This window comes from Zalophus californianus, chromosome X (assembly GCF_009762305.2).
Source record: "Zalophus californianus isolate mZalCal1 chromosome X, mZalCal1.pri.v2, whole genome shotgun sequence".
Classification (NCBI taxonomy): Eukaryota; Metazoa; Chordata; class Mammalia; order Carnivora; family Otariidae; genus Zalophus; species Zalophus californianus.
The window spans coordinates 87791701-87921921 of NC_045612.1; the positions used below are offsets into that span (position 1 = coordinate 87791701).

Below are 130221 nucleotides of genomic sequence, written 5' to 3' on the forward strand. Positions count from 1 at the left end.
ATTTATTTGTCAGAGAGAGTGAGGGAGAGAGAGCAGGAACGGGGAGAAGGAGAAGCAAGCTCCCTGCTGAGCAGGGAGCCCGATGCGGGCTCAATCCCAGGACCCTGGGATCATGACCTGAGCCGAACGCAGACGCTTCACGGATTGAGCCACCCAGGCGTCCCTCCAGGGTTATGTTTTTATTTTATTTTTTATGAATAGGTAATTCATGAATTGGTAATAAATTTACATGGTTCAGAAATCAAAGGAATATAAAAATATACAAATTAAGAAGTTTCACTCCCACCCGTGTGTGTGTGTGCACATACACACACACTTACACACACATGTCTACGTTTTAGTAAAAATTTATTTAATTCGCTTGTTGGTTTACTTTGTTTTCTTTATGCAAATATAAGCAATACCAATACATATTTTTATTTAACCCCCTTTCTCACACACAATTTAGCCTACCATATATACTGTTCCATACCTAGTTTGGTTTTCTTAATATATTCTAAAGATCTGTCTATAAATATATACATGGTTTCATTATTTCAACGTATTCCAATGTGCATATTACCATATTTTTTCTCTTGATGGACAATTGAGTTATTAGCCTTCTAGTAGTACAAACAATACTACAATATAACTTTTTCCATATTTTATTATTTAATAGACTTAAAATTTTTTATTTTCAGTCCTCATGCACTTTTAATTTTTTAAATTCTTTCTGTTTCTACTGAAGCTGATTGATTACAGTGTAGCTAATATACAGTATTAGTTTCAGGTGTACAACAATTCCATATACTATTCAGTACTCATCAAGATAAGTGTACTTTTAATCCCCATCACCTATTTCACCCATCCCCCCACCTCCCTGTTTGTCCTCTATAGTTAAGAGTCTGTTTTTTGGTTTGTCTCTTTTTTCTCTTTGTTTGTTTTGTATCTTAAACTTCATGTATGTGTGAAATCATATGGTATTTGTCTCTGTCCGACTGGCTTATGTCCGTATTATATTCTCTAGCTCCATCCATGTTGTGGAAAATGGCAAGATTTCATTCTTTTTTATGGCTGAGTAATATCCCATTACATATATGTATATATGTATATACACACACACACACCACATCTTCTTTATCCATTCATAGTCAATGGACACCCGGGCTATTTCCATAATTTGGCTACTGTAAATAATACTGCAGTAAACATGGGGTGCATGTATCCTTTCAAATTAATGTTTTCATTTTCTTCTGGTAAATACCCAGTATGGAGCCCAATGCAGTGCTTGAACTCACGACCCTGAAATCAAGACCTGAGCTGAGATTAAGAATCAGACGCTTAACTAACTGAACCACCTAGGCACTGCCTCCCCTTTTTTTATACCTCATCTTCTTTATTCATCCATCAGTTGATGGACATTTGAGCTCTTTCTATAATTTGGCCATTGTTGATAATGCTGCTATGAACATCGAGGTGCATTTTTCCCTTCAAATTAGTATTTTTGTGTCCTTTGGGTAAATACCTAGTAGTGCAATTGCCGGGTCATAGGATAGGTCTATTTTTAACTTTTTGAGGAACCTCCATACTGTTTTCCAGAGTGGCTGCACCAGTTTGCATTCCCAACAGTGTAAGAGGGTTCCCCTTTCTCCGCATCCTCACCAACATCTGTCATTTCCGACTTGTTAATTTTAGCCATTCTGACTGGTGTGAGGTGATATCTCATTGTAGTTTTTATTTGTATTTCCCTGATGATGAGTGATGTTGAGCATCTTTTCCTGTGTCTGTTGGCCATCTGGATGTCTTCTTTGGAAAAATGTCTGAATGTCTTCGGCCCATTTTTTATTTTTATTTTTTGCCCATTTTTAAATTGGATTCTTTTTTGGTGTTGAATTTTATAAGTTCTTTATATATTTTGGATACTAACCCTTTACCAGATACGTCATTTGCAAATATCTTCTCCCATTCCAAAGGCTGCCTTTTAGTTTTGTTGATTGCTCCCTTCGCTGTGCAAAAGCTTTTTATTTTGATGAAGTCCCAATAGTTTATTTTTGCTTTTGTTTCCTTTTTCTCAGGAGACATATCTAGAAAGAAGTTGCTACAGCCAATGTCAAAGAAGTTACTGCCTGTGTTCTCTTCTAGGGTTTTTATGATGTCAGATCTCACATTTAGGCCTTTAATCCATTTTGAATTTATTTTTGTGTATGCTGTAAGAAAGTGATCCAGAGGGGCGCCTGGGTGGCTCAGAAGGTTAAGCGTCTGCCTTCGGCTCAGGTCATGGTCCCAGGGTTCTGGGATCAAGCCCCACATCGGGCTCCTGGCTCAGCGGGGAGCCTGCTTCTCCCTCTCCCTCTGCCTCTCTCGCTGCTCATGCTCTCTCTGTATCTCTGTGTCTTAAATGAATAAATAAAAAATAATTTTAAAAAAGTGATCCAGATTCGTTCTTTTACATTTGCTGCCCAGTTCTCCCAGCACCATTTGTTGAAGAGACTGTCTTTTCCCCACTGGATATTCTTTCTTGCTTTGTTGAAGATTAATTGACCATGTAATTGTGGGTTATTTCTGGATTTTCTATTCTATTCTATTCTATTCTATTCTATTCTATTCTATTCTATTCTTGTAGAGTACCATACTGTTTAGATTACTACAGTTTTGTAATATAATTTGAAGTCCAGAACTGTGATGCCACTATCTTTTTCAAGCAATTGCTTTTCAAGCAATTTTTCAAGATTGCTTTGGCTATTTGGGGTCTTTTGTGGTTTCATACAAATTTTGGGATTTTTTGTTCTAGTTCTCTGAAAAATGCTATTGTTATTTTCATAGGGGTTGCATGAAATGTGTAGATTGCTTTGGGTATTATAGACATTTTAACAATGTTCTTTTTTCCCATCCATGAGCACAGAAATTCTTTCCATTTCTTTGTGTTGTTTTTTATTTCTTTCATCAATGTTTTATAGTTTCAGAGTACAGGTCTTTCACCTCTTTGGTTAGGTTTATTTCTAGGTATCTTATTATTTTTGGTGCAATTGTAAATGGGATTGTTTTCTTAATTTCTCTTTCTGCTGCTTCATTACTGGTGTATAGAAATGCAACAGATTTCTGCACATTGATTTTGTATCCTGCGACTTTGCTGAATTCCTTTTCAGTTCTAGCAGTTTTTTTTTTTGGTGGAGTCTCTTGGGTTTTCTATATATAGTATCATGTCATCTGCAAATCGTGACAGTTTTAATTCTTCCTTACTGATCTGGATTCCTTTCATTTCTGTTTTCTGATTGCTAAGGCTAGGACTTCCAGGACTGTGTTAAATAAAAGTGGTGAGAATGGACATCCTGGTCTTAGAAAAGCTCTCAGTTTTTCTCCATTAAAGACGATGTTAGCTGTGAGTTTTTCATATATGGCCTTTATTGAGGTTACACATTTTTGACAAAAATACTACCCTTTGCTACGGAAGTGTAGCAAAAATACTATAGAAGCACCCTTCTCAGTGCTGCATATTCAGAGTCACGTAACATCTATGTCATTTTACTGGTAATGTTAACTTTGATCAGTTGGTTAACCCAGGGGAGTCTGCCAGGTTTCTAACCATAAAGTTACTGTTTTTCCCTTTGTAGTTAATAAATATCTTGGGAGATATGTTGAGACTATGCAAATACACTGTTTCTCATCAATCTTTCACCTACTAATTTTAGCACCCATGGATGGATCTTGTCTGCAGCAATTATTTGAGTGGTGTTCTTTTTTAAAAGATTTTATTTATTTATTTGAGATAGAGAGAGAGAGTGAGAGAGCAGGAGCAGGGGAGCAGAGGGAGAGGGGGAAGCAGGCTCCCCACTGAGCAGGGAGTCCGATGCAGGACTCGATCCCAGGACCCCGGGATCATGACCAGAGCCAGAGGCAGACGCTTAACCCACTGAGCCACCCAGGCACCCCTTCAGTGGTGTTCCAATAGTGCTTTTCTAACGTCCTCATTCCTTTCATATTTATTAATTAGAATTATTCTGTAAGTAAAAGTTGTCCCTCTCCCCTCATTTATGTATTCGATTAGTTATTTGTATCAATTTGGGCTCATTTATTTTATTCTATGGGTTATGTCTAATAGTATCATTATTTTCTGTTTCAAATTGTTGGCCATTGCAAGCTCTTTCAGGTTGGCTATGGTGCCCATTTAATATGATCACATCTTTTCTTTCTTTTTTTTTTTTTTTGAGTACTTCCTTAATTTCTGGGACTACAAGACACTCCAGCTCATTTTCTATCTTCCCTGCGCCTGTTCAACTACTTTTTCGAGGAACTCTAGTTCCTTTTATTAGAAAATATTTAGAAACGTGGATCTGGTTGCTATGTATGCTCATTGGTATTCATTGGGCTATTATTGCTTCTAGGCCCTCTTCGGTAACTTGGAGACTTGGAAATATATGAATGTATTATTAACTCATGCCACATACATTTTGCCTGCCTGCCTTCCTTCCTTCCTCTCTCTCTCTCTCCCCCTTCCTTTCTTTCCTTTCTTTCTCCCTCTGTCTTCCATCTACCTACTTACCTACCTACGTACTTACCTACCTCCCAGCCTCTGATTCCAACCCAACACCACAGAGCTCATTCCACCCTTACCCTTTTCCTTAATTATAACTTCTTTCACTCACAGTGAGAAATCTGGCTCTCATTAACCACAGAATATTTACTTATTTGTTCAACTATAGTATTCACATAAAGAGGTTTCAAAATTGCCAACCCATCCCTGGGAGAAACAAATTTATTAATTATAGTATGGTATTTATGTTCAGTTCCTTTCACTAATATACAGTGAAAATGCTGTTTTCCAAGTTATGTAGGTTATGTCTTTTCTTCCTCACCCCCTTCACTGTAGTGTTGTTAATTTGTAAAGTAATTAGGTTCATATTTAAAAGTTAGTGTTCCATTTTGGGTCCCCTCCCTGCATCCGTTTAAAAAATTATGTATTATAAAATCCACATTTTGTGGTATATATTGCTATGGGTTTTGACAAATGCAGAGTCCTGTATCCACTACCACAGTCATGATACACCAGTTGAAGAACATATGAGTTGTTTCTAGCTTTTGGCAATTATGAATGAAGCTGCTTAAACATTTACATATAGGTTTTAGTGAGAACATAAGTTTATTTATCTTGGGTGAATACCTAAGAGTGAGATTGCTGTTTAATTTTATATGAAAGTATATGTTTAATTTTATATGAAACTATATAATGTATGAAAGGTCTAGTTGGTCCATATTCTTTGAAGCAGTTGTTATTATCACCCTGTTTTGTTTTAGTCATTTTAATAGGTGTGTAGGGGTATTTCATTGTGGTTTTAGTTTGCATTTTCCTAATGACAAATAATGTTGAACATATTTTCGTGTGCTTATTTGCCCTTTTATTTGGTCAAGTGTCTGTTCAAGTCTTTTGCTCATTTTTTTTTTTAAGATTTTATTTGAGAGAGAGAGAATGAGAGAGAGAGAGCACATGAGGGGGGAGGGTCAGAGGGAGAAGCAGACTCCCTGCTGAGCAGGGAGCCCGATGTGGGACTCGATCCCAGGACTCCAGGATCATGACCTGAGCCGAAGGCAGTCGCTTAACCAACTGAGCCACCCAGGCGCCCTCTTTTGCTCATTTTTATGTGTTGTTATAAAGTCTTATTATAAACTTTTGAGAGTTTTTTTTAACATATTCTGGATACAAGTTAGATATGTGTTTTGAAATTATTTTCTCCTAGTCTTTGGCTTGTTATTCTTCTTGGAAGAATAGTTTGTTTGATGAAGCCTAATTTATCTTTTTTTTTTTTTTTACTGGACTGTGGGTTTCATGTCATATCTTAAGAAATCTTTGCTAACCCAAGATCACAAGCTTTTCTTCCATGTTTACTTCCAGAAGTTTTATATCTTTATGTTTCACATTTAGGTCTATGATCCACTTTTTTGTGGTAAAATATACATAACATAAAATTCATCCTGTTATCCATTTTTAAATGTACAATATGGTGGCATTTAGTATATTCACAATGTTGAACAACCATCACCACTATCTGGTTCCAGAATATTTTCATCACCACACAAGGAAACCCCCTATCTATTAAGCAGTCACCCCTTACCCCACTCTTCCCCCAGCCCCTGGCAACAACTACTACTTCCTGTCTCTATAGATTTGCCTATTCTGGTTATTTCCTTTAAATGGAATCATACAATATGTGGCCTTTTTATCTGGCTTCTTTCATGTAGCATAATGTTTTCAAAGTTTATCCTGTGGCATGCATCCATGCTTCATTCCTTTTTATGGCTGAATAATATTGCATTGTGTGAATATACCACATTTTGTTTATCCACCCATCACCTGATAGACACTTGGATTACTTCCACCTTTCAGCTATTGTGAATAGTGCCTCTATGAGTACCTGTGTACAAGTTTTTATTCGAACACATGTTTTCAACTATTTTGGGTATACATCTATAAGTACAATTGTTGGATCATATGGTAATTCTATGTGTAACTTATTGAGGAACTGCCAAACTATTTTCCACAGAGGTGGTTCAATTTTACATTCCCATAAGCAAGGCATTTAAGTTCCCAATTTCTCCAATATCCTTGCCAACGTTTCAGAATACATAATTTCTTTCAGAAATAAAAGCAGGGAACACTTCCCAGCTCATTTTATTAGGCCAGCATTACCAAATACTAAAATCAGAAAAGGATATGATAGAAAAAGAAATCTGAAGACCAGTATCTCTCACAAACATGACACAAAAGTCACTAAACTATTAGTTATATAGGGGCACCTGGGTGGTGCAGTCAGTTAAGCGTCCGACTCTCAGTTTTGGCTCAGGTCGTGATCTCAGGGTTGTGGGATCGAGCCCTACACTGGGCTCTGTGCTCAGCACGGAGTCTGCTTAAGACTCACTCTCCCAATGCCCCTCCCCCCTGCTCTCTCTCTTAAATAAATCTTCTTTTTTCCAAAGATTTTATTTATTTGACAGAGTCACAGTGAGAGAGGGAACACAAACAGGGGGAGCGGGAGAGGGAGAAGCAGGCTTCTCGTGGAGCAGGGAGCCCGATGCGGGGCTCGATCCCAGGACCCTGGGATCATGACCTAAACCGAAGGCAGACGCTTAACGACTGAGCCACCCAGGCACCCCTTAAATAAATAAATCTTTAAAAAATATTAGCTATATATATGTAAATATATTTTATATATTTAAATTTATTAAAAGATATAGAAAACATACAGGAGACTTATAAAAGAGATTACACACATATGTATATATCTCACACATCATAACAATGAGGGTTCATGCCAGGAGTGCAAGGCTGTTTCAACATATGAAAATCAATCATTTTAATTTACCATATTAACAGACTAAGTAAATCAAGCCATATAATCATCTCAGTAGATGCAGAGAAAGCATTTTATGAAATTAAATATCCATTTATTATAGAAGTTCAAAGCAAACTAGGAATATACTGGAAATTCCTTAACCTAACAAATGGCATCTACATAAAACCTACAAGTTACATCATACTGAATGGTGAGAAATTGCACGCTTTCTTCCTAAGATCAGAAAAAAAGGCAAGAATGTCCTCTCTGACTACTCCTATTCAACAGTCTGCTGGAAGTCCTAGATAGTGCTGTTGGGTAAGAAAAAGAAAGAAGAGGCATTCTGATTAGAAAGAAAGAAATAAAACTCTATTTCCAGACAACATTGTTGTCTCTGTAGGAATAATTTAAAAATCTACAACTGGAATTAGTGAGTTTAGTAAAGTTTCAGGATACACTGTCAATATATGAAAGTCAATTATATCCTATATACCAGTTATGAACAATAGGAATTTGGAATTTAAAAATATAACATATACAATATCACCACAAAAATGAACTACTTAGGTAGATAGCTAACAAAATATGTATGGGATCTGTATACTGAAAAGTAAAAAACATCAACGAAAGAAACCAATCATCATCTCAATAAATGGGGGGGGGGTGCCTGGGTGGCTCAGTTGGTTAAGCCTCTGACTCTTGATTTTGGCTCAGGTCACGGTCTCAGGGTTGTGAGATCGAGCCCTGTGTCAGACTCTGCACTGGGCGTGGAGCCTGCTTAAGATTCTTTCTCTCCCTCTGCCACTGTCCCCGCCCCCCTCTTTCCCTTTTTAAAGAATAAATAAATAAATGGGAAGATAGACCACACTCAAGGATTGTAAGACTCAAAAAATTAAGATGCCAATTCTCCCCAATTTGATCTATAGATACAATGTAATTCCAGTCTAATTCCCAGCAAACCCCCCTTTTTTTAGATACCAACAAAATAATTCTAAAATTAATATGGTAGGGGCACCTGGGTGGCTCAGTCATTAAGCGTCTGCCTTCGGCTCAGGTCATGATCCCAGGGTCCTGGGCTCGAGCCCCGCATCGGGCTCGGAAGCCTGCTTCCCCCTCTCCCACTCCCCCTGCCTGTGTTCCCTCTCTCACTGTGTCTCTCTCTGTCAAATAAATAAATAAAAATATTTTTAAAAAATAAAATTAATATGGTAAAATAAAGGAGCAAGAATAGCCAAAACAATTCTGAAAAATAAAACAATTAGCAATAATCGCGCCTCGGATAAACCTCATTGGCTACGGTACTGCCACTGCGCAAAGCTGAAAAATAAAACAAAGTTGGAGTATTTGCTTGACTTAATTTCAAGACTCACTGTGGAGCCTGTTATCAAGACAGTGTGGTATCGACAAAGTGCAAGAAACACAGACCTGATAGAACAGAATAGAGAATGGAGAACAATATAGAAAACCCTAAAATTGGCCCACACAAATGGAGTTAACTGTTTTTCTTTCTTGTCAGAGAAAGAAGTACAAATAAGCAAGGACAGGGAGAAGGCTAAAGGACCCTGTGGTACTGGGTTTGAGTCAGAAATATCAGTATAAACTCATGTTTATTTAAAAATAGATACAGCTAAAGACATAAAAATACATATGTATGTATCCATGGGTTAGGATATATATAGGTATTTCCTCGCTCTTTGATGCCACTACAGTGATAACACCAGTAGCAACGAACACACCTAATACCAAGAGTTTGGTTTCTAATGCCACTTTCCAGCAAAGGAACCAGATCTCATTGGAGAAATTAACAGCTGATTCTAGATCTGGAAAAGGGAAAATACAAGATGAGCCTGGACCATCCTATAGTTCTAGTAAATAAGGAAGTGCCCTCCTCTACAGTAAAAAGATGGGGGCATGTCAGAGGGATGCAGGAGCCAACCTCAAAGACCTAATGGCTAAATCTGTAACCATTTGTGCCACCTAAAAAATGCAGTATTGGAATATAACACAAAGAATAAAATAAATGTCCATTCATTCATATTGATATAAATAAATAATTGAATAAATAAATAAATGGAGGATGGAAAGGGCAAATCTTTCTTACAGAAGAATCCCAATTAATAAATGCAGAAGCGGGGTGCCTGGGTGGCTCAGTCGGTTAAGCATCTGCCTTCAGCTCAGGTCATGATCCCAGGGTCCTGGGATCGATCCCCGCATCGGGCTCTCTGCTCAGTGGGGAGCCTGTTTCTCCTTCTCCCTGCTGCTCCCCCTGCTTGTGTTCCCTCTCTTGCTGTCTCCCTCTGTCAAATAAATAAATAAAATCTTTTTTAAAAAAAGATAAATGTAGAAGCAATGAGGGAAACAGAAAATTGCTATTAGAACAAGATAGCAGTATTGCTGAAGGGAAGATCCACTGATGAATGCTAAAATTGCTGAGTAAAACTTTAAGGAGAAACAGGATGTTTGCATAACCTCAAAGTAATTCCCTTGTGGTGGTTTTAATATGACCATGAACTCTTTGATACCCCTCCATCCAGAATGTGGAGCTTAATCCCCCTTCTCCTTTAGTATTGAGGACTTTGACTCATTTCTAACGAAGAGTATGGAAAGAGGAAAATAGTAACTTTATAACAGAGAAACTTGGGAGATACCACTATAGCAAAGTAACCAAGGTTAATATCACCAGTAAAAAGTCATGTTGATACCATCTGTCCCTGAAATAATGCAATGAGAAGGGCACATGATCTCATAACCTCATCATATGTTTATGATAAAACATCAGACAAACACAAGATACATGACTACTCTTCAAAAGTGTCAAGCCCATGAAAGACAAAGAAAGACCAAGAAGCTGTCACAGACTGGAGGAGACTAAGGAAACATGATATCTAAAAGGAATGTGATATCCTGGATTGGATCCTGGAATAGAAAAAGCTTAGTAAAGGATTAACCTTGCCCAAAGAAAGGTTTGGCCCTTTGCCCTGGCTCCTAGGAGGTAACACTTCAGCCTTTAGAGTGTCTTGTTTGATAAGAGAATCTGTTTACCTGAAGGCTTGAGCCACGCTGGACAGTCTACACCAACAATATAATTTATGGTAGGGGCTTTGGGCCATGTGGTATCAGCTCAGCCTCTGGAGGGCTACAGACTATATATATATATATAGTCTCTCTCTCTCTCTCTCTCTCTCTCTCTCTCTCTCTCTATATATATATATATATATATATACACACATTTAATGGGAAAATATATACTTGCTAAAATTAATCAAAAGAAAAAATGGAGTAGCTATTATAATTTTTTTTACTAGTCATTTTATAATTAAATAAATAGAAAGATATACCCTGTTCATGGATCTGAAACCTCAATGTTGTTAAAATGTCAATTATTTCCAAATAGATCTATAGATTCAATTCAATCCCAATCAAAACCCAAGCAGGCTTTTTTTTATAGTAACAAACAAACTGATTCTAAAATTCATATGGATTTCAGAAGACCTACAATAGCAAAAATAACTGTGGACAAGAAGAGTAAAGTTGGAGGACTTACACTATCTGACTTCAGACTTATTATGAAGCTATAGTAAAGCAGTAATGCTATAGTAACACAGAAGCTACCACAATACCAAGTGTGGTACTGGCATTAAGACAGAAAAACAGAACCGAAGTACTTCAAGAAACTGATTTTTTACAGAGATGACAAGACAATCTTTTTCAACAAATGGTTCTAGAACAACTGAACAGCCATATGCAAAACAAAATGAGTTTAAATCTTTTCCTAAGACCATAGAGAAAGTTAAATCAAAATGGATCATAGAATCAAAAGAGTCAATATTATAAAATGTCTAGATGAAAGCACAAGATAAAATCTTAGTGACCTTGAGTTTTACAAAAATTTCTTAACGATACTCAAAAAGCTTGAGCTATAAAAGAAAGTATAAATGAACTGGAATTATTAAAATTAAAATCTTTTGCTCTTCTGTTATTCAAATGAAAAGGCAAACCTAGGAGAAAATGTTTGCAAAATATGTATCTAACAAAGGATTTATATCTAGGATATATAGAGGACTCTTACAACTCAATAACAAGGCAAACAGCCCCATTTAAAAATGGGCAAAGTATTTTAAGGGAAACATCAACCAAGATGATATATAGATGGCAAAAAAGCACAAGATTCTCAACAGCATTAGTTATTAGGAAAGTGTACATTAAAACCACAGTGAGATACTACTTCACTCCCATTAAAATGGTTGAAATTAAAAGGAATAATCATACTCAATGAGGGCAAAGATATGAAGCAAATGGAACACTTATATACTGCTGGTGGGAATATAAAATTGGTACACCACTTTGGAAAACAGTTTAGCAGTTTCTTAAAAAGTTAAATATACACTTACCACATGACCAAACCATTCATTCCTAGATATTTATACAAGATAAATGAAAGCTATGTCCACACAAAGCCTTATATATAAATGTTCACATCAGTTTTATTTGTAATAGAAACAATACATTTTAATCAACACATGAATGGATAAACAAATTTGGTATATATATATATATATACATATATACAATGAAATTCCACTTAGTAATAAAAAGGAATGAATATAGATGCCTATAGCAACACAAAGAAATCACAGAATAATCATGCCGAATGAAAGAAGCCAAACAAGAGTGCCTATTGTATGATTCCATTTATACAAAATTGTAGAAAATGCAACTAATCTATAATGACTGGAAACAGATCAGTGGTTGCCTGTGGATGGGGGGAACGGTGTAGGGAGGGACAGTTGGATGACAAGGTGTATGAGGAAATTTCCGGGGGTGACGAGTATGTAACGTATTTCTATTGTAATGATGGTTTTAAAGGTGCATATAGGGCACCTGGGTGGCTCAGTTGGTTAAGCGACTGCCTTCGGCTCGGGTCATGATCCCGGAGTCCTGGGATCGAGTCCCGCATCGGGCTCCCAGCTCGGTGGGGAGCCTGCTTCTCCCTCTAACCCTCCCCCCTCTCATGCTGTTTCTCTCTCTCTCTCTCTCAAATAAATAAATAAAGTCTTTTTAAAAAAAGGTGCATATATATGTCAAAACTCATCAAATTCTATTTGCCGTGTGCTAATTATACCTCAATAAAGCTGTAAAATATATTTTGAGGACAATGGGAGAAATTTGAAAATAGACTGGCTATGAGATATCATAAAATTAGGTTGATACTAATAATCCAGTTATGTGGGAGAATATCTTTATTTTTAGGAAACAGATGTTCAAGTATTTATGAGTGTAACGCTGTCCATAACTTACCATCAATTTTTCAGGGAAAAATTTACATATACATTGTTGAATCTAGTTGAAAGTTATACATGTGTGTTCACTGTGCTGTTCTTTCAATATTTCTACATGATTAGAAATTTGCATAATTAAAATGTGGGAAAAATAATATTGCTTTATCATTTTATTGCCCATCCTCCTCTTCAGAGAGAGAAACATTATCTTTGTCATACTGGAATGTAGGCAGATCTTTTCTGGGAATTTCTCCAGGGAGAAAAACATTCTCTATCTTTACTGCCCAGGAATATAAATAAATGTGAGCACATTGGCTGTTAATGTCCAGACAATGAGAAACATGAGAGATTCATGGAGAACTATCTTTGAATAGGAGGCTAGGGACAATCACTCACAGCTAAAAAGAATAATGATATGAAATGAATGTAGACGGTATGAAATGGATGGAGAAGATGACAAAGACATATTATATATGCAATAACTGATGTCCTTGAAGAAGAGAAGAAATGGATCAGAAAAAAATACATAAAAAAAGTTTATAAACTAAAACTTCACTGAAACGAAAGGCTTGAATCATGATTCAAACAGCTCATTGTAACTAAAATTAATTCAGAAAGTCAAGACCAAGGCATATGCTTCTAAAGATCCTTGACTTCGTGCACAAAAAAGAATTATATGGCAGAGATGTACAAGAAAAAAAAAGAGAGGGGAGTAGTCTAAGACTTCTCAATGGCATCACTCAATTTTAAAAGAGCAACATTTACCAGATTCTCAGGAAAAGGAAGTAACTTACCAATCAGGGTTCAATCAGGTAAGCGGGTTCTATAACTATTATGGAATAAGGAATTTTTTATATGAATTTGACCATGCACCACTGTGGGAGTAGCTGGGAAAGTAAAGGTATGGAAAGGGGAGTTGGAAGATTAGTCACTAAACCACCCTTTTGAAACAGTGGCATGGGTGGTGGATAAGTCCCAGCTTGCAGGAAAATCTGAGAAGCCAGGCACATCCAGCTGCTGAATTGAGACTGTCAAGGGAGAGCTTATAGAGAAGCCTATGAAAAGCTGTTGCTTTTGTGGGCCTCAGCCAAGCATCTTATGGTGGGCCTGGGACCACTGGTGGTCACCAGTGCTGGGAGATACAAAGAAGGGCTGAATATAGAATGGAAGAGAGTGAGGAAAAAGTAAAACTTTCTGGGTACCTCTGCATCTGTCCTTCACTGTGTCTAATCTTAAACTTGTAGAGTAATGGTTGTTCCTTCACTTTGACCTACCAAATCTCATGGAGTCTCTACTTCTGGCCAACTCTAACCTGGAGTCAAATAGGATTCTTGAAAACGCATTTCTTAGTATAACCCAGACAACAATAGAGTAATACAGCCCAATGATCTAATATTTTCCTATCGAAAGAAAAAGTTTTGTGGTGAAGCAACATTACTTGAGTTCAGAAATTCCTTCAGGTTTGCTCAGTTTTTTTTTCTTTAGTTAAATTCACTTCTAAAATAACACTCATCACATTTAACAGTGACCTCCTTGTCACAAATTCCAAGAACCAGTTTTCCATCTTCATATGAATTGACCTCTACTCCGGACAATTCCCCAGTAAAACACCGCTTCCACAGTGTTTCCAACACTGTCTTCTGTGAGCCTCTTGCTCACCTGGTATGTTTTTTTTTTTTTTTTAAGATTTTATTTACTTATTTGACAGAGAGAGACACAGCGAGAGAGGGAACACAAGCAGAGGCAGTGGGAGAGGGAGAAGCAGGCCTCCCGCTGAGCAGGGAGCCCGATGCTGGGCTCAGTCCCAGGACCACGGGATCATGACCTGAGCCGAAGGCAGACGCTTAACCGACTGAGCCACCCAGGCGCCCCACACCTAGTATGTTTTTACCTCTCTGGCTGCTCCTTCCTATTATCCTCTTGGCCTGGTCCTCAAATGTTGGTAGCACAAACCTTGGTCCTAGGTCTGCTTTTCCAGTTACCCAGTACATTTTCTTTAGGTAACTAGCTGAGACTAAGATACCACAAACAAGCTCTCATATCCTGGCCAAGCACAGAGAATTAAAGGGTACAGGAAGTGGGGTACACCTAATATTCATCGAGACCTGCTCTTCATGCATAGTTCTAAGTGCTTTATACAAACAAATGCATTAACTTCTTGTTATGGGTAATTGTGTCCCCCCCCCAAAAGATATGTCCAAGTTCTAACCCCCAGTATCTCAGAATGTAAACTTATTTGGAAACAGAGTCTTTATAGAAGTGTTCAAGTTAAAATGAGGCCATTAGGGTGGGCTTAATTCAATATGATTTGGGTCCTTACAAGAAGGGGAAAATTAGACACAGAGACAGACATGCAAAGGGTACACAATGTGAAGATACACAGGGAGAAAATGGCCATGTGATTAGAGTAATGCATCTAATACCAAGGAATGCCTGAGGCTGCCAGAAACTAGGAGAGAGGCATGGAACAGTTCCTTTCCTAGAGCTTTCAGAGGGAATATGGCCCTGCTGACTCCTTGATTTCAGACTTCTGGCCTCCGTAACTGTGAGACCAATCAATTTCTGCTGTCTGAGCCACTCAAGTTGTGGTGCTTTGTTAGAATTGCCCTGAGCAGCTAATACACTTTTCATATCAAATCTAGGAAATATGTACTAGTGTGAATGTCCTTTACTGCTGAAGAAATTAGGACAAGAAGGTTAAGTAAACTGCCTAAGGTAACATAGCCAGTAACTAGTAGAGCTAGGACTAAAACCTTAGCAGACTGGTTCCTGAGCCCATCTACCTAACCACTATGCAAACTACCTCTTAATATTTTTAACAGCATTGCTTCTAGTGACAAAAAAAGTTTAAAAAAAGGATGTGTGTGTATAAATCTTAATAGGAAAAAGGTTGAATAAATTATTGCATATCCATCCCTATGAACTATCATGCAACCATTCAAAATAGTTGTTGAGTAATAAAGCAAGATGCAGAGATAGTTGTATGACATGATCCCATATTTGAAATTTAAGGAAGAAAACAATCCTTATACAGCTTCTATCTGATTATAAGCATGGGGACATATGTATGTCTATATATAATTAAGAGCACAGATTAAAACATGAAAGTGTTCATAGTAGTTGATTAGTATTGGTTATCTGTTGGAGATGAATAGCAGAGGAGGAAATTCAATAAATAATAAATGTATTAGTTAGCTTTTTTCCTGGGTAACAAGCCACCCAAAACTTAGCACTTAAAACAATCAATACTTAATCAATGATACTATGAGTTGTCCAGGATGGGTGGGATGGATGGCAGAGCTTTTCTATTCTGCGCCAGTGTATTACTAATCTATTACTATGTAACAAGTTACCCTAAAATTTAGCAGCTTAAAACAACAAGTATTTATTATCTCACAGTTTCTGTGAGTCAGGAATTCAGGTGAGGCTCAGAAGGGTGTCTCTGGCTGAAGATCTTCATAAGGTTGCAGCCAAGTTGTCATTTAGGGCTATGGTCTCATCTGAAGGCTAGCCTGGGAGGATATGCTCCCAAACTCACTCACATGGGTCTCTCCATAGACCTGCCTCATGAGATGGCAGCTGGCTTCCCCTAGGGTGAGCCATCTGAGAGAGTACCCGAAACAGAAGCCACAGTTTCTCTGTAACCTAACCCTGGAAGTGACATCCCATTACCTCAGCTTCATTCTATTTACTAGAACCAAGTCACTAAATCCAGCCCAAGCTCGAGGAGGGGATTATACAAAGGTGTGGATACCAGGAAATGAGGATCGTGCAGGGTCATCTCAGATGCTACTGACCACAGTGGGCTTGACCAGGGTTGGATGGCTAGTATAGCTTCATTTGCATGTCTGGCAGATGAAAATCTGGTTGGTGTCGGGAACCTCAACTGGGATGGTTCATCTCTATTCCATCACTGCTCCATGAAGTCTCTCATCACCTAATAGCACAACCTGGGCCTTTTCACACTTGTCCTTAGGATTCCAAAGAGGAGCAAAAGTGGGCAAACCTCAATGTGTAAGCACTTCTCAAACATCTGCTTGTGTCGTATTTGCTAATGTCCCATTGGCCAAAGAAATGGCCACGCCCAGTTTTAAGGGTTGGAGAAATGGACTCCATCTCCTGATGGGTGAAGTGGAAGAGTCACATTGAAAGGGGGGCATATATTTTTATGTTAATGGCCAAAGGAGACCATCCAGACTTCTGTCTTCTGCCTGGGATGTAGACATCTGGAAAAAGCATAGCTCCCATTCTTATAATAAGAAAAAAATATGGGCAATCTACAAAATCATAACTTTTCTTGAACTCATCAAAGAACTAAGACCATAGAGCAACCAATTAGCTTGACGTATAAGACAAGTGCCTCAAAGGAGATAGGAAGTTGTCACTGGGTCACCTGTGGCAAAGCAAGAAGGAAGATGGGTCCGCCATAGCAGCAAGATTTCAGCAAGAGGTTTTAATGAAATTTTAAAGGCTGAGTGTGGGATAGTATGAGAATATAGAACCCCTGAGAACTGGAGACCTAAGGACAGTCGGCCTTCACTTGCAGGCTCTTTGCTACAGACCTCCACTGGATGCTCACCAGTAATAATGGGGGTAGGGAAGGAGACTGGAGAAAGCCTCTCTCAGTGGTGCAGGCCTGCAAGGGGACAGCTGCTGATAGAGAAATGGCACAAAGCCCCAATGGGACCCTACTTCCTTACAGAACAAAAGCCTTAAACCACTGGGGGAAGTGATGCAAACCCAGTCACCCCCAGGATACAGGTGCAGATCTGCTGTGGCTAGAGAAAAAGGAAAAGGGAAAAAAAAAACTTCCATTCATGGGGGAAGGGCGGGTAATCATCCTGAGCTGAGACCACTAAAGGCCGTTTACCAATGGGGAAAAAAAAAAAAAAAAACTCCACCCTCAAGACCTAGGGATACAAGTCCTGCCTAAAACTGGGGTTGGCCCAGGACTACTCCTGACCCCTATTCATTAGGTCACCAAGACCCAAGTAATAACAGCAGTCTATTACTAAGGGAGAGACACGGGCATGGAGAGAGATCCTCCCTGAGATGCAGGAACACAGGAAAGGCCTAAAGGCAAGGGTGGTACAAGAATATTGAGAAAAATTATCTGGAAAACCAGTGCCTACCCTAAGCCCACGGTAATATTTGAGAAATTTGAAGTCTATGGTACAATGAAGGTACCACAGCAACAAAACCTAAACCCAGCCCAAATTCTGACTAGGTGGACTCACCCCCTCCCCCCTTAATGATTTGTCAGAAGAGCAGTCGTAACTATTTCCAGGAATAAATATTATTTACCTCAGTTTCTATTCTCCTACATACAACATCTAACATTCAGCCAAAAATTATTAGATGCAAAACAGCAAGAATAAACAGTCCACTGTTAAGAGACAGAGCAATAAAAAAATCCAGACTCAGCTGACCCAGTTGTTAGTATTATCAAGTAGGGAATTGAAATTAACAATGATTAATGTGTTAAAGGGGATGGTGGGAAATGTGAACAACAGGTATGAACAGATGGGGAATTTCAGCAGAAGAATGAAAACTGTAAGAGTCAAATGGAAATACTAGAAATAAAGAAAACATAACTCAGATGAAGAATGCCTTTAATTGGGTTCATCAGTAGCCCTAACAGAAGTAGGGGTTAAACAGATCGAACAGGGTAGGGGTTAAAATTCGTGAACTTGAAGATAGGTTAATAGAAATTACCCCAACTGAAACACAAAGCAAAATAAAGATTGAAAAGGGACACACATATAGAAAGGGTAGAAATTTGTAACATTTTTCTATCTAACACAATCTACCTTCTGGTCATTATTTATATTACCACACCATGCAAAATATGTTCACCCTCATTCCAAGACCTCCAAATGTCTCATCCCAAATTAGGGCATCAGGCTCAAATCCAAGACCTCAAGTCTTCTGTATCAGGTTCAGATGTGGCTGAAGCTCCTTGGGTGCAATTTCTTAGGTTCTTGATCCAGCGACCTGTGAGCTAAATGACAAGTTATATGACCATCACCCCCCCATACACACACACACACACACACACACACACACACACACACTGGTGAGACAGGGACTGTGAACTGCAGTAGATACTCTCATTTAAAAGAAGGGAGGAACAAGAGGCACATCTTAGTCACTGTTCCATAACAATTCTGAAGTCGCACAGAACAAATGTCGTCAGGTCTCCCTGCTCCAGTGGCAGATGTTTCTCGACTGGGTCACAGTTCTACCTGGGAATAGCTTCCCAGTCCATTTTAATATATTGTTCTTGGGTCTTCTCTCTGAGACATCCTTCTTTTCCCATAAGAAATGGCAGCTGAGTAACTTTCTCTGCTTGCTTCATGTTCATAGAAGTTAGAGAAGGTAGTCCAAGGCTGCTTTTCATTTTGGACTGTTTCAATTCCTTTAAGTCCAACCCGGAGGTAGTAAAACTCTATTAGAAACTTAAAGGTGTTCCACAAATCTCGTCTGTATTTAGTCCATGCCCCAAATGCCACATTGACAATTCTTTTTACAACAGGCCCCTCTCTACTTTAGCAATGTTTCAGGCTACTGGACAATGTCATGAAGTTTTTAGAAGCCTTTGGGTTTAGCTGAGAGAGTCTCCCAAACACCAACTCAAATATTTCACACATTTTAACAAAGGGTCTTATAGCTGCATCCATGATTTGATCTCTACCCTGAGACCATTTTTCACCGTGAGAATATTTTGATGGCTGGAGAGACTTGGAGATGTGTGAGAAATAGTTATTTTCCAACCCAGCAAGTCCTGGCTTTTTTTGGTATTTCTTCTGAATTCTGCTTGTAAATGGAACAGTTATTTCCTTAGTTCATCTCTCTCCTGGTACCTCACCGTATGCAGCTAAAAAGAAGCAAATTGGTATTTCCAACATTCTCCACAAGTTCATTTGGTATATTCTCTATCTTCTCACAGAGCATGCTGTTTTGCTATTCTTTTCCCTAGTAAATAACATGAGCTGCCATCTTTTCCAGCCTTTCTTAACAGTTTTCCTCATTGTTTCCAGTCTCCACCTGCCACCCAGGCCCAGAGCTAATGCCACATCTTATGTTTTGTATAATCCACCCCCAGCCCCGATGTGTATACACTTTTAGGTATTACTTAGCATTTTCTGTGCAACAAAGTACCCAAAACTTAGTAGCTTAAAACAATAATCATTTTATGTATCTCATAATTCTTCAGGTTGGCTGGGGTAACTGGTATGGCTCTTTCGGTGTGGGCCAGTTTGGCAGGGGCTGGAGGTTGAGGAAGGTCTCACTCTCCTGCCTGGCAGTTGTTCTAAGAGGCCTCATCTGTGCTGGCTCATCTCTGTTCTGTGTGGTTTCTCATGCCCCAGCAGAATACTCTTGAGTTTCTTCACATGAAGTTCTCAGAATTCCAGAGAGCAGCAAGAGAAGACAAGGCTCAAGGCTGATTTTTCTCCAGCCTCTTGAATCTCTTTGCTAATGTACATTGGCCAGAGCAAATCACATGGCCAAGCTCAAGAGTCAAGGAGTAGAGAGAGCTCTACCTCTTAATCAAAGAAAAAAAAAAAAGAGTAACATGCATAAAAGGATGGGAGAGGTCTGTGGCTATTTTGCATTGTACCACAAGGAAAGAAGATAAACTGTCGTGGAAACCAGCATGAATTATAGGATTATATTTATGTGTTCAAGTGAGATTATATCTGCAGATGTGTGTATATATAAAACCATAATGACTTGAAAACTGTGGATTCACAGGAGGATTCAATAGGAAAGATATTGGACAGACACAATTATATTAAATTCCAAAAAGAATTTCAATTCAACGATTCCTCCTGTTGTGTAATGTGTTCTGCCACAAACACCCTGAAGAACTGAGAGTAGGTCTACACATCAAATACATTATTTTGTTGTTCTTCCTTTCATTTTGTTGCCACTTTACATTGCTTAATATGACACAGTAAACATGACTGTCATTTACATACTTTTGCTCACTCCATCTATAAAGAATTTGGTAACAATTTGCCTTATAATACTTTCTATAGGGAGGCTTTTCTGAATGCATCAAACTGACAGCATTCTTCCCAGTATGAATTCTATTATATTTTGTGAGACCATGCAAATATGAGAAGTCCCTTTTATTCAATGCATTCTTAGAGGGTCTCTTTTGAATAATTTTTCTTATCTCAGGGAGAGAGGCTGATGGATGCTTTTTATCATGCAGTGTATTCATACAGGATCTGTCTTGGATGAGTTTTATGACACACTTGGACCTGACTTCTGTGATAAGGCTTTCCTCATTTGTAAGAAAAAGGGTTACTTTCATGTATGAATATTGCGATGCATACTCAGGACCGATTTCTGAGTGAAGCCCTTTCCACAGTCACTGCATTTATAGGGTTTATCTCCAGTATGAATTGTCTGGTGTTTATTGAAATTTGACCTGTCAGTGAAGGCCTTCCCACATTCTGCACACATGTATGGTTTCTCTCCTGTGTGAATTCGCTGATGTACTTTGAGATGTGGTTTCTTGGAGAAGGATTTCTCACACTCAGGACATTTATAAGGCTTCTCTGTAGTATGAATTCTCTGATGTGTAATTAACTCTGACTTCTGGATGAAGGCCCTCCCACAATCAGCACAAACATAGGGTTTCTCTCCGGTATGAATTGTCTGGTGTTTATTGAAATTTGACCTGTCGGTGAAGGCCTTTCCACATTCAGCACATATATAAGACTTCTCTCCTGTATGAGATTTCTGGTGAGTATTGAGATTTGACCTGTTGGTAAAGGCCTTCCCACATTCAGTGCATATATAGGGTTTCTCTCCTGTGTGAATTCGCTTATGCATCTGGAGTTGTGACTTAGAAGGGAAAGATTTCCCACAGTCACTGCATTCATAAGGCTTCTCTCCAGTATGGATTCTTTGATGGGCAATCAAGTGTGCCTTCTGGATGAAGGCCTGCCCACATTCAGTACATATGTAAGATCTCTCTCCTGTATGAATTCTCTGATGCATCCTGAGTGTTGACTTTTGGGTAAAGGCTTTCCCACACTCACTGCATTTGTGGTGTCTCTCTCCAGTATGAATTTTCTGATGTACGTTGAGGGCTGAGTTCAGGGAGAAGCCTTTCCCACATTCACTGCATTCGTAGAGTTTTTCTCCAGTGTGAGTTGTCTGATGCCTAAGTAGAGAGGACACCTGGAAAAATGATTTTCCACATTCATTGCATTTATAGGGTTTTTCTCTAGTATGAGTCTTCTTATGCACAATTAGTTCTGAATTCTGGATGAATGCCTTCCCACATTCAGTACATATATACAGTTTTTCATCTCTATGAACTCTCAGATATATACTGAGTAGTGGCTTCTGTGTAAACACATCTACACATTTGCTAAGTTCATGAGGTTTTTCCACAGTGTGGATTCTCTGAGGTGCAAAGAGGTGTGACTTCTGGGTGAAGATCTTCCCAAATTCAGAACACATATCTGCTTTCTCCCCAACAGGAAGCTTCAGATTGTGACTGAATGCCTGTTTGAGACCGAGGACTTTTCCACACTGATTACTTTCACAGAATTGGACTCCTGTATGAGTATTTTCATGGTTAGTACAAGAAGAGCTCTGTGTGAAAACTTGACCATGTCCAGTATTTTTATCAAAGTTCTTTGTTGCATTGTTTTTACTAGGAATACGTATGTCCAAATTATGCCTAAAACTCTTTCCCAATGAGTCACATTTATGGGGTCTTTTCTGTGAAGGAATATGATTTGGGCTTGGATGAACAAATTTTCCACTGTCTTTATATTCAAAATCCCACTCTGTATTCAGTACTTTCTTATGGATGAAAGCAGCATGACTCAGAGGTTTGCTCTGTTTTTCCTGATATCTCTTTATCTGTTCAGAATCTTGCCACAGTTCTTCTAAAATGGAATACAATGAATCATCTCTTGTATCTTCACCCTCCATCTCACTATGAAATGAAGCTTTTCCAGAAATTCTTTTTTGTGAGGTCTTAATCCCAAACCTCCCATCTAAAAAGAGAAAGAAAAAGTAAAATTGACATAAAGAATAGATAACAGAGGATTAAAAGGTACATATAAGCTAATCCAAATTGAACACAGGGGGAAACCAGTAAATATGATGATGATGGCCACAATGATGACAAGAGATACACATACAGCATTTATCATGTGCCAAGTTCCTGCATAATATCTATGATGTTCCAGGCATTGCTCTAAGAAATATACATACATATATGTACACACACACACACACACACACACACACCCCTACTCAATCCTTTCAATACCTTTGAGGTATTTTCTATTATTATCTACCTATCATAGATAAGAAAAGTGAAGCTCAGAATGGTTATTTATATAATTTGCTCTAAAACATAGTTATTAAGTGTTGAAGATTGGAGTTCAAACATAAGCAATCTAGTTCTATTTTGGTAGGATATAAAGCAGGGTGGATATAAAGATATAAAGTAGGGGGGATTGAAGATTAAAAAGACAAAGGTTTTAAGGGAAAATATCTGTGGAGAGACTAGGTTTGGAGGGGGTGATTCAGAGTCTAAGTTCACATGAGCTTTTTGTTTTTTTGAAGATTTTATTTATTTATTTGACAGAGAGAGACATAGCGAGAGCAGGAACACAAGCAGGGGGAGTGGGAGAGGGAAAAGCAGGCTTCCCATGGAGCACAGAGCCCGATGCAGGGCTCGATCCCAGGACCCTGGGACCATGACCTGAGCTGAAGGCAGACACTTAACGACTGAGCCACCCAGGCACCCTTCACATTAGCTTTTCTTTATTTTTTAAAATTTTATTATGTTATGTTAGTCACCATACAATCCATCATTAGTTTTTGATGTAGTGATCCACGATTCATTGTTTTCGTATAACACCCAGTCCTCCATTGATCCTAAATCCTCACTACCCTTGCTCCTTTTTGCTTGTTCGCCACAATACCAAGTCAATGTGATCAAAAAACCAATTTAATTTGCTAACATAGTCGATTCTAAAAGTTCTCATTACAAGGAAAAAACACTTTTTGTTTTTTCGGTATCTTTATGAGATGGATTTTAACTAGGCTTATTGTGGTAATCATTTCACAATGTATTTAAGTTAAGTCATTATGCAGTACATCTTAAACTTACACAGAGGTGTATGTCAATTATATCTCAATAAAACCAAGAAAAAACTAATTTATTCCTGCCTATAGGAAAAATACTGTAGTCACAGACATCCTGTCCTATACAAACAATAAACAAGATATCTATACTCCAACTCTCCATCTAGGTATAATTGTTTTCTTGGCCCTAAAAATATATACATCTAACAAGAAGCATAAAATCAGAGAGAAGACAAGCTATCTGTGGTAGGTTGAAAGCTGTCCACTAGAATCTGTTTCATCATTCTTTCCCATTAACAGAGGAGCACTCAGGCCTATGCCTGCCCAGTCATATAACATTTCTCAGCCTCCTCTGAAAATTGGTATGGCCATGTGACAATGTTCTCATCAACAGAATGTGAGAGAAAATGATGGGTGCCACTTTCAAGCCAGAGCACTGAGACAGCAGGCATGTTTTCTCTATACCCTTGTCTACCTTCTTGCTTACTAAAATCTGGACTTGGCAGTAACACAGATACAAACATGCAGATGCCACACGCACACAAAAAAACAACCCAAGAGATGATGGGGTTATGTAATGGAAGGAACCTGGATTCTGGAATAAATGTGAGCAATGAGGTTTTCCAAAGGCCTGTGATATTAGAAACTTTATAGAAGAGAGAAGTAAAATTCTTTAGCATTTAAGTCACTATATCTTATAATCTATTACTTCAAATAAGCTTTAACATAATTAATACACTATTTTCACCCAGAGTGGGAATCACAGATGTTTCCATTACCAGTATAATGCATGAGACATATTAGATTCTCGATAATTTTAAAATGGAAAAAATATACATAATTTCAGCAGCAAGAGATTTTATTTTATTTTTAAAACAGATTTTATTTATTTATTTGAGAGAGAGAGAGTGCACACAAGCAGGGGGAGTGGGCAGGCAGAAGGAGAGGGAGAAGCATGCTCCCCACTGAGCAAGGAGCCCAATGCGGGACTCAATCCCAGGACCCTGGGATCATGACCTGAGCCGAAGGCAGACGCTTCACCGACTGAGCCACCCAGGCGCCCCAGCAAGAGATTTTAGATAGCGAGAATGCTGTGAGTCATCAGATCCAGTCTTCCCCTGTTGGTCGCTTTGATACTGTATTCTGGATATATATGCCATCCAAAATCTCGGCCTCTTACTCTTAAGTTGCATTTTTATTCTCCTGTACTCGGCTTTAATTTATTCTGTAGATATTAAGCACTGGATTCCTAGGCATGGTTTCAGAAGTGGTTCTGCTTTTCACTTTAACTTATAAATATACCTATAGAAAGTATAACTTATAAATAATTAAGTTAACTTCTAAACCCCTGCTGTATTGGACAATGTTTAGATCACCAATACCAATTTTCATTGTAAAAAATCTGCTTTTGCAATAATAAGCTTCTCTACACCTTTCCTGAGCCCAGAGATTCAAGGAACAGTACATAAATGGAGAGTCAACAGTCTAGATAACAGCTGTGTGTGCAAGCTTGCATTCTATTTGCCACTCACAAAAATGCCTCCAAAAGTCCCATTTATTCTCAAATCAAAAGACACGTTCATGGCCTCTTCCTCCATTTAGCCTTCTCAGTATTTTCTTTTGTGCCATTTAAAAACATATTTATGCTTCATTAAGCAGTTTGAGCCTTTTACTTTGAAAATTAATCTGATCATATTGCTTGTGAGACTTTTTCCCCTAAATTTCAAAAGCAGACACCTTCTGTGCTATTCATTTTGCTAATCATTTTAAAAGATTTCTATCATAATAGAAATAAAATACACAAGCAGTAAACTTTTATTATTTGATGCCATTGTCTTTACTTTCCAATTACAATCTATGTTCTGCTGAAATCTCTCAGTAGAGTTTTTAAAAATCCCTCTGAAATATAGCAAAATCCTCTTATATTCTTATCCCCCACAAATTCAATGAGTTAATATTGGTAAGTATTGCCTTCACGCTTAGTGTTCAAACACTGAAAATAAGATAGAGGCCCTTATTTTCAGGGACTTTCAAAAATTACTAGGAGCAGAAGCATCTGAGAGGCAGGGGAACAGAAATGGAGAGGGGCAATAAATTTGCCATTTCATGGAATAGATGTTAACCTGAAATGAAACAAAATGGAAGTGTCTATTACCTGGATAGGCAGAACACAAGATAATACAGATCCTAGACGCAGAGACGAACTTCATCTATGGTAGGCATTAACGACAAGGTGAAAATTTGAGGAATGCATGAATTAAGGAACTGTACGGATACAACTTGAACTGGAAGTACATGGGCCACACTGGTCATGTGTTACGTGATATTGGAATAATTGTAAGTTTACTTCATAAAGCCAATGGCAAAGGTAAATGCAATGTTTTAGGTAATGAAATCTATCAGGAGCATTTAGGATGAACTAGACAGAAGAACAGAATCTGCAAATCTCATTAGGAACTATAGAATAACCCAAGCATAAGAAAATACAGATCTGCTTTTGGGTTATGCTACTAGGAATTAAGATGAGAGCATATCTGAATAGTATTCTTCAAAAAAAAAAAATAGGAATTGCAGAGTAGTTAGTAAGAGAAGATAACTAAGAGGGAAGAAACAAAAACAGCAGAATCTGACAAAATTTGTTAACATGAGAATTCCTGATTTGGGCAATGATGATGCCAATTCTTCACATACTAAGTAAGGATGAATAAAGTAGAATATTCTATGGTAACTGTCTAATATGCGGGTAAATGTGGTACTAGAATCCAGTTACAATATAGCAACTAGTGGTGTCAATATAGAAGTCATCAGAATACAAATAAAAAGCTTAAGCGTTCAGAACAGAAGACTCTTCTGAGTTAATTACTAGAGGAACAAATATCCAGAAGATGGTAAATAACACCCATAACCAGGGGCATCTCAGTGGGGGTAAGGCCTCTATGGAAAAGGAAATGAGCAAATTTCCTTTTTGCTCATTTGGAAACCCAAATGGATAACTGATATTAGAAAGAGCAAGAAACAGGGCGCCTGGGTGGCTCAGTCAGTTAAGGGTCTGCCTTCAGCTCAGGTCATGCTCTCAGGGTCCTGGGATGGAGCCCCACATCGGGCTCCCTGCTCAGTGGGGAGTCTGCTTCTCCCTCTGCTCCCCACTCGTGCTCTCTCTCTCACACTCTCTCAAACAAATAAATAAAATCTTTTTAAAAAAAAGAAAGAGCAAGAAACCATACCACTTTATATTCATTAGATGGGCCACATAATTCCAAGTGTTGACATAGATGTACTGAAATGGGCATACTTGTGTACTGCACGTATATCCCAATGATCAAGTAATACCATTTCTATATAAATATTCCCAAGGAATAATCTCATAGGCTCATAAGATGACGTGTTTAAGAAATTCTTTGTTTTTAAAAAATTGAGGTATAATTTCTACATAGTAAAATGCAGATCTTAACTATAGAGCTCAATGAATTTTTTATATGTATATACCCATGTAATCACCACCTAGATGAAAATGTAAAACATTTTAATTGTCCCAGAAAGTTCCCTTGCAGCTCTTCCCAATCACTGACTCTGAGATAACCACCACTCTGATCATAGACCACTAATCATTTATCACCATAGTTTTTCTTATCCTTGAACTTTACATAAGTTGAGCTATATATATAGCATGTATTCATCTGCATATGTGGCTTTTCTGTTCAATAATTTTTTTGAGATTCATCCAAGCTCTTGTGTGTGTCAGTAGCTCTTTTTCATTGCTGTGTATTATCATATTGTAAGAAAATAACACAACATTCATCCATTCTCCCGTTGATTGGACACCTGGGGTGTTTCATGTTTTTGGCAATTATGCTAATGCTGATATGAACATTCTGTACATTTCTTTTAGTGGACATATATATTTATTTCTCTTAAGTAAATGCCTAGGAGTGGCATTTCTGGGATACAGGATAGCTGTACATTTAGCATCAGTAGGTACTGCCTGCTTCCCAAAGTGATTGAAAGTATTTACATTCCTACCGTCAATGTATGTAAATTCCAGGTGCTCCAAATACTCATTAACACTTGATATTGTAAGTCTTTCTAATTGTGTCCATTCTTTTGTGTGTATGTATCTGTGTAGGGTTGTCCCATCGTGGTTTAATTTTCATTTCCTGGATAAGTAGTGATGTACAGCACCTTTTCATATACATAATGACCATTTATTTGGATACCTCTTTTTACAAGTACCTGTTCAGGGCCACCTGGGTGGCTCAGTCATTGGGCATCTGCCTTCAGCTTGGGTCATGGTCCCAGGGTTCTGGGATCGAGCCCCGCATTGGGCTCCCTGCTCAGTGGGAAGCCTGCTTCTCCTTCTCCCACTCCTTCTGCTTGTGTTCCCTCTTTCACTATCTCTCTCTGTCAAATAAATAGAATCTTAAAAAAAATAAAAAATAATATAAAAAAGTACCTGTTCACGTCTCTTACCCATTTGTTTTACTACTGGGTTGTCTGACTTTCTCTTTTTGATTTCTAAGAGTTCTTTATATATTCTGAATAGAAGTCATTTATCAAATCTATGTATTGCAATGATCTTCTCCCAGTCTGTGGCTTCCTATTCACTTTCTTAATATCTTTTGAAGAAGTGTAATTCTTCATTCTAATACAGTTCCACTTACTGTCAAATGAGATGGGAAGTGTTCTCTCTCTCTCTTTTTGTCTCCAAAATAATTTGAATAATATTGGTATTATTTCTTCTTTATTTTTTTAAAGATTTTATTTATTTGAGAGAGAGACACAGCGAGAGAGGGAACACAGCAGAGGGAGTGGGAGAGGGAGAAGCAGGCTTCCCCTTGAGCCGGGAGCCTGATGCAGGGCTCAATCCCAGGACCCTGGGATCATGATCTGAGCCCAGGCAGACTCTTAAAGACTGACTGAGCCATCCAGGTGGCCCTTATTTCTTAAATAACAGGAAGAATTCAGCAATGAAGCCATGTGGGCTGGGAGCTTGTTTGTAGAAAAATTTTATTTTAAAGATTTTATTTAATTATGAGAGAGAGAGAGTGCGAGTGCACATGCAGGGGGAGGGGCAGAGGCAGAGTGAGAAAGAGAATCTCAAACAGACTGCGCTGAGTGTGGAGCCTGACGTGGGGCTTGATCCCTTGACCCTGTGGTCAGGACCCAAATGGAAACCAAGAGTCAGACACTTAACTGACTGAGCCACCCAGGTGCCCCTGCAGAAAGATTTTAAATTATAAAGTAATATTTTCTTTTTCAAAGATTTTATTTATTTATTTATTTGAGAGAGAGTGAGAATGAGAGCGCACAAGCAGGGGGAGTGGCAGAGGGAGAGGGAGAAGCAGGCTCCTCGCTGAACAGGGAGCCTGATGAGGGGCTTGATCCCAGGACCCTGGGATCATGACCTGAGCCGAAGGCAGACGCTTAATGACTAAGCTACCCAGGCGCCCCTAAGATTTTTTTCTTTCTTCTTGTGGTATTTCTTGTAATTTGTGTTGTTTTAGGCCTGTGTCCATTTAATCTCAATTACCAAATTTACTGGCATACAGCTGGTAATAATATCTTTTTAATATCCTTTTAATATCTGTAGGATTTGTAATGTTTCTTTTTTCATGCATGGCATTAATAATCTATGTTTTCTCTTTCTTTTTCTTGATTAGTCTTGTTAGAGATTTATCAACTGTATTAATCTTTTCAAAGAACCAACTTTTGGCCTTGTTAGTTTTCATTATTTTATGTCTTGAGTGGCAAACTTAGAGATCAGTAATTTTTAAACTTTCCAATTTTCTGGTACGTATGTATAAAGCAATACATTTCTATCTGAGTAGTGCTTCAGTTTCATCCCACAAGTTCTGATGTGACATACTTTCATTATCGTTCTGCTCAAAACATTTTCTAATTCCATTGTGGTTTCTTCTTTGACTTATGGGATATTTGCATGTGTGTTGCTTACTTTCCAAACATTTGGATATTTTCTGGTTGTCTTTCTGTTCAGTTTTAATTATTTCAACAGTAATTAGAGAACATTTAACACACAATTTCAATCCTTTGAAATCTGTTGCAATTAGCCTTATACCCTAAAATCAGGTCTATTTTGCTCAGTGTGCCATGTGCATTTGAAAAAAATGTATATGCTACAGTTGTGGGATATAGTGACCTATGGTATGTCAATTAGGTCACATTGGTTTATCATGTTCAAATCTTTTTTTAAGACTTATTTATTTATTTTAGAGAGAGAGAGAGAGAGAGAGCATGTGTGGGAGGGGGAAGGGCAGAGGAAGAGAGAGAGAGAGAATCTCAAGCAGACTCCGGACTGAGTGCAGAGCCCAACGTGGGACTCAATCCCACAACCCTGAGACCATGACCTGAGCCAAAATCAAAACTTGGGACACTCAACTGAGCCACCTAGGTGCCCCTCAAATCTGTATCTTTAAAGATTCTTTTGTCTGTAAAGACAAAAATCAGTTATAGAGATAGGTATGTTAAAATCTTCAACTATGATTATGCATTTTGTCTGTCTCCTTTTAGCATTGTCAATGTTTACTTTATATACTTTGAAGCTACGTTATTAAGTGCATAAAAATTTTTAATATATTCCTGTTGAACTGAAGTTCTATCAATTTCAGAGAAAGGGTACATTGTGGAAGATATGCCAGACATTAAAACAATGATAGAGGAATATTATGAAACAACCACATGCCAAAAATTTGATAACATAGATAAAATGTATAAACTCAAAGAAATCAATACAAGAAGAAATTGAAAATCTGAATATTTCCATATCTATTAAAGATACCGAATTTGAAATTAAAGGTAATCCCACAAGGAAAACTTCAGACCCATTATGAGTTCACTGGTATATTTTACCATATATTTAAATAAAATTTATAAAGTTTTAAGCAATCTTACATAAAAATCACAAAACAGAGGAGTGAACATTAAAAAATCCTAGCAAATATAGCAATTTTATACAAGCTCCTTCAGAAAATAGAGCAGGCATGATATTTCCCAGCTCATTTTATGAGGCTAGCATTAACATGATACTAAAATCAAAGATATTATAAGCAAAATATCCCCCAAAACTAAAGACTAATACCTCATTTAAACACAGAGACAAAAACCCTTACCAAATATTAGCAAACTGATTCAAGAAATACATAAAAAAGATAATAATCATGATCAAGTAAGGTTTATCCCCAGTAAGGCAAAGTCAGTTTAACATCTGAATATCTGTGAAATTCACCATATCAGCAGAATAAAATGTTCATCACAATAAATGCAAAAAAGCATCTGGAAAATCTAATATCCATTCATGTTAAAGACTTTCATCAAACTAGCAATAGAAAGAAACTGCCACAAATTAATAAAGGACATCTAAGGAAAACCACAGCTAATATACTCAGTGCTGAAAGACTGAAAGCTTTTGCCCTCAAGATAAAAATAAAAATAAAGGGCATGCAGACTATAAAGGAAATGATAAAAAGACATGGTAATTTACGCAAAAAAATTTTTAAGGACTTTACAAAAATACTCACTAGAATTAATACGTGAATTTAGCAAGGTTTCAGAATACAGGATCAATGTACAAGAATCAATTGTAAGAGTTCCACCTCTAGTATGGAGAAGCTCCTTAAAAAAATCCTTATACAGACAGTAACCATATTCTCTAGAAAAACAAAACAAAACAAAACATGTACTGGTAGAGTGAACAAAAGCAGGCAGGTTTTGAAGAGTTAGAAGTTAGAACAAGTCTGAACAGAGATCTAAGTTGCTACCCACCATAGGTGAGATAGCATCTCCAGTTTGAGTCTAACCTACTTAACTGCCTACTATGACAAAAACACGGGAGAATATAACAGAAAATGGTGTTACTAAAACATAACCCTGATAATATTTGGGATAACAATCCAAAATTACTCAATATAAGATGACCCAGAAAAATGTTCCTTTGGTCACTATCCAGTCTCTTCAGTAGTTTTTTCCCCCCAAATTTTTATTTAAATTCCAGTTAGTTAACATATAGTGTAATATTGGTTTCAGGAGCAGAATTTAGTGATAAATCACTTACCTACAACACCCAGTGCTCATCATAACAAGTGCCCTCCTTGATACCCTTCACCCATTTACCCATCCCCCACACACCTCCCTCCATCAACCCTCAGTTTGTTCTCTATTGTTGAAAGTCTCTTATGATTTGCTCACTCTCTTTTTTCCCCCCTTTCCATATGTTCATCTGTTTTGTGTCTTAAATTCCACATATGAGTGAAATCATACGACATTTGTCTTTCAGTAGTTTTGAAAGTGTATTTTTCATAGTTAACAGTTTATATCTGTTAGATAGGTTGGTCTAATAGAAACAATTCAATCATATTAAACTCCGCTATGTTTATATATGGTGTGAGGTATGTATGGGTCAAGGGCATTTTTCTTCCAGTACTGATATCCATTTGTTCCAGCACAATTTGTTCAAAAACAAAATTCCTTTCCCCCACTGAATTCTATCTGTACCTTTGTCAAAACTCAGTTGTCCATATATGTGTGGGTCTATTTTTGGACTCTCTTCTGTTCCATTTATATATCTGTTTGTCCTTATATCAAAACTACACTATCTGGATTGTTGTAGCTTTACAGTAAATCTTAACACTTTTTCTCCTTTTTCAAGACTATGTTGGCTATTCTAGAGCCTTTTCATATCCATAAAAACTTTAAAATCTCTTTGTCAGTTTTTATCCCCTAAAATTACAAATAATTGATTGAACAAGTAGAACACAATTCAGTAAAGCATTAGATGTCAACAACATACAACCAGCTTGATTTATACACTACAGAACACAACACCCATCAACAGCTGATTATACATTTTCTTCAGAGACACATGGAATATTCCCCTAGATAGACCATACAGAGAAATCACACAGTGTATTCTCAGACTACAACAGAATTAAATTAGACAACGTAAACAGACAAATTCCTTGAAAAATACAACTTACTATGTCTGACAAAAGATGAAAGAGAAAATCTGAATAACCCTATGTCTATGACAGAAATTGAATTTGTTATTAAAACTTTCCCATCAAGAAAATTCCAGGCCCAGATGGTTTCACTGGTGAATTCCATGAAACGGTAAAAGAAGACATAACAATCTTACACAAACTATTTCAGAAAACAGAAAAGGGAACACTTCACAACTCATTTATATGGCCAGCAGAATCCTAATACCAAAACCTGACAAAGACATTGCAGAAAAAGAAAACTACAACCAATATCACTCATAAAAATTGCAAATACTTTCAAACAAAATATCAGTAAATATAATCCAACAATACATAATAAGGGTTATATATCATAATCAACTAGTATTTTATCTCAGAAATACAAGGTTAATTTAACATTTGAAAATCAACACATAAACTCATATATTAACAAAATAAAAGCAACAACTCATATGATTACTCTAATAAGATGAAGAAAAAGGACTTGACAAAATTCAACACATAACCATGATTTAAAAAAAAAAAACCTCTTCAACAAGCTAGGATTAAAAAAGAACTTCTATAACCTGATAAAGGGCAGCTTCAAAAAATATCATACATAATGCTATGCATTTTTTTATCCCTAATATCAGGAACAAGGCAAGCATGCCCACATTCACCACTTCTATTCAACATCACACTGAAGGTGTTAGTGAAGTAAGAAAAGGAAAAGAAATAAAAAGCATGAAATTGGAAAGGAAAAAGTGTCTTTAAAGTGATAATGATTACTTACATGAAAAATCTCAAAGAACCTACAAGAAAACTAATAGGTGGATGTACGAATGCCTCAGGATACAAAGTCAATGTACAAAAATCAATCACGAGCAATTTATACTAGCAATGAATAATCTGAAATAAATTTTAAAAAACAATGTCATTTACAATACTGTCAAAGAGCGTCAAATATTTAGGGATAAATTTAATGAAGGATGCAGAAGACTTCTACACTGAAGCTGAAAGAAATCAAACATCTAAATAAATACAGAAAATATGCCATGCTCGTGGATTAGAAGGCCCAATATTGTGAAGATATCAATTCTCCTGACATTGATCTATAGAGTGAACTCAACTCCAAACAAAACCCCAGCAGGCTTTTTCAAAAAAAGTGCAAACTGCTTGTAAATTTTATATAGAAATGCAAATGACCTAGAAGAGCCAAAGTAATTTTAAAAAAAGGCAAAGTTGGAGAACTTATCCTACCTGATTTCAAGACTCATTACAGAAGCTACAGTAATAAAGAAAATGTCGGTTTGCCAAAAGGACAGTATATTAACTATATTTTCCGTATTTTTTAAAGTTTTTAATTTTAATTCCAGTATAGTTAACATACAGTGTTATATTCATTTCAGGGGTAGGATATAGTGATTCCACAATTCTATACGTTATTCAGCGCTCATCATGATAAGTGTGCTCTTAACTCCCGTCACTATTTCACTCATCTCCCCACCTCCCTTCTGGCAACCATTAGTTTGTTCTCTATAGCTAAAAGTCTGTTTCTTGTTTTGTCTCTCTCTTTTTTCCATTTGTTCATTTGTTTCTTAAATTCCACACATGAGTAAAATCATGAGGTATCTTTCTCTGACTGACATACTTCCCTTAGCATAATATTCTCCAGTTCCATCCATGTTGTTGCCAATGGCAAGGTTTTGGTTTTTTTATGGCTGAATAATATGCCATTTTATATATATCACATCTTCCTTATCTTATTTTCTGTATTGTTGACGCTCAGATCATCTGGTGCCTTCCTCATCCTGGAGAGACTGCCTCTCTCAGTACTAGTTATTTCCTAGAGATGGCAGATGAGTTCCCCGTAAGCACACCTTTCATATGCCAACCAACCAACCCAGAACCCACGTCCTCTCCTCCTTTGTTAAGGTCGAGCGATATCCTCCTGCTCTGATCACCTCAGTGCCAGGTACCAGGTAACTAGAGACAGTCCCTAAACCCCTGGAGCCCCACTGAAATTACTCAAAACTAGCCAATCCTAAACCTCCCCAGCCTGCTTACTCTATTTCACCCATTCCTCCCCATGAAAATGACAATAAAGGCTCTTATCCATGCTTTTCCCTAAAACTTTGGCCTCCTGACTGACCCTGGTGCTTCCTGGTGTGGCCTTGCATGGTATGGCATGTCTCCTCCTCTTGGGGACTGTGTATTACAAACTATCTTTTTATTTTATTTTATTTTATTTGTTTTTTTAAAAGATTTTATTTATTTGACAGAGAGAGAGAGACAGCTAGAGAGGGAACACAAGCAGGGGGAGAGTGGGAGAGGGAGAAGCAGGCTCCCCGCGGAGCAGGGAGCCCAACGCGGGGTTTGATCCCAGGACCCTGGGATCATGACCTGAGCTGAAGGCAGACACTTAATGACTGAGCCACCCAGGTGCCCCACAAATTATCTTTTTAATGGCAGTCATCTCTGGATCTGTTGGTCTCAGCATGCCTGAATAATATTAAAACCAACATTTTATTTTATTTTTAATTTTTTTATTATGTTAATGTTAGGCACCGTACAGTACATCATTAGTTTCTGATGTAGTGTTCCATGATTCACTGTTTGCATATAACACTCAGTGCTCCATGCAATACGTGCCCTCCTTAAAACCTAAGAAACAGAAAAACCTTAAAACAGAAAGACATATAGAGCAACTGAGCAAAATAAAGAGTCCAGAAACAGGTTCACATATATAAAGTCAATTGGTTGGGGCGCCTGGGTGGCTCAGTTATTAAGCGTCTGCGTTCGGCTCAGGTCATGATCCGAGGGTCCTGGGATCTACCTAGCATCAGGCTCCCCCTGCTCAGTGGGGAGTCTGCTTCTCCCTCTCCCTCTCCCTCTGCCTCTGCCTCTGCTTGTGCTCATGCTCTCGTGCTGTCTCTGATAAATAAATAAAATCTTTAAAAAAAAAAGCTTAAAAAAATAAAGTCAATTGATTTTGATAAACACAACTAGGAAATGCAATGGGGAAAAAAGTCTCTTCAGCAAATAGTTCTGGAACAAGTAGATACTGTACTGATAAAAATGAAGATCAGTTCTTACATCAAACATATAAAATGGATTGTAGGTCTAAACTGAGAAAGCTAAAATGCTAAAACTTTTGGTACAAAGTATGGGAAACTCTTTGTGACCTTGTGGCAGGCAAAGATTTCTTAAACAGATCACAGAAAGCACCAGAAAGTTTTAAAAGATGGTAAGTTAGACTCCAACAAAATCAAAATGTTTGCTCTCTGATAGGCACCAGTAAGAAGAAAAAAGTGAAAGCCACAAACTGGAACAGAATATTGGCAATGTATATATCTGGCATATATCCAGCAAATATAAACAACTCTGAAAACTCATTAAGAAAACAAACAACCCAATTTAAAAAACGGGAAAGATATCTGAATAGACGCTTCAAACAAAAATGTACAAATGGTCACAATCCAGCAATTGCACTACTGGGTATTTACCACAAAGATACAAATGTAGGGATCCGAAGGGGTACGTGCACCCCGATGTTTATAGCAGCAATGTCCACAATAGCCAAACTGTGGAAAGAGCCAAGATGTGCATCGACAGATGAATGGATAAAGAAGATGTGGTATATATACCCAATGGAATTTTATGCAGCCATCAAAAGGAATGAATTCTTGCCATTTGCAATGACATGGATGGAATTGGAGGGTGTTATGCTGAGTGAAATAAGTCAATCAGAGAAAGACATGTATCATATGACCTCACTGATATGAGAAATTCTTAATGTCAGGAAACAAACTGAGGGTTGCTGGAGTGGTGGGGGTGGGAGGGATGGGGTGGCTGGGTGATAGACATTGGGGAGGGTATGTGCTATGGTGAGCGCCGTGAATTGTGCAAGACTGTTGAATCACGGATCTGTACCTCTGAAACAAATAATGCAATATATGTTAAGAAAAAAAAAGAAGAAGAAGCTAGCAGGAGGGGAAGAATGAAGGGGGGGAAATCAGAGGGGAAGACCAACCATAAGAGACGATGGACTCTGAGAAACAAACTGAGGGTTCTAGAGGGGAGGGGGGTGGGGGGATGGGTTAGCCTGGTGATGGGTATTAAAGAGGGCATGTTCTGCATGGAGCACTGGGTGTTATGCACAAACAATGAATCATGGAACACTACATCCAAAACTAATGATGTAATGTACGGTGATTAACATAACAATAAAAAATAAAAAAAATGTACAAATGGTCAATAAGCACACGAAACGATACTGATCATTACTCGTCAGAGGAGTGCAACTTAAAATCATAGTGAGATACCATTACACATCTACTATAATAGCAAAAATTAAAGAAATGATGGTAACAGGTGTTGGCAAGGATGTGGAGCGACAGAAATTCTCGTGTATTGCTGCTGGAAGTGTAAAATCACACAGCTACTTTGGAAGATAGTTTGGCAATTTCTTAGGCAAGTATACACTTACTTATACAATCAGATGACCCACCAACTCCACTCCTAGGTAGTTACCCAAGGGAAATGTAAACATATGGTCACACAAAGACATGCCAGAATGTTCACTACAGCTGTACTCATAATAACCAAATAACAACCACCTGTCATCAACAGGTATTTGGATAAACAAATTGCAATCTATTCATATCATAGAATAGTCTTCAGCATTTAAAAGGACTAAACTAGCAATATACTCAGTAACATGGATGAAGCACAGAATCATGATACTGAACAAATGAAGCCACACCCAAAAGGGTGTAGATAGTAGGATTCCACTCATATGAAACCCTAATAAAGACAAATCTAATCTATGGTGACAGAAAGCCTGTCCGTAGTTTGCCCGGGGCCGAAGTGGTGGTGCCCACGGACTACAAGGGGCATGGAGACTCATTTTTGTGAGACAGAATGTTCCCCATATCATGATTGGGGTGGTGATTACACCAGTGTGGGCTTTCATCAAACGGGGCACTTCAAACGGATACATTTTACTGTAGGTAAATTATACTTGAACACAGTTGATTTATTTAAAAGACAAAAATGCTAAGTGACAGTGATCCCAAGGTCAGAAGATGGGAGGCATGGCAGCAGGGGAGATGGAAAGGAGTGAGGAATCTGAAGAGAGAAGAGGAGGTGAGGCTGGTCGTAGATGAGTTTACTGGTTATCTTAGAGTTAAGAAGAAAATGAGGAAGAAAGCGAGAAGGTCCTCAGAAGAACAGGAGTGGGGCAACCCACTGGTTTTCAAAGAAGGCAAACCCATTAAAACCTGACTGTATATATTTTAGGAATCTCTGACCCTGGGGGTGGGGCTTAAGGAATGAAGGATAAAAATGTCATGGTAGGAGAAAACATCCAAAGAAGCAAGATCTATAGGGAGGAAGCCTGGCATGTGATTCTGAGTGTAGGAATTACAGCAATTCTCCCAAAGGAAAGCCAGGCAAAAAAGACAGTTGATCACACTAAGGGAAATAGAGGGAGAGAACAGTCTGGTACCTAAGAGGCCAATGTTATCTCTTCTCAAGCAGTTTCCAAAGCTGAGATCCTCCAAGAAGGTAGCAATAAGTAGCATTTTAAAGGCATAGGCTTCTTAGGAAATGAAAAGTGTTTTCATGCCCCCCATCTGCCTAGGTTGCACTCACTCACCTGAACAGCTTTGATGTGGGGTTTTTCTCTCCAAAATCCATGGCTCCTCTCCTTGTTCCAACTTGAAGATGACCTCTGGTTTGGGAACTTCATACCCTGTTAATAGGACATGATAGAATTGGGTCCAGCTAATTGCTTTCCACTTTTTTTTTTTTTTTAAAGTAACCACATTTCATTGGGAAAAGAGTAATAATCACAGAGGTTAACGGACTGAAGGATCTCGGGCCAATCAAGGACGCCACCAGCACACACTTGAGATGGCTCAGAGTACTCAGCAGCTGAGAATGGAAATACTCTCATAGAGGCTCTGTGTTTGTTTCCTAGGGCGGCTGTAACAAAGTACCAAAACCTAGGTGGCTCAAAACAGCAAAAAGTCATTCATTGTCTCATGCTTCTGGAGCCTCAAGTCCGAAATCAAATTGTTAGTAGGGCCATGCTCTCTCTGGCAGATATTAAGGGAGAATCCTTCCTTGAGTCTTCTAGCTTGTTTGCTGGCAATCTTTGATTTTTTTTTTAAAGACTTTATTTATTTGACAGAGAGAGAGACAGCCAGAGAGAGAACACAAGCAGGCGGAGCAGGAGAGGGAGAAGCAGGCTTCCTGCAGAGCAGGGAGCCCAATGCGGGGCTTGATCCCAGGACTGCGGGATCATGACCTGAGCCGAAGGCAGATGCTTAACCATCTGAGCTACCCAGGCGCCCCTCTTTGATGTTTCTTTAGCTTGTAAATGCATCACTCCAATCACATGGTCATCTTCTCCCTATGTGTCTTCACATCATCTTCCCTTTATATGTGTCTATTTCTTTTCTTTCTTAAAAAGATTTTATTTATTTATTTATTTGAGAGAGAGAGAGAGAGAGAGAGAGAGAGCACAAGCTGGGGAGAGAGGGAAAGGGAGAGAAGGCTCCCCGCTGACCAGGGAGCCCGAGGCAGGACTCGATCCCAGGACCCTGGGATTATGACCTGAGCCGAAGGCAGACACTTAACTGACTGAGCCACCCAGGCACCCCATATATGTGTCTATTTCTATGCCCCAATTTCCCTTTTTTTATAAGGACACCAGTCATATTAGATTAGGGCCCACTCCAATGAACTCATTTTAACTTGATTACCTCTATAAAGACACTATGTCCAAATAAGGTCACATTCTGGGATACTGGGGGTTCAGATTCCCATGTATTTTTTTCAGGGGGACACACAATTCAACCCATTAAAAAATCTGCCCTCTGACACCCCCCCCACCAAATTCATGTCCTTCCCGTGTGCAAAATATACTAACCCCATCCCAATAGCCCCAAAAGTCTTAATCATTCCAGCATCAAGTCTTAAATTCAAAATCTATCTAAACATCAACTCAAAGTCTTCAATCTTATCATCTAAATCACCCAAATTGGTTATGGGTGTAATGTGAGTATGAGTCATCTCAGGGCAGCTTCTCTCCACACAAACCTGTGAAAGCAGACAAGTCATCAGCTTCCAAAATGCAATGGTAGGACAGGCACAGGACATACATTCCCACTCTAAAGGGAGAGACTGGAATGAAAAAAGGGATCACAGATCCCAAGAAGGTCCAAAAACTAGCAAGACAAAGCCCACTAGATTTTAAGGCTTGAGAGTAATTCTTTTTTTTTTTTTTAAGATTTTATTTATTTGTCAGAGAGAGAGAGAGCACACAAGCAGGGGGAATGGCAGGCAGAGGGAGAAGCAGGCTCCCCTCGAGTAGGGAGCCTGATGTGGGACTCGATCCCTGGACTCTGGGATCATGACCTGAGCCGAAGGCAATGGCTCAACCTACTGAGCCACCCAGGAGTCCTGAGAGTAATTCTTATTGGCTCAATGTTCTGTCCTCCAAGCCTACCCAGGGTGGTGGCCCCACCCTGTTGGCCCAGGGCAGGAGTGGCACCATTCACTACTACCTCTACCGGTCCGATAGCAAAATATTTGCTTCCTGTTCCCGTGCTCCCTATGCTCTGCTGTTCTCTTAGTTCCAAAGGGAGGAACGCTTCCGCCAGGAGACACAGTAGTGATTCTACTGAACTGGAAGTTAAGTCTGTCACGTGGACATTTTGGGCTCCTCATGTCTCTGAATCAAAAGGCAAAGAAGGCAGTTACTGTGCTGGCTGGGGTGACTGATGCTGACTAGTCAGGGGAAATTGGACTGCTACCCCACAATGGAAATAAGGAAGAGAGTGTCTGGAACACATGTAATCCCTTAGGGCATTTCTTAGTACTGCTGTGCCCTGTGATGAAAGTCAGTAGCAACTATAACAATCCAATGCAGGCAGGACTACTAATGGCCCAGAGCCTTTAAGAATGAAGTTTGCGGCGGGGGTGGGGGGGTGGGGTGCCTGGGTGGCTCAGTCAGTTAAGCATCTGCCATCGGCTCAGGTGATGATCCCGGGGTCCTGGGATTGAGCCCCGCATCGGGCTCCCTGCTCAGCGGGGAGCCTGCTTCTCCCTCTCCCTCTGTTCCGCCCACCCTCTTGCGCATGCGCACGTGTGCGTGCATGCACACACACGCTCTCTCTCTCTCTCTCTCTCAAATAAATAAATAAAATCTTTAAAAAAAAAGAATGATGTTTTGGGTCACCCCACCAGGTAAAGAACCACAATCTGTTGTGTTCGCTGTGGGCAAAGAGAACAAGGAATGGTTCTGCAGTCTACTGGCCTGTCCTGCAGATTTCGAATTTAGGATTACAACATCACCTCACTCGAATTTCCAGCCTGCAGGCCTGCCCTTTAAATTTCAGACTTGTCAGTCCCTGCAATCAGGCGAGCCAGTTCCTTAAAATAAATCTCTTCCCCGGACTCTGTGTGTATGTATTCATTCTCTCTGTCTCTCTGTCTTTCTCTAGGTAGGTGTGTATGTGTGTGTTTATAGTGTGTGTGTGTGTGTGTGTGTGTGTGTGTGTGTGTGTGTGTGTGTGTGTGTGTGTGTGTGTGTGTACTCTGTATATGTATATACCCATATCTTATTGGTTCCATTTCTCTGGAGAACCATAACACAGATTTTGAAAGTGGCACTAGAGGAACAGAATACTAAGAATGAGTTTTCTGAACAGGTTATGGGGTTTCTAGAATTGGTTCCCTACTCTGATTGGATCTGAAGGCACTAATGACTCTAGAGCACACTGAGAGTCCATGGGGTGATGTGGCAAAAGAGATATGCAAAATATCACCACTGGATACTCCTAATCAAATGCTTGTGAGAGGCATGGTTCTGGGTGACCTTGTATTTGACACCTTAGAAATTTTTGTCAAACTTACAATATAATAAGATTGCTGGGTTGCTCCTAATTGTGCTGGACAAAGTGGAGCGGGGGGAAGGATGAACTCAGGGATTTGATTTCCCAGCTCAAGCACTGCATAAACGACCTGAAAACTTCTATGTCTGTCTTGAAAGAAACCCCTAACCTCCGTAGCTACAGAGCTGATATTGCTGGAAATCAAACCCAGAGTCTCATCCTGGGAGTGGCCACATTACAACACAAGTTGAATTCCCAACCTTACAGGGTGTCTGCTATCAAGGTAAGGGAATTGACTGAAAAGGAATGGGATCCAGAAATTTGGAATGGACATATATGAGGACACTGAACTTCTAAGGTCTGAAGAGTCTTCTTTCCGAGTAGAAGCAGCCCTTCTACCCTCGTCTGAGAAGACTAACCCTACTTTGCCTGAGGACCCCACAATGACCTCCCCTGAGGTACTTGCCTTGCAAAGTACTGCTGATTTCTCTCATGACATACCCCCACTAACCTTATTTGCCTCTAGACCTAGAACTAGACTCAAGTCTCATCAGGGCCCAAAGTGGGAGGTATAGTGTAATCCATGAGGAGGTGCAAGAGATCTGCATTATTTGTCCAACTTATACAGACAGAAAGCTGGGAAACCCAGGTGCAAATAGATGAATTTAAGAGTGTGGGATAATGGAAAGGACATAAAGTTGGATCCATCAGGCCAAATGTGTTGGTATGTGCACACTACGCAGATTCTGAATTCAATGTTGCCGCTTGGGGGGTTAGAAAGGGCTCAAACATTTTGTTTGGTTGGCTGAAACATGGATCAAAACGTGGCTTATATAAAATGCAACTGAAATGGAGAAGTGCTATATACTACAGAGAAAGGCATCCAAGGGCTTGGGGAGACTGGCATGTTAGAGTGGATTTAGCATATAAGACATGCTCTCCCACGCTGTCCAGAGGACACTCTTGTCACCATGACTGGGACATGCAAATTTGTGAGGGGGGTGGTATTCTTGAAGAGCTCTGTGACTGCTCTTCTCTGTAGGACACAAATCGGGAAACCCCAATGCCATGGGAGCAGCTGGATCCTGGGGTGACAGGGGCCAAATGGGGGCAGTGAATTGCTAAATGCAAGGTAGACACGGTTACTATAATGGACAGCAGGGTCAAACCAGTGATCAGAATAGTCTGACCTGCAGAGACCCATGGTGTTGGCCAGTTGATCATGGTGTCTCTAGAAAAGAAACAGATGAGCTGTCTATTAAATTCTTAATTGATCTGCATTAAGAGAAGAGTTCTAGGTCAAGTGAAGAGAAGTCTAACATGAAACACAGAGTCTCAGCTCCTCAATCATTTTTCAGACTTGAGCCAGTTTACAGACCCGGAACCCTTTGAATGAAGGGGAGCCCGGGTCCCTTGAGGAAGGACCCCACCACACTGTCAAAATGTATACTGCTAATCTTTCTCTTCCCTAAAGGGATTTATAGCCCTTTGTCAGGGAGGGAAAGGACATAATGAGGCTTTTCCGAGATTACTGGAGACCAGTTCTGAACTGACACGAATTCCAGGAGACCCAAGATGTCACCGTGGCCCACCAGACAGCACAGGGGCTAATGAGAGTGAAGTAATCAACTGAGTTTTCAGCTTAGCTCCATCTCACAGGGGGCCCAGCAGGCCCCCCAATCCATCCTGTGGTTATTTCCCAGGTTCAGGAATGCAGAATTAGAATACAGATACTCAGCAACTGGCAGAATACCCACACTGGTTCCCTGACCTGTGGGGTGAGGACTATTATGGTGAGAAGGGCCAAGTGGAAGCCACTAGAACTGCCTCTACTAGGAAAACAGTAAGCTGAAAGAAATACTGCATCCCTGTGGGAATTGCAGAGATCAATGCCACCACCAAGAACCTGAAGGATGCAGGGGTAGTGAGTCCCACCACATTCCCATTCGACTCGCCTCTCTGGCCTGCGCAGAGGACGAAGAGATCTTGGCCTCAGAACCATCCTTGGAATCATTCATCCCCCTTCCAGAACGCTAATGCATGTGCACAGCTGAACAGACACACTACAGCCTTCCCTCATTGTTTCCTGTCTCTGTCCTCTTTGGTCGAAGCTAGCAGCATTTCCACTGACATGGCTGATGGGATCCACAGGTCATACTTCTGATCTCTTTAGCAACTGGCTGTCCACACCTTTGGTGCTCTTGCCGGAGTCCATCTCAGTTTTCGCACTATGGACAGGCTGAGCATTTTCCAAATCTTCAAGTTCTGCTTCTTCTCTTACTAACAATTCCTCTCCAATGTCTCTCTTTCCTCCTACATTTTACTGTAAGCAGCAAGGAGAGCACAGGCCATGCCTCTAATGCTTTTGCTTAGAAATTTCCACAGCTAACTATCCAAGTTTATCACTTACGCTTTCTGCTTTTCACCCAACAGAACACAGTTCAATCAAGTTCTCTGCTACTTGGTAACAAGGATCTCCTTTCCTCCAGTTTCCAGTAACACACTCCTCACTCTGAGACCTCACCCAAAGCCCCCTTAACGTCCGTATTTCTACCAGTGAATCTCTTCAAGGCAATCTAGGCTTTCTCTCTCAAGCACCTAAAACCTTTCCAGCCTCTACTCATTGTCCAATTCCAAAGCCGCTTCCATATTACAAAAATCTGTCTTAGTTTCCTAGGGCTGCTATAACAAAGTACCACAAGCTGGGCAGCTCAAAACAACAGACATTCACTGAGTCACAGTTCTGGAAGCTAGAAGTCCGATATCAAGGTGTCAGTAGGGCCATGCTCCTTTTGAAGGAGAACCTTCAAAACGGGAAGGAACTCGTCCATGCTTCTCTCTGACCTCCTGGTGGCCTCGGGCATGTGTCGCCTTATAGATGCACCACTCCAGTGATGTGGCCATCTTCTTTTCCTTATGTATCTTCACACTGTCTTTCCTGTATTTGTGTGTCTGTCTCTGTGTCTAGATTTCCCTTAAGTACACCGGTCATACTGGATTCAGACCCACCCAAAAGACCCCGTTTAAGCTTGATTACTTCTGTAAAGACCCCAGTTCCAAAAAAGAGCATATCCCGAGGTGCTTAGTCCTAACTGAGGTTAGGACTTCAACATAGTTTACTTGGAGGACACAGTTTTACCCATAACATGCTCCTCGTAGTTTCTCCAAAGGGCTGGGCTTACCCACTGAGAGCAGGTGGCTGTAGTTCTCCAGCATCACATCCTGGTACAGGCGTCTCTGAGCAGGGTCCAAGTGCTGCCACTCCTCCCTGCTGAAGTCCACAGTCACATCCTCGAATGACACGGAGACCTGTAACAACACAGTCCCATTCAACGCGGCAGGGTCAGCAGCGGGGGGTAGGGAGAGGATCAGTAAGAAATTGTTTTTAATGATTTTTTCACCAGAATATGCTATACAGTATGCCTATTAAATACCTAGTTATACATAATGTTGTGTAGATAAAAATTTCTAACTGTAAACCTTTGCTATTCGTTGTATACAACATTAAGTCAGTCTTTCATTTTTTTTAAAGATTTTATTTATTTATTCATGAGAGGCAGAGAGAGAGAGGCAGAGGCAGAGGGAGAAGCAGGCTCCCTGCAGAGCAGGAAGCTCGATTCAGGGGCTGGATCCCAGGACCCTGGGATCATGACCTGAGCGGAAGGCAGATGCTTAACTGACTGAGCCACCCAGGCGCCTGCAGTCTTTCATTTTTAACATGTCTTAATAATTTTGTACAGCATTTGACCTTGATCCTATTTTGTTCATTTGGGGGGGGTTCTTTATTGTTGTTCATTTTAATGGGAAGTCTGTGTTCTATAACTTTTATTTTTTATTTTGTTTTTATTTTACAGCCATTTTTTGTGCTCCAGTGAAAGAGAAAAAGAAAGTGCTCGCATTACAAACGCCACCGTCTCATCCACATATGCCAGTTGCTGCAAACCAAACCACATGTGCCCGCTAGGCCTCCGGGCATGCAGTTTGCTTCCACTGCAGGAATGGGGAGGGGGCAGGCCAAGCCTGGGCTCTGGGGGTTCTGCTTGGGGGGGAACTTCTTGTCCTGGGGGGATCCACCTGTAAGGGAGTCAGGGGACAGCTAGGGGTAGCTTTGCTCAGTGCGCCCTTTGGGTGCTGTTGGGAACACCCTACTCAATGTTGGATGCTGCAGCGCTCCAAGGAGGAAGGCCCCCTTCCCCCACCATAGGCTCCCCAGTCTGCCCCCCCCAGTGCTAACCCTGTAGGCGGGTCCCAGGGGGTTAGAGGACACCATGCAGGGGGAGGGGGTTGGTGGGACCGGCTCACCCCTGCTGAGAGCAGCAGTTGGCCTCCCTGGAGGGGAGGCAGGGTGGGGGGTGCCCAGGGCCCCAGGTTGAGTTGTAGCAGTTGTGTGGGTGGTGGTCATGGGCAGGCTTGCCCAGCTCTGAGTATTCAGGCCTTAGGCAGTTTGGGGGGTCAGAGACCTGGCACAGCAGCCCATACACTGTCATGCCCTGCTGCCAGGCCCCCTTGTTGCTGCCCATCTGCAGGCTGACGTTGAGCATGTCACAGTGCTCCATGCCCAGCCCAGGCTTAAAGATCTGTTGCTTGGTCCCAGGTACAGTCAGACCAGCCTGGCTGGCTCCCTTGTTGGTGCCTATCTGCAGGCTGATGGTGGCCTGGTCCAGGGGCTGGTCCTTGCCCAGCTTGGGGTCACAGAGGTGGCATGGGGTGCCATAGGCCGTCGTGCCCTGCTGGCTAGCAAATCTGTTGGTGCCCATCTGTTGCCCGATGATATTCTGCCCTTCTCTTAGCTTCTCTGGCTCAAATTTCTGTTCCTGCTTCTCTGCATACTTCACCCCTACATTCACCTTATTCCCTTTCGTCTTCGCCAGGGCTGGGAGGGTGGACTGCACCTGGGTGTGGTTGGTTTTCTCAAACAGGTCGTTGGCCTCAAAAATGTCATGGGACTTTACCCCATACTTGGTGATGGCCTTGATGCAGTTGCCAATATTTTCTAGCTGGTGCCAATTTTGGGTTGACTCACCGACTTGCTTCATGGGGCCTGGCTGGAACTTACTGATGAACTTGCAAAGAATGATGCCATCTTTGAGGCCACCCATGAAATTGTGGCCAATGCAGTGCCCTGTCACCCCCTCGATCCATTCTCGGAGATCCTGCTCCTGCTCGTGGTCACACTTTTGGGCCAGCTTGTTCTCAACCTCAACAGACAACCCATAGGCAGGGCCCTGGTTGAAGTGAGCAGAGGATATGCTGGCTGGTGGTGGGCAGCAGTGGCAGTGGCACTGAGGACCGAGGCAGCAGCTAAGGCTCCATCTGCCTGTGTTCTAGAACTTCTAGAAGGAAGCATGCGTACTTTTTTTTTTAACTTTACATAGCTCCCTCTACTCTTGCTCTAATTAATTCTTCACAAATATGACCATTTTCTCTTCATGCCTTTTTATTGCTCATTTCTAATTTAATTCTGTAGTGGTGAGAAAATATACTCTGTACGATTTCAACATATGGTCTATCCAGAAGAATGTTTCATATGTCCCTGGAAAAGAATGTATATTCAGCTGTTGATGGCTGTAGTATTCTATAATATATAAATCAAGTTGGCTGAGTGTTGTTGAAATTTTCTATCACCATAGAAAATGTCTTCTACTTGTTCAACCAATTATTTGTCAACTTTCTGGTAAAAACTGGCAAGAAATGTTAAAGTGGATATGGCTATGCAAAGGATCTAGAATAGCCAAAGCAAGGAACAGTGTTGAGGATTTATACGTAATGATAAGTCTTACTATAAAGCTATGATACTTCAGATACTTCAGTGTGGTATTGATGTAAGTACAGATAGATATATCAGTGGAGCAGAATAGAGAGTCTGGAAACAGAACCACACACATATGGACAACTGTTTTTTGACCAATGTACCAAAGTAATTCAATGGGGAAAAGAAAAGTCTTTTCAAAAAATTGTGCTGGAACAATGGATATAAGTTTTGGAGGAAAAAACAAACCTTGACCCATACCTTATACCACATACAAAAATTAACAATAATCAAGTTCCAGTATGACTGAATTAATTTTATCAGACCAACTTTCACAGAGATAACAACTACACTCTGAACAAAATATTTAAAAAAAAAAAACTATCTGGAGATACTGAAGAGTAACAAAAATCAGGTATTTACTGGAAGAGAACTGACAATTAGAAGAAGGGATGGCACTGGATGGGTTTACCAAGTTTACAGCCTTTAGCTTGTAAAAAGTCACTGCCATGCAGGGTAACTGCAATTCCACTAGAAAAACTTCAGTCTTAACTGAACTTGAAGAATCAAAGGAGAGTTTTGCAGTCATCATGACCACCAGAAAGAAAAAGGAGAATTCACACAGAAAAAGGTGCCTGAGATCTATGTGTTAACTCTTCCTAATCTCTGGTTGAGTAAATAAATTAGCTAAATTTGAGTTACCACACACCATAGAGGAGACAGTTGCCATTATGAGTCCAGCCAAATTAAGTGCTTGCTAAACCAAATGAAAAGAGATCAGCGATCTTCAGGGGAACTAAACAGAACTCAAAATGTCTATAATATATGATTCACAACAACCAAGATACAGTTGAAAATAATCAACATAGAAAGAAACAGAAAGGTTATCGAGAGAAATAAAAGAAGTTCAAGAGGAAATGCAATCAGAGACTGACCCTGAACTGATTTAAATGCCGGAATTAGCAGTAAAGGATTTTAAACCAGCTATCTATAAGTATGCTCAAGAACATAAAGAAAAATATGTTCACAGTGAAAGAACAATAGGATAGTTCAACTGAGGAGAACTATAAAAATAACCAACTAGATTACTATGAACAATTATATGCGAACAAACTGGATGACCCAGAAGAAATGGATAAATTCCTAGAAACACACAACCTACCAAGACTGAATCATGAAAAAATAGAAAATCTAAACAAACTGAATACTAATAAGGAGACCGAATCAGTAATCAAAAACCTCCCAACAAAGAAAAGTCCAGAATCAAACAGCTTCACTAAGAATTCCACCAAACATTCAAAGAAGAATACCAATCCTTCTCAAACTCTTCCAAAAAACAGAAAAGAAGGGAACACTTTGAAATACATCTAACAAGGTCAAAATTACCCTGATACCAAAACCAGACAAGGACACACCACAAGACAAGAAAATTACAGCTAAATATCCCTGATGAATACAGATGCAAAAATCCTCAACAGAATATTACCAAAATGAAGTCCACAATACATTAAAAGAATCCTACAAATTGATCAAATGGGATTCCAGTGCTATAAGGATGGTTCAACATCTGTAAATCAATGTGACACACCACATTAACAAAATAAAGGATAAAAATCATATTATCATCTCAATAGATGCAGAAAAAGCATTTAACAAAGTTCAACACCCATTTATGATAAAAACTCTCAGCAAAGAAGGCATAGAGAAATGGTATCTCAACACAATAAAAACCATGTATGACAAGCACACAGCTAACATCATAATCAACAGTGGAAAGCAGAAAGCTTTTCTAAGATCAGAAACAAGACAAAGATGCCCACTCTTGCCACTTTTATTCAAGAGTATTGGAAGTCCTAGCCAGAGCAATTAGGCAAGAAAAAGAAATAAAAGGCATCCAAATCGAAAAGGAAGATGGAAAACTGTCACTATTTGCAGATGACATCATATTATATATAGAAATCCCTAAAGACTCCACCAAAAAATCTGTTAGAACTAAAAAATGAATTCAATAAAGTTGCAGGACACAAAAATCAATATACAAAAATCTGTTGTTTCTATACACTAATAATGAATTACCAGAAAAAGAAATTAAGAAAACAATCCCATTTATAACTGCATTAAGAAAAATACCTATGTTAAAAAAAAAGAAAAAGAAAAATACCTAGGAATAAATTACCCAAGGAGGTAAAAGAACTATACATTGAAAATTATAACACATCGATGAAAGAAACTAAATAAGACAAGTAAATAGAAAGATATTCTGTGCTCATGGATAGGAAGAATCAATATTGTTAAGATATTACCAAATTACCAAATATTACATTACCAAAAGCAATCTATGGATTCACTGCAACCCCTGTCAAAATTCCAATGGCATTTTTCAGAGAAGTAGAACAAACCTAAAATACTTATGGAACCACAAAAGACCCAAAGTAGCCAAAGCAACCTTCAGAAAGAACAAAGCTGGAGGTATCACAACCTAGATTTCAAACTGTATTACAAAGCTGTAACAATCAAAACAGTATGATGTTAGCATAAAAACAGACACTTTAAATCAACTGAACAGAAGAGAGAGCCCATAAATTAGACCACCCCATATGGTCAATTAATTTACAACAAAAGGGATAAAAATATACAGTGGAGAAAAGAAAATCTTTTCAATAAATGGTGTTGAGAGAACTGGACAACTACATGCAAAACAATGAAACTGGGCCACCTTCTTACACCATACACAAAAATAAATTCAAAATGGATTAAAGACTTAAATGTGGGACCTGAAACCATAAAACTCCTAGAAGAAAACATAGGCAATAATCTCTTTGACATCAGTCTAAGCAACATTTTTTGTAGATACGTCTCCTCAGGCAAGGGAAACAAAAGCAAACATAAACTATTGGGACTACACCAAAATAAAAAGCTTATGCACAGCAAAGGAAACCATCAACAAAACAAAAAGGCAGCCTAGTGAATGTGAGAAGATATTTGCAAATGATATATCCAATAAGGTGTTAATATCCAAAAGATATTCATAAAGAAGTTATAAAACTCAATTCCAAAAAAACCCCACCAAATAATCTGATTCATCAATAGGCAGAAGACCAGAATAGAAATTCTTCTGAGCGCCTGGGTGGCTCAGTTGGTTAAGCGACTGCCTTCGGCTCAGGTCATGATCCTGGAGTTCCGGGATCGAGTCCCGCATCGGGCTCCCTGCTGAGCAGGGAGTCTGCTTCTCCCTCTGACCCCCTCTCATGCTCTCTCTATCTCATTCTCTCTCTCAAATAAATAAATAAATATTTAAAAAAAAAATCTTCCCCAAAAAGACATCCATGAAAAGATGCTCAACATCACCGATCATCAGGGAAATGCAAATCAAAACCACAGTGAGATATCACCCTATACCTTCCAGAATGGCTAGAATAAAAAAGAAATAACAAGTGGTGAGGATGTGGAGAAACAGGAATCCTCGTGTACTGTTGGTGGGAATGTAAACTGGTACAGCCACTGGGAAAAATAATGTGGAGGCTCCTCAAAAAATTAAAAATATGATCCAGCAATTCCACTACTGGGTATTTACCCAAAGAAAATGAAATCACTAATTCAAAAAGACATATGCTCCTTTGTTAACTGCAGCATTATTTACAAGGGCCAAGATATGGAAGCAATCCAAGTGTCCATCGATAGATGAATGGATAAAGAAGATGTGGTATATAAAATGACATATTACTCAGCCATAAGAAAGAGTGAGATCTTGCCATGTGTGACAACATGGATGGACCTAGAGGGTATTATGGCAAGTAAAATAAGTCAGACAGAGAATACAAATACCATATGACTTCACTTATATGTGGAATCTAAAAAACAAGACAAAAGAACAAACAAAAAAACAGACTCTTAAATACAGAGAACAAACTGGTGGTTGCCAGAGGGGAGGTGGCTGGGGGAATGCACAGAATAGGTGAAGAGGATTAAGAGGTACAAACTTACAGTTATAAAATAAATAAGTCATGAGATGAAAAGTACAGCAGAGGAAATATAGTCAATGATACTGTAATAATGTATGGTGACTACACTTACTGTACTGAGCACTGACTAAGGTATAGAATTGTTGAATCAAGACTGCATACCTGAAACTAACATGATATTTTATGTTAGTTATATTTCTATTTTATCTTTTTTAAAGATTTTATTTATTCATTTGAGAGAGAGAGAGCATGAGTGGGGGTGAGGGGCAGAGGGAGAGGGACAAGCAGACTCCCCGCTGAGCAGGGAGCCCGATACAGGGCTTGATCCCAGGACCCCGGGATCATGGCCTGAGCTGAAGGCAGACACTTAAACCGACCGAGCCATCCAGGCGCCATGTAGTTATATTTCAATTTTTAAAAAAGGAAAAAAAAAAACCAAACCTAAAACTAAAAAAAAAAAACCCTAAAACTAAAAGTGCCCTAGAAGAAAACATAAGAGAATATCTTTGCAACACTGGGTCAAGCAAGGATTTCTTGACATAGTACAAAAAACAATAAATATAAAAGGAAATCTGGATAAATGGGACCTTACCAAAATTAGAACTGCTGCTCATCAAAAGATTCCATTAAGAAAATGAAAAGTCAAGACACAGCCTGGGAGAAAATACTTGCAATACATACACAAAACACCCATAGTGAGAATGTAGAAAGAACTCCTACATGGGTATTAAGGAGGGCATGTATTGCATGGAGCACTGGGTGTTATACGCAAACAATGAATCAATGGAACACTACATCAGAAACTAATGATGTACTGTATGGTGACTAGCATAACATAATAAAATAAAAAAAAAATTCTAGGGGCACCTGGGTGGCTCAGTCGTTAAGCGTCTTCCTTCAGCTCAGGTCATGATCCCAGGGTCCTGGGATCAAGCCCCACATCGGGCTCCCTGCTCTGCGGGAAGCCTGCTTCTCCCTCTCACACTCCCCCTGCTTGTGTTCCCTCTCTCACTGTGTCTCTCTCTGTCAAATAAATAAATAAAATCTTTAAAAAAAATATTCTAGAACAATGATGTTAGTTCAAAAAAAAAAAAAAAAGAACTCCTACAAAGTAATAACAAACAGACACATAATCCAACTTCTTTAAATGGGCAAAATCCTTGAACAGACACCAAAAAAGATCTACAAATGGCCAATAAAGCATATGAAAAGATGTTCAACAGCTTTATCCATGATAACCAAACACTAGAAACATTCAAAATGTTCATTGGCAGGTGACTGCATATACAAATTGTGCTATATTCATACAGCAGAATACTCAGCAATAAAAGGGAAAGAGCTGGTGACAGACACAACCTGAATGACTCTCCAAAATATTTTGTTCATTTAGAAATAGAAGCCAAACACAGACCAAATGATAATCAAGAACAAGCAGAGCTAATCTATACAGATTAAAAATCTTAAAAATGGCTGCCTCAGGGGTAGGATACTGACTGGTCAAGAGGGTGATGGACCTGTTCTGTATTTTAGTTTGAGTGGTGGTTACATAGATATCTTTGTCAAAACTCATCAAACTATACATAATTTAATGTCTTTCAAATATAACTTGGTTTCAAAAAACACAGAAAACAAAAGCGCATGTTAGAAATATATTTAGGGTACACTGTGGGCCCCAAAGAGAAAGTAGTTCTACTGGAGGTGTAGGTTTAGGGCCCTTAGAGTTGGTAGCATTTAAACAGAATCTTGGGGGGAATAAAGTAAGTATGACAGAGATAAATGGGGGAAAATATTTTCTAGGAAAGATAAAGAGAAAGATGTGGAGAAAGGAAAATACATGGTAATTAAGGAAAAAAGGAATAGCTCTGTAAAAAGGAGAGAAGACTATAAAATACGTCAGGCAGGTGATTATAAGAAAAAAAATCCAAGAAGTATGCTAGAGTCTGATCATGAAAACAGTGTAAATTCTTTTCATAATACAGTCGTACCTTGTTTTATCAGACTTCACTTAATTGCATTTTGCCGATACTGCATTTTTTACAAATTGAAGGTCTGTTGCAACCCGGCACTGAGCAAATCTATCAGCGCCATTTTTCCAACAGCATTTGCTCATTTTGTGTCTGTGTCACATTTTGGTAATTCTCGCAGTATTTCAAACTTTTTAATTATTATTTTCTTTGTTATGGTGATCTGAGATCAGTGATCTTGGATGTCACTACTGTAATTGTTTTGCAGTGCCATGAACTGCGTCCATATAAGACAGCGAACTTAACTGATAAACGTGTGTGTTCTGTGTGCTCCACTGACCAGCCGTCCCCCTCATCTCTCTCTCTCTCTCCCTGGGCCTCCCTATTCCCTGAGACACAACAGTATTGAAATCAGACCCATTAATAACCCTACAATGGCCTCCAAGTGTTCAGGTGGAAGGAAAACTCACATGTCTCTCACTTTAGACCCAAAGCTAGGCCTCTTGCCCCAGTTAGCCAAGTTGTGAACGCAAAGACAAGTTCTTGAAGGAAACAAAAAGTGCTCCTTTAGTGAACGCAGGAATGATAAGAAAGTGCGAAACAACCTTCTCGCTGATGTGGAGAAAGTTATAGTAATCTGGGAAAGAAGACCAAATCAGCAAACGCATTCCCTTAAGCCAAAGCCTACTCCAGAGCAAGGCCCTAACTCTGTTCAATTCTGTGAAAGCTGACAGAGGTGAGGAGGCTGCAGAAGAAAGGTCTGAAGCTAGCAGAGGTTGGTTCATGGGGTGCAAAGAAAGAAGCCGTCTCCTTAACATAAAAGCGCCAGTGTTGGCTGCTACGTGCTGACGGAGGAGCTGCAGCAAGGAATCCCGAAGATCCAGCTAAGATCATTCATGAAGATGGCTACATTAAAAAACACATCTTAACGTAGCTGAAACAGCCTTCTGTTTGAAAGAAGATGCCAGCTGGGACTTTCAGAGCTACAGAGACGTCAATGCCTGGCTTCAAAGCTTCAGAGGCCAGGCTGACTCTCTTGTTAGAGGTCAATGCAGCTGGTGACTTTAGGTTGAAGCCAGTGTTTATTTACCACTCTGAAAATCCCAGGGCTCTTAAGAATGATGCTAAATCGGGGCGCCTGGGTGGCTCAGTCGGTTAAGCGGCTGCCTTCGGCTCAGGTCATGATCCCAGGGTCCTGGGATCAAGCCCCACGTCGGGCTCCCTGCTCAGCGGGGAGCCTGCTTCTCCCTCTCCCTCTGCCTGCCGCTCTGCCTACTTGTGCTCTATCTCTCTGTCAAATAAAGAAATAAAATCTTAAAAAAAAAGAATGATGCTAAGTCAACTCTGCCAGTGCTCTATAAATGGAACAACAAAGCCCGGATGACAGCATATCTGTTTACAACATGGTTTACTGAATATTTTAAGCCCACTGTTGAGACCCGCTGTTTAGAAACAAAGATTCCTTTCAAAATATGGCTGCTCACTGACAATGCACCTGGTCACCCAAGAGCTCTGATGGAGATGGACAAGGAGATTAATGCTGTTCTCATGCCTGCTAACACAACATTCATTCTGCAGCCCATGGATCAAGGAGTAATTTTAACTTTCAAGTCTTACTATTTAAGAAATCCACTTTGTAAGCCTATAGCTGCCAGAGATGGTGATTCCTCTGATGGATCTGGGCAAAGTAAATTGAAAACCTTCTGGAAAGGATTCACCATTTTAGATGTCATTAAGGACATTCATGATTCATGGGAAGAGGTCGAAATATCAACATAACAGGAGTTAAGAAGACGTTGATTCCAACCTACCCTCATGGATGACCTTGAGGGGTTCAAGACTTCAGTGGAGGAAGTAACTGCAGATGTGGAGAAATAGCACAAGAGAATTAGAATTAGAAGTGGAGCCTGAAGATGTCAGAGAATTGCAGTCTCACGATGAAAATTTAATGGGTGAGGAGCTGCTTCTTATGGATAAGCAAAGAAAATGGCTTTACGTAAGCTCTACACCCACCAGAGGGCGTGAACTCATGGTCTCGAGATCAAGAGTCACATGCTTTACTGAATGAGCCAGCCAGGTGCCCCAGCAAGTGGCTTCTTGAGATGGAATCTACTCCTGGCGAAGATCATTGAAATGACAACAAAGGGTTCAGAATGTGACATTAATTTATTTGATAGAGCAGTGGCATCATTTGGGAGGACTGACTCCAATTTTGAAAGAAATTCTACTGTGGGTAAAGTGCAATCAAACAGCAACACATGCTACACAGAAATCATTTGTGAAAGGAAGAGTCAATCGACGCAGCAAACTTCATTGTTGTCTTGTTTTAAGAAATTGCCACAGCCACCCTGACCTTCAGCATCCACCACCCTGATCAGTCAACAGCCATCAACACTGAGGTAAGATCCTCCACTGGCAAAAAGATTATGACTCGCTGAAAGCTCCAGGTGATGGTTAGCATTTTTTAGCAATAAAGTATTTTTTAATTAAGGTATGTACATTTTTTTAGAATGGTATTGCACCCTCTGTAGACTACAGTACAGCGTAAACATAACTTTTATATGCACAGGGAATCCAAAAAATTCATTTGACTCACTTTATTGCAATATTCCTTTTATTACAATGGTCTGTATCTGAACCTGAGAGATCTCCAAGGTATGCCTGTAGATCATCATTGAAGTGTTTTATATATCAGGAAAGAAATATGACTTGAGTTTCATATTAAAATGATTATCTTTCTGGGGCACCTGGGTGGCTCAGTCACTTAAGCATCTGCCTTCAGCTCATGATCTCAGGGTCCTGGGATCGAGTCCCACATCAGGCTCCCTGCTCAGCGGGGAGTCTGCTTGTTTTTCTCCCTCTGCCCCTCCCCCTGCCTGTGGGCGCTCCCTCTCTCTCTCTCTCTCTCTCTCTCTCTCTCTCAAATAAATAAAATCATTTTTAAAATTCTAAAAAATGATTATCTTTCCTCTAAGTACTGCACTTTAGGATAAATAGTTGGTTATAGAACTTTATTCTTTGCAGAAGTATTCCAGCTAACAGGTGCTAATAAAAGCAGAGATCTTCAAAGCATGGAAAACTATCAGGTGAAAGACTGAAGGAACTTTACAATCTGGATCAGGTTGATGACCCCTGAACACACTGAGAGAGAGAACCAGGCATTACATGCCTCCAGCAAGCATTCACCACCACCTATGAAGTATTCTTGCCAAAAAATTAAATCTCAATTGATCAGGCCTCTAGGTTTACAGTTCAAATTAAAATAGAGATACAGGAACTGTTAAATAAACAACCACCAGAATACAATTAGCAAATTCCAAAAATGTGGGACCTAGGTCAGGGCAAAGGGCCCAGTTTCTTCAGCAAATAAATAGCAAGGGGAAAAATACAAGGGAGGAGAAAGTGTCAGACCTGTTACAAATTAAAAGGGACTTGAGAAACTATTGAGAGACAATTCTCCAGGCGTCTCACATTTCTGCATGCCTTGCAAGCAGCCTCACTGACTGCCTTTTTTTCTGAACTTCAGAGAGAGAGAGAGAGCACATGAACTGGGGGAAGGGGCAGAGGGAGAAGCAAACGCCCTGCTGAGCATGGAGCCTAACTCAGGGCTTGATCCCGGGACCTTGGGATCATGACATGAGCCAAAGGCAGATGCTCAACCGACTGAGCCACCCAGGCGCCGCCCCCCCGCCCCGAACTGTCTTTTCAAGCATGTTTATACAGCAAACAGCCTTAAAAGACAGAGTCCCCCAACTCCAGAGCAAGGGACAGGTTATATAAATTATACTCGAGGTAATTTCTGGTGCCTGGGTGGCTCAGCAGGAAGGCTCGGCCTCTCCCTCTGCTGCTCCCCCTGCTTGTGCTCTCTCTATCGCCCTCTCTCTGTCAAATAAATAAATAAAATCTTTTTTAAAAAGAGAGAATTTCTCCTTCCAGGCAAAGATCAGGCAGGCTTACTGCTCATTATGAAAGATTTGGGGTCCATAGGTTTGGGGGTTCCTCCCATATAATGGAACCCACTGCATGTGCAAGTATCCTCTGGCCCTCTTTGTGTCACCCTGGGGGAACTGGGGCTTCGAGAAGTGGCCAATGTTTACAGTGGCTCCCACAACTGTCCTGAGGGTTCAAAAGTCCTTTGTCTCTGACTCAGCGGTCTCATGTCTTCTGCCAGCCTCCATGAAACCATGGCAGGCTAAGTTGTTAGCCTACAAATGGGGTAAAATTTCAGACCCTTCACAGTTCTTTGGAGGTTTGGGTGATTCGGAATGGTTTCACCCAGAGATGTGGCTTTCTGGAAAAGGAAGAAGGAGGGCCTCGTGGGCCTCTCTGGTAGGCAGAATGATGACCCTACCACCACCACTATAAAGATGTTCACATCCTAATCCCTGGGACCTGGGACCTTTGAGGGAAGTCCATGGGAGCCAGCAATGAATATGCCGACCTTATGAAGGCTCCCCTGTCACACAAAACTTATATTAAGTGAATATGTATGCTCTTCTCTTATTGATCTGTCTTTGTCAGTTTCACTTTCAGACCCAGCTGGGGTCCCTAAGAAGGTCAAGGAAAACTTTTTCCTCCCTTATGCTATCATGAAAATGGGCAGCGAGTGCCCCCAGATTAAAGTGGGTATCCTAAAAAGAAAAAGGTGCCACTGTCCTCGGAAAGCATGAGTTAGCCAATGGGCACAGCTAGAAAGCAACGTGGTTGTGGCTATGGAATCGAGGCATCCCCGAAGTTGAAACTAGGAGGACCTAGCCACCTGACACAGAGCTCTGTGCATCCTGAAAAGGTGAGATGTTCATTTGGGTAAGCCCTGAGTAGCCGCTCCATGGTTCAAACCCAAAAGTAGACAAAGACTGGCTGGCTGGCATGGATCCACCCTCCCACTCCATGCCTCACCCCTTCCTCTCTTTCGACCCTGAAATCAGCTGCTTTGAAGAAATGATTAGGGGTGGGCCAGAGGCTCTCTGTTCCCGAGAGGGACCAAAGGCCATACATACCCCCCTGAGTACTCTGGAGAACTTCAGGGATGGGAGCGCTCAGATTTTTAAGGCTCTGTTGGAGACAGGTACCTGAGACCGTCCTATCTGAACTCAAGGGGGCAAGGGAACACCCAAATTCAACCGATGGGGTTTTGGTATGGATTAGCGAGCCAAGGAAGGTAAAGTGATGGGGGTGTGGGGTGGGGTGGGGCTTTGGGCCAATTCAATGTACAGTCATTGTGGTTTCCATGGCTAAATGCATCACTGGTATGGTGTTTCATGGGCTTGTTCTGTGAATGTTCATAAAGTCCAAAGGGAGTCCCTCCCATTCAGGGACTGCTCTAGGTAAAGACGTGGTAGTGGGACATGCAAATTGCTCCCCAACCTCTCTCCCTATCCTCTCCCGGGTGGCCCAAGAGAAACAGCAGAGAATCCCTGGAGGACAAAGGGAAGTCACTGCCTTAAGTTTTCTTCTCTGTCCCAGGGGAGTTGGAAACGCTCTTCCATGGGTCTCTCATGCTCTGCTGGGTAGGACAAGAAAGCAAGGCTCTAAACGCTGTTTGCTGGCATTTCTCAGGTTTGTGTGTGTGGCGAGCAACTTTGAAGCTGGCTTCCAGGCTGCTAGTGAGCAGCAGATTACCCAGGCTCTGTTGTGCAACTCACTGCCTGTGCAGGCAGCTGTCAAGGACAACCTGAGTTGCCCCTGGGAGAACTGCGGCTCGGGGTAAGGTTAAAAACATGGAAAAATGCTTCACGTCACTCGCCATCAGGGAAATACAAATCAAAACCACAATGAGGTATCACCTTACACCAGTTAAAATGGCAAAAATTAACAAGGCAGGAAACAATGAATGTTGGCGAGGATGTAGAGAAAGGGGAACCCTCTTACACTGTTGGTGGGAATGTAAGCTGGTGCAGCCACTCTGGAAAACAGTATGGAGGGTCCTCAAGATGTTAAAAATAGAGCTACCCTACGACCCAGCAATTGCACTACTGGGTATTTACCCCAAAGATACAGATGTAGTGAGAAGAAGGGGCACCTGCACCCCAATGTTCATAGCAGCAATGTCCACAGTAGCCAAACTGCGGAAGGAGCCAAGATGCCCTTCCATAGATGAATGGATAAAGAAGATGCGGTTTATATATACAATGGAATATTACTCAGCCATCAGAAAGGATGAATGTCTACTATTTACATCGACATGGATGGGACTGGAGGGGATGACGCTAAGTGAAATAAGTCAAGCAGAGAAAGACAATTATCATATGGTTTCACTCAAATGTGGAACATAAGCAATAGCGCGGAGGACCACAGGGGAAGGGAGGGAAAACCGAATGGGAAGAAATCAGGGAGACAAACAATGAGAGATTCTTGACTCCAGGGAAACAAACTGAGGGGTTGCGGAAAGGGAAGTGGGTGGGGGGAAGGGGTAACCGGGTGATGGACATTCAGGAGGGCACATGATTTGATGAGCACTGGGCGTTATATGCAACTAATGAATCACTGAACGCTACATCAAAAACTAATGATGTAGTATATGTTGGCTAATTGAATTTAAATTAAAAAAAATTAAAAATAAAAACATGGAACTTCCCCTGTAACCAAAACAAGAAACCCTTCCCCCTCCCCTTAGAGCATTTCCTTAAGGATATTGGTATTTGTAAATCCTTCCTCTGCCCCTTGGATATATATGTAAATCTTTAAAAAGGCTAAATCAGCCTTTTGTCAGCATTACAACCCAGGAATGTTTTTCTTAGGGGCCTGGAAACCAGTGCTTTGAAATGGAAACATCAAGGAAGACAGTGTTCCAATCCTGCCCCCCGCCCGCCCCGCCCCTTGTGCTGGGAGCTTAGCCTAGGCACCTGGCTCTAAGATGTACTATCTGCTTGTCAATGAGACAGGGAAATTTGATTTTGCCTTTTAGATGAAGGCAATTAACTAGCACAAATGGCCACTCCAATTACCAGGTGAATTTAGGATGAACTATGCAAGAACAAATAGCAAATGGTACGATCCGGTCCTCTTCATAAGGACTTGTTACCATTTATCTTGAAAACATGCAGATAATGGACTGTATCTGCTCAGCTACAAAAGAGGGTGAGATTTCGTTCTGTCTTTGCCATCTCTTTAGCAGATTACCCATAATGCAAATCACAGTCTGGTTAAATACTCAGAAATAAAATTCTCTTCTTTCCTTTTTTTACATTTGTAGAAAGAATTCCCTCGATTGCCAGGATATTTTATTTTTAATTTTCCCCAACAATCTGCTGATAAGGATGGGATGGCCTTAAAGTTCCTGAACTGAGGGGCACCTGGGTGGCTCGGTCAGTTAAGCATCTGACTCTTGGATTCCGCTCAGGTCATGATCTCGGGGTCTTGAGATCAAGCCCTGTGTCAGGTTCTGCGCTCAGTGTGGAGTCTGCTTGAGATCTTTCCCCTACCCTCCCCCTTCTCCCTCTGCTTCTACCCGTGCCACCCCAGCCACCCCTCCCTCTCCAAAAAAAAAAAAAAAATCTTGAACTGAGCAGAGCTGAAGGTGAATTATAAAATATCTCCCTTCTAGCTCTGCATATTTTTCAAATACTAGCTGGACAAATCATGCTCTCCAATTCTAGATTTAATCCTTGAGTAAACATGTATAATACAGGACCTAAAATCCATCAGGATCACCACTAGTTTTGATGGTGGGAAAATATGGTAAGCCAGGAATGTTGCCTGCAGGTCTTTCTCTTCAAGAGCTTATGGGTCTCCATATAACAACTGGAGTGGAATCTATTTGGAATGAGAATCCAGTATTACAGTGGCCTGAGGATAAGGCCTTTGGTTTGAGTGAATTGACTTATCTGTGGTGGTTTTTAGAAAGACCTCATCTTCAGCAAATGAATTACTTGTGTTCCTGGGATGAATCTCATTCCAGGGAAAAAGCTAAAATTATTTGGAAAGAATAAGCAAAACCGAAGAAGAAATGAAAGAATTAAAGCGGGGCGCCGGGGTGGCTCAGTCGTTAAGCGTCTGCCTTCGGCTCAGGTCATGATCCCGGGGTCCTGGGATCGAGCCCCGCGGGAAGCCTGCTTCTCCCTCTCCTACTCCCACTGCTGTGTTCCCTCTCTCACTGTGTCTCTCTCTCTCTCTGTCAAATAAATAAATAAATCTTTAAAAAAAAAAAGAAAGAATTAAAGCCACTTTTTCTTTACCAAACTCTCCTTTCTCTGCCATACCCACTCCCTTCCTTGCTCCCCTTCCCTTAGATATCTTTATTCCTTCCTGTCTCAAACTAACTCCTGCTAAGAGGGAAGCTATGGTCTTTGAGATAGGCAGTTCTGTTCATTAGCAGATTGCCCTGTGAAGAGGGACAAGGGTACAACTTTTTGAGCTAGTAATGAATTATGTCCCCCGTGGGAGGTCTGTGTGCCTCACGCCCTAGCTCTGATTCTATTTCATGCTTCAGCTAGCCTCCACCTCTAGGAGCCCCTTCTTACCCACATACCATGTGGCTAGGAAAACAGAGATGATAAAACAACACCATCAGGGAATAATTGGAAACTTGGATAAAAGACTGTGTCCTCATATGAAGGCAACAGGACAGAGAGTAGCAAGGGCAGTCACTTGGAAAAGACAAACTAAAAAGGTGCTAGGCTGAAAAATACCAACATGGGGATACTATATCCCCCATAAGTGATATCAGAGTGTCCCCTAATTCTACATTTTTCCTGATTCAGTGAGAAGACAGACAGCCCTTCCTAACCACATAAAGTTGATGTCATTAAGAAGCTGGGACTTGGAAGAGGAAGAATGTCCTTCTACTCTAACAACGTTACCCATCAAAGGCCTTCTTTTCCTGTGCCCAGGGAAGACCCACAGAAGTTTGCACAAGTACTTGGCAGTGTCTTTGCAGCTTACAACCCCACATATAGGGATGTGCACCGGTTGCTGCGCAGAATTCTGCAACCAGCAGGCTTTGCTTGTTTGATGGAACAAGCCCATCAGGATTGGAAGATGACCCATCACGTCAGGGGGTATCATGGCCAAAAGACTCCAACTATCTACTGCCCCCCCAATCACGGAAAAACTAAGGGGCTTGGGGCGCCTGGGTGGCTCAGTCGGTTAAGCGTCTGCCTTTGGCTCAGGTCGTGATCCCGGGGTCCTGCGATCGAGTCCTGCATCGGGCTTCCTGCTCTGCGGGGAGCCAGCTTATGGAATGGGAGAATATATTTGCAAATGACATGTCTGATAAAGGGTTAGTATCCAAAATCTATAAAGAACTTATCAAACTCAACACCCAAAAAACAAATAATTCAATTATGAAATGGGCAGAAGACATGAACACTTTTCCAAAGAAGACATCCAGATGGCTAACAGACACATGAAAAGATGCTCAACATCACTCATCATCAGGGAAATACAAATCAAAGCTACAATGAGATACCACCTCACACCTGTCAGAACAGCTAAAATTAATAACACAAGAAACAGCAGGTGTTGGCAAGGATGTTGGTGGGAATGCGAACTGGTGCAGCCACTCTGGAAAACAATACAGAGGTCCCTGAAAAAGTTAAAAATAGATCTGTCCTATGACCCGGCAATTCCACTACTAGGTATTTACCCAAAGGATACAAAAATACTGATTCAAAGGGGCACATGCATCCCGAAGTTTATAGCAGCATCATCAACAATAGCCAAACTATGGAGAGAGCCCAAATGTCCATCAACTGATGAATGGATAAAGATGTGGGGTGTGTGTGTTTGTGTGTGTGTGTTTGTGTGTGTGTGTGTGTGTGTGTGTGTGTTCAAAAAGAATGTATACAGATGGTATGTGTCTGTATATTACACACACACATTCAAAAAGAATGAATCTTGCCATTTGCAACTATGTGGATGGAGCTAGAGTGTATTATGCTAAGCAAAATAAGTCAGTCAAAATACTGTATGATCTCACTCATGTGGAATTTAATAAAGAAAACAGATGAACATGTGGGAAAGGAGAAAGAAAAAGGAAAGAGGGGGAAACAAACCACAAGAGACTCTTAACGATAGAGAACAAAGTGAGGGTTGATGGAGACAGGTGGGTGGGGGATGAGCTAGATGAATGATGGGTATTAAAGAAGGCACTTGTGATGAGCACTGGGTGTTGTATATAAGTGATGAATCACTGAATTCTGCTCCTGAAATCAATATTACACTATATGTTAACTAAAATTTAAATAACGAAAAAATAAATTGGAGAAACCTGAAAAAAAAAGTTAATCAATGAAGACAACTTTAGATCCTATCAACCTGGAGATGGCATCTACAGAACAAAGTTTACTAACTAGCCTTTATCTACCATTAGTTGCCTCCCATATAGTTACCTTCCCACAGTTTGGTGTCATTGGAATCCTAAAACTGTTGTTTTTTTTTTTTTTTTGTCCTGTCATTTCTCCATTAATGTATTGTTCTTTGTTGCAGATGTTCTATAAGCCAGAGTTCTAAGCTACCACTCTGTGTTCCTCATTCTCCCTTGGGTATCTCCCATGTATACATGAGATATACATATTAATAAACTTCTTTTGTTTTTCTCTTGTTAACCTGTATTTTAGTAAGGGGCTCAGCCAAGAACTTAGAAGGATGGGACGGAAATTATTTTTTCCTCCCTTCTATAAGGTATTCTAGCGAACTTACTACTATTCCCATATACTGCCTTCCTGTCCTAGTAACAGTAGGGTTATTTCAGTTACTTAAGAATCACATTTTACTAGAAAACAAACATGTTATTTGTTATACTGCTTTTTCTGTACTTCCAATAATGGTCTCCACAATTACATATTTCCAATCGATTCCATATTGTCTTCCCAGAATAGACATGATGCGGACTTGTAATTCCAACAACCCAATTATTGGCAGACTAAAGATGGAACCATCTTCATTAGTAAGTTTTTATAATACCAAAGTAAGGTAACTAATAGGCATCAAGATACTCAAGCCCTAAATTTGACACACAATGTTCTGTTAACTGGTTTGATCAAAAGGATCCTTAAAGAGCAAAGAAATCCCTTAACTACACTACAATCTTGAGAACTGTAGAAGTAACCCCACTAGCAAATTATTCTCTCACCTTTACTATGGTAGGGGTGCAGTTCAATAAAACTACTAATAGCTGTAAAGAGAGTGATGGTAAGTTACATCCAAACTGGTGGAAATCCTTTCAACAGACCCCTCAAGATCCGTATTTTTATATATTGCATATATATATAATACAGAGGTCTCCCTTCTATATTTGGAATACGGCAATGCCCTGAGCCTATTTTAATAGCCCCCACCCCCCGAATTACAGATGGATGGTTTCTCTTAAGATAACTGAGGCCAATATCAGTTTTCACAACCAGACATGTAATCCTTGAGCCCTCCCGTTATAGAATCTGTTTAAGGGGACTGTTTGGGGCCAGACAAGGGCAAAAGAAGAATTATTAGAATACAATCCTGGGAGGAACAAGCATAGTGCTTTGAGAGAATTACAAAAACACACAATACAATTGCAAACTGGATTGAATCATACCATGCAAGATGGTTAAAAGCCACGGGAGCTCAAGTAGGATGGAAATGGAGAACATTTTGCAATTGGACTGTTCGGAATAATTTAATGATAGAACAAAAGATCACCACGAAGGTCTCAGAGCCACCCATCTGTACAGTCAAGAAGCAATTAGCTATCAAATTGCTCCATGACAGCATCACAGTTCAGAGGTACAGGACTGTTCATATTTAAGGGAACAAACAGATATTAGACTATGACTACACCAGAAGGGATAGAAGACTGGTGTAAAAAAGCATCTAATTAATAGACAAATCTGGCATTTATATAAGTGAAATAAGTCAGTCAAAGACAAACACCATATGATTTCACTTACATGTGAAATTTCAGAAACAAAAACAAATGAGCAAAGGGGAAAAAAGAGAGAGGGGGCAAACCAAGAAACAGACTCTTAACTCTAGAGAACAAACTGATGGTTACCAGAGGGCAGGTGCGGGGGGGGGGGTGAAATAGGTGATGGGGATTAAGGAGTGCACTTGTGATGAGCACTGGGTGTTGGATGGAAGTGTTGAATCACCAAATTCTACACCTGAAACTAACAGCTCATATTACACTGTACATTAACGAACTGGAATTTAAATAAAAACTTGAAAAAAGGAAGAAAATCTGGTATTTACAGAGACTGCAGAAGATAGGTCTAACATCACTGGGTTACTTTTAGGATGCAAATTCTCTCCATTCCCAGTATGGATAGATAAACAAAGGTGGATGCCTATTATTCATGGAGGTTTGTGTGCCCATTATAGTAATATAATTATTGATTTGGACCAATGCAAAAAATAGCCCATAGGCCAGGTTTTTCCTCAAGACCTAAAACAATTAGGGTCCAATACATGAATCACTGGAAATTCAATCCACACCCTTCAAAAAGTGTCTCGTAATAATACACTACATAATGACCATGGGTGTCTTTGTGCTTCGCATCTGGGAAATCTTATTTGGAGACACAGAAGAACTGATGAAGGGCTAAATTATGTAAATGTGATGTTACTTATGGAATGATAGGAACTCAGGAGAAATTCATCGGACCTTACAAGAAAAAGCTCTTCCATTAAAAATTAGATTATCAGGCCTCCAGAGAGCTACTCTTTAGGCTTGGATTGGGTAAGACTTCATAAAGAATTAGAAAACAATACTTAATCATTTGATAAAGCAAGCAACAGACAACAGTTTGTAAAAGTAATCTGAGAGAATGGGCAATTTTTGCACACAGCTAATCAAGAATGTGCTTTAACTACTGGTAAAACATACTTAAAGGTTGATTCCCTATGGCAAATACAACACTGATTTTTCCACTCGTGCTATGGAAATTTTCATAATGGCTCTGCTTTGTTATTGTGTGGACTTGCTGGATATTTAGGTGGGTGCAAACTACCCAGAGAAAGGTAGAAACTTCCATGGACATACTCAGAAAATTGTTGTATTTTTTTTAGATTTTATTTATTTATTTGAGAGAGAGAAAGAGAGCATGAGGGGTGGGGAGGGGCAGAGGCAGAGGGAGAAGCAGACTCCCCACTGAGCAGGGAGCCTGCCGTGGGGATCAGTCCCAGGACCCCGGGATCTTGATCTGAGCCAAAGGCAGATGCTTAACCCACTGAGCCACCCAGGTGCCCCAAAATTGTGGTATTATTATAAATGAAGGAGAAATTGTAAGGATTAAAAAATTTTAATTTTCCCTGTTGTCAAAAGGGAGAAAGACCTTTTCTTCCCTCTCTTTTCTTAGAGCATTTCTTTTTTTTTTTAAATTTTTATTGTTATGTTAATCACCATATATTACATCATTTGTTTTGGTGTAGTGTTCCATGATTCATTGTTCATAACACCCAGTGCTCCATGCAGAATGTGCCCTCTTTAATACCCATCACCAGGCTAACCCATCCCCCTACCCTCCTCCCCTCTAGATCTTAGAGCATTTCTTTGAGACAACTGGTATTTGTAAATCCTTCCTCTGCCCCCTTGGGTATGTATATAAATCTTTTAAAAAGGCTAAGTAAGCCTTTTGTGGCATCACAACCCAGGAACGTTTTTCTCAAGGGCCTGGGAGCTATCTCCTTGAAACATCAAGGAAACAAGTAAACATCAAGGAAAATAGCATCCTTATCTCCGCATCACGCTGGGAGCTTAGCCTGGGCACCTGGCTTGAAGCTCTAACTACCTGCTTGTCAACAGAAACAGAAGCTTGATTTTGCCTTTGAATAGAGGCAATTAAGGAGCACAGATGGCCACTCCAATTGCCAGGTGAATTCAGGATGAAAGAATCAGAGTGAAACGTGCTTTCAAGTCCTCTTTCACGAGGACAAGTTGTCGTTGGTTTACCTTGAGAACATGCAAGTAACGGACTCTCTGTCCTCAGCAACACAAAAGGGACAAGATTTCTTTCTGTCTCTGCAATCTCTTTAGTTAATTGCTTGTGATGTGCCTTTCAATCTGGTTCAATGCTTATTCAGTAAAATGGTTTTCTTTCTATTCTCCGTTTGTGGAGATTTCCTGGGTTGCCAGGAGATTTTAATTTTTTTTCCCTAACGTGCAACCAAGCTGATTCTGGCCACTGTGTTTTCTGTAACAAAGTCTTTCATCAGGACTCCTGGGTGGCTCAGTTGGTTAAGCGTCTGCCTTTCCCTCAGGTCATGATCTCAGGGTCCTGGGTTCGAGTCCCGCATCCGGCTCCCTGCTCACGGGGAACCTGCTTCTCCCTCTCCTCCCTGCTCATGCTCCCTCTCTCTCTCTCTCAAATAAAGAAATAAATAGGGGCACCTGGGTGGCTCAGTCATTGGGCGTCTGCCTTCGGCTCGGGTCAGGATCCCAGGGTCCTGGGATCGAGCCCCACATCGGGCTCCCTGCTCAGAGGAGAGCCTGCTTCTCCCTCTCCCACTCCCCCTGCTTGTGTTCCCTCTCTCGCTGTCTCTGTGTGTCAAATAAATTAAAAAAAAATCTTTAAAAAAGAAATAAATAAAATCTTATAAAAGAAAAGTCTTTCATCACCGACTCAGGAGTCTCCTGAGTTCTGTCCACACTCGAAACTGTGGCAAGCCAACTTGTTAGCTTACAAGTAGGGGGAAGATCTCAGACCCTTCACAGTTCTTGACACCAAGGACTAAGACCATTCTGCATTCACATGGCGAGGCCTTTGAAGTACTTTTGCAGTGTACCCTCAGGGTTAATGGGAGTACCTTGGTATTTCACACCAGTGAGTGGGTTAGTTAGCAAGACTGCCTCTACCCTCCGCTGTCCAAACTTTTCACTACATAGATGAAGTCCCCTTGGTTGGCCAGTCAGAAGCCTTAGTCTCAAGGGCTCTGCCAGTGATATTATTATCATGGCTTTGCCATCAGAGGTGGCTGGTAAACCCTGTCAAAATTTAGGGGTCTGCTCACCAAGTAAAGTGTCTGGGACCTCTGGCTGGATTCACAATACTCTACCCTTCTTGCAGTAAAAGGGAAAACTTCCACTTCTTTGAACCCAACACCAAAAAGGGAAGCCCAGCACCATACTGGACTCTTTGGGTATGGGAGACAGTTAAGTGCCTTACCTTGACATTCTGCTTGATCCTTTATATTGGCTAAACAGCAAACCAATGTTTTTTGAATGGGGCCCAAACCAACGGGCAGGGTAGGATGCTGTCGAGCAGGCTGTGGCACATTCTCTGTTCCCTACCTTCAGGGTCTTCAAAGCTTAATGAGCCTATTGAGCTAACAGTTGATAGAACTGACGCTTTGGCCTATTGGGGTCACTAGCAAAGGGAGGTAACCTCTACTTGGAAAAGCCCCTTGGGGTTCTGGCCTTGTCATCTTTCTTCCACAGCTACTAGCTACTCCCCTTATGAAAGGGTAGTAACAACCTTGTTACTGGACCCCTGTCAAAACGAAACACCTGACCCATGGAGGCCTTAAAACTCTCTAGCCTGGCAGTCCCACTTTGGGGCAGATCAATTCCAATTCCAACTCGATGAATAACAAGATGGGAAGGACCCCCCTCCGGCCCCCAAATCCTCACTTGTCAAAAGGAAAGAGTATATTCAAGAGCACAGTTGGCCTGGCTCCAACAGCATCTTAGCTTTATAGGAAAATGGGACAGCTCTCCCTTTGGAGGAAATTTATTTCCCACTCTGCCAAGTGGAGAAGTGCTGCTGGACTTAATGGGGCCTTTGATTCACAGCAGTTTCCCCCAAATGCCTGGACCTAATCCACTAATGGTTTGGCCAAGCTGGAGTCTAATGGTTTCCACTGGGCCCTGTAGCTGTTCTACCTCAGCAGAACCGCAAATGGATGCGGGCGCTCCACTCAGCAGGCAGAACTCAAAGCTATTCTCGTAACACTGCCTAATATTCCCTTTGATATTGATTGATCCTTGACCTATCGCCAACGTCCAGCTGTTCAGTCTCCCACTACAGACTGAGAGATGGGACAGCCCTCTCTGGTATCATGGACTGTGGAAACAAACTGCAGCTACTAACTGGAACAGTCTGGGTCACCCACATAGATGCCTATGGGAAGGGTCCATTCCCCGATGACACTGACTGGAATCAAGCTGCTGGTTGAGCCTTCTCTGCCCAGATTACTGCCACTGCTTTCTGCACCCATCGTGGCACTGGACATGGCAACGTATGCATCAATATAGACAGGGCACACGTTACAGGACTCTACCTTTCTGGTGGTAGCACGAAGCTACCACTGCATGCCAGACTTGTTACTCCTTCTGAAAGATGACCGCTTGGGATGAGGAAGGGCACGTGCCATGAAGTTGGGCCCCGCCTGCCCATGACAAACCGACTCGATCACACCTCAAGCCCCCTCTCAGAGCTTTCACTGGTATTGCACCACTGTTGACATTTTTTTCAGGTTAAAGTGTTACCGTTTCAGTCTGCTTATCTGGCCCCGGCCACACAACTGTGGCTCTTAGAATTAACGTGCGGCAGGTTTTCAGCTTTCTGCACTACTTGCAGCCTGAAGATGGTTCACCTTGTATTGCAAAAGCCACATAACAGTGGCCCGATAGTCAAGGTAGTCATGGACTTCTGCAGCGGCATCTGGTACTGTTGACCATTGGAATGGCCTCCTCAAAAATGGACTCAAAAGAATTTCAGACTCTAGGGTGCCTGGGTGGCTCAGCTGGTTAAGCGACTGCCTTCAGCTCAGGTCATGATCCTGGAGTCCCGGGATCGAGTCCCACATCGGGCTCCCTGCTCAGGGGGGAGTCTGCTTCTCCCTCTGACCCTCTTCCCTCTTGTGCTCTCTATCTCTCATTCTCGCTCTCTCAAATAAATAAATAAAATCTTAAAAAAAAAAAAAGAATTTCAGACTCTACCTCCCCCACCTCTTTCTGGTCCATACACCCTAGCAAGGCAGTTTGTTCGATGAATATGGCTGTCCCCAGAATAATCTTTCAGCCATTCCCTGGGTACTAATCAGAACAAAAGGTGTTAGGGGTTCTATGGACATATTTTGACAATTTGGGATCCTGTCTTAAACGTTCCTGGGTGTAATCTTCTTTTTTTCACCTAACGGCAACCCCAGACTGTTCGGTAACCCTCTGGGTGGCGGCCCAGCCAGAAGGCAGGGAGCCTAAGAGATTGAAATTGAATTCTGGTTCAGCCACTTGAATTCTCTGGTTGGACTGACAGCATCCTATATCATAAGGATAATTACCACTTGGTTTGAGCACATTACACACTGTGTCCTCCTACAGTGACTTATATGGGCCAAAGTATAGAATGTAACAGATCTCTGTAAATTTATAAAAATGCCCTTGCCCCTCCTGCACCTGACCCAGTCAGATGCAAAGTCTGGGAACTTATAGGAGACAGCTGCGGGGGGAGGGGGGGGAATCTGCACTTATAGTTACCAGAATAGGCCAGAATGATTTTTTGTCAGTAGAGGGTGAGCAACAACACAGAACCTGAAGAGGAAACACATAAGGACCCCAAGAGGTACAGAAAAAGGAGGGACATTAATGATCTTTGTCTTTCAGAACCACCTCTGGAGACTTTCTCACAAAGGAAAGTGCCCTGGTACACCTCCCCCAAACTGCGGCAAGGGCCTGAAATTTAACTATCAGGTCTGCCAATACATGCAACCAGGATGTTATCACCTTCCCCTTAACCTTGCTGAGCAGTCTATCAGAAACAGCAGGGAGGGGCCCCAGCTCCTGCACCTCACAAGCAAAACAACTGTCAACACCTCTAAATGTCTCCTTGAACCACTTCCCTTAGCCATCACTCAGTTGTTCCGTGAGGCAGAAGAATGCCACGTGGCTGGTGACGTGGACACACGCAGCCTGCCTCAAGTTTCCAAACAGTACTAAGAACCCTTGACAATGCTGAACCCTGAAAACAGTGACAGTTAAGAAATACCCCACCTGGGGACGCCTGCGTGGCTCAGTCGGTGAAACATCTGCCTTCGGCTCAGGTCATGATCCCAGGATCCTGGGATAGAGCCCCACACTGGGCTCCCTGCTCAGCGGGGAGCCTGCTTCTCCCTCTCCCTCTGCCTGTCGCTTCCCCTGCTTGTGCTCTCTCTCTCACAAATAAATAAACTTGAAAAATCTTAAAAAAAAAAAGAAAAGAAATACCCCCACCTGTTTGTGTTCTTCAAGAAGTGACTTGCCACAAAAAAAATCATTCTTCCCATATAACTTAGATAAGGCTGGCTGTCCATCCTTTCTCATGACTCCCAGAAGATTCTCAAATGACTCCCTTGTTTACCCATGACAAGGCCAAATGCAGACCTTTCCCCTTTGGCCTGAACCTGTGGACAAGGCCAGTACAGACCCTCCAACTCCCTGTTTGTCTCATAAATGATTAACTGAGATGAGAAATCTGTCCCTCTTAAACAAGGCAGACACAAAGAGAAACATTTCTTTCTCAGCTGACTGATTTGACTTTCCCTCCTTGCTAAAACAATCCCACCCATAAATCTCCCCCACTATAATTTGTTTACTCCTCCCTGTGAAAGTAAAAGACAAAACCACCCTACCAAGACACTCCGATGTTCAGACCTTAAGTGCTCTCTCAATTGCAATAGCCTGAATAAAATCAATTTTCTTGCTCGTTCAGTTTTTGCCTTGGACAGTTTGGTGCCATGACTTGAATAGGACCAGAAACCTATCTCTGGAACCCCATCTTCCGCACCCAGGTACTGAGGCCACTACAAGCGCACTGCATTCCTTCCCTGACTGGTGATCCAGGGGTCCCATGATGAGTTCAGCTCCTGATCCCTGTGCTCTGGGCACCATCCGTGGTTGTACACTAAGGATGTGATTTTCATTCGTCTTTTGGTTTTATTTTGTTGCCGGATTTTGTTTAACCTTGGTACTCGTTGGAAACTCAATCCAGTTCTCTACCTCTTCAGAAAACTCCTGCCAATTATATGCCTCACCGCTAGGGCAACAATTCAATGCCTCCCAAAATAGCCTAATTTTATAACTAAGGACAACTGAGAACTCCAATGTCCCCATTTGGGGCATTTGAGATCTCCCGAAATGTGTTCCTTTTTGAAGCACCCTCAAATCTTGGGGCTCTAAGCTCTCTTTTCACCAATGGTCAGCTTATTTTGTTTGGTACAAAGAGGCTGAAAAATGAGAGAATACGTTCAATCTATCCCAAACTGGAAAGTCCCTTAAGGACTCTCTCTCCCTAGGCCAGCCCTCTTGTTCCTCCTTCACCCCCAAGTAAACCTCACAACCCTTTCCTCATCAGAACGCTCATGGGTGCCACCCCAGTCCTTTCCCCTACTCACTATTCCTCCTTATTCTGTAGATTCCTTTTATCCCCACTTCAGCCCCTACTCCCCTTCTTCTACCCTCTGTGGCTTCGTTAAACTCTCCGGCTCTCAAATACCCACCCTAACCTAGATCACTGCCCCTCTCCAACTGTGCTGGAAGATCAACAACCTGAGGGCCTAGCTGAACAAGGCCTGCTCTTGTTCAGATCTACATGCTATTGTTAAAGACTTTCCAGACCCCTGTAAGAACAGAGAAGAATTTAGTAAACACTTCAGACTGGCCTGTGAGGGACAGTCTCCTGGGTTCCCTAATTTATATCAACTAATGAAACTGCCAGTGGACCCCAAAGATGGACCTTCAAAAAATCAGAATACCTCCAAGGCTAACATGCAAGTTAAAACCATAGCAGAGAGCAAAGCAATCTACAGATTCAATGCAATCCCTATCAAAATACCAATAGCATTTTCCACAAAACTAGAACAAATAATCCTAAAAGTCATACAGAAATCACAGAAGACCCTGAATGGCCAAAGCAATCTTGAGAAAGAAGAACAATGCCGAAGGTTATCACAATCCCAGATTTCAAGATTTACTACAAAGCTGTAGAAATCAAAACAGTATAGCACTAGCACAAAAAGACACATACATCAGTAGAACAGAAGAGAGCCCAGAAATAAACCCACAATTATACGGTCAATTAATTTCTAGCAAAGGAAGCAAGAATATACAGTGGGCAAAAGACAATCTCTTCAATAAATGGTATTGGGAAAACTGGACGGCTACATTCAGAAGAATGAAACTGGACCACTTTCTAACATCATTCACAAAAATAAACTCAAAATGGATTAAAGACCTAAATGTAAGACCTGAAACCATAAAAATCCAAGGAGAGAACACAGTCAGTAATTTCTCTAACATTAGCCGTAGCAACATTTTTCTAGATACGTCTCTTCAGGCAAGGGAGACAAAAACAAAAGCTTTTAGGACTACACCAAAATAAAAGGTTTTGCATAGGAAAGGAAACCATCAACAAAACAAAAAGGTAACCTACCAAATGGGAGAAGATATTTGCAAATGATATATCCAGTAAGGGGTTAATATCCAAAATACTAAAAAAAATATACAATTCAACACCAAAAAAACAAACAGCCCAATTAAAAAATGGGCAGAGAACTTGAATAGAAGACATACAGATGGCCAACAGATACATGAAAAGACACTCAGCATCACTAATCACTGGGGAAACGCAAATCAAAATCACAATGAGGTATCACCTTATACCTGCCAGAACATTTAGAATCAAAAGAACAGAAATAACAGCTGTTGGCAAGGATGTGGAGTAAAAGGAACCCTCATGCACTATTGGTGGGAATTCAAGCTGGTGCATCCACTGTGGAAAACCGTATGGAGGCTGCTCAAAAAATTAAAAATAGAAATACCATATGATCCAGTAATTCCACTACTGGGTATTTACCCCAAGAAAACAAAAACACTAATTTGAAAAGATATATGCACCCCTATGTTCACTGCAGCATTATTTATAATAGCCAAGATATGGAAGCAACCTAAATGTCCATTAATAAATGAACAGATAAGGAAGATTTTGTGTATATATAAATATACACAAATGTACACATACACACTGGAATATTATGCAACTATAAAAAAGGATGAGATCTTGCCATTTGCAACAACATGGGTAGACCCAGAGAGTATTATGCTAAGTGAAAGGAGTCCATCAGAGAAAGACAAATACCATATGCTTTCACTCATATGTGGAATCTAATAAAAAATGAATAAATAAAAGGCAGAATTAGACCTATAAATACAGAGAACAAACCGATGGTTGCCAGAGGGGAGCAGAGTGAGAGGATGGGCAAAATGGGTGAAGGTGAGTGGGAGATACACGTTTCCAGTTATGGAATCAATCAGGAGAATAAAAGGCACAGCACAGGGAATAGAGTCAATGGAATTGTAACAGTGTTGCCTGGTGACAGATGGGAGCTACACTGGTGGTGAGCACAGCATAATGTATAGAGAAGTTGAATCACTATGTTGGGGAGAGACTTTCAGAATCCATTCTCACTGTATTCTCCTCAAAAATTTATTAGTCAAAGATACAAGATTAGAGACAACAAAGAGATGAATTGATCTCTAACTACAGACACAGATTAGAAAATATTTGAAAAGATTACTCTGGTCTTGCTCTCGACAATCAACCCGCACCCACCTTGGTCACTTACAGTTCATGGCTTACAACCAGAAATTACAGACATTATCCAAAAACATAATGTAAACTGGTGAACTACTCTTGTCTCCTAAATACATACACTAGCTCAACACCATAAAGGACTCCACAAGTCAACACAATGCAAACCCATGACTTTTCAACTTAAATAATTAGAAGGACACAAACCAGGGCAATCTGTTCCCCGTAAAACCTCCACAGACAGGGACACTCACAGATACCATTATTACAGAAAAGGAGAGGGGCACTAGACTTGGGATTTCTTGGCCTTACAGTACAAAAGGGAACAAGAGTCCCCAGATCCCTCTCCCCGATGGCTTTCCTCAAAGGGACCCTCCCACTTTGCGCCCACAACTGACTCAGTGTGCAAGGGGAAATAATCATCCCCGAGCCATGGACATCCTACCACCTTGCTAGTGGAAGCCAGGTAACACATTCTACTACTAACACTTCTTATTCTCCTACTGCCCTCCCTTGGAATATACTTACCATACCTGTGGTGGAACTGGATAATGTGCAACACGACTTCCTTCCATCTAAACCTCCTTCTGTCTTACCAGGTTCTCTCAGTACCCAGCACAGGGTTCTGCTTAGCTCCATTATCGCAGTAAGCCCCCTGGGAAAAAAACAGCTCTTTTACATGAACCAAGGAGCTATAAGCCCTCTATTTGTGTCCATAGGTGTGTTCACGTGTCTATGAGTAAGTAATATTTTCCTACCTCTAGGGAAAAATGAATAGTCCTAAAATTCCCCCAAATTAGATAACTTGGAACTTCTAATACTTTCAATGTGCTCAGAACAAAGTATTCTTACAGAAACTAATTCAGATATTTTGAGAATTCAAGTTCAAATAATTGAGGTAAATCTTTGACAAATGAGACTAGTTTAATATTATCAGTTAATAAAAAACAGCCATGTCTTCTACATTACCAGCATCAAGTATAACACAACCACACTTTTTTAAAAAAAAAAATTGCAATCAGCTTTTATTTTTAATGATATAGAGTAGAGGAGAAAAGAAGAGAAAATATCCAAGCACATTATTTCTAAAGGGTACTGCTTCTAAAACTTTGGTTTCTAGTGTGCGTGCGTGTGCGTGTGTGTGTGTGTGTGTGTGTGTGTGTGTGTGTACAATGTGTGCATGTGTGTGGATACAGTCAGGGTGTATATACTGGTCACCATGTAAAATGTACTTCTCCCCCTGCATCATAGTTCAAAATGTTTGGAAAAAGACTCAATGAACCCTTTAAAACATGTTTGAAATCCTTTGCTCTATCTGCTAGATTGCCTTGAAGGGCAAGCAAAGCAATAGGCTGTAATGTCATTTTCCATTAGATAAAATGTTTGTCTGAAGAATCTAGGGTGTCTGATTGAAGTCTACAAACTGAGCATCTTTCTCTGCCCATCAAGCAGCATTATTGGGGAGGTTCTCAGCACATCAGTACTTTGTGTACAATTGTCACCTTACTTTTCATTCCAAATTACCATCAATCACAAGATCACTGACTTCTTCTTAGTCCCCTGGAGGCTGACTCTTACTCCTGTTAAGGGTGGACATGGCTAGGCAGAAGACATGAATAGACATTTTTCCAAAGAAAACATCCAGATGGCCAACAGACACATGAAAAGATGCTCAACATCACTCATCATCAGGAAAATACAAATCAAAACCACAATGAGATATCAACTCACACCAGTCAGAATGGCTAAAACAAAACAACACAGGAAACAACAGATGTTGGCGAGGATGTGGAGAAAGGGGAACACTCCTACACTGTTGGTGGGAATGCAAGCTGGTGCAGCCACTCTGGAAAACAGAATGGAGGTTCCTCAGAAAGTCAAAAATAGAACTACCCTATAACCTAGCAATTGCGCTAGTAGGCATTTACCCAAAGGATACAAAAATACTGATTCAAAGGGATATATGCACTCTGATATTTATAGCAGCATTATCAACAATAGCCAAACAATGGAAAGAGCCCAGATGTCCATCAACTGATGAATGGATAAAGATGATGTGGTGTACATATATGTATATATATACAATGGAATATTACTCAGCCATAAAAAATAACAAAATCTTGCCATTTGCAATGATGTGGATAGAGCAAGAGAATATTATGATAAATGAAATAAGTCAGTCAGAGGAAGACAAATACCATATGATTTCACTCACATGCGGAATTTAATAAACAAAACAGATGAACATAGGGGAAAAAAAAAAGAGAGGCAAACCAGAAAACAGACTCTCAACTATAGAGAACAAACTGATGGTTACTGGAGGGGAGCTGGGTGGGAGAAAATGGGTTAAACAGGTGATGGGGATTAAGGAGTGCACTGGTTGTGATGAGCACTGGGTGGTGTATGTAAGTGATGAATCACTAAATTCTGCTCCTAAAACTAATATTACACTGTATGTTAAGTAATTGGAATTTACTTTTTAAAAAGATTTATTTATTTATTTGAGAGAGAGAGAGAAAGAGAGAGTGAGCACAAGCAGGGGTAGGGGCAGAGGGAGAGGGAGAAGCAGGCTCCCCGCTGAGCAGGGAGCCCGATGCAGGGCTCGATCCCAGGACCCCAGGATCACGACCTGAGTTGAAGGCAGACGCTTAACCGACTGAGCCACCCAGGTGCCCCTAACTAACTGGGATTTAAATAAAAGCTTGAAAAATGAAGAAAAAAAAGAGTGGGCATAGCTATAGCACTAAAAAACTGAAGTCCATGAGTGATCTAAGAACTTCCTTCCAAACGATTTTCTACATCAAAAACTGAGATCGAATAGAAACATATATTTTTATTCTGCTTGGGTATATTCTTTTAAATTTACCATGTTTACTGAGTGCATAAGCTAGCAGTACATCTACTAGAAGTTTAAGGTTATGAAAAATGTAAATCTGTACTTAACCAAATTGAACCACCATTCTGACAAACTTCACTTCAACAGTAATGTTTTGTAGTGTGTCAGCTTGAAGATAGTTTCCGGTATCTTTAGGTAACTTATAACCTTAGACTTATGTTAAATTAAGTTAATGAATATCCATTAGATACCTATATCATTTAAAGGTTAAGACAGAAAACTGAAACATTAAGCATAACTTTAAGTTTACATACCTTTTGCATATTATTTTTATATGGTACAGGGAGGCTACGTATATTGATTCTGTTAATGAACATGTTCAGTTTTGCCAGTGTGAGAAGTTGTACTACAAAGGCTGTTAATGGCTAAGAAAAACTGTGAGATGTATATTCATTAAGATGTGCTACTCAGCTATGAAATGTTGGTGCGGGGCAGACAATTCAGTTATTTACAGCTCCTAGTTTTCTCTGAAATAGAAGTTATTGTAGTTAAAAGTTGTAATCAATAGAGGTGTCTTGCTGGCTCAGTGGGTGGAGCATGCAACTCTTGATCTTGGGGTTGTGAGTTCGAGCCCCATGTTGGTTATAGAGATTACTTAAAAATAAAATCTTAAGATGGTAGCCACTCTTCGCTTCCAAGGAGTTTACTAGCACAGTAATCATCAGTGAACCTTCCTTGAGTTTGAGCAAGGCAGTATGCTAAGCAGGAGACAAAGAGGCTTATTTTAACAAAAAAATCAAAGCACAACTAGTTAAAGGTCCAAACACTCCCCACTGCAAGCAAGGAAGAACTCTGCAGAGGACTGACCTGTGGGGAAGGGCAGCCAAAACACAGCAGCAGAGTGCACACAGCACACACCAGAAACATTTTCTGAAGCACCAGGCCCTGGACAGTGTATGACCCCTTCTTAATATAGCATTACTCTCAGGAGCAGGAAATAGAACAAGCTTTCATAACATGCAAAAGGCAGAAACCTAGACATAATGACAAGATGGAAGAATTCACCCCAAAAGAAAGATCAAGAAGAAATCACAGCCAGGGATTTGCTCAAAACAGATATATGCAATATATGTGAATAAGAATTTAGAAGAACAGTCATAAGAATACTAGCTGGGCTTGAAAAAAGCATAGAAGACACCAGAGAAACCTTGCTGCAGAGATAAAAGACCTAAAAACTAGTCAGGCCAAAATAAAAAATTACTATAAATGAGATGCAAAACCAACTGGACGTAATCACAATGAGGATGGAAGAGGCAGACAAGAGGACAGGTGATATAGAAGAGAAAATTGTGGAAAATAATGAAGCTGAAAAGAATAGGGAAAGAAAAATATTATATCACAAATATAGACTTAGGGAACTCAGTGGTTCCATAAAGTGTAATAACCATCCGTATCATAGGAGTCCCAATAGAAGAAGAGAGGGGAAAAAGGGGCAGAAGGTTTATTTGAACAAATGATAGCTGAGAACTTCCCTAATCTGGGGAGGGAAACAGGCATTCAAGTCCAAGAGGCAAAGAGAACTCCCCTCAAAATCAACAAAAACAGGTCAACACCAAGACATATCAAGTGAAACTTGTAAAATACAAAGATAAAAAGAGAATTCTGAAAGCAACTAGGGATAAAAGGTCCTTAACCTACAAGGGTAGACATATAAGGTTAGCAGCAGAGCCTTCCACAGAAACATGGCAGGCCAGAAAGGAGTGGCATGATATATTCACCATGGTAAATGGGAAAAATATGCAACCAAGAATACCCAGCAAGGCTGTCATTCAGAATAGAAGGAGAGATAAAGAGTTTCTAAGACAAGCAAAAACTACAGGAGTTTGCGAACACTAAACCAGCTCTGCAAGAAATATTAAAGGGGACCCTCTGAGTGGGAAAGAGAACAAAACAACAAAGACTAGGAAGGACAGAGACAACCTACAGGAACAGCGACTTTACACATAATACAATGGTACAAAATTCATATCGATCAATAATCACTCTGAATGTAAATGGACTAAATGCTCCAATCAAAAGACACAGGGTATCAGAATGGACAAAAAAACAAGAAACACATTTTAGACCCAAAGATACCTCCAGATTAAAAGTGAGGGAGTGGAGAACCATTGATCATGCTAAGGAAGATCAAAAAAAGCTGGAGTAGCCATACTTATATCAGACAAACTAGATTTTAAAGACTATAATAAGAGAAGAAGGACACTAATTCATAATAAAGGGGTCTATCCATCAAGAAGATCTAACAATTATAAGTAAATATGTATGCCCCCAACTTCGGAGCAGCCAGATATATAAAACAATTAATAACAAACTTAAACTCATTGATAATAATACAATAATACTAGGGGACTTTAACACCCCCTCACAGTAATACACATCATCTAAGTAGAAGATCAACAATGAAATAATGGCTTTGAATGATACACTGGACCATATGGACTTAACAGCTATATTCAAAACATTTCAGTCTAAAGCAGTAGAATACACATTCTTTTTGAGTGCACATGAACATTCTCCACAATAGATCACATACTAGGTCACAAATCAGGCCTCAACAAATACAAAAGGATTGAGATCATATCATGTGTATTTTCAGACCACAATATTTTGAAACTTGAAGTCAACCACGAGAAAAAACGTGGGAAGACCACAAATACATGGAGGTTAAAGAACATCTTACTAGAGGATGAATGGGTTAGCCAGGAAATTAAAGAAGAAATGAAAAATACTTGGAAGCAAATGAAAATGAAAATACAACAGTCTAAAACCTTTGGGATGCATCAAAGGCAGGCCTAAGAGGGACGTATATAGCAATATAGCCCTTCCTCAAGAAACAAGAAAAGTCTAAAATACACAACTTCACCTTACACCTAAAGGAGCTGGAAAAAGAACAGCAAATAAAGCCTAAAACCGGAGAAGTAGGGAAATAATAAAAGATAAGAGCAGAAATAAATGCTACTGAAACAAGAAAACCCAGTAGAACAGGTTAACAAAACTAAGAGTTGGTTCTTCAAATGAATTAAAAAAACTGATAAACCCCGAGCCAGACTAGCAAAAAGAAAAGAGAATGGACTCAAATAAATAAAATTCTGAACAAAAGAGGAGAGATCACAACCAATACCACAGAAATACAATTATGAGAATACTATGAAAGATTATATTCCAAAATTTGGGGCAATCTGGAAGAAATGGATAGATTCCTAGAAACTTACAGACTACCAAAACTGAAACAGGAAGAAATAAAAATATTTGAACAGACTCATAACCAGCAAAGAAATTGAATCAGTAGGGGCACCTGGGTGGCTCAGATGATTAGGCGTATGTCTTCGGCTCAGGTCACGATCTCTGGGTCCTGGGATCAAGCCCCACGTCGGGCTCCTGGTTGGCTCAGCAGGGAGCCTGCTTCTCCCTCTCCCTCTGCCTGTCCCCCTGCTTGTGTGCTCTCGCTGTCTCTCTCTCTCAGTCAAATGAATAAATAAAATCTCATTTGACTGAGAGAGAGAGACAGCAAGAGAGGGAACACAAGCAGGGGGAGTGGGAGAAGCAGGCTTCCTGCTGAGCAGGGAGCCCGATGCGGGGCTCGATCCCAGGACCCTGGGATCATGACCTGAGCCAAAGGCAGACGCTTAACGACTGAGCCACCCAGGCGCCCCTGAATAAATAAAATCTTAAAAAAAAAAAGTTGAATCAGTAATCAAGAATCTCCCAACAAACAGAAGTCCTGGGCCAGATGGCTTCCCAGGGGAATTCTACCAGACAGTTTTAAATAAGAGTTAATACCTAGTCTTCTCAAACTGTTCCAAAAAATAGAAATGGAAGGAAAACTTCCAAACTTACTCTATGAGGCCAGTGTTACCTTGATTCCAAAATCAGACAAAGACTCCACTAAAAAGGAGAATTACAGGCCAATATCCCTGATGAACATGGATGTAAAAATTCTCAACAAAATACTAGCAAATTGAATCCAACAGTACATTAAAGGAATTATTCACCATGATCAAGTGGGATTTATTCCTGGGCTGCAGGGGTGGGTCAATATCCACAAATCAATCAACATGATACACCACATTAATAAAAGAAAGGATAAGAATCATATGATCCTCTCAATAGATGCAGCAAAAGCATTTGACAAAATACAGCACCTTTCCTTGATAAAAAGCCTCAAGAAAGTAGGGTTAGAAGGAACATACCTCAACATCATGAAGGCCATATATGAAAGACCCACAGCAAATATCATCCTCAATGAGGAAAAACTGAGAGCTTCTCCCCTAAAGTCAGGAACACAACAGGGATGTCTACTCTCACCACTGTTGTTCAACATAGTACTGGAAGTTCTAGCCTCAGCAGACAACAAAAAGAAATAAAAGGCATCCAAATCAGCAAGTAAGTGTCAAACTTTCACTCTTCACAGATGACATGATACTCTATGTAGAAAACACGAAAGAATCCACCAAAAAATTGCTAGAACTGATACATGAATTCAGCAAAGTCGCAGGATATAAAATCAATGTACAGAAATCGGCTGCATTTCTACACAACCAATAATGAAGCAGCAGAAAGAAAAATCAAGGAATCGATCCCACTTATAATTGCACCAAAAACCGTAAGATACCTAGGAATAAAACTAACCAAAGAGGTAAAAGACCTGTACTCTGAACACTACCTCATGAAAGAAATTGAAGATGACCCCCCCAAAATGGAAAAACACTCCATGGCTCATGGATTGGAAGAACAAATATTGTTAAAATGTCTATACTACCCAAAGCAATCTACACATTCAATGCAAACCCTATCAAAAGAACAATGGCATTTTTCACAGAGCTAGAACAAACAATCCTAAAATTTGTATGGAACCAGAAAGACCCCAGAGAACCAAAGTAGTGTTGAAAAAGAAAACCAAAACTGGAAGCATCACAATTTTGTACTTCAAGCTCTATTACAAAGCTATAATCATCAAGACAGCATGGTACTGGCACAAAACCAGACACATAGACGAATGGAACAGAATAGAGAGCCCAGAAATTGATCCACAACCAAATGGTCAACTAATCTTCGACAAAGCAGGAAAGCATATCCAATGGAAAACAGACAGTCTCTTCAAGAAATGGTGCTGGGAAAACTGGACAGCCACATGCAGAAGAATGAAACTGGACCACTTTCTTACACCATCCACAAAAATAAACTCAAAATGGATGAAAGACCTAAATGTGAGACAGGAATCCATAAAAATCCTAAAGGAGAACACAGATAGTAACCTCTTTGACCTTGGCCGCAGCAACTTCTTACTAGACATGTCTCTGGAGGCAAGAGAAACAAAAGCAAAAATGAACCACTGGGACTTCATAAAGAGAAAAAGTTCTGCACAGCGAAGGAAACAGTCAAAAAAACTAAAAGGCAACCGACAGAATGGGAGAAGATATTTGCAAATGACATACCACATAAAGGGCTAGTATCCAAAATCTATAAAGAACTTATGAAACTCCACACCCCCAAAATAAATAATCCAGTTAGGAAATGAGCAGAAGACATGAAGAGCCATTTCTCCAAAGAAGACATCCAGATGGCTAACAGACACATGAAAAGACGCTCAACATCACTCATCATCAGGGAAATACAAATTGAAACCACAGCAAGATACCACCTCACACCTGTCAGAATGGCTAAGATTAACAACACAGGAAACAACAGATGTTGGTGAGGATGTGGAAAAAGGATGTGCACTGTTGGTGGGAATGCAAGCTGGTGCAGCCCCTCTGGAAAACAGTAGGGAGGTTCCTCAAAAAGTTAAAAATAGAGCTACTGTATGACCCAGCAATTGCACTACTAGGTATTTATCCAAAGGATACAAAAATACTGATTCAAAGGGGCACATTCACCCCAATGTTTATAGCAGCACTATCAATAATCGCCAATTATGGAAAGAGCCCAAATGTCCATCAACAGATGAATGGATAAAGCAGATGTGGTGTATATACACAATGGAATATTACTGAGCCATAAACAGCATGAAATCTTGCCATTTGCAATGACATGGATGGAGCAAGAGGGTATTATGCTAAGTTAAATAAGTCAAGCAGAGAAAGACAGATACCATATGATTTCACTCATATATGCAATTTAAGAAACAAAACAGATGAACAGAGGGGAAGGGAAGGAAAAATAAGATGAAAACAGAGGAGACAAACCAAACCACAAGAGACTCTTCACTACAGAGAACTAACCGAGGGCTGTTGGAGGGGAGGTGGGTGGGAGGATGGGCTAAACAGGTGATGGGTATTAAGAAGGGCAATTGTTGTGATGAGCACTGGGTGTTACATGTAAGTGATGAATCACTAAACTGTACTCATGAAACCAATACTACCCTGAATGTTAACTAACTTGAATTTAAATAAAATCTTGGAAGAAAAAATAAAATCTTTAAAAGAAAGTTGTAATCAATATATGTGAACGAGACTACTAGGAGCAACAGTGGCAGAGAGAGATAACTTTGTATGCAATGTATGCAGGGTATGCTTTCGTTCAGGAAAAAGCAAGCAATTTTGTCCTAACGTAAAATGACTGGTTGTTCCAGCATGAGAAAGAGGAAAACATAGGACAAAACCAAAATGGACACAGAAAGTTGTAGAAAATGCACAGAAAGGGAATTTTATTAGTTGTGATCAAAGTTGGGTAAGGTTTCATAAGTTTATTTGTAAGGTTTTATTTTATTTTATTTTATTTTATTTTATTTTATTATGTTAATCACCATACAGTACATCATTAGTTTTTGACGTAGTGTTCCACGATTCACTGTTTGCATATAACATCCAGTGCTCCACGCAGAACGTGCCCTCTTTAATACCCATCACCAGGCTCACCCATCCCCCCACCCCCCTCCCCTCTAGAACCCTCAGTTTGTTTCTCAGAGTCTGTAGTCTCTCATGGTTCGTCTCCCCCTCCGATTTCCACCCCCTTCATTTTTCCCTTCCTACCATCTTCTTTTTTTTTTTTTTTTAACATATAACGCATGATTTGTGTCAGAGGTACAGGTCTGTGATTCAACAGTCTTGCACAATTCACAGCGCTCACCATAGCACATACCCTCCCCAATGTCTATCACCCAGCCACCCCACCCCTCCCACCCCACTCCCACTCCAGCAACACTCAGTTTCCTGAGATTAAGAATTCCTCATATCAGTGAGGTCATATGATACATGTCTTTCTCTGATTGACGTATTTCGCGCAGCATAATACCCTATTTGTAAGGTTTTTAAGAAGAGTTTTAGCATCAAATATTATACTGATGCAAAATGAGAATTTGGTTTTCTCTCAGTTAAAATTACTTAACCCCTGCCATCATGCCTCTTTGTTATATTTCTCCTCTTCCACTGACCTCTGACCCAACCATCTCTGGATCCAACACTGTAAGATGACTCTGTCCCTCACAGTGGTTTTCTCCTCCCTTTACATCCCCGCCATATGAACACAAGGGATGAAATTCCCTTTTTCGGTTTTCAACTCTTGTACTGCACTCATTCTCACTGGTTGTTGGAGGTCTCATCCTTCATCTGACTCTCAGGACCAACAATCTAATCAAACATTCCCCTCAGCACTTCCCATTTGCCCTTAAGGGTCCATATTGGTGTTTAAACCACCCCACCCCATCAACCCCAACCTTTTAGCATATACCTTATCCCCCAACATAATTGATGCTTCTCTTGAAATCTCCAAACTCCGTAACTCCACTTCCTCAAGATTGGGTATAAACATATATATATATATATATATATATATATGTATGTATTTTTAGGAGGCTCCTATATATACGTACATTATATATATGAATGCTTTTCACCCCTGAATAACCACATTTTCTCCCCTACCACTTTCCAATCAGCCTTATGGACTTTGCTTAGTTCTACCCAAAGCCTCTTCCTTCCTGAGGGGCCACGGCCAAGGTTAACCACCACCATTTATTAATAATGCAAACACTGTGTGTGACCCGTATGATACTACTTTTTATGTGGTTGCCAGCCTACCTCTGCCTTCCTCACACTGATCTTTCCTGTGTCTTTGCAATCCTTGGCTGGGACCTTCAAACGTTGAAAACCGCCACCCCACCTGCTGACCACGTGCCCCTTTGGAGACTTATACAGTCACTCCAAAATGAGGCAACTACAGGGTGTTCTTGAACTTCCCTGGGAAATCAGCAATTCTCTCTTTATGCACCGCCTCTTTATGAGGGCCATTTCACCCACCAAGGGAATTCTACAACTAGAAAAGAATAGTTCAAAATCTCTCCACAATAAATAAATTTAAGCTCACTGGCCCAAGTCGTGATGGATAATCATGTAACTCTTGACTTCCTTCCTAGCCAGGGAGGCATCTGCGCCACAGCCAATAACACATCTCGTTGCACTTGGACGTATACCACAGGCCAAACAGGACAGGTAGTCACTAAATTCAAGAAGGGGACTTGGCTTTCTAAGGTGGATATGAACGGCTTATGAAACATGTTCTCCTGGCCAGAATATAGGATCCTGGCTTTGAGGTAAAATTGCAAGGATTATTCACCCTTCTCCTGTTTATAATCTTACGCCTTGCGGTTGGGGATGCATCCTTCCCATAGTCTTAAATGCTACTATTCAGCCAGTCTTGCCAAATGGTTCAACAACATATCATAATCCAGCAGATCTGAAAACACCACCACCTCCAACTGACTCTGCATACAGAGGTGAAAACGGAACTGACAGCTTTGCATGTAGAGACCAAACGTGGATTGACAATCGTATAGACCCAGGCATTCCCATACTGCCTTGTTTCCAGACATAACTGTTCAAGGACAACCTTATGGTTATCTTGAACAAGACGGGGTCTGACAATGGTGAATTCCATTTGAGCCCTGAAAACAGCAATAGTTAAGAAACCATCTCACCCTTTTGTGCTCTTGGAAATGACTTATGGCAAAGAACACCTTTCCCCACGTGCTTAAGATAAGACTTGCTGCCCACTTGTTCTCATGACCCCCATAAGACTCCTGGGGTCTACCTGTGACAAGGCCAAACACAGACCTTTCCCCTTTTGTTGAACCTGCTGAAAGGCCAAACACAGACCCTCCAACTCCCCCATTCTTTGTCTCATGAATGATTAACTGACATTGGCTGTCTGTCCCACATAAAGTAGCTAGACACAGAGATATTTTCTTTTAAGCTGAGACTTCCCCCGAATGCAGAAAAAAATCGCACTTGCAAATCACCCTACTGTAACTCGTCTACTCCTCCCTGTGAGAGTAAAAGGCAAAACCACCCTACTGAGACAACCTGATCTTCAGATCTGAGGTGCTTTCCTCACTGCCACAGCCTGAACACAATCAATTTCTTTCCTTGTTCAGTTTTGTCTTTAACAGTTAAAGACTATCAGGAGGCTGACAGGTGACACTGGAGGCAATCTCAACCTGTGTCCCGACTGCTAGGGGTCCTATTTAGAGGGCCATTGTAAACACCACTTTCATCTTGGGGAGACACCCCGGAATTGTACTTTATGTGCGGAAGCCAGACATTAACTTGCCTCCCCTCCAAAAAAAATCATAGTGATTTGCATCTCGGGAGTGCTCATAGGTGACCTCCAAGTGTTTAAGGTGGAGACTGGTGGTTGAGGTAGCCCTTAAATGACTCTGGAGATCTCTCCAGAAGGAAGCTACCCTTGGTTTGCTCTGAGGAGCTTCCTAGAAGGATAAACGGCTTGGATATTGATGTGCACCCTGAGGGCAGTTATTCCTATAACAGGGATCATCCAATTAGAAAAGGTGGTAAGAAATGTGTCCCTGATTTTAGCCGAGGTGATCATTCATACTACCTTGGCCCTGGAAGGCATTCTGGTCAGCCTCAGCTTACTTGTCCAGGGCTCTTACAGATGATGAAATCGCCCCAACACCGGGGCCAAGGCAGAATCTGTGCAATTGCTAATACAGGAGGCTGCCCCTGCACTGGTGCCTCAGGCCAAGCGGAAAGGTCAGTATAGCAGCTAAAGGAGAAAAGCACCTGGCTTTGTACGCTGAACCTTAATGACTTCTGGGATCTGTTCAGCTGCTTGAGTCTGGAATCCCGGAGGTCCTGGTTGAGCAAAATACTGCAGCATGGCCTCATTCTACCACTTGGAATCCTGTGCGTAACAGCTTTAATCAAATGCTGCGGGAGACAAACAACAGATTTGGCCCTTGCCAAATGGATCAGAGTGGCCAACGGAGTAGTGTACCGGTGAGAAAATCTGCAGAAGGCAAGGCAATATAGAAACAATATTGGATACTGCAGATATGCAATGGCTATCCGGTGGATACTGTTGGGGGGCAGTTCTCCATGGAACTCTCCTGCTTCTGCAAGCCTAGTGAGCACAGGCATGGGCTGCCCTCTGTTCCAGACTATCTTTTTGAGGATGTTTGCAAGGCAAATAGCCTTGGAACACATTTGTGCCATCCTCCAGCGCAAAGGACCGGTTTGCTTACTACTCATAAAAGATTCAGGTAGGGCGCCTGGGTAGCTCAGTTGGTTAAGCGACTGCCTTCGGCTCAGGTCATGATCCTGGAGTTCCTGGATCGAGTCCCGCATCAGGCTCCCTGCTCGGCAGGGAGTCTGCTTCTCCCTCTGACCCTCCCCCCTCTCATGTGCTCTCTCTCTCTCATTCTCTCTCTCTCAAATAAATAAAATCTTAAAAAAAAATAAAAATAAAAAAATAAAAGATTCAGGTAATCTAAGGAACCCGCTGTGTGTGCAGATGCCACGCGGGCCTCTTCGGGTCCCCCTGGAGGGAACTGGCACACGTGCTAAGATGCTGGCTAGTATTGCCATGGGCGTTAGGTCCTCTTTCTCTGACCCAGGAGTCTCGAGTCTTCCGCCAGCACCCAGACCACTGTGGCAGGCTCAATGGTTAGCGTGCAAGTAGGATAAAATCTCAGACCCTCCCCAGTTCTTGACAGAGACACAGGAACAAAATATAATGACACAGATGGAGCTAGAGAGTATGATGATAAGCGAAATAAGGCAGAGAGAGTTAAATACCATATGATTTCACTTATATGTGTAATTTAAGAAACAAGACAAATGTGGGCGCCTGGGTGGCTCAGTTGGTTAAGCATCTGCCTTCGGCTCAGGTCATGATCCCAGGATCCTGGGATCGAGCCCTGAATCCCTCTGCACCCCCACTCGTGCTTGCTCTCTCTCTAATGCTCTCTCTCTCTCAAATAAAATCCTTTGTAAGAAAGAAAGAAAGAAAGAAAGAAAGAGAAAAGGCAAATGAGCAAAGGGGAAAAAAGAGAGGGACAAATCAAGAAACAAACTCTTGGGGTACCTGGGTGGCTCAGGTCATGATCCCAGGGTCCTGGGATTGAGCCCCGCATCGGGCTCCCTGCTCCGCGGGAAGCCTGCTTCTCCCTCTCCCACTCCCCCTGCTTGTGTTCCCTCTCTCACTGTGTCTCTCTCTGTCAAATAAATAAATAAAATCTCCATAAAAAAAAAGAAACAAACTCTTAACCATAGCAAACAAACCGATGGTTACTAAGGGGAAGTGGGTGGGGAATGGGTGAAACAGGGGATGGGGATTAAGGAGGACACTTGTGATGAGCACTGGGTGTTGTATGGAAGTGCTGAATCACTATATTGTACACCTGAAACTTATATGACACTGTACGTTAACTGGAATTAAAATAAAAACTTAAAAAATGCAATGTGTGGACTTTATTTGGATTCTGATTTGAAGTAACCAACTTTGAAAAGACGTTTGCTTGAGCTGTCTTAAAAATTTGTGTAGTATGTTGGCAGACCTCAATAAAAAAGTGAAAAAAAAAAACCAATACAGAAATGAAGTCTTTAACAGTTCCTGCCCAGATAGTAGGGGACGAACAAAGAATTATGACTAGTAAACAAAGTGAAGTAGAAATGAATCAAGACTGTAAAATGTAAGAGAGAAAAAATGACAAAAATATGGGAGAGAGGAAATTCAATACGCACATCATTTGTGTCCCTAGACTGACCCAAACAAATTGAACAGACAAGCTCTCAGAGTTCAAGGAAAGCTGCCAACAAATAAAATAACTCTTGAAATAGCAGTATACAAATCTTGTCATTACTCATACTGGACAGTTAACAGACACTGTTTCAATAATTACAATATTAATTATCTTTTATAACATTAATGTTACAAAGGTAACCACAGAAAGAACCAAAAAAGAATTCAACCCTTTCAAATTACTAGAAGGAATCCAAAACAAAGCAAAATAGAGCATACAGTGAAAGATATTTTTAAAAAGCAGCATGAAAACAAGAAGGCATAATATAAAGCATGCCTTTTCAAATGTTGTACAGGAAAAATGCACACAGACGATGGTAAAAAGAATGAGCCTTTGCTCACTTGTATCAGGAAAAGCCAGCAGAAAGGAAGCAAGGTCTCCATTTTAATATCAATCAGAGTAGAATTCTGGGACAAAAAAATTAAATAAGACAGAGCAAGACACTTCATAAAGATAAAAGACTCAATCCAAAGTAAAGAACTCTAGACATCATCAACTTATAAGGAAGTACCCACAGAAAGGAAGCAAGGTCTCCATTTTAATATCAGTCAGAGGAGAATTCTGGAAAAGTATTAAACAAGACAAAGGAAGACAATTTATAAAGATAAAGGACTCAATTCAAAATGAAGTTTTTTGGATGTTATTAATCAATCCCCATTGCATCAGTGACAATCCCTACTGTGAGTTTTGGGAAGGAACTCAAGTGTGAAGTGCTCAACTTTGATACTTTTTAAAATCAAACACGGATGTTGAATTTTATCAAATTGCTTTTCTCCAGTGATATGTTCATAGTGGTGAATTACATAGAGATTTTGTAATACTGAACCATGTGCTCAGAATGAAAGCTTTTTTAAGGAACTGCTAGATTCCGTTTGATGGTGTTTCATTTATAATTGCCCCGTCACTATTCACAAGTGAGAATGATCTGTAATTGGTGTTCCCTTTGTGAGGCTTCTGTATCAAAACATTAAGCAGAGAGTGTAAGAAACCCTCGGGAAAGCAAGATTCTGGCAAGATGTAGAGTAGGTAGTAGGAACAGAGGCTTAGAGCATAAGAAAGGAAGAGTTAAGGGCTAGGGGGTTGGCTTAATGGGGACTCCCAGGATCTGCAGAGAAGAACTGTATGTGGGGGGGGGGCGTTCAGGGGGAGTGACCCCACCCCCAGCCCAGTTGGAGGAAGCAAATCCCTGGCCAAAAACCCAGCCAACAGGAGAGGGCATTTAAACATATACAGAGCAGAAGGTTTAGTTTGTAAGCTTCAGGAATTACTTATCCAGTGAAACCCCTTGGCTGGAAGTGGATCAGGGATCAAGGGAAGATTTTTTTGAGATGAAAAATATTACTGCATGTTATATGCTCTGGGAAGGTACCAGCACAGAAGGGGAAAGGTGGTTATATAGGATAGAGGATAACTAAAGGGATGGGGGGGGGGGAAGGGGTTCAGCGGAGAGCTCATTTCTTTTTAACAGGAAGGAAAGTTCGTGGGAATAGGGAAGGAGTAAATAAAGGCATTCAAATCTATCATTTTCCTTCTACCCACAAGTTTTGCTTTAGTGCATAAACTTTAAAATGTGTCACTTGCAGTTCACCTCTGTTATGGACTGGAGGCTTGCGTCCTCCTAAAATGCGTATGCTGAAGCCCTAATCCCAATGAGATGGTGATGCAGAGATGGGGCCTTTGGGAGGTAATCAGGATTATATGAGGCCATGAGGATGGGGCCCTCATGATGGGATTTAGACTGGGGCCTTCCTATAACTGCCCTTAGAAGAAATACCAGAGAACCTGCTTGCTCTCTGCAATCCCCCTCTGCGTGCACAGAGATCACAGGAAGACAGTGACATGGTGGCCACCTACAAGCCAGGGGGAGGGTCCTCACCAGAACCCGACCCTGCTACACCAGGATCTTAGACTTCCAACCTCCAGAATTATGAGGGAAAAAAAACTTCTGTTGCTTAAGCCACCGAGTCTAAGATATTTCGTTATGGCAGCTCGAGTCAAGACAACCTCTATGTATTTTGTGAAATTACATGTTTTCTATTTAACACATATTCATGTAAAATATTTTAATGTTTGTAGACATGATTTATTTTTTCTAGCTTTTTACTTTTTATTTTGAATTTAATTCCCTGTGGTTATAGAATATTATAATCTACATTATAGCAAAGCTTTAGATTATTTTTCTCTGCATGATCAAGGGTAGGTTAAAACGGTTAAGGGTAGAATTAACTATTTCTGCTAGCTTTAATTTTACACAGTTTAAGGATATATATCATTAGCTATATGCGTGCTGATAATTTTTATATTTCTCAGTATTTAATAGTTTGAACCATTTACCTTCATCCCCTGTGACGTTTTTCCATTCCCTCTGGTCTGATATTAAAAACCCCAGATTTCCATTGGTTCTTGTTTGCCAAGTGTATCATTTTTCTGTCCCTTTATCTTCACAGTTCCTGAGTCTTTTCATTTTAAGTGTAATTAAAAGTTTATAAAATAATGCTTGACCTTGGACAGTTTTTGCTTCTTTTTTCCCCCATCTACTCTGAGAATCTCTTTTAAGGAATGATTATAACCCATTCATAATATGTCATTACTATAAAACTAGGACTGATTTCTACTATTTATATAGTTCTTTTCGTTTCCTTTAATCTCCTTGACAAATCAAATTTTGGGTGTTTCCCCACTTAATGCTCATTTGAAAATTACCCATTCCATTTTATTCTTCTGCCTACTTATTCCAGCCTAAGACCATAATAATATGAATGTTTCTTTAATAAGCTCTATCAATATCCATATCCTTCTCCTAAACAAGACTAAGAGAACCATAGTATTTTTTGTTTTTCCTTTCACTCACTCTCCAACTACCTCTTGTGTATATAATTGTAATTTTAGTTCCAATTTGTAATATACACTCATATATATTTGCATTGTATTTTTTTCCTTTAGATAATAGAAACAAAAACTGATGTCAAAAATATATTTGAAGATGGGACACCTGGGTGGCTCAGTCGTTAAGACTTAAGTCTGCCTTCGGCTCAGGTCATGATCCCAGGGTCCTGGGATCGAGTCCCGCATCGGGCTCCCTGCTCAGCGGGGAGCCTGCTTCTCCCTCTCCCTCTGCCCCTCACCCCGCTTGTGCTCTCTCTTTCTCTCGCTTGCATTCTCCCTCTCTAATAAACACATAAAATCTTTAAAATATATAAATATATATCTATTTGAAGAAAATATTAACACACTAATGGGAAATGCAAAGATTACTTGAAAAAGCACAGGCGACATACCTTATTCTTTAGCAGGAAATCTGAATTGTCATGAAGAGACAAATGATTCTTAAAATATAAATGTACTGCAAGCTCGTTGACAGCAGCAAGGACATTTGTTTTTAAATTTGGTAAGCTGATTACAAATCGTGTACAGAAATTCAAACAATCAAGAAAATGGTAAATTTCTGAAAAAGGGCAATCAGAGACTTAGTCCTACAATCTATTAGAATAAATTATGAATACAGAGGAATTAGAATCATAAAGATTAGGACTATTATTATTACTTTTTGTTTTTTGTTTCAAGTTTTTATTTAAATTCTAGTTAGTTAACATATAGTGTAATATTGGCTTCAGGAGTAGAATTTAGTGATTCATTACGATTATGACCATTATTAGATCAGTGGCACCGAATAAGGTCCATAAATACGACCAGAGTTATATATTGGAATGTATATATACACTAGTGTAGTATTGTATATTAGTGCGGAAAATACAGGTTATTCAATAAACAGTGTTGGGACAGATGAGTAGGCATCTTGAAGAAAATGAAAATGGAGGGGCGCAGAGGTGGCTCAGTCGGCTAAGTGTCCAACTGATGATTTCAGCTCACGTCATGATTTCATGGGTGGTGAGATTGAGCCCAGAGTTGGGAGTCTGCCTGAGATTCTCTCCCTCTCCCTTTGCCCCTCCCCTACTCACACACATGCATGATCTCTCTCTCTCTAATAAATAAATAAATCTTTTAAAAAAAAGAAAATGAAAACTGATCCCTAGCTAAGGCTTTTACAACAACCACCAAAAATCTAGATGGTGAGGAAAGTAAAGGTTAAAACTAAAGACATGAAAGTACTAAAAAAAAAAAAAAAAAAAAAACCACGGAGTTTTTATTAAGCATAGTTAAGCATTCTGACACAAAACTTGGAGGACATAAGAGATTCCTAACACAATTATGTGAAATGCATGGAGAAAACACTAAAGATTTTCATTTAAAAGACAAATGAGAAGTTGAGGAAAAATATTTGGGTCCCCTATAAAAGAGCTACTTTCCTTAATATATAAATAACAACAACCCAATAGAAAAATGAGCAAAGGAAATTGATATCAGCTCAGGAAAAATAATATAAATGGCTCGTTAAACACAGTCAAATATATTTAACCTTGGCCATAGAAATGCAAATTAAATCTGTACTGAGATACGATATTTTAACCTATCTGATGTGCCAAAAAGAAAAAATGAGTATGACAAGACACTGCTCCACAGGGTATGGTAAAAACAGGCACTCTTCTATAACTGATACAACCCACAAGGAAGGCCACTTTGCTATATCTATCAAAAATGAAAATGCATATATCATTTGTCCTGAGAATTCCATTTGCAGAAATTTCTCTTCAAACATACTCCCTTTGGTATTAAGTGAAATATGTATAAGGACTTTCACTGCAGCATTATAATAGCAAAAGATTGGAAATACCTTAAGTGTCTATTAAGAGGGGAGCAGTAATATTTTGATATACCCATATATTGGAGTAAGATTCCAGTTCAGCCTTTAAAAAGAATAAGGAACTAGGGGTGCCTGGGTGGCTCAGTTGGTTAAGCATCCAACTCTTGGTTTTAGCTCAGGTCACGATCTCAGGGTCATGAATTCGAGACCCACGTGGGGCTCCATGCTCAGCAGGGAGTCTGCTTGAGATTCTTTCCCTCTGCCCCTCCCCCTGCTCATGCTCACATTCTCTCTCACTCAAATAAATAAATCTTAAAAAAAAAAAAGAAAAAGTAACTCATTACCCCAAATGATCACCAATATTTGTTATTAAATAAGAAAAGCAAGGGTTGGAAGTGTAAAAATGGGTATAGGGGTGTGTGTGTGTGTGTGTGTGTGTGTGTGCGTGTGTGTGTGTGTGTGTCTGCCTTTGCAAAGTATGTACGGGAGACTGGGGTCAAAATCAGGGGGTACAGTCGTGCACTGTTGGTGGGAATACAAACTGTGCAGCCACTGTGGAAAACAGGATGGGGGCTCCTCAAAAAGTTAAAAATAGAACTACCCTATGATCCTGTAATCACACTACTGGGTATTTACCCCCAAAATACAAAAACACTAATTCAAAGAGATACATGCACCCCCATGTTTATTGCAGCATTATTTACAATAGGCAAATTATGAAAGCAACCCAAGTGTCCATCCATAGATGAAGGGATAAAGATGTGGTGCGTGTGTGTGTGTGTGTATGTATACATGATGGAATATTATTCTGCCATAAAAAAGAATGAAATCTTGCCATTTGCAACAACATGGATGGATCTAGAAAGTACAGTGGTAAGTGAAATAAGCCAGTCAGAGAAAGACAAATACCATATGACTATGACTTCACTCATATGTAGAATTTAAGAAACAAAACAAACGAGCAAAGGAAAAAAAGAGAAAGGAGAGAGACAAACCAAGAAATAGACTCTCAACTGTAGAGAACAAACTGATGGTTACCAGAGGGGAGATGGGTGGTGGGATGGGTGAAATAGGTGAAGGGGATGAAGAGCACACTTATCATGATGAGCACTGAGTAATGTACAGAATTGTTGAATCCCTATATTGGATACCTGAAACTTACATAACACTGTATGTTAACAATACTAGAATTAAAATTAAAAACTTAGTAAAACAATTAGAGGGTACATATGTTTTTCCTTTTCAAAAGATTTTCATTATGAGATATAATATTCATGCAAAAATATAGGAAACATAAATACTTGGCTTACTAATTATTCAAGGCAAATACCTACCTAATTCTCACCCTGGTGTGGAAACAGAACATTGACAGCTCCTTGCCCAGAAGCCTTCCTCATGCTAAGCCCCAAGCCCCAACCCCCACCAATCAAGGAAACCACTGTCCTGCCTCTGAGGGTAAATACTTCCCTGTTTTACTTTCTAGTTTACCACCTCCCTATACCCCGCTGTACAATACAGATTCGTTTGGCCTGTCTTAAAATTTTGGCAAATTGAAATAATACAAATTCTTTTGTGTCTGGCTTCTTTCACTCAATAATTGTGTTCAACTTATTTATCCAGTCTACCATTAATGGACATTTGAGTTATTTCTAGGTTCTGGCTGTTACAAATAGTGTTACGGTGAGCATTTATACATGTGTCCTGGTATATCAGCCAAGGATTTCTGTTGTGTATTTTCCTAGGAGAATTGTTTCCTCATGTGGTCTACACATACCTGGATGAAGAAGGCTAAAATGTTTTCCAAAGAGATTGTGCCAATTTATGGCCCCACCAGCAGCACAGAACTGCAGATATGAGCTAATATATCAACAGCTGTATGTGCTGACATGAGCATATGAGCCGCTGACATGGCTCTGCATCCTCCCAACACTTGTCACTGTCAGTCTTAATTTTTTTTAAGATTTTTATTTGAGAAAGAGAGAGAGAGAGCACGCATGCACGAGCGGGGTTGGGGAGGGAGAGGGAGAAGGAGACTCCCAGCTGAGCCAGGAGCCCGACGCAGGGCTTGATCCCAGGACCCAGAGATCATGGCCTGAGCCAAAGGCAAATGCTTAACTGACTGAGCCACCCAGGCGCCCCTTACTCTTCTAAATTTTAGCCATTCTGGTGAAAGTGTAGTGGTATTACATTGTGGTTTAAATTGTGCATTTCCCTGATGACAAATGAGATTGAGCACCATTTCGGGTGTTTATTAGCTATTTGGATATCTTCTTTTGTTACATGTCTGTTCAAATAAGGCCTCTGACTACTGGGTAGTCTGCTTTTTCTTATTGTTTTGTTGTTCTTTATATATGCTGGGTATAAGTCCTGTCTTGTCTATCTCCTCTATCTGTGGCTTATGTTCTTCTTAATGGAAGTGATAGTAGTTATCACTTATTAGGATAGTAGTTATCTTTGGGAGTAGGAAGTAGAAGTAGGAAGACTCTGGAATGCTAACTCTGGATACTTTCTAGATCTACACAGTGAAAAATCACTGAGCTATACATGTCTGTCTTGTACACTTTTCTGTACATATGTTGTATTTTACAATAAAAATCTTTTAAAGATAGGCTTAATCTATGACCCATTAACTCCACCACTATGTATATAATTAAGAGATAAGGGTACACATGTATATGAGGGGACATGATAAAAAATGTTCACGGCAGCATTGTTTGTAGTTCATATTATATTTCACCAAAAGTAACAGAATTGAGGGGCACCTGGGTGGCTCAGTTGGTTAAGCGACTGCCTTCGGCTGATGATCCTGGAGTCCTGGGATTGAGTCCCACATCAGGCTCCCCGCTGAGCGGGGAGTCTGCTTCTCTCTCTGACCCTCCCCTCTCTCATGGGCGCTCTCTCTCTCTCTCTCAAATAAATAAATAAAATCTTTTTTAAAAAAGTAACAGAATTGATACAAATTTATTTAGTAGGTCACTGTTTTGTGAAATAAAAAGGATAAAATAAGAACATGTTTTCAGCTGCTTTTATTTGCATAAAAAAAACCCTAATCATATAAAGAAAACTAACCTGGTTAAATGTATTAGAGAGAACTGAGCTGAGAGGAGAAAGCTAACTTAGACTGTATACTTTTATATTTTTAAATTTTATATAGTTGTATATTTTTTAAATTTTTGAGCCACGTGTCTATCTCATTATTCAAAAAATTAGACTAAAAAACTTACTAATATCCTTACAGTGATAAGACAGTGCTTCCATAACATAAAAACAGCATGTGGGGCACCTGGGTGGCTCAGTTGGTTAAGCATCCGACTCTTGATTTTGGCTCAGTTCATGATCTCAGGGTTGTGAGACTGAGCCTTGTGTCAGGCTCCTCATTCAAGCAGGGAGTCTGCAGGAGATTCTCTCCCTCTCTCTCTCCCTCTGCCCCTCCCCCACATGCACTCTCTCTCTCTAAAATAAATAAATCTTAAAAAAAAAAACAAAAACAGCACGCTATTAAAAAATTCTGCATGGAGGGGCACCTGGGTGGCTCAGTTGTTAAGCATCTGCCTTCGGCTCAAGTCATGACCTAGGGTCCTGGGATCGAGCCTCACATCGGGCTCCCTGCTCAGCAGGAAGCCTGCTTCTTCCTCTCCCACTCCCCCTGCTTGTGTTCCCTCTCTCGCTGTGTCTCTCTCTGTCAAATAAATAAATAAAATCTTAAAAAAAAAATTCTGCATGGAGTACTAGGTGTCATATGAAAACAATGAAGTGTGGATCACTACATCAAAAACTAATGATGTATTGTATGGTGACTAACATAACATAATAAAATAAAATTTTAAAAAAATTCTGAAAACAAAAAGAGCTATTTGGAATAAAAATATGTAACAGCATTAATGAGAGACACCAAAGAATAACTGGAAGATGGTTTTTTAAAAAAACTACTAGCAACAACAGCAAAAGAGAAAGAAATGGAAATCAGTAGAACAGAGAATTTTTTAAAATGGAGTATCGGGCGCCTGGGTGGCTCAGTCCATTAAGCGACTGCCTTCAGCTCAGGTCATGATCCTGGAGTCCCGGGATCGAGTCCCACATCGGGCTCCCTGCTCAGCAGGGAGTCTGCTTCTCCCTCTGACCCTTCCCCCTCTCATGTGCTCTCTCTCTCTCTCTCTCATTCTCGCTCTCTCAAATAAATAAATAAAATCTTTAAAAAAAAATAAAATGGGAGTATCAACAACCAAATAAGTTTTCTGGAAGGCAGAGAAAAATGTGTGTGTGCGAACAGAAAAGGACTAAAATGGAAACTAGGCTTTTAAAATTCTGCACAAAACTGATTTCCCACCTAGAATTCTACACCCAGCCAAAAATATAAATTTAGCATCAGGGTCAAGTAAGTATATTTCCATGGCATATATTACTCTTTTATTTTTATAAATATATTTACACAATCATATATATATATTAAATAACACATTCTTGCATGACATTGTCAAACATACAAAATTTCATTAAAATCTACCTGTCATGCATTCATTCTCAAGGATATACTGGAGGATGTGCTCCTACAAAATGAGGGGGTAAATCAAGAAAGAGGAAGACACAGGAAACAGGAAGAAAGACAGAGGATCCCAAGAAAGGGGATCTGACACAAGACAGAGGTGAAAAGGAATTCTTGGGGGATGGCAAAGGGAAGGCACCACAGTAAGAGCTACGTATGAAGCTGAGAGCCACCTGACCAGTCTTTAGCAAGTCAACCAGCTCCAGGAGAGACCTCAAAGACCAGCCATTGATGCCAAGAGTTGAGACCAGCTCTACCTATTACTAACTGTGTGAACGTGGGCCAGATACTTTTACTCTATGCCTCAGTTTCCTCTTCTATAAAATGGGAATAACAACGGCACCTACTTCTCAAGGTTGTTATGAAGATGTCTTAGTATATGTTGTGTGCATATAACAGTGCTGGTACATAGTAAACATGATATGAGTGTTTATAATTATTGTCATTATGATTATTACCTAATATGTTTGAATATGCAGAGAGGAGATTTAGACAACTGTGAAGAATTTGAAGTTGAATCACTGATATGTGTCTAGTAAAGCAAAGAAATGACCAAGCCAGAAAATTATTAATTCCAGGGAAAAGAGGGGTGCCTGGGTGGCTCAGTCAGTTAAGTGTCTGCCTTCAGCTCAGGTCATGATCCCAGGGTCCTGGGATCGAGAGCCATATCGGGCTGCCTGCTGAGGGAGCAGGGAGCCCGCTTCTCCCTCTCCGACTCCCCTCTCTCTCTCTCTCTCTCTCTCTCTCTGTCAAATAAATAAATAAAATCTTAAAAAAAATTTTAGGGAAAAGAAAGAGTTGTACAGAAATGGTAATCACAGCATAGATACTACATGACTCAACTACAAACAATCACAGTAATAAACACTGATGAGGAATCTGATCAAAACAGTAATATTTATAGACAAATATGTATGTTAGTGGGGGTGTATGGAAAAGTTAAATCTCTGCCTTCCATAACAGAAAGTCAATAGATAATGGCCAAAACTTAGAAAAAAAATCGAATCCATTAAAAAGATTAAAAGTGCTTGCCTCCAGTGAGCCAGAATCCGGCAAAAAACAAAGCAGGGAAGAGCCATTTTTAAAAGACCACTTAGAGAACTGTTTGCCACCCTTTACTACTTGTACATAAAACTAAAAACTAATTTCAAATTACAAAGTGGCAAAAAATATTCACAAAAATATACAAGAACCATAATGAGTCATGAACCCTAATATTAAAAAAAAAACTTTAAAAATCCATAAGCTATGAAACCAGAAATCAAGTAGAAGAAAAAACTCTGGAAAGCACACGAACACATGGAGGCTAAACAACATGCTCCCGGGGGCGCCTGGGTGGCTCAGTCGGTTAAGCATCTGCCTTCGGCTCAGGTCATGATCCTGGGGTCCTGGGATCAAGCCCTACATCAGGCTCCCTGCTCAGTGGGGAGTCTGCTTCTCCCTCTGACCCTCCCCCCTCTCATGTTCTGTCTCTCTCTCACTCTCTCAAATAAATATATAAAATCTTAAAAAAAAAAATAAACAACATGCTCCTGAGCCACCAATGGGTCAATTAAGAAATCAAGGAGGGGCGCCTGGGTGGCTCAGTTGGTTGGGCGACTGCCTTCGGCTCAGGTCATGATCCCGGAGTCCTGGGATCGAGTCCCGCATCGGGCTCCCGGCTCAGCAAGGAGCCTGCTTCTCCCTCTGACCCTCCCCCCTCTCATGTACTCTCTCTCTCTCATTCTTGCTCTCTCAAATAAATAAATAAATCTTTAAAAAAAAAAAGAAATCAAGGAGGAAATCAAAAAATACATATAGACAGATGAAAATGAAAACAATGGTCCCAAATCTTTGGGACTCAGCAAAAACAGTTCTAAGAGGGAAGTGTATAGAGATACAGGCCTATCTCAAGAAGCAAGAAAAATCTCAAATAAATAACCCAACCTTACACTTAAAGGAGCTAGAAAAAGAAGAACAAAAAGCCCAAAGCTAGAGAAGGAAGGAAATAATAAATAGTAGAGCAGAAATAAATGAGATAAAGACTAAAAAAAAGCAATAGTAAAGGGCAATGAAACTAAGAGCTGCTTCTTTGAAAAGATCAACAAAATTGATAAACCTTGATCTCATCAAGAAGAAAAAGAGAATACTCAAATAAATAAAATCAGAAATGAAAAAGGAGACATAACAAGTGACCTCACAGAAATATTCTTTTTTATACTATAACTTTTTATTTTTTAGGGAGAACAGTATAATGAAATTTAAGCAAGTAAAATAAAAGAAGGCCAGGCATGGACCTACAGTGACTCTATGTCCTCACCCAAGGATGTGTCCCTCTGATCATAAGAGAGTATTATGAAAACTTATATGCCAACAAATTGGACAACCTAGAAGAAATAGATACATTCCTAGAAACAATCTCCCAAAATTGATTCAGGAAGAAACAGAAAATTTGAACAGACCCATAACCAGCAAGGAAATTGAAGCAGTAATCAAAAAACTCCCAACAAACAAAAGTCCAGAACCAGATGGCTTCACAGGTGAATTCTACCAAACATTTAAAAAAGAGTTACTACTGGGGTGCCTGGGTGGTGCAGTCAGTTGAGCTTCCAACTCTTGGTTTCAGCTCAGGTTGTGATCTCAGGGTCGTGGGATGGAGCCCCTCATCAAGCTCCACACTCAGCACAGCGTCTGTTTAAGATTCTCTCTCCCGCTCCCCCCTCTCCCTTTGCCCCTACACACACACTCTCTCTCAAATAAATAAATAAATAAATCTAAAAAAAAATAATACTATTCCTTTCAAACTATTCTAAAAAGTAGAAGAGGAAGGAAAACTTCCAAATTCATTCTACAAGGCCAGCATTTCCCTGATACCAAAACCAGACAAGGACACTACAAAAAAAGAGAACTACAGGCCAATATCTCTGATGAACATAGATACAAAATCCTCAACAAAATATTAGCAAACTGAATCCAACAATATATTTTTAAAAATCCTAACCCTAACCCTAATCCACAGTCAAGTGAAATTTATTCCAGGGATGCAATGGTAGTTTAATATTCACAAACCAGTGAGTGTCATACATCACATTAACAAGAGAAAGGGTAAAAACCATATGATCATTTCAACAGATGCAGAAAAAGCATTTGACGAAGTACAACATCCATTCATAACAAAAACTCTCAATAAAGTGGGTTTAGAGGGAACATGCTTCAACATAGTAAAGGCCATATATAAAAAAACTCACAGCTATCATATGACCTCACTAATATGAGGAATTCTTTTTTTTTTAAAGATTTTATTTATTTATTCATGAGAGACAGAGAGAGAGAGAGGCAGAGGGAGAAGCAGGCTCCCAAGGAGCAGGGAGCCTGATGTGGGACTCGATCCCAGGACTCCGGGATCATGACCTGAGCCGAAGGCAGACGCTTAACCATCTGAGCCACCCAGGCACCCGATATGAGGAATTCTTAATCTCAGGAAACAAACTGAGGGTTGCTGGAGTAGGGGTGGGGTGGGAGGAATGGGGTGGCTGGGTGATAGACATTGGGGAGGGTATGTGCTATGGTGAGCGCTGTGAATTGTGCAAGACTGTTGAATCACAGATCTGTACCTCTGACACAAATAATGCAATATATGTTAAGAAAAAAAAAGAAGAAGAAGAAGATAGCAGGAGGGGAAGAATGAAAGGGGGAATCGGAGGGGGAGACGAACCATGAGAGATGATGGACTCTGAAAAACAAACTGAGGGCTCTAGAGGGGAGGGGGGTGGGGGGATGGGTGAGCCTGGTGATGGGTATTAAAGAGGGCACATTCTGCGTGGAGCACTGGGTGTTATGCACAAACAATGAATCATGGAACACTATATCAAAAACTAATGATGTAATGTATGGTGATTAACATAACAATAAAAAAATTAAAAAAAAAAACCCTCACAGCTAACATCATAGTTAATGGTGAAAACCTGAAAGTTTTCCCTCTAAGATCAGGAACAAGACAGGATATCTGCTCTCACCACTTTTTTTTTTTAAAGATTTTATTTATTTATTTGAGAGAGGGAGAGAGAGAGAGAGAGAGAGTACAAGTGGGGTGGAGCAGAGGGAGAAGGAGAAGTAGAACCCTGCTGAGCAGGGAGCCCACCGTGGGGCTCGAACCCAGGACCCTGGGATTATGACCTGAGCTGAAGGCATACGCTTAACTGACTGAGCCACCCAGGGACCCCAATCTCACCACTTTTATTCAACATCCTAGAAATCCCAGCCATAGCAATCAGACAATAAAAAGAAATAAAAGACATCCAAAGAAGTAAAATGTCACTATTTGCAGATGACATGATACTATATAAAGAAAACCCTAAAGACTTCACTAAAAAACTACTAGAACTGATAAATTCAGTAAAGTCGCAGGATACAAAAATCAATATACAGAAATCTGTTACATTTCCATACACTAATAATAAAGTAGCAGGAAGAGAAATTGAGAAAACAATCCCATTTATAATTGCACCAAAAAGAATAAAGTACCTGGGAAAAAATTTTACCAAAGAGGTAAAAGATCCATACTTCGAAAACTATAAAACATTGACTTAAAAAATTGAACATAACACAAACAAAAGGAATGACACACTAAGCTCATGGACTGGAAGAATTAATATTGTTAAAATGTCCATATTAACCAAACTGAGCTAGCTATAGATTCAATGCAATCCCTATCAAAATACCAGGTACTTTTCGTGGAACTCAAATAATCCTGAACTTTGCATGGAACCACGAAAGGCCGCAAATAGCCAAAGCATCCTTGAGAAAGAACAAAGCTAGAGGTATCACACTTCCTGATTTCAAACTATACTACAAGGCTGTAGTAATCAAAACAAAATAGTACTGGCACAAAAACAGACACATAGATCAACAGAACAAGATAGAGAGCCCAGAAATAAACCCACACCTATATGGTCAACTGAAAGGGAGGTAAGAATATAGAATGGGGAGAAAACCGTCTGTTTTCAGTAAATGGTGCTCAGAAAACTAGATAGCTACATGCAAAGGAATGAAAATGGGCCACTTTCTTACAACATACATAAAAATAAACTCAATGGATTAAAGATTTAATTGTGAGACCTGGAACCACAAAACTCCTAAAAGAAAACACAGGTAGTAATCTCTTGGACATTGATTGCCCTTAGCAACCTATTTATGGATATGTCTCCTGAGGCAAGAGAAACAAAAGCAAAATAAACTATTGGGACTATACCAAAATAAAAAGTTGTTTTTTTTTAAAGATTTTATTTATTTATTTGACAGAGAGAGACACAGCAAGAGAGGGGACACAAGCAGGGGGAGTGGGAGAGGGAGAGGCAGGCTTCCCGCCGAGCAGGGAGCCCGATGCGGGGCTCCATCCCAGCACCCCGGGATCATGACCCGAGCCGAAGGCAGACGTTTAACGACTGAGCCACCCAGGCGCCCCCCCAAAATAAAAAGTTTTTGCACAGCAAAGGAAAGCATCAACAAAACAAGAAGGCAAACTAGCGAACAGGAAAGGATATGGCAAATATATAATAGTCCAATAAGGGGTGAATATCCAAAATATACAAAGAACTTACACAATTCAACACCAAAAAAACCCAAAATCACCTATTAAAAACTAGGCAGAGAGGGGCGCCTGGGTGGCTCAGTTGGTTAAGCGACTGCCTTCGGCTCAGGTCATGATCCTGGAGTCCCGGGATCGAGTCCCGCATCGGGCTCCCTGCTCAGCGGGGGGTCTGCTTCTCCCTCTGACCCTCTTCCCTCTCGTGCTCTCTGTCTCTCATTCTCTCTCTCTCAAATAAATAAATAAAATCTTAATAAATAAATAAATAAATAAAAACTAGGCAGAGGACCTGAAGAGATACTTTTCCAAAAAAAGACATACAGATGGCCAATCGGCACAAGACGAGATGCTCAACATCACTAATTATCAGGAAAGTGCCCATCAAAACCACAATGAGATACCACCTCACACCAGTCAGAATGGCTAGAATCATAAAGATAAGAAATAACAAGTGTGGGCGAGGCTGTGGAGAAAAGGGATCCCTCATGCACTGTTGGTGGGAATGGAAATGGGTGCAATCACCACGGTAGACAGTATGGAGGTTACTCAAAAAATTAAAAATAGAATTACTCTCCATGATCCACTGATGCCACTACTGGGTATGTACCCAAAGAAAATGAAAATACTTATTCAAAAAGATATATGCACCCCTATGTTTACTGAAACATTATTTACAATAGTTAAGATTAAGGAAGCAGCCCAAGTGTCCATCAATAAATGAATGGATAAAGAAGATGTGGTACGTACACACGTACACACACACACACACACACACACACACACACACACACACACACACACTGGAATATTACTCAGCCATAAAAAAGAATGAAATCCTGGGGCTCCTGGCTGGCTCCGTTGGTGGGGGCTGTGACTCGATCTTGGGGTTATGGGTTCGAGCCCCATGTTGGGTATAGAGATTACTTAAAAATAAAATCTTAAAAAAAAAGAACGGACAGGAGATCACACAAGGAAAACACTTTCCCAGAGCCACTGACTGGAAAAATGCGAGGGGCTGATTATTGTGCGTTTTTACAAGCAGTGGAGCTCAAAGACTGGAGTTTTAGAGGTCTGAGCCATGGCTGGTGTGGAGCCCAGCAGGGGCTACAGTGTTTCTGCAGAGAAGGAGGGTGGAGGCCTCGGGGCCCACAGCGTGCTCTGAGGATTCCCTGGGACACACTGGGAGAGATGGTTCCCCTTCTTGGAGGGCATCCGGAAGAGGTGGACTTGACTCTCAGGGGCCAAAAGAGCCAGCAGGCACCAACGTGCTCCCCTGCCACTTAGCATAGGGGCAGAGACACCTGCTGAGGGCGGCTAACCTGGACACTGGCATTCTGTTGCGTTTTATGCTAAACTCCAAGCTCCTGCGCACTGGTGCAAATGCCCTTTTGGGACAAACTGACCCCAGCCCCAGTGCATCAAGACCCATCCCTAGCGGACCAGTGAAGGACCACACCATGCTGGGTCCCTACAGTTTGGAGTTTTGGAACTCAGCCGACCTGCCTGGGATAAAAGACAGGTGCACTGATCTGCCGGGCAGGCAGGTGGCCCGGACACTGACAGGGTGAAGGCAGGGATCTGAGGGACACCTGGGACACACGAGGGGAGAGTGTTCACTCTTCTGTGAGGGCTTCCCGGACAGCAACGGGCATGAATTCCCCTCTCCAGGGATGAGGGAGAGGACGGGTGCAATTTTTCTCCCCTGCTCATCAGCATCAGCCAACAGTGGAGGCCTGAGCTGCTTACACCAAGCCCCGCCCCTCTCTGCTCGGCAGGTGCTTCTTTACTAGGGCAAGTGTGCCTGAGACCCTGAGCAGCAGGCCCCTCCCCCAGAAGACCAGCACAAACCCCCCACATATACCACATCTCCTGACCACAGAGTGCTGCAAAGCTTCAGCTCTACTGGAAATAGCATCAGGTCTCTTTTAACAGGCAGACCCTGGAGCACACGTAGTTAAAACTCGCCATACTCTGGCCAAGGTCCAAACACTGCCCCCCACTGCAGGCAAAGAGAAACTCCGCAGAGGACTGACTGGAGGGGAAGAGCGGTGAAAACACAGCAGCAGAGTGCAAACAGTATACACAAGGGACACTTCCTGAAGCACCAGGCCCTAGACAGTGTATGACCTCTTCTTCATTAAGCCATTACTCTCGGAAGCAAGAAACATTACAGGCTCTCCTAACACACAGAAGAAAACAGAGACCGAGGGGCGCCTGGGTGGCTCAGTCAGTTAAGCGTCTGCTTTCGGCTCAGGTCATGATCTCAGGGTCCTGGGATCGAGCCCCACTTCAGGCTCTGCAGTCAGCGGGGAGTCTGCTTCTCCCTCTCCCTCTGCCCCTCCCCACTGCTTGTGCTCTCTCTCTCTGTCTCAACTAAATAAATAAAATCTTAAAAAAAAAAACAACCAGAGACCTAGACGAAATGCCAAGATGGAGGATTCATCCCAAAAGAAAGAACAAGACAAGGTCACGTTCAGGGATCTAATTCAAATGGATATAAAGTAATATGCCTGATGCAGGATTCAAAGCAACAATCATTAAGGAAACTAGCTGGGCTTGAGAAACCTTGACCTAAAAACTAGTCAGGCCTAAAAATAAAAAATGCTATAACTGAGATGTGAAATGGATTGGATGTAATGACCACAAGGATGGAAGAAGCAGAGGAATGAATAAATGATATAGAAGATAAAATTATGGAAAATAATGAAGCTGAAAATAGGGAAAGAAAAATATTGGATCGTGAATGTAGAACTGGGAACTCAGCAACACCATGAAGCATAATAACACTCATATTATAGGAGTCCCAGAAGAAGAAGAAGAGAGAAAATGAGGCAGAGGTTTATTTGAAGAAATTATAGGTGAAAACTTCCTTAATCTGGGGAAGGAAACAGACATCCAAATCCAGAAGGCATAGAGAACTCCATCAAAATCAACAAAAGCAGGCCAACACCAAGACGCATTGTAGTAAAATTTGCAAAATACAGAGATAAGGACAAAATCCTAAAAGCAGCAAGGGAAAAGAAGTCCCTAACTTATAAGGGAAGACAAATAAGGTTAGCAGCAGATTTTGCCACGGAAACCCGGCAGGCCAGAAGAGAGGGGCAGGATATATTCAATGTGCTAAATGGGAAAAATATGCAGACAAGAATACTCTATCCAGCAAGGTTGTCATTCAGAATAGAAGGAGAGATAGTTTCCCAGACAAACAAAAACTAAAGGAGTTCGAGACCACTAAACCAGCCCTGCAAGGAATATTAAAGGGGACTCTTTGTGTGGGAAAGACAGACCAAAAGCAACAAAGACTAGAAAGGAAAAGAGAAAAGCTCCAGAAACAACTACTTAACAAATAATACAATGGCAACAAATTCATATCTATCAATAATCACTCTGAATGTAAACGGGCTACATGCCCCGATCAAGAGACATGGGGTATCAGAACGGATTAAAAAAAAAAACAAAAAAAAAACAAGACAGTCATTTTAGACCCAAAGACACCACTGGATTAAAAGGGAGGGAGTGGGGAACCATTTATCATGCTGACAGACATCAAAAAAAGCTGAAGTAGCCATACTTATATCAGACAAACTAGATTTTAAAACAGACTGTAACAAGAGATGAAGAAGGGCATTAAATATAATTAAGGGGTCTATGCATCAAGAAGATCTAACAATTTTAAGTATTTATGCCCCCAACCTGGGAGCGCCCAAATATATAAATCAATTAATAACAAACATAAAGAAGCTCATTGATAATAATATAATAACCGTAGGGGACTTTAACACCCCACTTACAGCAACGGACAGATCATCTAAGCATAAGATCAACAAGGAAACATGGGCTTTGAATAACACACTGGACCAGATGGACTTAACAGATACATTCAAAACATTTCATGCTAAAGCAGCCAAATATACATTCTTTTCGAGTGCACATGGGATATTCTCCAGAACAGATCACATACTGGGTCACAAATCAGGCCTTAACCTGTACAAAGAGATTTAGATCACACCATGCATATTTTCAGACCACGATGTTGTGAAACTTGAAGTCGACCACAAGAAAAAATGTGGAAAGAAGACAAATACATGGAGGTTAAAGAATATCCTACTAAAGAATGAATGAGTTAACCAGGAAATTAAAGAAGAATTTTAAAAATACATGGAACCAAATGAAAATGAAAACACATTAGTCCAAAACCTCTGCAGCAAAAGCAGTCCTAAGAAGGAAGTACATAGCAATACAGGCCTGCCCCCAGAAGCAAGAAAAATCTCAAATATAGAACCTAACCTTACACCTAAAGGAGCTAGAAAAAGAACGGCAAATGAAGTCTAAAGCCAGCTGAAGAAGGGAAGTAATAAAGATTAGAGCAGAAATAAATGATATAGAAACAAAAAAAAGTAGAATAGATCAATGAACCTAGGAGCTGGTTCTTTCAAAGAATTAACAAAATTGATAAACCCCTAGCCAGACTTGTCAAAAAGAAGAGAATGGACTCAAATAAAATCACAAATGAGAGAGGAGAGATCGCGACAAATACCACAGAAATACAATTATAAGAGAATATTATGAAAAATTATATGCCAACAAATTGGGCAATCTGGAAGAAACAGATAGATTCCTAACCAAAACTGAAACAGGAAGAAAGAGAAAATTTGAACAGACCAATAACCAGCAAACAAATTGAATCAGGAATCAAAAATCTCCCAATAAACAAAACCAGGGCCAGATGGCTTCCCAGGGGAATTCTACCAGACATTTAAAGAAGAGTTAATAGCTACTCTTCAAAAACTATCCCAAAAAATATAAATGGAAGGAAAACTTCCAAACTTATTCTACAAGGCCAGTATTACCTTGACTCCAAAACCAAAGACCCCACTAAAATGAATTACAGGCCAATATCCCTGATGAACATGGATGCAAAAATTCTCAACAACATACTAGCAAATCAAATCCAACAGTACCTTAAAGGAATCATTCACCACGATCAAGTGGGATTTATTCCTGGGCTGCAAGGGTGGGTCAATAACTGCAAATCGATCAACATGATACACCACATTAAAAAAAGAAAGGGTAAAAACCATACGATCCTGTCAATAGATGCAGAAAAACAATGTGACAAAATACAGCACCCTATCTTGATAAAAACACTCAAGAAAGTAGGGTAGAAGGAACATACCTCAACATCATAAAGGTCACATATGAAAGACCTAGAACTAACGTCATCCTCAATGGGGAAAAACTGAGAGTTTAACCCCCAATGTCAGAAACAAAGACAGGGATGCCCACTCTCACCAATGTTAATTAACATAGTACTGGAAGTTCTAGTCTCAGCAGTCAGACAACAAAAAGAAATAAAAGGCATCCAAATCAGCAAGGAAGAAGTCAAACTTTCACTATTTGCAGACAACATGATACTGTATGTAGAAAACCTGAAAGACTCCACCATAAAACTGCTAGAACTGATACACAAATTCAGTAAAGTCACAGGATACAAAATCAACATACAAAAATCTGTTGCATTTCTATACACCAATAATGAAGCAGCAGAAAGAGAAATCAAGAAATCAACCCCATTTACAATTGCACAAAAACCATAAGATACCTAGGAATAAACCTAACCAAAGAGGTAAAGGATCTGTACTCTGAAAACTATAGAACACTTATGAAGGAAATTGAAGAGGACATAAAGAAATGGGAAAACATTCCATGCTCACGGATTGGAAGAACAAACACTATTAAAATGTCTTTACTACCCAAAGCAATCTACACATTTAATGCAAGCCCAATCAAATAGCACTGGGCTTGCATTTTTCACAGAGCAGGAACAAACAATTCTGAAATTTGTATGGAACCAGAAAAGACCCCGAATAGACAAAGCAATCCTGAAAAAGAAAAGCAAAACTGGAGGCATCACAATTCCAGACTTCAAGCTCTATTACAAAGCTGTAGTCAGGGTGCCCGGGTGGCTCAGTCGGTTAGGCGGTTGCCTTCGGCTCAGGTCATGATCCCAGGGTCCTGGGATCGAGCCCCACATCGGGCTCCTGCTCAGCGGGGAGTCTGCTTCTCCCTCTCCCTCTGCCTCCTGCTCTGCCTACTTGTGCTCTCTCTCTAGCTCTCGTTCAAATAAATAAATAAAATCTTAAAAAAAAAGCTGTAGTCATCAAGACAGTATGGTACTGGCACAGAAACAGACACAGAAATCAATGGAACAGAATAGAGAGCCCCGAAACGGACCCACAACTATATGGTCAACTAATCTTCGACAAAGCAGGAAAGAATATCCAATGGAAAAAAGTCTCTTCAACAAACAGTGTTGGGAAAACTGGACAGCCACGTGCAGAAGAATGAAACTGGACCACTTTCTTACACCATCCACAAAAATAAACTCAAAATGGATGAAAGACCTAAATGTGAGACAGGAATCCATGAAAATCCTAGAGGAGAACACAGGCAGCAACTTCTTTGACCTTGGCCACAGCTACTTTTTACTAGACACATCTCTGGAGGCAAGGGAAACAAAAGCAAAAATGAACTACTGGGACTTCATTAAGACAAAAAGCTTCAGCACAGCAAAAGAAACAGTCCACAAAACTAAAAGGCAACATACAGAATGGGAGAAGATATTTGCAAATGACATATCAGATAAAGGGCTAGTATCCAAAATCTATAAAGAACTTATCAAACTCAACACCCATAAAACAAATATCCAGTTAAGAAATGGGCAGAAACATGAATAGACATTTCTCCAAAGAAGACATCCAGATGGCTAACAGACACATGAAAAGATGCTCAACATCACTCATCATCAGGGAAATACAAATCAAAACCACCATGAGATACCACCTCACACCTGTCAGAATGGCTAAGATTAACAACACAGGAAACAACAGATGTTGGCGAAGATGCGGAGAAAGGGGAACCCTCTTGCACTGTCGGTGGGAATGCAAGCTGGTGCAGCCACTCTGGCAAACAGTAGGGAGGTTCCTCAAAAAGTTAAAAATAGAACTGCCATATGACCCAACAATTGCACTACTGGGTATTCGCCCAAAGGATACAAAAGTACTGATTCGAAGGGGTACCTGCATCCCAATGTTTATAGCAGCAATGTCCCACAGTAGTCAAATTATGGAAAGAGCCCAAGACATCCATCAACTAATGAATGGATAAATTAGACATGATATATATATCTATATCTCTCTCTCTATGTAGTGAAATATCTATATATATAATGGAGTATCTATCTATCTATACATATAAATATAGATATATAACGGAATATTATTGAGCCATAAAAAAGAATGAAACCTTGCCATTTACAATGGTGTGGCCAGAGCTAGAGAGTATTATGATAAGCGAAATAAGTCAGATAGAGAAAGTCAAATACCACATGATTTCACATATATGTGGAATCTGAAAAATAAAACAAACAAATCAAAAAACCAAAAAAAGATCCTTAAATACAGAGAACAAACTGATGGTTGCCAGAAGGGAGGCCGATGGGGTAATGGTAAAACAGATTAAGGGGGATTAGGAGTACAAACTCCCAGGTATAAAATAAATAAGTCATAGGATGAAAGGTACAGCCTAGGCAACAGAATCAACAATACTGTAATAACATAGTACGGTGACAGACGGGGATTACACTTATTGTGATATTTAGTAACGTATAAAACTTTCCAATCAATATGTTGTCCATCTGAGGGGTGCCTGGGTTAAACAGGCGGTTAAACGTCTGACTCCTGATTTTGGCTCAGGTCATGATCACAGGGTTGTAAGATTGAGCCCTGTGTTGGGCTCCATGCTGGGCGTGGAGCCCGCTTAAGAGTCTCTCTCTCCCTCTGCCCCTCTCCGCAAGCCCCCTCTAAAAAAAATATGTTGTATATCTGCAAGTAATATAACATGGTATGTTAATTATCCTTCCATAAAGAAATCCATAAACTAAGATAAATAAAGCAGCAATGGGCAAGAGAAGAAAATTCACACAAGGGAAAAGAATGACCAATAAAACTTCTCTGATTATGCTGCTTGCTTAAAGAACAAGTCATACAAATTAATGAGTTACTATCTTTCATTGTAGATTCCTGGCCCTGGGTACCTCTTCCTCCTCACCTCACAGGAGTTGTCACATCTCCCCACAGCTCGAGCCAGGGATGGCCCAGGAGAACTCCAGTTGGCTGGCATGTTCCTGTTGGGCATCAGCCCTCCAGCTCTCTTGCTGATGCTCCTCCCACGAGCCTGAAGCCAAGTGGGCTCCGTGGACTCAATCAGAGCTGAGCTGCTGAGGCCAGAAGACAGTTCCTGCAGCCTCCACTGTGGGGTCTGGCCCACAGGCTCAACAGAGACTCCAAGAAACCTGGAAAGACAGGGTCCACATGGTCAGTCATTCAGCATTGACCCCACAAATGCTTCCTGGGGGCACAAAAGTACAGTTCCTGGCCTTGGATACTGTGGGATAGATGAAGTCCAGCCAACACCCATTCTAGTCATTCATCAAAATGGAATATGAGCAAGAAGACCATGACGTTTGGACGAACATTCTTTAAGCCTTAAATTCTCACTCTGCCAACTTTTAGCTATGAGAATATAAAAATGTTTCTTCACTTTTCAAAATGAGTCAAAACTATTCACCTCAAGGGGTTGTGAAAATTAAATGAGATGACGTTTATAAGGCACTTGGCAGCAGGCTGGCCCCAGGAAACATTTAATTCAGATTAGCAAGTATTGTCATTACAAGGGATCAGGCAATATGCAGAAGTAGGTACCTCACTTAATTTGCACAACGATCCTCTCACCCATGTGTTGCCATAATTATTATTATTTCATTTTATGCACACAGAAACAGAGGCCTAGTGATATTAAGTCAAAGCCAGTCTACCTGGCTTCAAAATTTACATTCTCAACACTATAATTTTCAGTATCCTTTGTGTGGTAGGCTTAAAATAAACATGGTTCTGTTTAACAGATGTTGAAAACATGACTGTGATTTGGAACTAAAAAAAAGTAGAGTTTCTTAAAACAGAAGAGATAGGCCATAAGGAAAATGCTAATAGCCTGAGACTCCAATGTCCTAACTACCTCAAAATATGCAGAGATAAAACTGTTTCTCCTTTTACAGGATCTAGGGAGGAGAGGGTGTCTCTGTGTCTATATTTAGAAACAATTTTATTCTGATCAACTAATAAAAGCACTACAGATTTAGTCATTCTTGTTGGGAAGGGGAAAGTGTCCTTTATAAAATGGAGAGGAACTTAATTAAGGAAAACAGAAGTAAGAAATGGGATAAAGAAGAAACAAGAAAGTAAAAAAGGAATAAAATAAAAGGCATGAACAAGTTGAATTTTAAACACATAAACATGATGTTATATCAAAGAAAGAGAGACTATGCTTTCTTTCCTTATGCCCATGGAACTTGTACAGAATTTCATTAGCTATCTTGGCCACGAAGAAAATCTGGTAGGGGCACCTGGGTGGCTCAGTCACTTAAGTTAAGCGACTGACTCTTGGTTCCGGCTCAGGTCATGATCTCATGGGTCCTGGGATCGAGCCCCATGTAGGGCTCTGTGCTCAGCGGGGAGGTTGCTTGAAAGATTCTCTCCCTCTGACCCTCACCTCGCTCACTCACTCTCTCTCTCTCTCTAATAAATAAATCTTAAAAAAAAAAAGAAAATCTGGCAGATGTTTTAATGTTGGGAATTGACAGGCTACATGGTCTGATCATAACATAAGACGTTCAATATCATTAGTCATTACAGAAATGCAAAGCAAAACCAAAATATTCCATTCGTTAGGAGACCGCTTCACATCCATGAGGATGGCTAAAATAAGGGGTAAAGAAAGACAGTAACAGGTATTGGTGAGATGTGAATAAATTGGAGCTCTCATATACTGCTGGTAGAAATGGAAAATGGTATAGCCACTCTGAAAGTTTGGCAGTTCCTCAAAATGTTACCCACAGAGTCACCATATGATCCAGCAATTCCACTCCTAGGTACCACGCCAAGAGAAATGGAAACACATGTCCACTCCAAAACTTACATACACAACTATTCACAGCAGTATTATTCATAGTAGCCAAAAAGTGGAAACTACCTAAATGTCCATCAACTGAAAATGGATAAACAAAATTTACTATACCCATACAATGGAATATTATTTTACAATTAAAAAGAAGTATTGATACGTGCTACAACATGAATAAACCTTGAAGTCATTATCTTTTTTTTAAAGATTTTACTTATTTCTTTGACAGAGAGAGACACAGCGAGAGAGAGAACACAAGCAGAGGGAGTGGGAGAGGGAGAAGCAGGCTTCCCGTCGAGCAGGGAGCTTAATGCGGGGCTCGATCCCAGAACCCTGGGATCACGACCCGAGCCGAAGGCAGATGCTTAACGACTGAGCCACCCAGGCGCCCCCCTTGAAGTCATTATCTTATGTGAAAGAAGCCAGTCACAAAAGACCACATATTTTATGATTCCATTTATGTGAAATATTCAGAATAGGTAAATACATAGACACAGAAAATTGGTTAGTAGTTGCCTAGTCTGGGGGTGTGGGATGGCAGGAATGGTGAATGTCTGCTAAGGTGCATAAGGTTTCTTTTCAGGGGTATTGAAAATGTCCTAAAATTAGATTGTGGTCATGACTGTACAGCTCTGTGAATGCACTAATAACCTCTGAACTGTATGCTCTAAAAGAATGAATTTTATGGTACTGGAATATATCTAAATCTATTTTGTATATCTAAATAAATCTGTTTTAAAAGAAATGGAAGACTTGCCTAAATAACCCAGGATCGAAGTGGGAAGTCAATACAGAAGCTACACAATTATTACCAGAAGTCATGGAACACACTAAAGTCATACAGAGTGAAACGTATAGCTTTAAATGGTTTGATTTTAATTAAAAATAAATATAACAAAAAAGAGCTATGTATTCAGCCTAAAACATTAGAATTAGGAAAAGCAAAACTAGGCAAAGCCCCCCCAAATAAACTAATCATTAATAAAAATAAAATCTTAAATAATTCAAATAAATATAATAGGGGGTTTAAAGAAAACAAAGAGCTGGTCCTTTAAAATGACCAATGTCATAGATAACCCCTAGCAAATCAGATAAAGGAGAAGAGTTGGGTTTTTTTTAAAGATTTTACTTATTTATTTATTTGAGAGAGACAGTGTGTGTGAGAGAGAGAGCACAAGCAGGGGGAGCTGCAGCTTCTCCCTTCTCCCTCTCCCACTCCCCCTGCTTGCGTTCGTTCCCTCTCTTGCTGCCTCGATCTCTGTCAAATAAATAAATAAAATCTTAAAAAAAAAAAAAGAATACACATTCTCTTCAAGCACCCATGCAACATTCTCCAAGACATACCACACCCAGGGACATAAAACAAACCTCCGTAAGTTGAAATCACATGATATACATCCTCTAATATCACCAAATTAGAAATCAATAACAGAAAGATAACAGGAAAGTCTCCAAACGCTTGAAAATTAAACAATACATTTCTATATCATCTATGGATCAAAGAGGTGGTCTCAAGGCAAATTAAAAAGTCACAAATGAAAATAAAAATACAACATACCAAAATTTGGGGGATGCAGATAAGGCAGTGTCGAGAGGGAAATTTATAGTATTAAAAGTTTACATGAGAAAAGAATTAAGGTCTTAAATCAATACTTTAAGCTCCCATCTCAAGAAACTAGAAAAAGAACAAAGTAAACCAAAGCAAGCAGAAGGATGGAAGTAACAGATGTAAAAGCATAAATCAATGAAATTGAAAACACTTACCAAATTGTTGAATCACTCTATTGTACACCTGAAAAAAAAAATAGTTGAGATAAAATATACATGTAAATACAGAAAAAAAGAAATTGAAAACAGATAAACAATACAGAACAATCACTGAAAGCAAAAGCTGGTTCTTTGAAAAGATTGATAAAATTGGTAATCCTCAGGCAAGACTGATAAAGATAAAAAGAAACAAGATATGAATTACCAATACCAGAACTGAAACATAAGATATAACTACAGATGCTGCGGCTATTAAAACGAAAGGGATTACCACAAACAACTTAAATACACATAAATTCAACAACTTCCACAAAACACAAACTTCCACAACTCACCCACTACTAAATATGTACTCTGAAAAAAATTAAATAGATAATCTGAAACTACTACAGAATTTGAAGCCATCATCAAAAAGCTTCCAAAGGGAAATGTCCAGGCCCAGATGGTCTCACTGGAGAATTCAACCAGTTAAAGGAAAAATTAGCATAATTCTACATAATCTCTTCCAGAAAACACGAAAGAAAAGAATACTTCTTACTTCATTCTATGAGCCAGTACTTACCCTAATACTAAAACCAGACAAAAACAGTACAAAAAACTAAAACTGTAGGCCAATATCTTTCATAAACCGAGTTACAGAAAATCCTCAAAAAAAAAAAAAAAGGCAGTAGCTAATCCATTCCTGCAACATATAAAAAGAATTATACACCACAACCAAGTGAGATTTATTCCAGGAATGTAAGGCTGGTTCAACATTCAGAAATCAATCAGTGCATTCTCCCATACTAACAAGCTAAAGAAGAAAAATCACAAGATCATATAAATTCATATAGTATTGACGAATTTCAACACCCATTCATGATAAAACTAAATAGACACATAGATCAATGGAACAGAATAAAGAACCTAAAAATAGCCCCACACAAGTATGTGCAATTTATTTTTCACAAAGGTGCAAAACAAGTCAAAGAAGGATAGTCTTCAACAGATGGTGCCTAATTGAACATTCAAACAGATGAACTTCAACCTAAGTCTCACTTTATACGACACTGAACTCAAAATGCACCACGAACAGCAGGAAGGAGAAACGGAGCAATCACCAACACACTGGAGAATTTCTCTCTCCTCAGGAACAGGAGACAAGGACAACAAAGAGCGTAAATTTTGTATGACACAGTTGACAACTAAACAACTAAATATTATTTTTGATTAAAATATGGAACATTTATAAAAATTCACCACGGCCTAGGCCATGAGTCTTCTCCTGTTTCGAGGAATGAGCTTCACGTAGGCATTTTTCTGACCACAGAAAACTAAGGCTAGAAATCTATTAAAAAGATAAACTTTTGGAAACTAAAAACGCACTTCTAAATAACTCGTGGTAAGAAGAAAAATCAACTCTTAGGGTACACTTAGAACATAATGCACCGAACCTTGTGGGTCTTAGAGTGAACTTCAGGACCTTAACGTTGAGAGAAGAGGAAAGCCTGCAAAATAATGATCGAATCATCCAATCCGTTAGACAACCGATTCCACCACTGACCACACAGAATCCCCCAACACTCACGCTCCCCGGGGCCCCATCACCTCCACATCCCTCCGACACAGAGCATTGAGATCCTCCTGACAACTATGAAACCACCGCTGAGAACCGTAGCCGCTTCCGGTCACCACCCCCTAGCACCGCCCCTTCTCAGGGTTTGGGGCGACGAACGAAGGGGGCGTGGTCCTGCACACGCGCAAAACTACATTCGAAGCCGCTGTCCGCCCAGAGTCAACGTGGGGATGTTACGGAATTGGTGCTTTGGAGCGTTCAGTGCCCCTAGGCCGCGTTGCCAGGAGGGGAACGTGGCCGCGCCCAGGTCGCGCTTCCCCGTGGGGTGCGCCATGTTGGAGGAGTGACCCTTCCGTACCGAGGGTGAGGAAGCCTCTAAACTTACAGAGCAGAGCCGCGGAGCTGTCTCAGTGGCGGGGAGCATGGGTGGCGGCGTTCTTTTGGGCGGTCTTCCTGGAGGAGGAGGTCTTTGGATCTGCACTCTGGATCTGTGTAATGATGTTCAGAGAAGCTGAAGGGGGGCCTCTGGAAAGACGCAGACGTACCAGTAGCTGTGCTCTCCTGGCAGATACCACACGATGTGAAAGCGGGGGAGGAGTCAGACTGGTTTACAGTGCTCTCCTGGAACATACCACGAGCGAAGAAGGGGAAGAAATTGGGAGTGTGCAAGCCTCCTAGGACATAGCACTGAGGGAAAAAGGGGAAGTCAGTGTCAGATTCCCCTCTGTTGTACTTGTAGGGGTTGGCTGCGGGTTCTGAATGCTCCCATAGTCTACATTATCTCCCACTCCAGCAACCCCTGATGAAATAAAATATGAATCAATAATACTTTTTGATTTTTCCTTAATCTAAAGCAATATGTCAATAAAAGCATCTTCAGGAAACTATTATTTTTATTTCCACATAAAATAAAATCTGCACTGTGATAGTGCCCTTTTGAAAATGTAGCTTTAAGACAAGACTGATTCTGCCCTTCAACCGGTTTGCTGTCCCTAATATTACTTCTAATATAGAAATTCCCTTCTATATTAGATGCCCATACCCTTCTAGGACGTAGTCACTGGGGTAGAAAGGGAAGAAGTCCTGCTGCCCTTTACCTGGGAATGCCTACTTTTCCTTCAAAACCAAGTTCAAATATTGCCTCCTGCAGGGAGTCCTACAGGCAGAAGTCCTCCTACAGGCAGAAGGCTCTGTACCCCACTGAAGTTTTCTCTGAATCCTCAGGTGAGGAAGGTATTTTGAGGGGACCCGACACAGGCTCGGGTATGGACTTACTGGATGCTCTCAGTCCAGTCACATCCCCTCTGGGGCTCAGTTTCACAATCTGGAATGTAAGAGTGTCCTACTCAGTCTAAGACCATCTGGGACTAATTTGTAGTCTGACAGATCCATCAATCAATGAGGGAGACCACACACCAGAGGAACCATGGCACCACTAAACAAGGGAAAAGATAGAGTTACATTATTCGGAGGAATGGTGAAGTTCAGATGAAATAGAAATGAAGCAGTGTTCTGGTGACCTTAAGGCAAAATGGAGCTGTATGTGAACCACAAAGTGAACTTGAGTCCTGTTTTCCTGAAAACAATAAAGTTAAGATAGATATAAAATGTTGTGTCTAGATACCTCTTATCTCTGGTCGGGGTTGGAAATCCTGGCTGCTGCTTTGTGTCTATGTGACTTAGAGTCTCCAGCAAGAGTAGGATGTTTCGTTTGTACTGATACCATTTCAAATAGCAGCTTTCTGATAGTCTGTGCTTGTAGAGAAGGAAGTTTCCCAGTGACTGAGAAAGCAGTAGTCACTCAAAGTAGAGTTCTTTGTGGCAGCACGTCCTTGGGAGAAATAATGTTTCCCGATAACTTTGCATCTGACTTTATCTGTGATTGTTCTCCTAGCCTGATGAATGGCAGGGTAGATTTTTATAGTCTGAGCTAATTTTTTGCTTTCTTAGAGGGTTGGACTCTAATTATTCCAAATTCTCTTTCTACATATATAGCCCTGGTCTGATAGTGTACTGAATGAAGAAACGAAGAAGGAATTGAATCAGTAGTAGCTTGTCTGACGTGCTTCTATATAGAGTTTCAAGAATCACTGTTCATGTTGTTGAGCATCTTAATAGTACTACAGTTATATTAAAAAAAAAAAATTGACCCGGGCGCCTGAGTGGCTCAGTTGGTTAAGCGACTGCCTTCAGCTAAGGTCATGATCCTGGAGTCCTGGGATCGAGTCCCGCATCGGACTCCCTGCTCAGCAGGGAGTCTGCTTCTCCCTCGGACCCTCCCCCCTCTCATGCTCTCTCTCTCTCTCTCATTCTCTCTCTCAAATAAATAAATAAAATCTTTAAAAAAATTTTTAAAAAATGGACCCATTAGACCATTTCAGAGAAGAAGGAAAGATAGAGCCAATAAGCATATGAGGAGGTGTTCAAAGTCATTAGCTATCAGGCAAGTACAAATCGGGACATGATGAGATGACATCTTATACCCACTCAATTTACAAAAATTTCAGTCTGACAATACCCAGTATGGAAGAGGATGGGCACCCACAGGATCGTTTTGCCCTGTGGAAGGAATGTGAATCAGTGTAACCTCTTGTAGAGAGCAAAATGGAGTCTGTCATGTCAAGCAGGAGCCCGTGTCGAGCAATGATGCAAGTAGGTAAAGGTACCGCAGCTGGGAGGGATGGCCGGGACCAGCATCAGCTGACACCCCAGAACTGATAACAAGCAGAACCAGAGGAGGTCTGCAGGGGCCCAAGACCGATTAAATCCCTTTAAAAAGGGGAGGATATTTGCAGCAAACCGCCAGACTCTTCAGACATGACCCCTCTATGTCTGACTGCTTAGAAAAGGCAACTGCCTCCGATAGCTGTGGCCGACGGATCTCCGAAGAGAACTGAGATCCTTCACTGCTTGAACATAAGAAGCAGTAGGTGCCAAGAGCTGCCCCAGACTGGGCAGAGGCCTTATCTCAATTGCATGCTCACAGACTGACTTTGTGTTTCCTTTCTTAACGTCCTACACCCTTCTGCTATCTTGTTCGTGGTGTGGTTGGTCTTCTGTCCTGCTCTGTGTGCTGTGTAAGAAGCCAGGTTTAATCACATGGTGAAATGCCATTGAGTTTGGAGTCCCGAACCTGCTTTATAATGGTGATGAACTTTGCTTTATGACTGAATAAAGCTGACGTTGTGGAAAGACACAACTCACGTGTGCACCTTCATAGCATGCTTATGACACCGCTTTAGAAAATAGGTATTCCCTCCTACAAGTGAATATTTACATACCTCACAATCCAGCCAGTCCACTCTTAGGAATGTATCCAAAAGAGGGTAGGGTGCCTGGCTGGCTCAGTCAGTTAAGCATCCGACTCTTGATTTCGGCTCAGGTCATGATCTCAGGGTTGTGAAATCGACCCCCAAGTTCAGGCTCTGTACTGGGCATGGAGCCTGCTTAAGATTCTCTAGCTCCCTCTCCCTCCACCCCTTCCCCCCCACACACCCTCTCTTTGTCAAACAAACAAAAAGGTACACTCCCCCATGAAACCTAGGATGTGCATGACAATCCGTTCACAACAGAAAAACGTAGAAACAAAACTGGATGCTCATCAACAGGAGTCAAAATGAATAAACTAGAATAATACTCAACAATATGGATGAACATTAAAGGAAAAAAACCCTGTAATTCCCGAAAGATTATATAAAGCATAACACACTTTTATAAGAATAAAAGCTACTAACATAAAGAACGTAAATTATTTAGGACTGTAGGTAATTGCAATAAAATTACGTTAAAAAATAAAAGGTTTATGAACTTGGAATTCAGGATGATGTTTACCTCAGTTAAGGGGAGGCGGGGCAATGAATTGGGGGACCACATGGATAGATGCAGGTTATCATCAGGGCCATACAAGGGGTGGTAGGCACATTAAGTGCTAACTTTACTATCAAAACTATTTAAATTAGGGGCGCCTGGGTGGCTCAGTCGGTTAAGCCTCTGCCTTCGGCTCAGGTCATGACCCTGGCGTCCTGGGATTGAGTCCCACATTGGGCTCCCTGCTCAGTGGGGACCCTGCTTCTTCCACTCCCTCTGCCCCTCCCCCCTGCTCGTGCTCTCTCTCTCTCTCTCTCTCTCTCTCTCTCTCTCTCGCTCTCTCTCTCAAATAAATAAAATCTTTGAAATAAATAAAATAAAAATAAATAAATACTATTTAAATTAATTGGGAAAATTAAGCTGTTAGATAAATATCTAAATGTAAAAAGACAAAGTCTGCATGGAGAAAAGTGCCGTCTCTTCCTTGAGTAGGGCAAGGAAATCGTTGGCCCCAGCCCAGAGACGCCATCCAGTGGTGGGATGAGCAGAGAGGCAGGAGGCCTATGACCTTGACACTTACTGAAGCCCCTGCCAAAGACGCTCTGGCTCCATGGCTCACCCCATCATCATACCTGCTCCAGTGTCTTTTCTTTCAATGTCTTCCTTCCCCGACCTGCCCCCACTACTCTCTAGCTCCTCACCATGCCTTAGTTTTCTTCGTAGCCTTCTGTTTTTTCCAGAATGATCTTATTCATTTACTGTTCATTCATTCACTTGTTCATGATGATACTGAAGGGATTTCTGCTTCTCATATATGTGCAGTAATTGACTGCTTTATTTTTGGTGGCTGTACCACACACGTAGAGAACAGTAAAACACATACAAGCAGGGTCATTGTCTTAAAAGATTATTCCCTTCAAAAGACTCTGCAGGCATCTCTGGATGACACAACTAATTATAAAATTGATTTGGTAGGAGTAAGGCAGGAAATGCTAAAGAGATGGAGAACATGTAAGTATTTAAGACCCTATTTGTTCATCCATCAAATATTTATTGATCACCAGTCACTGCTCTTGGTCCTTGATTTTGGGTAAAACAAAACAGACCCCAAACTCCTAGTTTCATGAGCCCAACATCCTAGTGGGGAAGAGGGCAATACACAGTTTGTCAATAGTCGATAACTGCTAAAGGGGGTGGATGGGGCACTAATGTGAGATAGAAATATTGGGGGGGCTGCCACTTCAAATAGAGAGATCAGAGTCTCCTTTTAAACTCTACAACTGGGAATGCTTGAGTGGCTCAGTCGGTTAAGTGTCTGCCTTCGGCTCAGGTCATGATCCCAGGGTCCTGGGATCGAGTCCCGCATCGGGCTCCTTGCTCATCGGGGACCTGCTTCTCCCTCTGCCTGCCGATCCCCCTGCTTGTGCGTGCTCTCTCTCTCTCTGACAAATAAATAAAGAAAATCTTTAAAGAAAAAAATAAAGTAAAATAAAATAAAATAAAATAAAAATAATTCTACAACTGACTGTCCTGAATCCTGGAGCAGGCCAGTTGTGAATCTTCACATTTATGCTGGCAACCATTTGAAAACAAGGAAGAATGCAAGGTCAGAATATTTACACATCTGCAGCTAAGGACATAATGATGAGCACCTCTTTGTCCTATGGTAAATGCAAAGAGTGGTATCCACGGTCTTCCCATCAGCTTTGTCTTGCATGCCTTCCTCCTTCAGTAGATGAAAAATATCTTACAATGTGGTAAAATATTATCTGTCTTCCCCTGACAGAGGTAGAGGAAAACCTCATAAAAGTATCAGGTTCAGTGGCTAAGCAGGGACCTCTGGACCAAAGCCACAACCATTTACATATGTCAGGAGACAGCAGGCAATGATAGGTTATTTGTTTTACACCCAACTTTTTTAAAGTTGTTTTTTTGTTTTTAAAGATATTATTTATTTATTTGGCAGAGAGATAGAGAGAGCCAGAGAGGACAAGCAGAGGGAATGGCAGAGGGAGGAGGAGAAGCAGGCTCCCCGCTGAGCAGGGAGCCCGATGCCGGGCTCGATCCCAGGACCCTGAGATCATGACCTGAGCCGAAGGCAGATGTTTCACCGACTGAGCCACCCAGGTGCCCCTTACACCCAACTTTTTAATGGAAAATTTTTACACTACACAAAAGTTGAAAGAACTGTACTAGGAACATCCAAATGCCCTCCACCTGGATATAACAACTGTTAACTTTTGCTACGTTTGCATAATCTCTTTCTGTACATACATGCAGGCCCCATCATTTAAAAATAATGTCATAAATAAATAAATATAACGTCCAAAGAAAATTATTTAAGTAACTGAAGTAGAGGTTAAAGGCTGTATTCAGCTGATAGGCATCAGGTAACCCCACCCCTACCTCTGACCCCAGATTGAAGCATGATTAGGGTTTATATAGGGGAAAGCTGGATATGTGTCTTTGCAGTTTGGGCTTAGGTGATAGGTTTTTTTTTACCTTAAAGGAAGCTCACAGTTAGGGGATTGTTCTAGTTTTTGAGCCCTTCTCCCGATCAGAGCCCCATACCATCAGAACAGTACTTTCTGAGAATTGTTTTCGTAAGCCTTGTGGCTTGTCCACTGGTCAAAGTTCACGCGGAAGGGGGACGGATAGATAGCAAAAGAAAGAAAGAAAGGCCTCCAGCATGTTTGTTTTATAATACCTTTCTACAGTAAACTGCAAACATTATGCTCTCTAAAAGCTAAATACTCAGCATGTATCTCCTGAGGGACTGAATATACAAACGGACAATGGCCAGACCATATACAGTTGATCCTTGAACAAAGGAGTTTTAACTCTACAGGTCCACCTATAGGCAGAATTTTCTTGATAAATACAGTACAGTATTGTAAATGTATTTTCTCTTACAATTTTAATACCGTTCTTTTCGCTAGCCTACTTTATTATGAGAATACAGTATATAATACATAGAACATACAAAATACGTGTTAATCAACTATTTACGTTATCAGTAAGGCTTCTAGTCAACGGTAGGCTATTAGTAGTTAAATTTGGAGGGAATCAAAAGCTATTCCACTGTGTGTGTGTTGGCGGGGGCAGTGCCCCTAAGCCCAGCGTTGTTCAAGGGTCAACTGTATTATGACAACAGAATTCTGACCTACAACTTCTATAGCAATAATCCTGAGAAGCCAAACCATTACCTCTGCAGCAATGGGTCTAGATGGCCAGGACTTGGTCAATGACCACCAACCTCCTCATTTTTTGCCCCCACTGTCCACTTCCAACTCAGGTCCAACCAGAGAAAACCAAATCTGCTCCCCAAACCAATCACCTAGGACGCCCTGCTTCTAGTTATTAGCCTGCCTACAGCTACCACATGCCAACAGCTTTCCAATTAGAGCACACCTGAATCCTTCTCTCTCTCTCTCTCTTTTTTTTTTCCAAAAAGCTTTATCCCCTCTGTCTGCCTTTGAGTCTCTGCCAAAAGGCAAGTGACAGTGTCTGATTTCCTTGCTAGAGCAAGTTCAGAATGAATGTCCTTGGCTTTTCTCATTTGGTTTGTCTTCATTTATTTCCACAGGGCATACCTGAAGTCTTTCCTTTTTTCACCATAAAGCTTTCCTACGTGATGCTGACTGCCTCCCTTGCTACAGAAAGCTCTGTAGTCTCTGTCCCCATTTGGGTCATCTTTGTATATTTCCACACTCCTAAGAACAGGACTTTTTATTTTATTTATTTATTTATTTATTTTTTGCATAGCCACAAGCACATTCCCACATCTAAGAAATCCGAGATACAACTTACAGTTTTTAAAAAAGATTTTATTTATTTATCTGAGAGAGTGCGCGCGCGCGCACACACACACACACTCACACACGCATGAGTGAAGGGAGGGGCAGAGGGAGAGGGAGAAGCAGACTTTCCTCTGAGCAGGGAGCCCAACCTGGGGCTCAATCCAGGACCCTGAGATCAAGACCTGAGCCAAAGTCAAACGCTTGACTGAGCCACCCAGGCACTACGACTTTCAATTTTATTTAAAAATTATCATATAGTAAAATTAACTTCTGGGTGTACAGTTCATTAATTTGAATAAACATATAGATTTGTATAACCACCACCACCACCATCAGATTACAGACAGTTCCATCACCTCCTCCAACTCCTCCTGAAAACCTCATCACACTTAAGAAATTTAACAGTGATAAAATAATAGTGTGCATCCCAAATTCAAATGTTTCTAATTATCCTCAAATTTCTTTACAATTTTTTAAAATCCCAAATACTATTAGAGTTCATGCCTGGCATTTGGCATTGTTCATGTCATCTCATCTCTTTAGTCTCTAATCTCTTTTTAATCTAAGAGCATTTTCCCAGCCTGTTTTGTCTGTCACGACCTTGATATTTTTGAAGAGAGTTTGCCAATTATGGTGTAGATGTTTCTGCATTTCTAATTGTTTCCTCATGAATAGATTTAGGTCAAACAGCTTGGGAAAGAAATCTGCATGGGTGATTTGTCCCTCTCAGTGAGTCATGTCTGGAAACATGTTTCCATGCATTCTATATTTGGTAACGGCTAAGTTTAATTTCTTCATTGTAAAGAAATACTTTTTCTTTTCTTTTCTTTTAAGATTTATTTATTTATTTCAGAGAGAGAGCGGGGAGGGGCAGAGGGAGAGGGAGAGAGAATCCCCAGCAGGCTCCTGGCTGAGCTCAGAGCCCTCGGAGGGGCTGGATCTCATGACGCTGAGATCATGACCTGAGCCAAAATCAAAAGTCAGATGCTTAACTGACTGGGCCACCCAGGTGCCCCAGAAATCTTTTTTCTTTTGTATTTCATTATTTTTCTATGGGGTAATTCTTTAGGGACCATGTGAATAATCTATTCCCCCAATGTATTTGTTTGCTAGGGCTGCCATAGCCTAATACCATAAATTGGGTGGCTTAAATAACAGAAATCATTTTCTCAGTTGTAGAGGCTAGAAGTCCAAGAACAAGGTGTTGGCAGGTTTGGTTGGTCCTGAGGCCTCTCTTGGCTTGCATATGGCCCTTCCCTTGCTGCATTTTCACAGGGTTGTTCAGCTATGCATGTTCATGTTCGGTGTCTCTGTAAATCTTAATCTCTTCTTATAAAGAGGCCAGTCAGATTGGATCAGTGCTCACCCTAAGGGCATCATTTTAACTTATTCACCTCTTTAAAGGCCCTATCTCCAAATATGTCACATTCTCAGATACTGAGGGTTAGGGCTTCACATATGAATTTTGGGGGAACACAGTTCAGCCCATAACACTCAGTAAGCATTCACAAAATCGTTTTATCATCCATTGATGATCTTTGCTTAAATCAATGATGAACTTGGGGTCTGCAGATGGTGGTTTTCTAATTCTATGTTTTTCTATAATTATTAGTTGACATTGCTCTGTAAAGAGCTTTCCTTCCTCTTGCATGTTCATTTGTTGAGAATTATTATATCCATGTGCCAGCATCATAATGTATTTGCAGATACATTACATAACACACAATTAGTGCCCAAGAAATATCAGTGCATTTAATGGACAGTAAGTACTATCATAACATCCTACTAGAACCCCTAGGCACAACCTGTACCCATTGGTTCCAGTTTCCTTCCCCAACTACAATTTGTCATACATACAGGTCCCCAGGTCTTTCTTTGCCTTGCTCTGAAACCATGTTTATTCTTACTTCTAGTGTTACATATTGATGCTTCTTGATTCTACTGACTGGAATCATGCTGATGATTTGATTTCATTGATTTCTTTGAGTCCTGCTGATGAACACTTGGATTTTTCTATTTTAAACCATGCCACAATGAGCCATCTTGCAATATACCTTCCAAACACGTATAGGTGTATTCCTGGAATAGAGTCCCATAAATGTCGTTTCTGAGTTGTAATTAAATGCAATTGTAATTTGCTAAATATTTTCACATTCACCTCCATAGGACTGTATCACTTTGACTATGCCCAGCAATAGAGGAGAGTGTCTGTTTTCCCACAACTTCACCACAGAGTGGGTTGTTGAACTTTTAGACTTTTGCCAATCTTGATAGGTGAGAAATGATACTCCAAGTGTAGTTTTAATTTTCATTTCTCTTAGTAGGACAGTGATTGAGCATCTATATGTTTAAAATCATCTGTATTAGTTTAAAAAATAAAATCATCTGTATTAGTTTTTCTTTTAATGATTTTTGCCCCTGTTTAGTTCAATTAATATGTTGATTCATACTAATATTCTTCAAAATTTTTAAAGTCCCTTGTAATGCTCCTTTAGTCATACTTGGTTGTGACATATTATCCTTTTATTTTTTTAAAAGATTTTATTCATTTATTTGAGAGACCGACAGACAGAGCATGAGCAGGGAGGTGGAGGCAGAGGGAGAAGCAGACTCCCCGCTGAGCAGGGAGCCCTATGTGGGGCTCGATCCCAGGACCCTGAGATCATGATCTGAGCCAAAGGCAGACACTTAACTGACTGAGCCAGCCAGAGGCCCCTTGTTTATTTCTGTTTTCTTTTACTTCCTTTGTGGATATTTTGTTTCCCTTTCCTACAGTTTGTACTAAAAGCTTAAATAATTGGTTTCAGTTTTTCTCATTTACTAATAAATGCACTTTATGATATAAATCATCTTAAGTATGTCACTTTGTGCATCACATAGATGTTATGTGTAGTGCTCTCATGCTCTCGTAGTTCTAAGTAGTTGGTCAGCTGTTTTAATTTCCTCCTTAACCTAAGTATTAATTATGTGTGAGTGCTTTTACTGCCCAGGCATTTGAGTTTTTTGCTGTCTCTTTGTCTTTATCTCCATTTTTATTGCATTATAGTCTGTGAATATGGCCTGTGTGATATAATTTATTAAGATTTGTTATATCCTATGTGGCCTAGTGCAAGGAGAATTTTTTCAGAATGTTTTATTTATGTGTAAAACATGTGCATTCTCTGTTGAGTACGAAATAAAGATTGAATGTAGACATATAAAATATCAAGGTTTTAAGTTTTATTATTCCAATCTGAATACCTTGTACATTTCATTCCTTGACCTGTCCATTTCTGTGAGATATAGTATTCTTACGCTGTAATTGAATATTTGCAGAGATTTCACCGTTGTATCTGTTTTTATTTTATATATTTCAAAAGCACACACATACATAAATGCTCATGACTGGTGCATTTTCTCAGTGGTTACATGCTTTATTTCTCTTAAAATTCTTCACTTTGAAATCTATTTTCTCTAATATTAATATTGTTAGTTGTGACTATTTCCATCCATTTCTTGTCCTCATTTAAAAAAAACTCATGACTGGGCGCCTGGGTGGCTCAGTTGGTTAAGCAACTGCCTTCGGCTCAGGTTATGATCCTGGAGTCCCGGGATCGAGTCCCGCATCGGGCTCCCTGCTCAGCGGGGAGTCTGCTTCTCCCTCTGACCCTCCCCCCTCTCGTGCTCTCTCTCTCTCTCATTCTCTCTCTCAAATAAGTAAATAAATAAAATCTTAAAAAAACCTCATGATGAACTTTTTACATATATACTAAAGTAGACCAAAAAGCGTGCTGAATCTTCCTGTAACCATCACTCAGTTTCAGGTTATCAACATTCTTTCTTTCTTCATCACTCCTCCACCCCTCAGTCTCATCTTCCCTTGTTTGAGTATTTTAAAGCTAATTCCAGACTTCATATCATTTCACCCATATACTTCAGTATAAATCTCTAACATCTGAGGATGTTTTACTTTCATTTTCTTTTTATTCATCTCTTCCTCCTCCCTTTTTTTTTTCGAAGTTTTTATTTAAGTGATCTCTACACCCAACTTGGTGCTTGAACTCACGACCCCGAGATCAAGAGTCCCATGCCCTTCTGACTGTGCCAACCAGGCGCTCCTCTTCTTTTAACATAATCACAATATCATCATCACACCTAAAAAAATTGACGTTAATGCTGGGAATGTTTGTAGACATGTCTGTGTGCTAGCAAGCTTCTACAGATTCAATTTCTTCTTGTACTTGTTCACTCAACAAACAATTACCTAATCCAGGGCTATGGGAGACATAGAGGACTATTTGGTAATCAGAGAGTCCAGTCCTCTACTGTCTAGAATGTTGAACTGGGGACTGGTCTGAGGGCACAAAGATAGGAGATACCAGAGCTCAGGCCCAGGCCCTTTAAATGCTTTTTTTTTTTCTGAAGTAGGCTCCACACCCAGCATGGAGCCCAACGTGGGACTTGAACTCACAGCCCTGACATCAAGAGGTAGGCGTTTAACTGAGCCATCCAGGAACCCTGGCCTGGGCCCTTTCAAAAAGCTTTCCCCAGCTGCTGGGTCAGAAGGGCCTTCAGCTGGCATGGACTCTCCTACTGCAGTCAGGAAGGTCTTCCCTTAAGAGGTATGTGAGCTGGGTTTTGAAGAATGAGTAGCAGTTCATCCATTGAAGAGATATGATGGGTTCTTCTCACCTCTACACCAGAGGGGCAATGGTATCTCCATAATTTCCATATTTGAGGTGCTACAGTGCAGCAAACTCATTGTGGGGCAACGTTGAAAATTTGTGGTAATGCTGCACCAGCATAA

General features: G+C 40.5%; 2 protein-coding genes and 1 non-coding gene across 6 annotated transcripts; all 3 read right to left on the reverse strand.

Moving 5' to 3' along the window:
- Window positions 1-8478: 8478 nt before the first annotated feature.
- On the reverse strand, window positions 8479-8623 carry LOC113931581. Its single transcript, XR_003522751.1, has one exon. It is a non-coding gene; the product is annotated as a U4 spliceosomal RNA (small nuclear RNA).
- A 5716-nt stretch (window positions 8624-14339) lies between these two features.
- ZNF81 (zinc finger protein 81) lies at window positions 14340-118582 on the reverse strand. 4 transcript variants are annotated; one of them, XM_035725566.1, is made up of 6 exons: window positions 118214-118582; window positions 116271-116298; window positions 112596-112839; window positions 44768-44894; window positions 38342-38437; window positions 14340-22611 (listed from the first exon to the last, which is right to left on the reverse strand). In XM_035725566.1, the coding sequence occupies exons 3-6, from the start codon at window positions 112680-112682 to the stop codon at window positions 20903-20905; spliced, it is 2019 nt and encodes a 672-aa protein (XP_035581459.1). In that variant the 5' UTR covers window positions 112683-112839; window positions 116271-116298; window positions 118214-118582; the 3' UTR covers window positions 14340-20902. The 4 variants fall into 4 exon arrangements, with proteins under 4 accessions (XP_035581459.1, XP_035581458.1, XP_027463156.1 ...); XM_035725565.1 differs by lacking the exon at window positions 118214-118582 and adding an exon at window positions 117861-117940; XM_027607355.2 differs by lacking the exon at window positions 118214-118582 and adding an exon at window positions 117841-117917.
- Window positions 45884-46828, reverse strand: LOC113931166 (calponin-1-like). Its single transcript, XM_035725717.1, has one exon. The coding sequence runs from the start codon at window positions 46682-46684 to the stop codon at window positions 45884-45886; it is 801 nt and encodes a 266-aa protein (XP_035581610.1). The 5' UTR covers window positions 46685-46828.
- Window positions 118583-130221: the final 11639 nt, after the last annotated feature.

What these genes read in the sequence shown, in the direction of transcription:
- LOC113931166 (XM_035725717.1), bottom strand. Translation starts at nt 46,684, where the DNA reads ATGGGTGGCCTCAAAGATGGCATCATTCTTTGCAAGTTCATCAGTAAG.
- ZNF81 (XM_035725566.1), bottom strand. Translation starts at nt 112,682, where the DNA reads ATGCCCAACAGGAACATGCCAGCCAACTGGAGTTCTCCTGGGCCATCC. An exon ending in GATGTGACAACTCCTGTGAG is followed by an intron (nt 44,895 to 112,595) that starts GTGAGGAGGAAG and finishes GTGTTGTTACAG; the next exon opens with GTCTCCGTGTCATTCGAGGA. An exon ending in CAGCCACCTGCTCTCAGTGG is followed by an intron (nt 38,438 to 44,767) that starts GTAAGCCCAGCC and finishes TCCTATTAACAG; the next exon opens with GGTATGAAGTTCCCAAACCA.